The following is a 143,470-nucleotide window of genomic DNA, read 5'->3' as shown; positions in this document are numbered from 1 at the left end:
ACACCCAGGACAAGGTCATATGCAATGAAAACAGGAATTATGCCATGATTCCTACTCACAGTATTCAAAAAAGTATCTGTCTCATTATCATTAACATGAGAAGATTCTGGAATATCCATATGGTTTTCTTGGTTGACAATTCTATTGATTTGATCTTGGAGACCAGAGAGACCTAAACTTATGAATTGTCTTAACTCCTTAATCTCCTTTTTATACTGCTTAACTTCTTCATGAAGTTCCTTAATGCTGACTTCCTTGGGAGACTGCTGGTCAAACCTGTTTAAGATATCATTAAGGTTATAAGGATTAACAGTCTTCTTGACTTCTACCTTAACAACAGATTTCTTAAAAACTTCATAAAGATTTTGCTTAGTCTTTTCATCTTCAACTTTTCTTAAAGTATCTAGGATAAATTCCTGATCTTGGCTTATGACATTTATAGTTTTAGGACGACAATTACAATTACCTTTAATACATTCTGCTTGGTCACTAGAAGATTGGCTAGAAACTTCACCACTACTGTCTAGTTGATTAATGTCATCTTCATTATCTGAATCAGTCCTTGATTCAGAATCTGTGGAGTTTAACATTACTTTACAAAGCATATTTTTTAGGTCATCTGAGACACTTAAGTTATTAATCTTTTGCTTAACTCTACAATCTTTTTTATAATGGCCAACTTTGCCACATTTAAAACAGATAATTGGCTTGACATCTAAAGGAGTTTCTACCTTTTTCTGGGTATCTTTGTTGACCCTTCTTTGGACGTGCCTTGACTGCTTAGTATCATTCATCCTATAGTTGTCATAGGTACCTCTCTTACTGTGGTAAAACTTATCTTTGCTAGGCTTCCTGCTTGGTTTTTGCTTAGAGAGAGGCATAATTTCCTTTTGGCTGAAACCAAATTGGCTACAGAATGATCCAAATTCATTTTTGTAGATTTTTTGTTCATTCTTCATTTGTTGCTTAAGCTTGAAGTCATTGCACAACTTAATCCCTTCAGCTGTGACAATGCTTATAATCTCACCATAGGTTAACTTATCATAAGGGATTTGACCATTATACTGTTCCCTTATCTTAATCCTAATTCTCTCAGAGAAAAGCTTGGGTAATCCTGAGATGAATTTTTCTTTCCAAAAGGACTGGTTACAATCTGACCTTAGCATGACTTTGGTTAGGAAGACTTCCTTATACCACCTAAAATCATGAAGCTTGGGACACTTAAGGTTGGTTAAGAGATCTGCAGTTTTATCTTTAATTTTTGCAGGATCTCCAATGAAGTGCTTGGATATTGAGTAGATTAGAGTAGCCACTGCATCTTCTATATCTTGGCCATCTTCGTCCTTAACAACTTCACTATTCTCATTAATCCTATAGGCTTTTAGGATACTATTTCTATCATCAAAAGTGAGATAATTATCCCACTAACCCTTAAGCTGACCTGTAAACCCAACAACAATGGTCTGAGCTACAGCATGATCTGGCAGTCTATTGTTTAATTTATAGGCTGTACTAACCATGGTCATTTCTTGAAGCTTAGTGAGTATGTTATACTCGGTCATACCGTCTATGTTCCATTCATAGATAGTACCACTGGTGTATGAGGCTTGAGTATACTGATTTCTTTCCTCAAACTGCATGTCAGGAAATGTAGGCCTAGGATCGTAATTCCTAGTCTTAAAGGCTTCCAAGTTGTTAATATCTTTTGAAATAATTTGATTATGGGGTTCCTCAAACATCTTAATTAGCTCATCAACTTTTTCTTCTGAACTAATATCACCTTTAACCATATTGATTCTCTTATGAGGCTGGACAGTTAAGGGAGCAACAAGACTATCCTTAATCTTCTGATTAATCCTATCAACAAAAGCCTGGTTGATTTGGGGATTTTCCTGGAATTCCTTAGAAAATTCGAAAGACTTAATTTTATCAGTGCTCTCACGCTTATAAGGATAATCTGGATATTCCTCTTGTTTGAAGAGTTCAAACCAAATCCAAAACTTAATATTTTTCTTTTCTTGTCCTAAGTAGGCATAGAATTCTTCTTGGTAAATGGCTCTAATGACTTTAGGGATAGTGCTAAAGAACCAATCATTTCTTTGCTTATTGACTTCAGAATAGAAGTTCTTTCTTAAGAGATCCTTGTTGATCTCAAAGTCCTCATCACTTAGGCTTATTGTGTTAATCATCTGGGAATAGGTAGGAGACATAACAGGGGACTTATCCTGTTGAGATTCCTGAGTAGACTCATTTTCTTCAATGTAAAATGGTCTAGCCACGTTGGTGTGACTTCTAACACCTGTTAGCTTAATATTCTTAGGATTTCCTAAGCTGGAACCTTCTTCTTCCATAGTGGTTCTAACTGGGATGGAAGAGCTTGAAGCTTTAGAGGGTTCATAAACAGAAACTCTAGGGCTGCTAGAATGTCTGAAGGAGTTGGAGAAAACCAGTTCTCCTCCTCCATTAGGATATTGAACAATTTGTTCAATACTTTCAGAACGCTGTGCAATGGCTGGAACAGCATTAGCAAAATGCCAATTTTCAGGAAACTCAACATCTTTCCACAAGATCTTCTTGGGGATGATGAAATCTGACTTATTTAGCATATCTGAGTGAAAGTAAGTGGTCTCACCTTTAGGACTGGTGCAAAGAGCCCCAGATCCAACGCTTGTGTTCATGCTCTTATAGGCAAACCTGGTTATGATTGAAACAAGACTGTTTCCTGGTTTGATCTTAAAGTCATGGGTCTTAATATGCAGGACAACGGAATCTAAGATGTTTGCATCTCTTATTCTAACTGTGAAGTTAGGATAGCACTGGAAATAAACTGGGCCATCATTCAGTCCAGCTTGGACTGCGCCTATAATAGAATCTCGATATTCGAGATGCCTATTATCCCTTAAACACATGACAATAGAGGTGTTTAAACCTAATCTTGTCAAAGGCTTAGCAGCTACTTGAATCATACCAAAGTGTATGAAATTATAACCATCTTTCTTATGCTTTTCAATGGATCTGTTATCTAGAAGTCTTATGACTTGGTCGTCTTGTTCTAAGCTGACTGACATTTCAGAGGTCTTGATGGTATAATCTGTGAAGAACTTAAAGGTTTCTTTCTTATAAATTTCTTGATTAGACACCTTGGGTAACTTCCAATCATCTAAATCATTTTGGATCTTAGGATAATTGATTTCTTCACTGTTTACAACAGTATCTTGAGAATCACTGGATCTTCTAGACATGGTTCTGAAAATTGAACTCATTTTAGGGTTTTGATCTAGAGCCTAATAGCATATTGACAAACCTTATGAGACGTCACCCCAACCCTCTTACAGCCTAACAAACTCCTATCCACGACTAACAACGGCTCAATCGGTAGGGCTCGCGCTCCTAGGCACACTGCTACCTATCCTAGGATAGGCCAAAAACACCCAAAACAAACCTAACTTCCCTTTCCCATGGCTCTGATACCATAGACACCCAGGACAAGGTCATATGCAATGAAAACAGGAATTATGCCATGATTCAAAACAAAGAAGAGGGTTAGATGATACAAAAGATATCCAACAAGAAATTTAAAGAGAAGGAACCAAAAAACTTGTTAGTTCATGATAAGCTTAAAACCGACCATGTAGGCGGTACAAAATAAAATTAAAAACAAAGCTTAATTAAAACCATCCATGTAGGAGGTATAAGAACATAAAATGAAATGAAAAGAAAACTTAATTAAAAACCATCCATATAGGAGGTAATCAAAACATATTTATATTAGATAAGGAGAAATATCTTACAATGGACAAGGGTAGGAAAGCTTTGAGAAAACTTGAAAGCTTGAAGGGCTTACATGATGAGAGAGAAAGAAGAGAGAAGGGAGAGCATAAGCTGGGAGAGGTTTCAGATCTAAAATTATGCGTGCTTACAAATGAGGACCGAGCCCCCTTAAATAGGCAAAAAGGAATCTTGAATAGTAACAATGAACAGTAGACCCGTGCTTGAATAGTAAAAGTGAGCAGTAAGAGGGAACTGTAGCACTTTTGACTTTTGACCCGGAATCTTGCTTTCGGCTGAAACGACTGCTGATCAATTAATCAAGGAGGAATATATTCTGAGCGGTGATCCATTAGGAGCTGAGTATCATGGATAGTGGATTTGAACGGTAAAGGGTCAATTTTTTTATTGCAAAATATCTGATGTAGGGAATCCGCAGCAATGAGATGCCCCATGTTTTTTGGGTAGGCTTCAAAGTCTCTGCTGATGACTCTGGCTCTCCAATGCTTGATTTGCTTAATAATTGGCTCTGCGCAAATATCGGTTTGAACTAAGGGACTGGACAGAAGAGTAGGTCTTCTATTTTGGTAATGAAGATTAACATAGTGTTGGGCTGGAAGAATGTTGCCTCTAGAAATCCATTCAGGAGCTTTGCTAATAAAAATGGCGTCAGCAAACTTCTTGTTTAACTTAAAACCTTGGGTTAAGCTTAGATTAACCTTTCTGCCAAAATTGCTAGCTTGACTTGGATTAGAACAGATAAGTTGGTAAACCAATCCATAATCAAGAAGCTTTTCAGGAGTTAGGATTAAAACTTCTCCTTTGAAAGCAAGGTTAATTGGCTGGTAATACTGTAGATCAATGCAGGCTTTGCTGATAGTGAAATTTCTATTGCAGTTGCAAATTGACTTGTTGTCATGTTGATGAAGAAGCGGTTCAGTACAATTTCTGCAAAGTTTTGAGCCATCAAATTCCATTTCCTTAGTTAAATTTAATCCTGGAACACTGAGACCAGGAATGGCTGAGAGATAAATGTGCAGATCCTGAAGATAAGCCGAAATAAAAACTTGCTTTTCTTCTGCACTGGACTTGGCTTTTTCACAAATTAGCTGATAAATATCATCTGGCTTAAGAGTGGATAGGATCTCATTCCTTCGGTGAAACATTCTAAAGATAATGTACTCCTGCTCATCCTTACTTAATTTCTCATTCACTAGTGGGGTGAATGGTTTTTTCTCACCAATTTCCAGTGGGGAAAAAAGGGCTTAGCTTATATCTTCTTGGGGAAAATTAGCTATTTCTAGCCTTTTTTCAAGGGTCCTGCACCTAGCCTGCAAATCACAAATACTCTTATGAACAGATAAGGGGTTAGTATCAAAAGTAGAGAAGTCTAAGGGGATGGGTTCTTCCACCAAAGGTAGAGAACTAGAAATATTTTCTTCTTCCACAACAGGGGACGAAAGATGCTTAAGAACTGGAGGATTAGGATAAGAAGTAGATCCCTGCGATCCTGAAGCAAAATCATAATACAAAGGTTTGAATTTTTCTAATAAGACTGAATGAGGTTTCATGTAAGATGATGATTTCTTAAAGGATTGCTTTTCTGTTTTGGGAGCCATGATCTTGTGAATCCTGCAAAAATTCACGAGTTAGGAAATCACGGATTGAGTTATTTTCTCCTTTAGTATACTCAATTTGAAAATCAAAATTGCTTAAAATAGCTTGCCATCTAGCAAAAATATGTTTAGAAGCTATATTTTTAACATCCTTTTGTAAAACTGATTTTGCAGATTTGCAATCCACTCTTAATAAAAATTCCTGATTCAAAAGATCGTCTTGAAATTTTGAAATGCATAAAACGATGCTTAAAATTTCCTTTTTGATGGTGCTGTAGTTGAGTTGGGCATGGTTCCAAGTTCCAGAAGTGAATCTAACCAACAATTCTTGATTATTACTTCTTTGCTTAAGAATTCCACCAAAACCTATGTCAGAAGCATAAGTCTCAACAACCTTAAAGGCTTTATGATCAGCTAAGGTGAGACATGGTAAGGTTTTGACTCTAGACTTTACTATTTTAACAATCTTGGTATGATCCTCATTCCAAGGAACTGGATTTTTCTTAAGTCTTTGTCTTAAAGGGGCACATAATTGGCTTAAATCTTGTATGAAATCTGACACATAATTAAGGCTTCCTAAGAAACGTTGCAATTGTTTCTTATCCTTAATCTCATCAGGGAACTTATCAACAAACTCAATTGATCTTTGAATGGGAGTGAATGTTCCTTGGTGAATATGATGACCTAGGAATCTTACTTTAGTTTGAAAGAGGTTAATCTTAGTGGCTGACAAGCTTAAACCATTGCTCTTAACAGTCTCAACAAACTTATTGAGATGTTTCCAATGCTGCTCAACAGAATCTGAGTAAATCAAAACATCATCAATGTAAACAATAATGAAATCAGAAAAGTGGTTAAAGATTTCATTCATTATGTTTTGAAACTCAGAAGATGCATTCTTAAGACCAAAGGGCATTACATTCCACTCATAATGACCAAATGAGACCACAAAGGTTGTTTTGTACCTATTTTTTTCCGCAATCTGGATTTGCCAAAATCCTGATTTCATGTCAAACTTAGAGAAAACTTTGGACTTTACTAATCTTTGAAGGAGGTCTTTTTTATTTGGGATAGGATACCTAATCCATCTTAAAACATCATTGAGGGGCTTATAGTTGATGACTAGTCTAGGTGTTCCTCTTTCTAGTTCAGCTTGTTTATGAACATAAAAGGCTGAACAACTCCAAGGGGATTTAGACTTCCTTATCAACTTCTTATCTATGAGATCCTGGATTTCTTTTTCGCAATAGCTTAACAAATCCTTGTTCATTTGGATTGGTCTTGCTTTAGTGGGAATATTTTTCTCACTAAAATCAGGCTCATAAGGTAATTCTACCTCATGCTGCTTTCTGTGCCAAAAAGCATTAGGAATGTTAGAACACACTTCCCTAATAATTTTATTCTTAAAATTTTCTATGGTATCTTGAGTTTTCTTAACCTTCAATTGATCTTCTGTTCTAACCAAAGCAATCTCTTGCTTTAAGAGATTAATATGATTTTGCTTAGCCTTAATCACCTGATCTTTTATGGTGTTTATACTTCTTTCTCCAGATGGATTGGCAAATTCAAACAGAATTTCCTTATCTAAAAGCTTAGTTCTTATACCTTGATCATCTACCCACATGGGAAAGATGGAGCTTAAGAAAGGGACTCCAAGGAGAGCTTGCTCCTTGAGATCTTTAACAAGAATGAAGGTTTGCTTAATACAAATGCCTTGGTTACAAATATGGGCATTCGATAGCTTGTACTTGATAATAAGCTTTTTACCATTAGCACCAAAAAGGGCTTGCCTGGTTTTCTCATAAAGTTGGGTAGGTACAAGACCTTCTTGTAGACAATTCAAAGCTGCACCTGAATCAATTAAAGCAATAATATCAAGGATAAATTTATTCTTAATTACTATAGTAAGGGAGACTTCCCACATTTGGAAGATAACTTTACTAATAGTATTTAAGTATGCATTTATCTTATCATTATTGTCTTGTGAAGATTCAAGAACTTCTTCAAAGTCTTCCTTTTTAGGACTACTGTGGTAAAAACCTACCCTGTTGATATAATCATGAGGGATAGGGAATTCTGAGCTTGTAGGTTGTTTTAGGTTCTTAATATCCTTTTTATACTGCCCTATTTCTTCTTGAAGATCTTTAATAGTCAGGGTATTAAGGATAATCTCTTGTTTATCACTATGATCCTTAAAAGGGTTTTGGATAGAAGGTTCTCTGGTTAACCTAATTAGTCCATTATCCTTTGCTTTTGGACTAATATTCCTTTTAACCAAAAGGATTCTCCTATGGGAAGGTAGAGGTGTTTCATGGATAGCAAAAAGTTTGAGGTGTTTCAGGGATAACAAGATTATCTTTAACCTTTTGGCTTATTCTATCAATGAAAGCTTGATCAATTTGAGGATTTTCCTGGAATTTCTTGGATAATTCAAAAGGCTTAAACAAAGGCTTATTATCATTCTTAACAAAAGGCTTCTTAAGGTGATCCTGAGTTTCAATAATCTCCTCAACTTTGTTGACTTGATTTCCAAGGGTTATGAGAAACATATTAGTATAATTGATATGTTCCATAATCCTTCTAATATCGGTTGCACTAGCAGTTCCTTTATCCTCTGACTTAGTCTTAAAAGGTGAAGCTATGACTATGGTTCCATTAATATTCTTTTCTATCTTAGCTTCAGGAGGATGAATGGATTCTATAACAATGTTGTCACTGGTTTTCCATATCTTAGCTTTTGTAGAGGTGTTGTTAATATGCTTATAAGGATAATCTGGATATTCCTCTTATTTGAAGAGTTCAAACCAAATCCAAAACTTAATATTTTTCTTTTCTTGTCTTAAGTAGGCATAGAATTCTTCTTGGTAAATGGTTCTAATGACTTTAGGGATAGTGCTAAAGAACCAATCATTTCTTTGCTTATTGACTTCAGAATAGAAGTCCTTTCTTAAGAGATCCTTGTTGATCTCAAAGTCCTCATCACTTAGGCTTATTGTGTTAATCATCTGGGAATAGGTAGGAGACATAACAGGGGACTCATCCTGTTGGGATTCCTTAGTAGACTCATTTTCTTCAGTGTAAAATGGTCTAGCCACGTTGGTGTGACTTCTAACACCTGTTAGCTTAATATTCTTAGGATTTCCTGAGCTGGAACCTTCTTCTTCCCTAGTGGTTCTAACTGAGATGGAAGAGCTTAAAGCTCTAGAGGGTTCATAAACAGAAACTCTAGGGCTGCTAGAATGTCTGAAGGAGTTGGAGAAAACCAGTTCTCCTCCTCCATCAGGATATTGAACAATTTGTTCAATACTTTCAGAACGCTGTGCAATGGCTGGAACAACATTAGCAAAATGCCAATTTTCAGGAAACTCAACATCTTTCCACAAGATCTTCTTGGGGATGATGAAATTTGACTTATCTAGCATATCTGAGTGAAAGTAAGTGGTCTCACCTTTAGGACTGGTGCAAAGAGCCCCAGATCCAACGCTTGTGTTCATGCTCTTATAGGCAAACCTGGTTATGATTGAAACAGGACTGTTTCCTGGTTTGATCTTAAAGTCATGGGTCTTAATATGCAGGACAACGGAATCTAAGATGTCTGCATCTCTTATTCTAACTGTGAAGTTAGGATAGCACTAGAAATAAACTGGGCCATCATTCAGTCCAGCTTGGACTGCGCCTATAATAGAATCTCGATATTCGAGATGCCTATTATCCCTTAAACACATGACAATAGAGGTGTTTAAACCTAATCTTGTCAAAGGCTTAGCAGCTGCTTGAATCATACCAAAGTGTATGAAATTATAGTCATCTTTCTTATGCTTTTCAATGGATCTGTTATCTAGAAGTCTTATGACTTGGTCGTCTTGTTCTAAGCTGACTGACATTTCAGAGGTCTTGATGGTATAATCTGTGAAGAACTTAAAGGTTTCTTTCTTATAAATTTCTTGATTAGACACCTTGGGTAACTTCCAATCATCTAAATCATTTTGGATCTTAGGATAATTGATCTCTTCACTGTTTACAACAGTATCTTGAGAATCACTGGATCTCCTAGACATGGTTCTAAAAATTGAACTCATTTTAGGGTTTTGATCTAGAGCCTAATAGAAGATTGACAAACCTTATGAGACGTCACCCCAACCCTCTTACAACCTAACAAATGCCTATCCACGGCTAACAACGGCTCAACCGGTAGGGCTCGCGCTCCTAGGCACACTGCTACCTATCCTAGGATAGGCCAAAAACACCCAAAACAAACCCAACTTCCCTTCCCCATGGCTCTGATACCATAGACACCTAGGACAAGGTCATATGCAATGAAAACAGGAATTATGCCATGATTCAAAGCAAAGAAGAGGGTTAGATGATACAAAAGATATCCAACAAGAAATTTAAAGAGAAGGAACCAAAAAACTTGTTAGTTCATGATAAGCTTAAAACCGACCATGTAGGCAGTACAAAATAAAATTAAAAACAAAGCTTAATTAAAACCATCCATGTAGGAGGTACAAGAACATAAAAACAAAACTTAATTAAAAACATCCATATAGGAGGTAATCAAAACATATTTATATTATACATAAGGAGAAATATTTTACAATGGACAAGGGTAGGAAAGCTTGGAGAAAGCTTGAAAGCTTGAAGGGTTTACATGATGAGAGAGAAAGAAGAGAGAAGAGAGAGCATAAGCTTGGGAGAGAAACAGAACTAAAATTATGCGTGCTTACAAATGAGGACCGAGCCCCCTTAAATAGGCAAAAAGGAATCTTGAATAGTAACAATGAACAGTAGACCCGTGCTTGAATAGTGCTTGAATAGTAAAAGTGAACAGTAAGAGGAAACTGTAGGACTTTTGACTTTTGACCCGGAATCTTGCTTTCGGATGAAATGACTTCTGACAGGCTTTTTTAGACTGTGTAGACACATGCTTGCTGCTTTTGGTGCAGAAACTGCAAAGCTTGAAATATTCTTGATGGAAGACAAAAGGTTGATGCTTACTTAGATCTTCTTATTGGAGGAAGGATTCCTTCACAGTCATCACCATTGTCTGGAAGGTAGCTTGTTGAATCATCAGACTTTGCATAAGAATTTTCTTGGGAGAAGCTTGAGCTTCCTTCTTCAAGGATTTTCTGGAAATCTTGAGGGGTCTTAGCTGTTGCGAGTATGGCTTGTAACTGTTGCTTTTTGAGGAGAAACTGAGACATATCATCACTGGCTGAGACTTGTGTGGGGTTCTTGAGGAAATACTGCTTGACTGCATCAATAGATGCATCATTTTTCAAGGCATCCCACCATTTAGTTTTAAAAGTCCTTCCCAGAGATGGAAAGGCTGCTGATTCGTCTGTAATGATAATATAGTCCCACTGGACTATCCAAGGAAGGCCAAAATTGCTGAAAAAGAATAGTAAAGGGGGAAAAGCTGAAAGTTCTCTGGGGATATCAAAAGAACTTCTGAATAACTCAAAACCATCCAGGATGGGCTTAGGAAGAATCTTAATAGTCGGACCATAATAAGTCCATCAACTATAAAACCAAAATGGGAAAGAGGAAAGTTGATTCTTAGATGGAAAATAGAACATCCATGAATGATGGAAATCCTTATTCTGGATCAGAAAAACATTAAACCATGCTCTCTGATAATCCCAATAATTAAAAAACCTTGGCTTTGATGGTTCAGAAAATTCCCTTGAAAAATTAGGATTTCCAGCCCATTGCTTGACAGTAAGAATCTTATAGATATGGCAGGTGGAGAATGCCAAGCCCATATTGCTGAATTTATCAGCGTTATGCTTAATTTTAACAGAACCAGTTTCTGTAAGGACTGCTTCATAAAACTTTCTTGTTTTTAAAATATCACCAGAGGGATAATGAAAATTTTCTTGAAAAGCTTTTGCAGCAACCTCTCTGGGGTTTTCAGAGAAAAATTCTCTTTCAATAACCAAAAGAGATTGATTTAAATCATTTTGCCAATATCTTGATTTTGTTGAAAGAGGTGTGGGGTTGGCAGCCACCACAATTTGCTTGTTTGAAAAAGAGGAGCTTGATGCTAATTCCTTTTGAGAGGGATTAGCCTTAATGACTTGCTTGAAGGTCTGGGACCCTGAAATGGCTGGGTACTGGGTGGCCTTGACTGGATTAGATGGATCAGAATGATCATAGTATAAGGTCATCATCTTGTTAGGCATAGAGTTAGAAGAATGAAGCCTTGCTTCTTCTTCTTCAACTTGTTGGCTCCATAGCATTTTATGGGGAGAAGGAACTTGACTGGATTGGGTGTTAGGAGCTTGGGTATTCTTTTTAGGGGCCATGGTCTCATGAACCCTGCAAATTCCACGAGTTGAGTGATTAGGAATGAAACTTTCTCCTTTAATAAACTTAATTTGAAAATTAGGGTTTAAAATAATCCAATCAGTTACATTATACTTAAAAGCTATATACTTAATTGTTTTTTCAGATGTAAAAACAACTTTTAAAATTCCTTGATTCAAAATATCAGTTTGAAATTTTGAAATGCATAAAGGAATGCTTAAAATATCATTTATAATGAATTGGGCACCTAATATTTTAGGTGGATCATCAATCCTAACAAGATTAATTTCTTGATCACAAGGAGTGATGTTTTCAACAGGATTAGCAAATTCAAAAAGAATTTCCTTATCAAAAAGCTTTGTTCTTATACCTTGGTTATCTACCCACAAGGGATAAATAGAGCTTAAGAAGGGTATTCCTAGGAGGGCTTTTTCCTTAAGATCCTTAACAAGGATAAAGGTTTGCTTAATACAGATGTCATGGTTACGGATATGAACATTTGTTAATTTATACTTAATAGCAAGTCTTTTGCCATTGGCTCCAAATAGAGATTGACTAGTCTCTTCACATAAAGGAATAGGTACAAGACCTTCTTGAAGGCAATTTTTAGCTACTCCTGAATCAATCAAAGCAATAATATCAAGGACAATTTTATCTTTGACTACTATAGTAAGGGAGACTTCCCACCTCTGGAAGATAACCCTACTCACATTATTCAAAAAAGTATCTGTCTCATTATCATTAACATGAGAAGATTCTGGAATATCCATATGGTTTTCTTGGTTGACAATTCTATTGATTTGATCTTGGAGACCAGAGAGACCTAAACTTATGAATTGTCTTAACTCCTTAATCTCCTTTTTATACTGCTTAACTTCTTCATGAAGTTCCTTAATGCTGACTTCCTTGGGAGACTGCTGATCAAACCTGTTTAAGATATCATTAAGGTTATAAGGATTAACAGTCTTCTTGGCTTCTACCTTAACAACAGATTTCTTAAAAACTTCATAAAGATTTTGCTTAGTCTTTTCATCTTCAACTTTTCTTAAAGTATCTAGGATAAATTCCTGATCTTGGCTTATGACATTTATAGTTTTAGGACGACAATTACAATTACCGTTAATACATTCTGCTTGGTCACTAGAAGATTGGCTAGAAACTTCACCACTACTGTCTAGTTGATTAATGTCATCTTCATTATCTGAATCAGTCCTTGATTCAGAATCTGTGGATTTTAACATTACTTTACAAAGCATATTTTTTAGGTCATCTGAGACACTTAAGTTATTAATCTTTTGCTTAACTCTACAATATTTTTTATAATGGCCAACTTTGCCACATTTAAAACAGATAATTGGCTTGACATCTAAAGGAGTTTCTACCTTTTTCTGGGTATCTTGGTTGACCCTTCTTTGGACGTGCCTTGATTGCTTAGTATCGTTCATCCTATAATTGTCATAGGTACCTCTCTTACTGTGGTAAAACTTATCTTTGCTAGGCTTCTTGCTTGGTTTTTGCTTAGAGGGAGGCATAGTTTCCTTTTGGCTGAAACCAAACTGGCAATAGAATGATCCAAATTCATTCTTGTAGATTTTTTGTTCATTCTTCATTTGTTGCTTAAGCTTGAAGTCATTGCACAACTTAATCCCTTCAGCTGTGACAATGCTTATAATCTCACCATAGGTTAACTTATCATAAGGGATTTGACCATTATACTGTTCCCTTATCTTAATCCTAATTCTCTCAGAGAAAAGCTTGGGTAATCCTGAGATGAATTTTTCTTTCCAAAAGGTCTGGTTACAATCTGACCTTAGCATGACTTTGGTTAGGAAGACTTCCTTATACCACCTAAAATCATGAAGCTTGGGACACTTAAGGTTGGTTAAGAGATCTGCAGTTTTATTTTTAATTTTTGCAGGATCTCCAATGAAGTGCTTGGATATTGAGTAGATTAGAGTAGCCACTGCATCCTCTATATCTTGACCATCTTCGTCCTTAACAACTTCACTATTCTCATTAATCCTATAGGCTTTTAGGATACTATTTCTATCATCAAAAGTGAGATAATTATCCCACCAACCCTTAAGCTGACCTGTAAACCCAACAACAATGGTCTGAGCTACAGCATGATCTGGCAGTCTATTGTTTAGTTTATAGGCTGTACTAACCATGGTCATTTCTTGAAGCTTAGTGAGTATGTTATACTCGACCATACCGTCTATGTTCCATTCATAGATAATACCACTAGTGTATGAGGCTTGAGTATACTGATTTCTTTCCTCAAACTGCATGTCAGGAAATGTAGGCCTAGGATAGTAATTCCTAGTCTTAAAGGCTTCCAAGTTGTTAATATCTTTTGAAATAATTTGATTATGGGGTTCCTCAAACATCTTAATTAGCTCATCAGCTTCTTCTTCTGAACTAATATCACCTTTAACCATATTGATTCTCTTATGAGGCTGGACAGTTAAGGGAGCAACAAGACTATCCTTAATCTTTTGATTAATCCTATCAACAAAAGCCTGGTTGATTTGGGGATTTTCCTGGAATTCCTTAGAAAATTCGAAGGACTTAATTTTATCAGTGCTCTCACGCTTATAAGGATAATCTAGATATTCCTCTTGTTTGAAGAGTTCAAATCAAATCCAAAACTTAACATTTTTCTTTTCTTGTCCTAAGTAGGCATAGAATTCTTCTTGGTAAATGGCTCTAATGACTTTAGGGATAGTTCTAAAGAACCAATCATTTCTTTGCTTATTGACTTCAGAATAGAAGTCCTTTCTTAAGAGATCCTTGTTGATCTCAAAGTCCTCATCACTTAGGCTTATTGTGTTAATCATTTGGGAATAGGTAGGAGACATAACAGGGGACTCATCCTGTTGGGATTCCTGAGTAGACTCATTTTCTTCAATGTAAAATGGTCTAGCCACGTTGGTGTGACTTCTAACACCTGTTAGCTTAATATTCTTAGGATTTCCTGAGCTGGAACCTTCTTCTTCCATAGTGGTTCTAACTGGGATGGAATAGCTTGAAGCTCTAGAGGGTTCATAAACAGAAACTCTAGGGCTACTAGAATGTCTAAAGGAGTTGGAGAAAACCAGTTCTCCTCCTCCATCAGGATATTGAACAATTTGTTCAATACTTTCAGAACGCTGTGCAATGGTTGGAACAGCATTAGCAAAATGCCAATTTTCAGGAAACTTAACATCTTTCCACAAGATCTTCTTGAGGATGATGAAATCTGACTTATCTAGCATATCTGAGTGAAAGTAAGTGGTCTCACCTTTAGGACTGGTGCAAAGAGCCCCAGATCCAACGCTTGTGTTCATGCTCTTATAGGCAAACCTGGTTATGATTGAAACAGGACTGTTTCCTGGTCTGATCTTAAAGCCATGGGTCTTAATATGCAGGACAACGGAATCTAAGATGTCTGCATCTCTTATTCTAACTGTGAAGTTAGGATAACACTGGAAATAAACTAGGCCATCATTTAGTCCAGCTTGGACTGCGCCTATAATAGAATCTCGATATTCGAGATGCCTATTATCCCTTAAACACATGACAATAGAGGTGTTTAAACCTAATCTTGTCAAAGGCTTAGCAGCTACTTGAATCATACCAAAGTGTATGAAATTATAGCCATCTTTCTTATGCTTTTCAATGGATCTGTTATCTAGAAGTCTTATGACTTGGTCGTCTTGTTCTAAGCTGACTGACATTTCAGAGGTCTTGATGGTATAATCTGTGAAGAACTTAAAGGTTTTTTTCTTTATAAATTTCTTGATTAGACACCTTGGGTAACTTCCAATCATCTAAATCATTTTGGATCTTAGGATAATTGATCTCTTCACTATTTACAACAGTATCTTGAGAATCACTGGATCTCCTAGACATGGTTCTGAAAATTGAACTCATTTTAGGGTTTTGATCTAGAGCCTAATAGCATATTGACAAACCTTATGAGACGTCACCCCAACCCTCTTACAGCCTAACAAACGCCTATCCATGGCTAACAATGGCTCAACCGGTAGGGCTTGCGCTCCTAGGCACACTGCTACCTATCCTAGGATAGACCAAAAACACCCAAAACAAACCCAATTTCCCAACCTTGTCCTGGGTGTCTATGGTATCAGAGCCATGGGGAAGGGAAGTTGGGTTTGTTTTGGGTGTTTTTGGCTTATTCTAGGATAGGTAGCAGTGTGCCTAGGAGCGCAAGCCCTACCGGTTGAGCCGTTGTTAGCTGTGGATAGGCGTTTGTTAAGCTGTAAGAGGGTTGGGGTGACGTCTCATAAGGTTTGTCAATATGCTATTAGGCTCTAGATCAAAACCCTAAAATGAGTTCAATTTTCAGAACCATGTTTAGGAGATCCAATGATTCTCAAGATACTGTTGTAAACAATGAAGAGATCAATTATCCTAAGATCCAAAATGATTTAGATGATTGGAAGTTACCCAAGGTGTCTAATCAAGAAATTTATAAGAAAGGAACCTTTAAGTTCTTCACAGATTATACCATCAAGACCTCTAAAATGTCAGTTAGCTTAGAACAAGACGACCAAGTCATAAGACTTTTAGATAACAGATCCATTGAAAAGCATAAGAAAGATGGCTATAATTTCATATACTTTGGTATGATTCAGGTAGTTGCTAAGCCTTTGACAAGATGAGGTTTAAACACCTCTATTGTCATGTGTTTAAGGGATAATAGGCATCTCCAATATTGAGATTCTATTATAGGCGCAGTCCAAGCTGGACTAAATGATAGCCCAATTTATTTCCAGTGCTATCCTAACTTCACAGTTAGAATAAGAGATGCAGACATCTTAGATTCCGTTGTCCTGCATATTAAGACCCATGGCTTTAAGATCAAACAAGGAAACAATCCTGTTTCAATCATAACCAGGTTTGCCTATAAGAGCATGAACACAAGCGTTGGATCTGGGGCTCTTTGCACCAGTCCTAAAGGTGAGACCACTTACTTTCACTCAGATATGCTAGATAAGTCAGATTTCATCATCCCTAAGAAGATCTTGTGGAAAGATGTTGAGTTTCCTGAAAATTGGCATTTTGCTAATGCTGTTCCAGCCATTGCACAGCGTTCTAAAAGTATTGAACAAATTGTTCAATATCCTGATGGAGGAGGAGAACTGGTTTTCTCCAACTCCTTCAGACATTCTAGCAGCCCTAGAGTTTCTGTTTATGAACCCTCTAGAGCTTCAAGCTCTTCCATCCCAGTTAGAACCACTAGGGAAGAAGAAGGTTCCAGCTCAGGAAATCCTAAGAATATTAAGCTAACAGGTGTTAGAAGTCACACCAACGTGGCTAGACCATTTTACACTGAAGAAAATGAGTCTACTAAGGAATCCCAACAGGATGAGTCCCCTGTTATGTCTCCTACCTATTCCCAGATGATTAACACAATAAGCCGAAGTGATGAGGACTTTGAGATCAACAAGGATCTCTTAAGAAAGGACTTCTATTCTGAAGTCAATAAGCAAAGAAATGATTGGTTCTTTAGCACTATCCCTAAGGTCATTAGAACCATTTACCAAGAAGAATTCTATGCCTACTTAAGACAAGAAAAGAAAAATATTAAGTTTTGGATTTGGTTTGAACTCTTCAAACAAGAGGAATATCCAGATTATCCTTGTAAGCGTATTAACAACACCTCTACAAAAGCTAAGATATGGAAAACCAGTGACAACATTGTTATTGAATCCATTCATCCTCCTGAAGCTAAGATAGAAAAGAATATTAATGGAACCATAGTCACAGCTTCACCTTTTAAGACTAAGCCAGAGGATAAAGGAACTGCTAGTGCAACTGATATTAGAAGGATTATGGAACAAATCAATTATACTAATATGTTTCTCATAACCCTTGGAAATCAAGTCAACAGAGTTGAGGAGATTATTGAAACTCAGGATCACCTTAAGAAGCCTTTTGTTAAGAATGATAATAAGCCTTTGTTTAAGCCTTTTGAATTATCCAATAAATTCCAAGAAAATCCTCAAATTGATCAAGCTTTCATTGATAGAATAAGCCAAAAGGTTAAAGATAATCTTGTTATCCCTGAAACACCTCAAACTTTTGCTATCCATGAAACACCTCTACCTTCCCATAGGAGAATCCTTTTGGTTAAAAGGAATATTAGTCCAAAAGCAAAGGATAATGGACTAATTAGGTTAACCAGAGAACCTTCTATCCAAAACCCTTTTAAGGATCATAGTGATAAACAAGAGATTATCCTTAATACCCTGACTATTAAAGATCTTCAAGAAGAAATAGGGCAGTATAAAAAGGATATTAAGAACCTAAGACAACCTACAAGCTCAGAATTCCCTATCCCTCATGATTATATCAACAGGGTAGGTTTTTATCACAGTAGTCCTAAAAAGGAAGACTTTGAAGAAGTTCTTGAATCTTCACAAGACAATAATGATAAGATAAATGCATACTTAAATACTATTAGTAAAGTTATCTTCCAAAGGTGGGAAGTCTCCCTTACTATAGTAATTAAGAATAAATTTATCCTTGATATTATTGCTTTAATTGATTCAGGTGCAGCTTTGAATTGTCTACAAGAAGGTCTTGTACCTACCCAACTTTATGAGAAAACCAGGCAAGCCCTTTTTGGTGCTAATGGTAAAAAGCTTATTATCAAGTACAAGCTATCGAATGCCCATATTTGTAACCAAGGCATTTGCATTAAGCAAACCTTCATTCTTGTTAAAGATCTCAAGGAGAAAGTTCTCCTTGGAGTCCCTTTCTTAAGCTCCATCTTTCCCATGTGGGTAGATGATGAAGGTATAAGAACTAAGCTTTTAGATAAGGAAATTCTGTTTGAATTTGCCAATCCACCTGGAGAAAGAAGTATAAACACCATAAAAGATCAGGTGATTAAGGCTAAGCAAAATCATATTAATCTCTTAAAGCAAGAGATTGCTTTGGTTAGAACAGAAGATCAATTGAAGGTTAAGAAAACTTAAGATACCATAGAAAATTTTAAGAATAAAATTATTAGGGAAGTGTGTTCTAACATTCCTAATGCTTTTTGGCACAGGAAGCAGCATGAGGTAGAATTACCTTATGAGCCTGATTTTAGTGAGAAAAATATTCCCACTAAAGCAAGACCAATCCAAATGAACAAGGATTTGTTAAGCTATTGCAAAAAAGAAATCCAGGATCTCATAGATAAGAAGTTGATAAGGAAGTCTAAATCCCCTTGGAGTTGTTCAGCCTTTTATGTTCAAAAACAAGTTGAACTAGAAAGAGGAACACCCATATATATATATATATATATATATATATATATCATATCTTCAAGAGATGATTTTTTTTTTTTCCTTATTCCTTTGAGAAATTGTCACTTGAAGAGACGACTTCCTTTTTTTTTTTAGAAATAGTCTTTTCAAGAGACGATTTTAGCCTATATATGTATATGTTTTTTTGAAAAGGAAATAAATCGTCTTTTGAAGAGAATTTTTTTACTTTTCTCTTTCCTAGTTGGAAAAAACTACAGTAGATTTGGAAATATTTTTTCCACTATGGTAGTTTACGAATTATTTTTTTAAACTATTGTACTCTTATAAAAAATCCAGGCATAATGGATGTCTTTTTAATATGACATGTTAACTCCTTTCAAGTTGTCACCACCATCTCAATCATTACAATGACCCCCTTTAATATATTCTATTAAAAGCCAATAAAAGGGCACAAACACCAAGGGAAGGGGAAAAAAAGAAACACTATCTCTTTCTTATCCATTAAGTTTTCTAGCTCATAACCATGACTAACTTGGTGGTTGTAGAGGTTCAACCTAATTGGACTATCCCTTATCATGTAAGGCTATGAGTAATATCAACTTTAGTACATTCCAAGTACATTGAGAACAAAATAGGTTGACATCGTTTGTGGGAACCAAAAATAGCCATGGTTCAAATTTGAATCAATAATAGACACCCAATGATTGACCTTTCATAAATTCCAAGAATACAAAAATACATAGAAGAAAAATGGAGGAGACTTCATCGAGAAAAAAGAGGAAATGTTGTATTGATTGGAAAAATTGACCAAACGAATCAACTGTATAATGGGACAAAGGCATAAAAAGCATAACATGATGTAACAGATTGAGATTTGGGAGTAAATTTATTTATTTATTTTTCTTATTCCCTTTATTATCCCTTATGCATTAATTAGTTATCTGAGTATTCATACCCACATCACTTACATTATACATGACTTGGGTGCATTAAGAGTTGTATAGAAGATACAAGTTATGAATTTCTTACAAATGTGATAAGTAGTTCACAATCGGTTCATGGATTTAGGCAATTTAGCAAAGACTATAGTGCACCATCTTTTAATTAAAGGGATGAATTGTTTTAACTATCAGAATAAGGTTTCTATGGTAAGCGTACTAGTGTGTATGGTTACATATTGGACAAGATTTAAGGTGAATCATGATGTAAGACTATAGTTGTCATGATTCACAAAGGTACTATATTGCATAGACTCTTAACTTTGAGAAGATATTGAGTTTATGTCAAAGTCAATAAGATGAGACTTTAACCTATGGGTATGACTCTAAAGAGGTCATATATTCCTACGAATTGGGTCACTGTTGATGAAAGTTTATAGTAACAAGTATTATCAATAAAGACATCATAATATCTTATAGGATTGAGATAGTGTGCCCCCTTAGGTGATCCAAAGGACAAGTGATTAAGAAGATTATGGTTATAAAATTCCTTTAGTAAAATTGGATTTGTGTTATTTATTAATTAGATTATGTTAGTTGATCACATAATAGGAAGATCTATAATTCAAGGACTAAAGAGGTAATCTTGATAGGTTGATAACACTATCTTGTTAGATTACAAACATTAGTTCATGGGGGATCTGCATGAAGTGGATATTAAGTCATGAACCCCACACAGGATATTGGAGTGAAATTGACTCTTTACTGGAGTGTTGAGTCAACTTTAGAATTGAATTTTAAGGTGTTGGGATTGAGCCTCTAAAAGTAAGACATGATATAAAAAAGTCAAACTTAGTTGTCCCATTGTAATCCCTTTTATGCATTAACATTGATTTAAACATTCAAACCATATTTCTTACATTGTACATGACTTAGGTGCATTAGGAGTTGTATGGAGGATACAAGTAATAAGTTCCTTATTAGTAGATAAGTTGTCCATAGTCAATTTATTGATTTGGATAATCCAGTAGTGACTGTAGTGCATTACCTCATAATTGGAGGGATGACTCGTCATGGTCGTTAGGATGAGTTTCCCATGGTGAGTGCACTAGTGTATGTGATGCACACTAGATAAGAATTGTGGTGAATCATGTCATAAGGTTATCAACTTTCATGATTCATCAAGTTGCTACTACATGGACTCTCAACCTTGAGAGGATATTGAGTCTATGCCAAAATCAATAGGAGACTTTGATCTATGGGTGAGACTTTAAAGTGGTCATACATCTCTAAGGATCGGGTCACTGTCGATGGAGGTTAGTGGTGTTGGGATTGAGCTTAGAAAGCATGACATGATGTAACAGATTGAGATTCATTTATAAATTTATTTATTTATGTTTTTTGGTTTCCCTTTATTATCTTATTTGCATTAATTGGTTATTTGAGCCTACATGCCCCACATCACTTGCATTGTACATGACATGGGTGCATTAGGAGTTGCATAGAAGATCCAAGTCATGGGTTCCTTATATAATGATGAGTTGTCCCCAATTAGTTTGTGGATTTGGGCAATCCATTTGAGATTATAGTGCACTACCTTCTAATTGGAGGGATGACTTGTCTTGGTCGTCAGGATGGTTTTTCCATTAGGGGTGACAAAGTTTGACACAATGCATTAATATAACATGAACCCAACATGCTTTTTGTGAGTTTGGATAGAGTATAAATGCGTTTGGATCAAATTCGTGTTGACTTGCATAACTTATTTAATAAATAGGTAATTTTTGGGTTAACTTGCATAACACGAATCTGACTTGAATTGACCCACCTAATAATCTCGCTATTAATTTAACTATATTTTAAAATTATTTAACCTATATTTGACTCATTTTAAAATTGTTTTTAAATAAATAAATCAATTAAGTCATAAACATGTTGGTTGGGACATTTTTCATATAGACATATACAAGACCTAACTTAATTTGATTATTAAATAGGAGGAGTTGATTATTAAATGGGTTACATGACATGTTACTTGTTTAATAATTAGATAATATTTGGGTTTATGTTTTTGACATGACTATTATTTGTGTTGATTTTGGGTTAAGATATGTAGAATACCTAGGCTTTGACATGATACGAACATGACCCACCAACACGAATTGCCACCCCTATTTTTTTTCATGGTGAGAGCACTAATGTATGTGATGCACATTGAATAGGACCTAAGGTGAATAATGATTTAAGACTATCAATTGTCATGATTCATTAAGCTACTATACTGCATGAACTTTCAACCTTGAGAAGATATTAAGCTTGTGCTAAAGTTAATAAGAGGCTTTGACCTATGGGTGAGAACCTAAAGAGGTCATATATCCCTATGGATTAGGTTACGATTGATGGAGGCTAGTGATAACAAGCATTCTCAATAAAGACAAAATGATATCTCATGGATTGAGATAGTGTGTCTCCTTGGGTGATTCAAAGGACATGTAATCTAGAAGATTATGACCATAACATTTCCTTTAGTGTGGAGTTAGAGTATGTCAATTGATCACATAATAAGTGACATCTATAACTCAAGGATTGGAAAGGTAATCTTGATAGTTGATAACACTATCTTGTTAGATTATGAATATTGATTCATGGGGAGTCTACATGTAGTGGACAGTAGGTTATGGACCCAAGTTACATCTTGTTGTTATTTACATAGGGTACTGGAGTGTAGTTGATTCTCTTAAGTTGAATGTTGAATCAACTTTAGAATTTAATTATAAAAGATACTCCTATGGGTCCTAGTGATCCTTGCTTTGAGCTCATATACCATAATGACATGGTTTATGAGGGTTGGATTGGCTTTGGGTTTACTCTTGTGCATAAGGGAGTTTTGGTAATTATGTAAGGTTGTATAGGGGATAGTGAACAAGTTCTCTAGATTGGGCCAATTGATTATTTATATGACCTTGTGTGGTTAACTAATAAATTAAGACCCATTTTGGGTTGGATTAAATGACACAAGCCTTGGTAGGCTCAAGTCAGTTAAGCCTAGTAGGAGAACCCTATAAATACCTCCTTAGGGGTTAGGTTTTTTTTATCACTTTTAGAGACAATTGTCTTCCACTTTTAGAGAGAAAAAGAGAGAGTCTAAGAATCTTCCTTTCCAAAGCCTATGCTTTAGAATGCTAAGATTGTGGTTTGAGTCATTAGGAGGAAGATTTTAGGTGTACGAGACCTCTAGACTCTTCAGACTTCATCTTCATCTAGCGGAATTGATTTGGAAGTATCCAAATCAAAGGTAAGGTTTTCTAATGGTTTCCATCTTGATTCTAGAATGTTAAAAATACGTTTTATTGCTTCTGTTATATAGGATCTAAAGGCCTAGGGTAGTTTTGCATGCACTTATACAATCTAAGGTAAGGAAATAGAGAGATCTAGGGTTCCTAACAAGTGGTAACATGTATTCTCAATAAAGGCATCCTGATATCTCATGGGATTGAGATAGTGTGTCCCCTTGGGTGATCCAAAGGACATGTGATCTTGAAATCTGTGGTTACAGTAATTCTTTTAGTGGAATTTGATATATGCTCCTTGGAACTAGAGCATGTTAATTGATCACATAATAAGTGAGATCTATAACTTATGTATTGGAGATATAATCTTGATAAGTGATAACACTACTTTGTTAGATTATAAACACTAGTTCATGGGCAGTCTAAATGTAGTGGATAGTAGGTCATGGACCCAACCTTTGTCTTGTTGTTATTTGCATAGGGTACTGGAGTACAATTGATTCTCTTTAGTGGAATTTTGAATCAACTTCATAAGCTAGTACTCTTATGCGTCTTAATGGTCCTTTCTTTGAGCTCATATACCATGATGATGCGGTTTATGAGGGTTGAATTGACTCTAGGTTCACTCTTGTGCATAAGGGCGTTTTGGTAACTATGTAAGGTTGAATAGGGGATAGTGAACAAGGTCTTTGGATTAGACAAATTGATTAATTAGACAACCTTGTAGGGGTTATTAATCAATCAAGACTCATTTTGGGTTAGATTAAATGACCTAAGCTTTGGTGGACTCAAGTCACTTAAGCCTAATATGGAACCTTATAAATACCCCTTAGAGGTTAGGATTAGGGTTTTCATGGCTTTAGTTACCCATTTTCCATTTCTAGAGAGAAAGAGAGAGAGAACGCATAGATTTCTATATTTCCAAAGCCAATGATAAGATCATGGTTTGAGTCATTAGGTGAAAGATCTTGGGTTAATGAGAACCATTAAAACACATTTTTCATCCCGAGGAATTGATATGGGAACAACTAGATCTAGGTATGAGTATTATATCTCTAGATCTATAATTAATAATAATTTTTATTACCATTTTATTTTGTTGCGATAGATTTAGAGATGCTTAGGGATAAATGCATGCACATTATGAGATCCAGTACCTAGGTATGGAGTAATCCGAGCTTCCTAATATGAGGGAGCCAATATTTTCCTATGGGTCTTAATGGTCCCCGCTTGAGTTCATAGTTCATGGTGACATAATTTATTTGAGGGTTTTAGGTTTTTGGTTCATAAGTGTGTGCAAGGACATTTTGGTAAAAGTATGAGATTGCATTAAATCTTATGAATTATATTTTTAGATTGGAATAATTAACTAATTGGAGCCTAATAAGGTTAATTAATTAATTAGGATCCAATTGGACTAGATTAAGTGATCTAAGTTTAATTTGCGCTCAAGTCATTTAAGCCCATAGGGAAACATATAAATACACCCTTAGAGGTTAGAGCTTCAAACTTTTGCCTTTTATCTCCCAAAGAGAAATTCTAGAGAGAAACCCTAACCACCCTTGAGACAAAAAAAGGGAGTTGTGCCAAGGTCTGTGAAAGGGGAGATCATTGGGTAGATGTGTTCTACGACATCTTTGACAATTTCTATGGATTGAAATTGATCTAGGAACATTCAAATCATGAGTATAGTTTCTATATCTCTATATCTAGGTTCTTATAGGATTTTTTATGTCATGTTTTCTATTTTTATAGATCTATGGAGCCTATGGATTGCATGTACCATATATGATCGAAAGCTAGGGAATGAAGCAAATTAAGATTCCCAACAAAGGAGGATGAGGTTAGGTGAGGTTCAATGTAGTTTTTATAAAAGTTTGGGAGCCTTATTATATATGTTAATGATAATTAGGAAAGTTAGTTAAGTGTTTTATACTTTTTTGTTTAATAAAATCCAAGTAACAAACTTGGGTTAAGATATTTTTTTTATGTTTTTATCTCCCACAAGTTAGTTAGGATCTTATGGTGTTAGGAGTCTTATTTATTTGCAGTTGTGTATTCTGATTTATTATTAAGAAGAAATCATATTATATTCCAAAAGCCTTTATGGTATTAGAGCTGCAACTTTTAAATCAATCTTTCAATGGTTAAAACGGTGATGATTGAGACCAATAAGACATCAATAAAATCTAAGACTATGTCTGAAGCCACCTAAACAACCAATGGTGTGGACCATTCATTTGTAAATTCCTCTTTACAGATAACTATTCATAGATTGAATGGTAAGAATTACTCGAAATAGTCGCAATCTGTGAAGTTAGTGATTGATGGTAGAGGAAAGTTGGGATATCTGATGAGTGACGTGATGAAGCTTGTATAAAGATAACCAAATTTTAGAACATTAAGATAAAAAAACTCTTTAGTGATGGCATGGCTTCTCAACTCTATGGAATCGTCTATTCTAAGCCCAATATGTTCATGCCTATAACAAAGGTTGTATGAGATTCTGTATGTGAAACCTACTTTGATTTAGAGGATTTCTCCCATATCTTTGAATTAAAATCAAATCTTTGACAATCTAAGCAAGGAGATTGCAAGGTTATTATCTACTACAATGAGATAGTAACTTTATGGCAGGAACTGGACTAGTGTTACAATTATGTTGGGGAGAATCGTAATGATTGTGCAAGACATATGAAGTGTGAAGAAAACGATCAGGTTTATGTGTTTCTTGCAGGTGTAAACTACAACTTAGATGAGATGAAATGACATATTCCTGGTTGAAAACCTCTACTATTAATACATGAGGTCTTCTGATGCTCAATGGTCTTGAACCACATCTCAAAATAGAACCTAGAAACTCAACCCTTGTTTCACGGGGCCTTGAATCAGAATGAGACATGGGAAAAAAAGCCTTGGTGTGATTATTACAAGAAACCATGGCATACCAAGGACGATTATTGGAAAATTCATGAGAAGTCGCAACAACTAACAAAATGACTCAACAATTGAGCTTTTCAAAACATGGTTGAAAATTCTTAAGAGCAACAAGTCAACTTGGAAGTGACTCATTTCACAAAGGAACAACTAGAGCATATGTACAAACTTTTCCAATCTCCGCAACTCTCTATTAATCTCTTTTGTTCTTTAGTGTAAATAGGTAACTACCTAACTGCAACACTTTCTAGTATCAAGTCCAATTCTTCGTATTCTTAAATTATTGATTTTGGAGCGACTAACCACATGATAGGTTGCTCAAATTTGCTTTTGTCCTATACTTCATGTGTAGGGAAAAAAAAAATTCAAAATTGTTTATATCTATTTCAACAATCATCAAAACTAGGTTAATCAAAATCTCATCCTCTCTCACTTTTCATAATGACTTCATATTCTTATTTTTTCCTATAATCTATTGTCCATAAGCAAAATGACTCATGATTATAATTGGCATGCTAACTTCTATCCATGTCATTGTGAATTTTAGGAACTGATCGCCTCAAAAAGGGCAATTCACAGTACTAGAGAAAACGGAAGACTATTTTTTTGAAAATGGAGCGAAATCAAGTGAACAAATCTAGAGCACCTATTTCGAGTCTATTTTTGTTTCTAGTGATAGTGAAATAATGTTATAACATTACATGTTAGGCCACCCAAGTTTTCAATATTTGAAGTACTTATTTCCAATTTTATTTAAGAATAAAATTCCATCTTTCATTTCAGTATGAGATATATGCATTAGCAAAACAACATTGTGTCTTTTGTCCATCATGACCTTATAAACCCTCTACACCATTTTCATTAATTCATTAGGGACTTTCATGTATTTAATTGTTTTTTTGGGAAAAAAATGGTTTGTCACATTTATTGATGATCATGCGAAGGTTATCTTTATTTACTTCATGAAAATTTTGAAATGGAAAGTATTTTTAAAAAAATTTATATCAGGGTACAAACACAATTTCATGAAAAAAAAAATCAAGGTTTTCATAAGTGATAATGGGAAGGAATACTTTAACAAAGTTTTGGGGCAATTTTTCTCAAAAATGATATTATTTATCAAAATTCTTGTAATGATACCCTCTCAACAAAATGGAGTAAAACCAAAAGAAAAAAGAAAACATATTTTAGAAGTCGCACGAGCATTACTTTTCACAAATAATGTTCCCAAATATCTTTGGGGTTAAACAGTTATAACTACTTATCTTGTTAATAGGATGCCTTAAAAAATTTTGGGTGTCAAGACACCGTTGCATATCTTTCAAAAACTTTATCCTACATCTTGACTTTTAGAAGTGTCTCGACTTTATCCTACATGTTTTTCAAAACACCTACAAAACTGTTGTAGCAAGGAAGTCTTTTGTTCAGGTTGCAACAAGTGCAACAAAAGCAATGGGAGCATATTGCAACGGAAGTTGTGCCATAGAGTTGCCGGGGAGCCTTAAGTTATAGCACACATAGTTAGGAGCCTTGAGTTGCAAAATGCATAGGTGGTGTAAGGAAAAACTGCAATGGGGTCTTGGATTGCAGGGCAATGACAACAAGGAATGATTGTAGTAGAGTCTTGGATGATAGGATTGGAAGAAATGGCTACAATGTAGTATGATGGTAGTAGTAAGGACTAATGGCAGTCGCAACGGGGTTCAAAATATTGGTAGATTCTGGTATGACTTGATGTTGACCGTGATGAGTTCAATACCGGGTACAAATTTATGCACATACTGGACATTGAATTGGTAGGACTCGGATGACTTGATTGATATTTCAAGTTAACTCAATCAGGTTATAAAAAAATCTTAATCAATATAAAGATTCATTTTTATTTCCTATCATAATAAGAATCAAAATATTTTCGGAGAAATAAGAGATTCCTCTACAAAAGAAAACACATGTGAATTCGTGATTCTAAAACCCAATCTTTCAACCACATCAAAGAAAAAGAAAAAAAAAACAAATTGAAACTAACACGTGACTCTTTCAAAAGCCTTTGAAAGGAGAAATCAACAAAGAATGAGGGCAGATAGTTGAATATTTATTTACTTGACCACAAATCTAACATTGTTGGAGTGTAGCCTACATTGTATAGGAGCTTTAGTGCTCTGGCAATGCCACGACGGTAACTGGTGCCAACAAGGCAACCCTCTTCCCTCTGGTCATGGTTGCTTGGTGTCATGACTTCGATAGTCATGTGATTGTGTGTGGCAGTGTGGGTGTACTGGGGAAGGCAACAATTGTGGTGTGTTGGGGGAAGGTAGCGATCGTGATGGGTTGAGAAATGCAACGATTGTGGTGTGTTGGGGAAGACAACAACCGCTGTGTGTTGGGGAAAGAACTTAAAAGTTAAAATTGGTAAAATTGAATTTTATTTACTTGAATTTTATTTATGTATTTAAATGTATTTAATTGGTAAAATTGTGGAATTCATGCATATACTATGTGTTGGATGGTGAAATTGGAAAATAATGTTTATATGAAATTGGGGAATTCATGATAATATTATGGATGATATTAAACATATTTATCTGTAATGTTTTTATATTATATAGAGATTATATTTTTAATTTATTAAATTGATTGACCGGATTATTTTTGTATGGTATAGAAATTATATTTCTTAATATAAAATACATCTATATGGTACACTTCATATAGTATGTTTTTGTATGGTATAGATATTGCATTTTTAATTTATGTTTTTATCTTATAATATTGCAAAATTAAATTACATTTGAAAATCAATAATTATTATTATTATTTTTTCAAAGAATCATAATTATAAAAGTAATGATTTAATAATATAGATTTAATGATATGCATTTACATGATATAGAGAAATTACATTTATATTTGAATCAATTTTACTTTATTATATCATGTAGATTTTTTATTTTATAATATTCTAGAATTAAATTATAATATAAATCAATAATTATCAAAACATACTTTTTTAAAAGAATTTTGTTTTATAAAAATATTCATATAATTTCAAAGAATCATAATTATAAAAGTAATGATTTAATGGCATTTATATTAAGAAATCAATAATTAGTTTCATATGATATAGAGATTATATTTATATTAAATCATTTTTCATTTATTATATCATGATATGATTTTTATCTAATAATATTGTAGAATTAAATTTATAATTTAATAATATGTTTAGGAATTGAATAATTGACTTAATAAAGTTGATATAAATTTATAAATTTAATAATATGGATTTAATGGTATGCATTTACATGGTATAGAGAAATTACATTTATATTTGAATCACTTTTACTTCATTATATCGTATAAATTTTATTTATTTATTTTATAATATTCTACAATTAAATTACAATAGGAAATCAATAATGATAAAAAAAAAAACTTTTTTAAATGAAATTTGTTTATGAAAATATTCATTTATTTAATTAGTATTTAATTTAATTTAAAAAACATATAAATAAATGGAAAATAAAAGATATTAAACTTAGGTGTGGTCATGTTTACTGTTTTTTTAGTAAAATTTATTTTGATATGGTAACAATATGAATTTAATGGTATACATTTATATAGTATAGAAAAATGATAATTATATTTGAATCAATTTTATTTCATTATATCATATAGATTTTTTATTTTACAATATTCTAAAATTAAATTACATTAGGAAATTGATAATTATTAAAATAAACCTTTTTGTTTAATTAAATTAAAAAAAACATATATATGAGTGGAAAATTGAATATTATAATTCTTATATAAATGTGTTTACATATATTTAATTTGAGAAAAAAAAAAAGTTGTTTTACCTTTATACATGATTAGGTTAAAATTTCAAAATGGTTCCAAAACATGATATTGGTTGAGAGCATGCAAAACTTGTTGGTGGTAGTAGAAGAACCACCAAGTGTAAATATTGTAGCAAAGTTATACATGGAGGTATAATAAGATTAAAGCAACATATTGCACATATATTCAGACAAGTAGAAGGATGTCCATGTGAAACAGTAAAAATGTCACAAAGTGTTAGACAACATATGTTTGATGCTTCAAAAGAAAGAGTGGGATTAAAGAAATAAAAAAAAATGAACAACTTTTGAGCTCTTTAAATAAAGAAAATTTCTATGAAATTGATGAGGATGATTTTGATGATAAAATTGAGGAAGCTGGTATGACTTATTTCGAAAGAAGACAAATGAAACAAGTTGTGGACCTGCATTTTTCACGTGCGTCCCTACTTGTTGGCGAGACTCACTTTTTAAGGGTGAAAAATTATGTTTTATAAAAACTAGAGTCGCCACTTATTTTTATTATTTTTAAGGGAAAATAAAATAAGAAACTAAGACCCTAAGAAAAATGATTCCTTAAACCTTTGGAAAAGTGTGTCTTTGAAAAAACCTGAGTTTAGGTCCAGGGATCAGGTTACCTATTATGAAGGTACCTTAAAAGGCAGCACCCTTCTAAGCCTTAAAAAGGTCTCTATTGACTAGGTTCAAGGAAGTATGATAATTAATTGATTAATTGAAGGTACCAAGGAAGCAAAGGTGATCAAGCTTAAGAGTAAACAACATGCTATTCATAACCAAACAATCATACCACAAGAAACACTCATGTAGGAAGAGGGGATTGGCATACTTGAGCTACATCCCCAAGCACTTTCATGAAAATATCAGAGTTAGTTTAACAAATATGGCATACAACATAAATTTCATCGCATTAAAATAATCAAGTAGAAACAAAACATACAAAGCAATAACATCTATCTGAATTTGCACACTCAAAGTTTGCATGTTTGCATAACTACATGGATAAAAAGTGTGAGAGACATACCTGGATAGTATGCATAACTTACAACGTGCTTACATGTGATGAAATAGAGTTAGAACAATTCATGATAATAAATAACTATGATACAAGACTCTAACATATATAACATTTGTGTAGCTAAAAAAAGGCAAGATTCCAAAGGAATATCATCTATCACCTAGGACATACACACAAGCTCATTGTTAAATCTAAACTAATATTCTAGGTAGCCATAAGTATCAAAGTTAGTAACTAATACAAAAAACATGCAGTAAATGGGCAGAACATTTGAATTCATTTGGAAAATCCTAAACAAATATCTAGAGACATCATTTCAACATGGGAGGTATCATACGACATCCTCATTATGTCTATATTACTATACCAAAGCCAAGATCAAGTAAAGACATATCAATTAACTCCAAGTTCAAAGGTAAGTTAAACATTGTATAAAAATCCCAGCACACAATCACAACATAAGCCTTTAAAGAATAAATCCTAAAAAAATATCTAGAAGTACATTTTAATTGATAAAATTTTTAGAGGACCTCTTCTCTATGAATGTTAAATGCTATGAATGGCATTGGGTTATAAATGAGATGAATGACACTAGGTCATGAGCTCAGGGCTTTAAATGTTATGAATGACATTGAGCCATGGATGAGAAGAATGAATTTGGGTCGTGAGCTCAAGGCTTTAAATGCTAAGAATGACTCTAGGTCATAGATAATATGAATGACTTTGAGTTGTGAGTTCAGGGCTCTAAATACTATGAATGACTATGGGTCATGGATGAGAATAATGACTCTAGGTTTTGAGCTTAGGGCTCTAAATGCAAAGAACGACTCTAGGTCATGGATGAGATGAATGACTCTAGGTCGTGAGTTCAGGGCTCTAAATGCTATGAATGACTCTGGGTCAAAGATAAGAAAAACAACTTTGGGTCATGGATGAGAAAAACAACTATGGGTGGTGAGTGCATGGCTCTAAATGCTAAGAATGACTCTAGGTCATGGATGAGATGAATGACTTTGGGTCGAGAGCTCAGGCCTCTAAATGCTAAGAATGACTATAGGCTATGGATAAGAAGAACGACTCTAGGTCGTGAGATCAGGCTCTAAATGCTATGAATAACTTTGGTTCATGGATGAGTTGAACGACTTTGGGTTGTGAGCTTAAGGCTCTAAATGTTAAGAATGACTCTAGGTCATGAATGAGAAGAACAACTTTGGGTCGTGAGCTTAGGACTCTAAATGCTATGAATGACCCTGGGTCATGGATGAGATGAATGACTCTAGGTCGTGAGCTTAGGGCTTTAAATGCTATGAATGACTTTCGATCATAGATAAGAAGAACGAATTTGGGTCATGAGCTCAAGGATCTAAATGCTAAGAATGACTCTAGCTCATGGATGAGATGAACGACTTTGGGTCATGAGCTTAGGGCTCTAAATGCTAAGAATAACTCTAGGTAATGGATAAGATGAATGACTCTGGGTTGTGAGCCCAAGGCTCTGAATGCTATGAATCAGTCTAGGTCATGGTTGAGTTGAACTGTTCTCGGTCATGAGCTTAGGGATCTAAATGCTAAGAATGACTTTGGGTCATGAATGAGAAGAAAGACTCAAGGTCATGAGCTTAGGGCTCTAAATGATATGAATGAATTTGGGTGGTGAATGAGATGAATAACTCTAGGTTGTGAGCTTAAAGCTCTAAATTCTAAGAATGACTCTGGGTAATAGATGAGATGAATGACTCAAGGTTGTGAGCTCAGGGCTCTAAATACTAAGAATGACTTTGGGTTATGAATGAGAAGAATGACTTTTGGTTATGAGCTTAGGGCTTTAAATGCTATGAATCACTCTAGGTCATGGATGAGTTGAATGACTCTCGTTCATGAGTTTAGGGCTCTAAATGCTAAGAATGACTCTGGGTCATGAATGAGAAAAACGACTCAAGGTCGTGAGCTTAGGGCTTTAAATGATATGAATGACTTTGGGTCATGGATGAGATGAACAACTCTGGGTCATGAGCTCAGGGCTTTAAATGCTATGAATGACTCTGGGTCATAAGCTTAGAGCTCCAAGTGCCAAGAATGACTCTAGGTCATGGATGAGAAGAACAACTTTGCGTTGTGAACCCGGGGCTCTAAATGTTGTGAATGAATTTAGGTCATGGATGAGATGATCAACTATGGGTTGTGAGCTCAAGGCTCTAAATGCTAAGAATGACTTTGGGTCATGGATGAGAGAATGACTCTGGGATGTGAGCTCAAGGCCTTAAATGATTTGAATGACTTTGGTTCATGGATGAGATGAACGACACTAGGTCATGAGTTCAGGGCTTTAAATGTTATGAATGAATCTGGGTCATAGATGAGAAGAACTACTCTGGGTCATGAGCTTAAGGCTCTAAATGGTAAGAATGACTTTAGGTCATTGATTACTACTCAAAAAGTGTTATTTGATAGCTTATAATTAACTCTTTTAAACACTTTTGAGTAGTAGTTATTACCTTTTAACTCAATTAACATATTAAGGACCTTTGCAATCATTTCTAATCAAATTGTGTAAGTTTTAGTGCTTTTGATAGTAATTGATCACCAAAGCAATCCGAGATTGAGGAGAGTTCTTTGGAATCCATGGCAAAGCAATGGGAAGCTCAGTAACATGAAGAACCAAAGCTTTGAAGCTTTATAGTCATTTTCCATAAGCAAATCATGAATGCAAGGAGGGAAAGCAAAGAGAGAAATCTAACATGAAGCATTCAAGAGGATAGAAACTGTCAGCCACTTTTGGAGCACTTCCTGGAGCTCAATTTATGCATATTATATGTTGTTTCGAATCTCGGGAAGTCAGCAATCCAACGCTTCAAACAGTACATGATTCGAAGTTGAAATGAAGGAGTTAGAGCCATTGGAAGCCGATCACACCAAGCTGAAGGCCAATTTCGCGGCTGCGAAATCAGCCTTTGGCTGCAAAATCACAAGGATGGCTGCGAAATCGGCCTTTGGCTACGAAATGGTGTCCTTCAGGTTGTAAAATTTTGCAGCCATCTTACACGCCTGCAAAATTCTCCTGAGTGCTTCCCGATATTTGCGACTGACATTTTTAGATTTTTTGCTTAAGATATTTGATGTCTAAATCCCCATTCTCTCCTTGTAATCCACATATCATAGGATTTCTTAGTTATTAAGCAAGAACAAAGGGTAAATAGCCTCATATATATTGTTTTGTAATTTCCATTACACATATGTTAGGGAGCTTGTTTTCTGAGACATCTTTTGTATAGTTTTGGAAGGAAATAAAATACAAGGCTTTTGCTCTGCCTTATCTACTCAATTTGATTGTATTGTATTTATTTTTTCTTACTAGCCAAACAAGCTCTGAGGATGTTTCCTCAGAGAATGAGTGGCTAGGCTTTTAGTTCCTTGGAGCTAAGGTAGCCGGGTAAGGCCCCGAATGCAAGAATTGGTAGTTTTGTTGTTTCAGCTGTTAATGAAGAGAAAGTGTGACCCATTAATGATTTCTATGTTTTTAGTTAACTTAAAATGCCTTCAATTCACCTGGGCCAACACTTGGTAAGGCAAGTGATCTCCGTCCATGGAGATGCACTAGTTTATCTCTTGCGAGCCTTTGGGAGGTGACTTGAAGGTAGGATTTTCTAGAATTGCCAACACTTGGTAAGCTTTTGAACTCTAAGGAGACATCCATTAGTTATCTCTTGCGAGCTTGAGAAGGGAAGTCCAAGGTTAATGATCACCTTGAATGGCGAATGCTAGGTGAGAGGCACGAGCCATGGCAAGTTGCATCAGTGAGAGGGAACTAGTGCTGAAATCCATTAAAGGGAAGCATCTGTACAACACCGGTTAGAGAATTAACTATATGTTAATTCTCTAATGCGAGAAAAAGATTCAAGTGATCGAAGCTCTGTTTTTGCATGAGGAACCTAACCCCAGTGAACCTAAAACTCCAAGGAACGTTTTTCTTCATAAGTAATTCCCATTATTTTCTTTTTAGTTAGATTAAAACAAATCCTTTTTCAACCAAAGTTTATGTTTTCTTCTTAAGCTAACCTTGAAATGAAAAAACACCAATTTAACTTTGAATTGGTATCAATTGTAAGTTGAAAACCCTTCCCAGTGAATGATCCTAGAGCCACTATGCTATATTAGCTAAGGCTATCCTAGTGCATGGTGATATAGGTTATAAATTTTGTTGATTACTCTTGTCTGAGGACCAAACTCAAGGTACACTAGCTAGGCACGCAATCAAATGGCGCCGTTGCCGGGGAAGGTGCCAACTTCACAGTGATATTATTTCAACGTACTTGTGATTTTCATCACAAGTTTGGTGATCTTTCTTTCATTTTACTAACTCTTTTAATTGTTTCTTTTACTTGTTCATATTCTAACATATCTTTTAATTTAGTTTCAGTTAATCTAAGTCTTTTTGTAGTCTTGTTTTCTTTTGGTTTCTTTTGTTTTTGTTTTTGTTACAGTTGATACTAGTTGTGTATGCCAAATTGGATACGAGATAGTGGAGGAAGGCTTATTAAACGTGAAACACCTCATAACAAGGAATTGGAATTGAGCTTGAACATCATAGAAACTACACCCGAAGATCAACATAGTCACCATGGTCATCAGGACAATCCTAATGAATTCAGATAAATGAGGGACCACATGCATCCACCTCGTATGAGTGCACCATCATGTATAGTGCCCCCTACAGGGCAGCTAGTGATCAAACCACATATTGTTCCACTTCTACCGACTTTCCATGGGATGGAAAGTGAGAATCCCTATGCACATATCAAGGAATTTAAAGATGTTTGTAATACATTCCAAGAGGGAGGAGCTTCAATCGACTTGATGAGGCTTAAGCTATTTCCTTTTACTTTAAAGGATAAGACCAAGATTTGGCTTAATTCTTTAAGGCCAAGGAGTATCCGTACTTGGACTGATTTACAAGCTGAATTCCTCAAGAAGTTTTTTCCTACTCACAAAACAAATGGCTTGAAAAGGCAAATTTCAAACTTCTCAGCTAAAGAGAATGAGAAATTCTATGAGTGTTGGGAAAGATACATGGAAGATATCAATGCTTGTCCTCACCATGGTTTTGATACATGGCTATTGGTGAGTTATTTCTATGATGGGATGTCTTCCTCAATGAAGCAACTCCTCAAGACAATGTGTGGAGGAGATTTCATGAGGTAGAATCCGGAGGAAGCTATGGATTTCTTGAGTTATGTGGCTGAAGTTTCAAGAGGATGGGATGAACCGAACAAGGGAGAAGTGGGGAAGATGAAGTCTCAATTGAATGCTTTCAATGCTAAGGCTGGGATGTACACTTTGAATGAAGATGTTGATATGAAAGCAAAATTTGCAGCTATGACAAGAAGATTGGAGGAGCTAGAACTGAAAAAGATGCATGAAGTGCAAGCTATTGCTGAAACACCAATGCAAGTAAAGCCATGTCCTATTTGTCAATCTTATGAACACTTGGTGGAGGAGTGCCCTACAATTCCAGCTGTTAGAGAAATGTTTGGAGATCAAGCAAATGTCATTGGACAATTCAAGCCCAATAGCAATGCTTCGTATGGAAACACTTACAACTCAAGTTGGAGGAACCATCCAAATTTTTCATGGAAGCTAAGAGCACCTCAATACCAACAGCCGGCTCAACCATCTCAACAAGCTTCAAGTCTTGAACAAGAAATAGTGAATCTCAGCAAGGTTGTGGGAGATTTTGTTGGAGACCAAAAATCCATCAATGCTCAACTCAGTTAAAGAATTGACTGTGTAGAGAATACATTGAATAAAAGGATGGATGGGATGCAAAATGACTTATCTTAGAAGATAGATAATCTCCAATACTCAATCTCAAGGCTTACTAACTTGAACACAGTGCAAGAGAAGGGAAGATTTCTTTCTCAACCTCACCAAAACCCCAAGGGTATCCATGAAGTGGAAACTCATGAGGGAGAATCTTTACAGGTGAGAGATGTCAAAGCCTTGATCACTCTAAGGAGTGGTAAAAAGGTTGAGTCGCCAACACCCAAGCCACATGTTGAAGAGGAAGAAGAAGAAGAGATAAAGAAGAATGGGGAAATCAAAGGAAAGAAGAAAGATATCAATGAAGGGAAAGAAGACCATGATTCAACAGTGAATGCAAATCCGGAGAAAGAGCTTATTAAGGAAGAAATGTTGAAGAAACACACATCTCCACCTTTTCCTCGAGCTTTGCATGGGAAAAAGGGAATCAGAAATGCATCAGAAATCCTTGAAGTATTGAGACAAGTGAAAGTCAATATTCCATTGCTGGATATGATTAAACAAGTTCCAACATATGCAAAATTCCTAAAAGACTTGTGTACTATCAAAAGAGGGTTGAATGTGAATAAGAAAGCCTTCTTGACTGAGCAAGTAAGTGCCATCATACAATGCAAGTCTCCTTTGAAGTACAAAGATCCGAGATGTCCTACCATTTCAGTCATGATTGGGGGAAAGGTAGTAGAAAAAGCTTTGTTAGACTTGGGAGCAAGTGTGAATTTGTTACCATACTCTGTCTATAAGCAATTGGGACTTGGTGAATTGAAGCCAACATCAATCACTCTATCTTTAGCTGATAGATCAGTGAAAATTCCAAGGGGGATAATTGAAGATGTCTTAGTTCAAGTTGATAATTTCTACTATCCAGTAGATTTTTTTGTTCTTGATATGGACCCCTTTGTTAAGGAAGCTAATTATGTTCCTATCATCCTTGGAAGACCATTTCTTGCTACCTCAAATGCAATCATCAATTGTAGGAATGGACTTATGCAACTCACTTTTGGTAACATGACACTTGAGCTCAATATCTTTTATATGTCCAAAAAGCTAATCACTCCGGAAGAAGAAGAAGGTCCAGAAGAGGTATGCATTATTGACACTCTAGTGGAGGAGCATTGTAATCAAAATATGCAAGACAAGTTGAGTGAAAGTCTTGGGGATCTTGAAGAAGGGTTGCCTGAACCCGCTGATGTGCTTGCTACTCTACAAGGTTGGAGGAGGAGAGAAGAGATCCTACCTTTGTTCAATAAAGAGAAGGCACAAGAAGTTGCTAAGGAAGAGATCCCAAAGCTCAATTTGAAGCCTCTGCCCATGGAGTTGAAATACACGTACCTGGAAGAAAATAATCAATGCCCTGTTGTTATATCTTTATCTCTTACTACTCATCAGGAGATTTCTCTACTTAAAGTTCTCAAGAGGTGTAAGAAAGCAATATGATGGCAAATATCTGACTTGAAAGGCATCGGTCCTTTGGTTTGTACACATCATATATATATGGAGGATGAAGCTAAACCAATTCGTCAACCTCAAAGAAGATTGAATCCTCATTTGCAAGAGGTGGTGCGAGCTGAGGTGCTGAAACTACTTCAAGCAGGTATTATTTATCCCATATCTGACAGCCCTTAGGTGAGTCCTACTCAAGTGGTACCAAAGAAGTTAGGGATTACTGTGGTTCAAAATGAAAAAGGAGAAGAAATTGCTACACACCTCACTTCAGGTTGGAGGGTGTGTATTGATTATAGGAAATTAAATGCCGTGACAAGGAAAGATCATTTTCCACTGCAATTTATTAATCAAGTGTTGGAGAAAGTCTCTGGCCATCCTTTCTATTGTTTCTTAGACGGGTACTCAGGGTATTTTCAAATTGAAATTGATGTTGAAGATCAGGAGAAGACCACTTTCACATGTCCATTTGGAACATATGCCTACAAAAGAATGCCTTTTGGTTTATGTAATGCACCTGCAACATTCCAAAAATGTATGCTTAGTATCTTCAGTGATATGGTGGAGCGAATTATGGAGGTTTTCATGGATGATATCACTATATATGGAGGTACATTTGAAGAATGCTTAGTCAATTTGGAAGCGGTTCTTAACAGATGTATTGAAAAGGACTTGATGCTTAACTGGAAGAAATGCCACTTTATGGTACATCAAGGAATTGTCCTTGGCCATATCATCTCCGAGAAAGGCATTGAAGTTGATAAAACAAAGGTGGAACTTATTGTCAAATTGCCATCCCCAACAACTGTAAAAGGAGTAAGACAATTTCTTGGCCATGCAGGGTTCTTCAGGAAATTTATTGTGAAGGGTATAGGTGTTTTTGAAAAACCTAAAGTCTAGAGAGAGAAAGTAAACATAGACAAACAATCATACATTAGGCAAGTGGAAGGGTTGTCATGCAAAAAGCAGTCATGCAAAGTAGATAAATATCAAACAATCAAACAATCAATGTCTTATCTAACATATGTGAGAGTGAATCATGCTAAAGTAAATGAAGCAGTCAAGTGATCATGCAAGATAAACAGACATAATGATATGTTTGTAGACCTTCCATTTTGTCCCCTTAGCATATGCCCTATTAGTTGATCTTTCAGTATTCCATAGTAGTTCCTTGGTAGCCTACGTTACTCGTACAACTTGTCTTCCAATCTGCCTTAGAGACTCTAGTTGAGGGCTTTATTTGGCCCCTCATTGTGACCCTTGGCAGCCTTGAGTTAGACCTAGGATTTTTTTTTTTTTTTTTAGGATAATTCATTTATATAAACTTTTAGGATAGCATAGTTAGGTCACTTAGGCCCATTTAGGCACACTTGGCCCATTAGGCACCACCTTAGGCCCACCTAGGTCACTTAGGCTTATTTAGATACACTTAGCCTACTAGGCACCACCTTAGACCCACCTAGGTCACTTAGACCCATTTAGGCACACTTGGCTCACTATACACCACCTTAGGCCCATCTAGGTTTACTTAGGCCCATTTAGGCACACTTGACCACCATCTAGACCCACCTAGGCTCATCTAGGCACACTTAGGTTCACCTAGGCCCACATTAAACACATTTAGGTCACCTTTCAGGCATTATTTGCATAACTTGTATGGCTTGTATGGTTGCATGGCTTGTATGACTCATTTTTATTTATTTGTTTACTTATTATTTTTATTATTATCAATCACTTATTTATTTTATTTGTTATCTTCTTTTTATTTTACTTATTTATTTATTTTAATTAACTTATTTATTATTGTTTTATTGCTTTCTAATTTATTTATTTAGTTATTTATTCATTCAATTATTTAATTTAATAAATTTGATGCTTTTGCAAGGAAAGTTACCAATAGAAAAGAAAGGATAAGTTTTAAACTTTGAAAATCAGATTGTTTATCTAAAATAAGGGGATAAGTTAGAAAATAAATTTTAAATTGAAGAATAAGAATTTATATATATATTAAGAAAGTGAGATTTAGTTTTTATTTATTTTTATTGGAAAATCAAATTTTAAAAAAAAATAGAAAGGATAAGTTTTAAACTTTGAAAATCTTTTATCTAAAAGGAGGAGATAAGTTGGAAAATAAGTTTTAAATTGAAGAATCAGAATATTTTTTGAAAAATCAGAGTTTTTAAAAAAATAAAGTGGATAAGTTTTAAATTTTGGAAAATGAGATCGTTGAAAAAAAAAGAGGATAAGTTTGAAAAGAGGTTTGAAATTGAAACAAAGGAAAGAGTTTTAGAGAAGAAGATGGGTTTTCTTTAAGGGGGGTTGGGGGAACGCGACTGTGGTTTTTTCTTTTGGAAGACAAGACAACCCCCATATATGAGTGGCAACACGCATGAGGATAGGAGGCGGTTGGGAGATGTTATTCACAGGTTGATTTTGGATTCTTAAAGGAGGATATTTCACACCAAGAGAAGGAATACACGAATGTAATCCACAATCTCCATGGACTGCCACTTTTAAACTCCAATGCAACCTCCACTAGAGCGCAATATATACAGCCGCATATTGAAAGCAAAGACTGGACCTTTAGATATGTAAAAAATACCATCAGATTTTGAAGAGCGCGGGTGCAACTGTGTTGAAGTTAGCAAAGTTTTGGGTGTTATTGATTTTTTTTTCTTTTTTTTTTCTTTAAATCGATGAAATGGATTGAAAACATGAATGCGTGGCGGTGTGCATGAGTTAGTGCTTTTATGTTTTAGTTATCTTAAAAATCTTAAATGAATCAAAGAAACGTGAATGTGTGGTCGTGTGCATGAGTTAGTGATTTGATGTTTTAGTTTTTTTAAATCTTAAATAAATCAAAGGAATATGAATATCTAGTTGGTCATGGAAGTTAATGCTTTGATATTAGAGTTTTTTAGAGTTCGTAAATCAGTTTGATGTCACAACTTTAATTTCTTTTATTATTTTAGTCCTTTAGTATAATTAATCTCATATGAATAAGTTGATGTTTTTGTTTTAATTCAGTTTGATCCATTTAGTTAGTTTAGGAACTTTAATAATTTTAATTTGTTAGTAAAATTGTTTCCTTGTGATAAAGTTCCTATTTTAAAATTTGTTTTGATTTAGTGTTATTCTTTTAGTTTAAGTGTTTTTTTTTCATTTATTTATAATTTCAAATTCATTAATATAATCGAGCCCTTGTTATTGATTTTTGTTTTAAAGGTTATTGATGCTTGCCTTAAATTAATTATCTTAGTTTGTGTGCTTCTTGATTTCTTGATTTTAGTTCTTGATTCGTATTTTTTTAGTTTGTTTGATTTGGAAGTCATTAGTTTGTTTCCTTAGTGGTTGTTTGTCAAATCCTTTTTTTGAAGACCATTGGAAACTCATGATGGTTGGCCCTACTCTCACCATTTTAGTCAGCTTGTTTGTCAAAAATTTTATTTTATGATTTTATTTTCCTTTGGGTTGCCTATGTTTGATCCTTGTGTATTGTTGTTTGTAATTAATTTCTTTCCTTTTAAAAAGAAACCTTTTCTTAAAATGTTCCTCATTAAAATGCATTTCAAAAATTCATTTAGAGTCCTTAGAATTGAAATCTCATTTTCTTAAATAATATGCGGCCATCTTTCTTTGTTTTCAATAAAAATCTATTTTTGAGCGGAACATGAATCCAAACTTGTGATCCCAAATAAGTGGGATAATTCCAGGCTAGATTTATGTATATTAATTGGGGAATTGGTGGAACCCCTACATAATATTTTTTTTTTCAAAAAAAAAAATTATAACCTTTTTTTTATTAGCTTATTCAATTTATTGCACACCTAAAGATAAAAATTTGATTCGTCCTATTTATGGTGTTTTTCTTATTTAAATTTTCCAATAATTTTATGATATTATAGACATCTTGAACTTGAATTTAAAAGTCTGTTTGAATTAAAAAGCAATTTTGAAATGGATGACGTAAATGATTCTTTTAGGGTTCCCGTTTTCACCCAGTTCTGAACACTTGAAATGTTTTTGCAAAAATAATAATTATATGAATTTTTAAATTTAATTTGATATCTTTCCTTGATTCTAGACATCTTTTAAATTGACTCTAGACACAAAAAATGTTGAAAATAGTTTTTCCAATTGAAAAATAGAATTTTCCCCTTATATACTCACTGCACTGCCTTAATTTTGAATAGAGGGGATGTTTAATTGTTTTTAGAATTGATAGCTATGCTTTCTGACCTTGAATTTATATTTCTTGTAAAATGGACATTCTAAACATGTTGTGTGATTTTTTGTATGATTTTGTGGCACTTCTATGTTAGTTTAAAAAATTAGTTTATGCATGCTATTGAATTTTGTCATGGTCTGGACCTTTCGAGAAATTTCTATAAACTAGAATCAATTGAAGCTTCACTAAATTGCTTAGCCTTTTGGTTGATAATCTAGACATATAGAAGAGGTCCTTTGAAAATTTTTGTAATTAAAATCCACTTCAAGATATTTTTTTTAGGATTTATTCTTTGAAGGCTCCTATTGTGATTCCATGTTGGGATTTCTATACAATGTTTAACTTACCTTTTAACTTGGAGTTAATTGATATGTCTTTACTTGATCTTGACTTTGGTATTGTAATATAGACATAATTAGGATGCCATATGATTCCTCCCATGTTGAAATGGTGTCTCTAGATATTTGTTTGGGATTTTTCAAATGAATGCACTCTGCCCATTTATTACATGTTTTGTCTTAGTTACTCTGATACTTATGGCTACCAAGAATATTAGTTCAAATTTAATAATGAGCTTGTATGTATGTCCTAAGTGATAGATGATATTCCTTTGGAATCTTGCCTTTTTTTTAGCTATACAAATGTTATATATATTAGTGTTTTGCATCGTAGTTATTTATTATCATGAATTGTTTTAACCCTATTTCATCATGTGTAAGCATGCTGTAAGTTATGCATACTATTCAGGTACGTTTCTCACACCTTTTATCCCTGCAATTATGCAAACATGCAAACTTTGAGTGTGCAAATTCAGATATATGCTTTTGCTTTGTATGTTTTGTTTGTTACTTGATTATTTAAATAAGATGAAATGCATGTTGTATGCTATATTTATTAAACTAACTTTGATATTTTGATGAAAGCGCTTTGGGATCTAGCTCGAGTATTCTAATCCCCTCTTCCTACTTGAGCGTTTACAAAATTTGGTACATCCTTCACAACATTTGGTACATCCTGAAAAAAATTTGGTACATCCAATCCTTGAGCTACCGCGACCCCTATCTTATTACCCATGGTTCGTTCATTCCTTTAAGGATCTTTGGAAAGTGATTGGAGGTCATTCCCTACTCCGAAACAGACTTTGGAACCCTAGGTTTCGATAGCTCAAGGTTTGGATGTACCAAATTTTTTTAAGGATGTACCAAATTTTGTAAATGATGTACCAAGTGGTCCAAAGTCTGTTTCGAAGTGGGGAACGACCTCCAATCACTTCTTAAGGTTGTTCAAAGGAATAAATGGACCATGAGAAGGAAGATAGGTGTTATGTTAGCTCAAGGATTGGAGGTATAAAATTTTCTTAAGGATGTACCTAGGGTTCCAAAGTTTGTTTCAAAGTAGGGAACAATCTCCAATCACTTTCTGAAGATCCTTAAAAGAATGAACAGACCATGGTTAATAAGATAGGGGTCCCGGTAGCTCAAGGATTGGATGTACCATGTTTTTTAAGGATGTACCAAATTTTGTGAAAGATATACCAAATTTTTTAAATGACGTACCAAGGTTTCCAAAGTCCATTCTGAGGTAGGGAACAACCTCCAATCACTTCCCAAGGGTCTCCAAAGGAAGAAATGGACCATAGGAAGAGAGATAGGTGTCACGTTAGCTCAAGGATTGGATGTATCAAATTTTCTCAAAGATGTACCTAGGGTTCTAAAGTTAGTTTCAGAGTAGGGAACAACCTCTAATCACTTCCCAAAGATCCCTGAAGGAATAAATGGACCATGGGTAATAAGATAGAGGTTTCGATAGTTCAAGGATTGTATGTACCAAATATTTTTAAGGACGTATCAAATTTGTTGAATGATGTACCAAATTTTGTGAAGGATGTACCAAATTTTGTAAATAATGTATCAAATTTTGTAAAGGATGTGCCAAGAGTGCCAAAGTTTGTTTTTGAGGTGGAGAATGACCTTCAATCACTACCTGAGGGTCCTCAAAGAATAATATGGACCATGAGAAGATAGATAAGGGTCTCGATAGCCTGAGAATTGAATGTACCAAAATTTATTAACGATGTACCAAATTTCCTTAAGGATGGAGTAGGGAACGACCTATAATTACTTCCTAAAAATCCCTAAAGAAATAAACAAACCATGGGTAATAATATAGAGGTCCTGGTAGCTCATGGATTGGATGTATCAAATTGTTTTAAGGATGTGCCAAATTTTATGAAATATATACCAAATTTTGTAAATGATGTACTAAATTGTCTTTAGGATGTACCTTGGGTTCCAATGTCCATTCCAGGGTGAGGACCAACCTCCAATTCCTTTTTGAGAGTCCCCAAAGGAATATATGAACCATGAGAATTGAGATAAGGGTCTTGGTTCCTCTAAGAATTGATATACTTAGGGTTCCAAAGTTCCTTTTGGGGTAGGCGATGACCTCTAATTTCTTATCGAGGGTCCTAAAGGAATATATACACCATGATAAGTATGATAGTGTTTCCAGTTCCCCTAAGCATGAATGTACCTATTTCTTTTAAGGATGTACCTATTTTTTTTATGAAATTAATATAAAAGGTTACATACATTTTTTTATGAAAAACATTTTCTTTTATATTTTATTTTAATTAAAAATTAGATATTTTAACCAAAAAAAAAAAGTTAGATCCACAATCAAGTTAAAATCATAAGAAAAATTATAAAAGCACCATCACTTATTGTGATTTTGATATGATAAATTTAAAATGAAAATTAAAAGAAAAATAATGTAAATAATAAAATAGTATTACAAAGATATTTTTACTTTTACATGTGATATAATTTACAAAATAAATAAATCTTTTGTCTAGTATTAATATAAAAAAAATTTATATCATAAACTTCTAAATAATAAAATAGAATTTTTAAATTTAAACCTTAATTTATAAAATGTATTATTATAATTAATATTTAAAATCATATAATATATTATTTATGGGATAATATTTTCATTTTTGTCCATTATATATTTTTTTATTATTTAATTTGTTATATTAACTATTCATTATATCATTTTAAGTTTAATAAGTCAAAAAAATAATTAAAATCAATAAATATGGAGAAATTAGAGAGTAAAAAAAATTAAAATTAAAGAAGTTTTATGAAAAAATGCACAAGCATATTACAAAGAATATAAAGGAAAAAAATTAATAATAAAAACTATAATAGGTGACAATGGATTATGGTGGCAGGTGAGGAAAAAAAAGAGAAAAAAAAAAAGTGGAAACGTGACAAGTGGTAAGGGAAATATATTGATGTGAGAGAAATAATAAAAATAAATAACACATGTACTTGTTAACAAGTGATATTAAATTGATGTATACTTTGTTATTTACGTTTGAGGGTAATTATGAAACAAATTTAAAAGCACTATTGGAGTGTATGAATAAATAATATTTTTCCTCATTTTACACTAAAATTAAAAAGAAAAAAGTAAATTTCTAAAATCTCATATTTTTTGTAGTTGGTGTATGATTACATGATTTCCCCTTTAAATAATGTTAAATATGAGAAAATTTTGTTTTATTAATTTTTTTGAGCTTATTTAATTGTACTTATTTTTTTGATAATTTATATAAAATTTTCTAAATAGTTTATTTTACGTTCAATACTAGGCTGATACACCGATACCAATACACTTCGGGTCCGAGGACTTTAAACCATTTGTCGCAAGGATTAATGGCAACACGAAGGAGCCGGAGTCAGGAGAGAATGGAATGAAATAAGAAACTCTGAAGGTGCTGACTTTTGTAGGCAAAAAAGTCTAACTGGACACTAAAAATATGTTGAAGGATCAGAACAAATTATTTTTAAAAAAAATTAATTAAACCACGTTGCCTCATGATGGCCCTTGATCCGTTCTTTCCTCTAACAGGGAAGACATGGCCACTCTCAGATGGGCCAAGTCAAAGTGGCAACACCTGTATAACTCACATACTCTTCCTACGGCTTTCATGACCTTGAGGCGGAAGCATACTTGTTATAAAAACCAAGACAAAGGACATAAGGTAGGGCCATTTAGCATGTCGTCTAGTGGACTCAAATCCTTGATCAAATTCTGGCGGACTTCCAGGGAAAAATAGTTTCATTCACAGATAAATTTAGACCACAATTAAACCAGTTCTTTAACTCAACATAAGGGCCCCTTTGGACATGTTTTCTGAATCTTGTTTTAAAAATTGTTTTTAAGTTCAAGAACAATAAATAAATAAAAAAAACTGTTTTGGAGCATTTTATAAAAATGAACGTGTTTGGAAATTGTTTTTAAAAATAGTTTTTTAAAAATAAAAAATAAAAAACTTCTTTGAATAAGTTATGTTTAAAAATAATTTTTATGTATCAAATATGATTTGGTTTAGAATTTATTTGTTTAATGAAGAATTTCAAGGAAAAAAAATAGAAAAGCATGTGTAATTTAAAGGAAGTTTGTATTTAAAAATTTTCAACATTGGTATTAGACGGTGAAAAGAGAAAAAAAAATGATATCATATTCATTTTTATTTGTTTTTTTTTTAATGGGTTTTTTCTAATTTTTCTATATTTTTCTTTTATTTTTAAAAACCAGTGAAAACAATTTTACTTATTCTTTAAAAATTGTTCTCTATTTCACTTTGTTTTTAAAAACTGTTTTTTATTTCTAAAAATATAAAATTGTTTTTTAATCATACGGCCAAACAAACTCTAAACTTTTAGTATTTTGTTGTATCATAATAACATATTAATGTGGAACATTTAAATTACAATATATATATATATATAGAGAGAGAGAGAGAGAGAGAGAGAGAGAGAGAGAGAAGTGAATTTAGGGCTAAGTATGGAATGTTGTGCATGGAAAAACTACTTAACCTACATGCATTGAAGTTCTGAACCAAACAAAAACCGAAACACGATAATATATTAATTATTGAGGATAAATGGATAGATATTAAATATAGAAATTGTAAAGTACAGGTGATCCTATTGGTGGCAATTAGATGACTGAAACAATAATAAATAGGTTTATAAGAACCAGAAAGATAAACAACTAGAACACCACATCCTTCTTCTTGTTTCCATTCGGAAGTGGGCTGAAAGTCTTGATATATCTGGCTCGGCACAGGTCGTGAATGGCTGGTTGTCGATCCACCGGTTCCTTGCCTCATAACCATTTTGTTCTCTTGTTTTTGTCTTTAATTTTCTCCTTGTGCTTTCCTTGATTTGCTCCGTGTGTATGACCAACCTGATGGTTACTGGATGGGTATAGTGCATCTTTATATATGAGAATTGGAAGCGGGTATTCCGATTTCTTACCGACGACAGTTGGTTGTGTATTCTTTGTTTGGTGGAGTCAAATTTGCTCTCAAGTCCTGTGTAAGGTGTAACTTCTTGTGAGGATAAAGTTCAAATTACTTGAATGCCCCTCTACAAAAATAAAGGTGGTAATTCATGTCAAGTGGTTCAACTCAAATCTAACACGAATAATAAATGTGTCAAAAACATAAATTCAAATGCTCCTAATTAAAATACGACGTGTAATTCATTGAACCCATTTAATAATGAGTCATTCTACCTAATTATAAACCAAGTAACAAATCGTGTAATTCATTTAATATATTTAATAATCATCTTACTTAATTATTAAACAAGTAACATGTTGTGTAACCCATTTGACTCGTTTAATAATCAGTCTTCCTATTTAATAATCAAATTGAGTTAGATTTTGTATATCTCTATATGTCTATATGATTCTTAATCAAACATGTTTATAATTTAATTAACCTATTTATCTAAAAATAAACTTGAAATAAATCAAATATGAATTAAATAATTTAAAAGTATAACTAATAAGTTAATTAGCACGAGATCATTAAATGGATCAATTCGGATTAAATTCGTGTTATGTAAGTTGACCTGAAAACTACCTATTTATTAAATGAATTATATAGGTTGATATGAATGTGATAAAAACTTATTTATGCTCAATCTAAACTACGAAAAATGTATTGAGTTCAAATTGACAAATTGTATCAAACTTTGTCACCTTGCTACAATTCTTTTTATTAGTACGTCTCAAAGTTTGGTATCCAATTCAATTGTACCTAATAGCCATAAGTTTACACAATGTCTATCCATGTGAGTGAGATTCAAAACTCGTCCTAAATAGACTTAATGTGTGTATTTGCGTTTTAATTCATTTGGATGATGTGGTAAAAGTGGAGAGACCCTTGACTTTTTGTAAGAGTCATCCGCATGCAGCCCTCCAATATGCAAGAATTGCTTCAAGCTTATTAGATAGTTGAAAATATAAAAAAGAATAAAAAAAAAAACCGGAGATAAATAACCGATAGAAAAGCAAAAAAAAATCGAGGATAGGAGAGAAAAACAGCACATAATTCCAATAAAGGATAAATTGAATTGTGATCTTTTTTTTTTTTACTTGGATTAAAGTTTTGGAAAAAAAATTTTGATTGTCTTTTTGAAATGTTTTAAAAACCCTTCTTAATTATTTTTAGGAATAATTTTTTCTTTTAAAACTCAAATATGAAATATAATTTTCTTGACTTAAAGTCTATTAGGTAGTGATTTTAGGAAACATTTCTAACATTTGAAAATCTTCATCTTTCAAGTATTAGAAAAGTTAAAAACACTTCATAAAATTACTACTAAACGCACTTTTAGAGTCCGTTTGACAATAATTCTAAAAAACGTTTTTTATATTTTTATTACTTTAAAATTTTGTAACATTTAAGTGTTAAAATAGTTAAAACCGTTTTTTAGAATCACTACCAAATACATTCTTATTCTTGGGTATTAATTTTTTTTTAAAATATTCTCGATTGAATATGCAATTATAGTTTTAAACATACACAACATTTGAAAAGAAAAAATAGTAAGAAAGTGAAAGTGGAGGAAAAGAAAAATAATTACAAATAATTCCAAAATGTAAAAGTTGAAATTTGTTCATTTGTTTGTATTTTAGAAAAAAAAAGCATTGCAAAACCTTTTCCACAAGGTTTCCACAAATATTTCTCAATTAGTTTTAGGAATAAAATTGTATTTGGGAACTTAAATATAAAAAATAGTTTTTGTAACATTTCCATGAAAATATTGTGCTTATTTAGAATGTGAAAGTTTTTAAAATATTTTTCATCTTTTTAGTTATCGTTGAGAACACTCTATAAGAACAACTCGAAGCACCTTAAATTTATTCTTAACTATAACATATTTTTAGTATAAAGTCTGAAAACAATCTTTTATTAAAAGTTTGTCAAACGTGATTCCCAAGTTAGAAAATTGTTTTATATTCATAAAAATAAATAATTATTTTCAAAAATATTTATAAAACAAGCCCCCTAAAGTATTATGTTTTTTCAAAACTTAATTTGAAGTTTTATTTTCAAAGTAAAAAAAAAAAAAAAAAAAAAGTTTTTTTTTCAATTATTTTCTTAAATTAAGGTGAGTGTTGGTTGTTTCTAAAAACCATTTTGAAAGAACCCAAAAAAAAAAGAAAAATTGCTTTGTAGTTTTTAAACTCTTTAATTTGGTTACTATGGTTTTCATAATATAAACCAAAATATTCATATTAACACTTTTCTTTATATTTTAAATATTTGTAATCGTTTTACATTGTGAGTCCCATAAAATCTTTTATACGATCTTATTCCTTTCTAATTTCCAAGCAAACCATGGTTTCCCTTGTCATGGGAATGGAAATAAACAATATTCAACCATTGATTCAATGCCAATTTACTTCACAGAGTGGATAGAAATATACAAACACTACAACATTATGACAATCCAAGGGAAATGCATTACAACTTCGAGATCAACATTTACTGCTTCTTGAGATTTTCAGAAGGCCAATGGGTGTAGGTCATATAAGCGCCAAGTGCCACAATTACCAGGGCTGCCACACCCATATTCAACAACAATTTTCTGTCTTCCTCAGCCTTGGGGGTTATAAAGTCCTTCACAATCTGCTTGTATTTCCCAGATTTATATCCATCGACTACCTTTTTTGTTGTCCTTCCTATCTTTGTGGCATTGCTGTATTTCTCAGTTGCAGCCTTTTGATCTAGACTATCTGCAGGTCCATCAATCTTTTCCTTTCCTACCCTCTTCTGAATAACATTTTCAGCCGTCACTTTTGATTCTTTGCCTAGCTTCTCACCGCCTTCGGTTTGCTTCTGATCAACAGCCTTTCCCAAAGCATTCTGTGCACTGCTTTCAGCGGTCAATTTTGATTCTTTGCTTATCTTCTCGCTGCTTTCAGTTTGCTTCTGATCAAGAGCCTTTCCCAAAGCCTCCTCTGACTTTTCCGCTGCAGTAGGCTTCTCCATATCATCATGATTTGTTTTGCCTCTTACCTCGCCTGGGGTGGCTTTTTCAACAACATTCTCAGCATTCTTGGACCCCTCACTTGTACTTTTTTCTACTCGTTGATCTTCTCCACCCTTTTCGGCCTTTGCCTTATTGCTTTGTGCTTTCTTGGAGCTCAGAGTTTCCATATTGTTTGCGTCTGTTCCGATATTGTCTCCAAGGCTTGAAGTACTTGCTTTTCTAAGATTGGCGTCTTCATCCTCTGGAGACTTTAGCTTGGTCGGAGCTTCCGTACTCTTTGCTTCTGTTTGGCTCTTGCCTTGAGTGGTTGAAGTTGTTTGTTTTAGGTCACTCGCCTCATCCATTTCAGACTTTAGCTTGCTGGGAGCTTCCTCGCGTTTCCCCTCACCACCACTGGTTGAAGCACTGGGCGGTGATACTTCTCGAGGGCTTGGAAGTTGGGAATCCTTCTCATCTCTTTGTTGTGTTGGTTTGGCCTGCTTTTCTTCGGAACCAACTTGCGTAATATTCTTCGTCTTCTTCTGGAATGTAACATAAAGAATTCCATTCCCGAACTTGGCTTGAATACCACTTGTAGTACAATCTTCTGGAATAGGAAAAGCCTTATCGAAACGGATCCATGTGTTGGGCTGAGATGGGCGCGTTCCACGAACCCTGAGCATGTCCATGCCTTGTATTTGAATCCCAACTTGCTCCTTGGTAAAACCTGGAAACAGGGGGAAAAGCATGTCAATATTGGAAGAGCTCTTCATCATCTCTCCTCTTGCAAATCAACCAACAGTTACAGCACCTATTGTTTGAGACCTATACTTGGCCAGAGCTTAGGAGAATTGAAAAAAACATTAGGATGATGACTAACTATAACCAATTCATCCAGGCAAGTACATACACGACTCAATTCAACTTAAGTTCTAATTATATTTTTAAAACTTTTAAGTATTAACAATGTTACAAGCACTTTTCAGAATCACTATCAAATAAATTTTTAACCCAGATGCATGTAAATATGTTGAAGTTATGCACGAAACAACAATGGAAACACGACAACATATTAATTATTGAGGACAAGTAATATAGAAATTGTAAAATACACAATCTAAATAGGCTATTGGTGGCAATTGGATGAATGAAACAAATAATAAATAGACTTATACGAACCAGGAACATGAACAACTAGAACAGCACTTCCTTCTTCTTGTTTCCATTCGGAAGTGGGCTGCAACTCTTGATAAACCTGGCGCAGCGCAGGTCGTGAACGGCTGGTTGTAGATCCACGGGGGGGTCGTTGCGGCGTAAACATTTTGGTCCCTTGTTTGTCTTTAATTTTCTCGGCGTGCTGTCCTTGATTTGCTCCGTACGTGTGTATGACCAACCTGATGGTTACTGTATCTTAGAAGTGGGTATTCGGATATCTTATTAATGACAATGATATTCTTTTTTCGTATCCTCAAGTCATGCATGAGGTGTAACTTGTTGTGAGGATAAAGTTGAAGTTCCTTGTTTGCCCTCTACTCCTTAATTTCCAGGCGTGTCAAAGTTCAATTTTTTGCCCTCAAGTCTTAAATTCGAATAATGTTCTGAAAAAACTTTTTGGTTTACATTGCAAGACTTACATAAATAATTCTCAATTATTTTAAGTAATAAAAAATAATTTTCGACCTTATCCATTAAGATATTGTACCGTTTTGTACATTGCAAAAGTTTTTAAAGTATTCTTAATTTTTTTTCCATTGTTGTTAGAAATATTATGTGAAAATAACCGAAAACATCTTAAATTTATTTTTAAATATATTATGTTTTTAGTATAAAGTCGAAAATTTATTTATTTTTATCAAAATATAAGAATGGGCCCCACCAATATTTGAGGAAACAGTTTCCTCCAAATGAAGCAATGGGATTAATCTCCTTTGAAAGCAAAGAAATGGATTAGGGAGAGTTCCCACTAATCCCAAATATGTTTAAATAGAGTTTCAATATTTAAATATTTATTTTAAATATTTAAATAAAATAAATATTGCCTATTGGAGCACATTTTTTTAAAACGGATAAGGTAAAAATCATGGTTCTTCGAAACCATGATTATAACCAATATTAAAAAAAAAATTCATAATTTAAATTAATAAAAATCCTTTTCTAAGATAAAAATGTTAAATGGTTTTTTAATTAAAATGAATTAAAAATAAATACCATTTGATAAAATATGAATAATAATATGATAATAAAAATCTACATGGTTTTTCTTATATTAAAAATGATAGTATTTTAGTGAATATTATGAATTATAAATAATAATCTTTTATTTAATAAAGACATAAATTATTTTTTTTGTTAAAAATGAATAAAATATCTTTAATACAAAAGTTAATAATATTTCATTTAAATGAATTGTAAAAGCATGTGTAATTCACTATTTTTTAAAATATGTAAATAAATCAAGTTTTTAGATATACATAGAGGTGCAACCACCAATTCCAAGTTAACACATCACAGATGATGATTGCACTAACACATATTCATATTCTCAGCGTGGGCAAGAGGCAAATCCAAATGGAAAGGCATTGAAGTAGTTGGAATACAGGGGAGAACTTTTTACCTATAAAAGGGAGACTATGAATATATAAGTAGAAGAAGATAATATAGATATAAATAGATAGTTTTTCTTTTTTTAGGAGTAAGAATGGGAGTAACTTAGTTTTAGTTTTTCGATTGTAATTTTATTTTTTTTATTTTTTTTGGTAACCTTTCCTTAATTTTCATATTAATGAATTTCTAGCTTTTACAATTAATCTTATTTTTCAGTCTTCCAGTTTCAACTTGCAAATTTACATTTCCAATTCTTTTCTTAATTTTCATCATGCTTAGATAATCTTTAATACTCCAAGGGGTGAGATGAGTTGTGGTCTTGTTATGATAAATCCCTTGAAAACATGACATAATATTTTCAAGTCTTAGGTGAGATGAGTATTCATGCCCTTATCACATGCATATGATTGGGGTGTATTAAGAGTTGCACAAAAGATTCAAGTCTTAGGTTTCTTGTAAGATGATAAGAAGTCCATAACCGGTTTATGGATTTGGGCAATCAATCAGTGACTACAGGGCACTACCTCTTAATTGGAGGGATGACTTGTTTTGGTCATTAGGATAGTTTTCGCATGGTACTTGCACTAATATGTATGGTTACACATTAGATAGGACCTATGATGAATTATGACATTAATTATCAGATAGTCATGATTCAACAAACTACTATACTATTTAGACTCTTAAACTTGAGAGGATATTAAACCTATCTTGAAGTCATTAGTGGCTTTAAATTATAGGTCAAACTCAAATATGGTCATATATTCCATATGGATTGTTCACTATTTATGGAGGCTAATGGTAACTGATATTCTCAATAAAGGCACCATGATATCTCATGGGTTTAAGATAGTGTATCCATTTGGGTAATCCTAAAAACATGATTAGGAAAATTATAGTTATAGTAATTCCTTAATTTTGATATACTATTTTTGTGAGTTAGATTTTGTCAACTGATTACATAATAGGAGAATTTGTAACTCAAGAATTATAAAGGCAATCTTGAGGGGATAATAACACTTTTTTTTTACACTAGTTCACAAGGAGTCTGTATGCAGTGAATAGTAAGTTACGAACTTGAATTTGTCTTAATGTAATGCATAAGATACAAGAATGCAGTTGATTATCTATAATAAGATATTGAGTCAACTTCAAAATTAGATTCTGAGAGAGCTAATATTTTCCTATGGGTTCCAATAGTTCCCACTTGAGTTCCTAGTTAATTGTGACATGATTTTTGAGTGAATGTTGGGTTCTTAGTTTTCTTGGGTGCATAAGGGCGTTTTGGTAAAATTATAAGGTTGCATTAAATCTTATCAATGGCTCTTTTGGACATATCCTATGAAATTACAACAAGTGAAGCTTGAGTCATGACCTACTATCCACTACATACAAACTTCCCATAAACTAGTGTTTGTAATTTAACAAAGCAGTGTTATCAATTTATCAAGATTACCTCTCAAATCCCTAAGTTACAGATCTACCATTATGTGATCAACTAACATATTCAGCTCTCAAAGAGCAAATATCAAATTTCACTAAAGAAAAATTTATGACCATAGTCTTCTTGATCATATATCCTTTGGATCATCTAAGGGGATACATTATTTCAATTCCATGAGATATCATGATGACTCTATTGAAAATACTTATTATCATCGGCCTCTATCAATGTGACTCAATCCATAAAGATATATGACTATATTAGGGTCTCACCAATAGGTTATAAAGCCTCTTGTTGATTTTGACATAAGCTTAATATCTTATCAAGGTTGAGAGTCCATGCAGTATGGTAGCTTTGTCAAACATGACAACTGATAGTCTTACATCTTGATTCACCTTAGGTCCTCTCCAATTTGTAACCATACACATGAGTGCACTCACCATGGGAAATCACATCTTGATGACCAGGACAAGTCATCCCTCAAATTAGGAGATAGTACACTACAATATCTACTGGATTGCCCAAATCCATGAACTAATAATACACCTAAGTTATATGCAATACAAACTATATGGGTGTGTATTCTCTGATAACCAATTGCCACATAAGGGATAATAAAGGCAACTAGAAACATAAATCAACAAATTTATCAATGAATCTTAATTTGTTATATCATGTCATGTTTTCTAAGGCTCTCTCCCAATAGCTTAAGTCTTATAGTTGCTTGAGTAAGTGAAGTACATCCATGAGTCACCATATCTTGTTAGGTATTACATGATTAAAGCATGCATTTCAACACCTTATGCTTAGGTTGTATGCATTAAAACACTTGATCATGTGACACCTCATGCTTAGGTTGCATGCATTCCTAACACCTTATGCTTGGCAAAGGACAAGCAACAAGGTGATACACTTAATTGCTTAATAAAGAGCAAGCTAGAAGCTGATGCACTTGGTTGCTACTTGGTATAAGACAAGCAATAAGGTGATGAACTTGGTTGCTTGATAAAAGACAAGCAAGCAGGTGATACTCACACTTAGCAAGGAGCTTATTAAAAGAGAAACTCAAAAATATTATTTACAACAAAACTAAGGTTGATACACATTGTACCAAAAGTATGCTTAATTTGTTGGTGTAAAAGGATATGCAAAATATTCTCATGTAAGGACTAAAATATCAGAATTTTCAAAATTTGGATTAGTTTTTGAAGAGGAATAAGAATAAAAACATTTTTTATTTTTTTATTTTTTGGAAATCAAATCCTACTCTCATTAGGACTTTGTTCCTCTCTTCTACAACATATTATGGTTCCTCTTCATTCCTATCTTATTTTGATTCCTATTCCCATATAACAAAAACAAGCTTAATTTTTTCAATATAAAAAGAAATGTAAATTACTCTTATACAAGGTTTAAAATATTCAAAATTGATGAAAATATTAGTGTTTGGATTTGTTGAAAATATTAGCTAGGCGAAAATTCAAAAAAAATAAATATTGGTGAGACAAAGATTAATCAAAATTCATAGAAATATTAGGAAAAATTATAAACAAAATGATAAAAACAAGTAATAATATACATACTAAAATTGTTTTATTGAAGAAAATAATATACATATATATATATATATATGTGTGTGTGTGTGTGTGTGTGTGTGTGTGTGTGTGTGTGTGTGTGTGTGTGTGTGTGTGTGTGTGTGTGTGTGTGTGAGATAAAATTTATGACATTTGATAATAATTTTTCATAATTTAAACTACATTTAATATATAATAATTTTTAAAATTTTATTTATAAATTTATATTTTTCTTATATTTAATTGCTATTTAATGAAAATTATCATGATGCTTTTTATATTTTAATAATCAATCTAATGAAATTTAAAAGTTTGATGATTAAAATTTAATGTTTAGTAAAACTTTTTTTTTCTTACATAAATAAAATATTATTTAGATTTAGAACACAAATAAGTATATAAGGTTAATTTCACTTATATATTTATCTACTCTCTCATGTTTTGATTGTCTTTGGCATCCTCAGTCAGTCATAACTTAATCCACTTTACCTCCATTTCTTGTCCTTCTCTGTTGAATTTTATGCAAAAGTATGGTAGTTTAAAAAAATAGTTTGCTAACTATCCTAGTGAAAAAAATATTTTCAATTCTATGTAATTTTTGTCAATTAGAAAGAGAAAAGTAAAAATAATCTCTTGAAAAGACTATTCATAATAAAAAATTTAGAGGCTAAAATCATCTATTCATATATATAAAGAAAAAAAATTGGGGAGAAATTGTCGTTTGAAAATACGATTTTCATTTTAACTAATAATATATTTTAATAATTTTTATTATAAAATTAATTGATTTTATGTTTATTATTATTGATATATTATTTATAAATATAATATTTATAAAATTATAAATTATATTTATCATCTCATATTAATTAGAAAAATATTTTGGTGTTTATCACGATTTTTAAGTGCCATAGCATTGTATAATTAATTAAAAATAAGAAAACACATAGCATTTATACAATAACATAATTAATATAAAGATATGTACAATAAAATTAATTAATTTTATTTATTAAATTTAATATTTAAAAATGATTATAATTATTGGGATATTTATCAAAAATAATACTTATAAAAATATAAATTATGTTTAACATCTAACATTAAAAAAATATTATTTTATATTAAGTTAGATATTGATTTAAAAAATATTTTAGTCTTTATCTCTAATTTTATCTTTAAATTAATTCAATTAATTATAACTATAAATAGAAACTAATTTAGTTTTATATTATTTTTATTTATAAGATAAATAATATTTATAATACTTTTTGTTTCTTTCACTTTTGGATATAAAAAAAACTATTATCAATTTTATGTGAAAATTGAGTTTATAAAAAAAATATTATTAATTTATTAAATAATTTTTTTAAATTTCTAAATTAATTTTATTAAATAAAATTTAAAATTAAAACTATTATTCTTTAATTTAAATTTTCAAAATAAAATATACAATAACATCTTTTTAGAAGAATGTTGTCGTACCACAAGGCTAACACTACTTCACACATTAACCCAACAACGCTTTGCATTACTTCACACACTATTACATTGCACCACTTTAGACAATACCTATGCAGCAATCAATCGGTTTGACATTTCACACAATTTTACCATTTCAAGTGTTGTCACTTCTTCTAAAACACTTAAACACTGCACAATTTCACACAATTTTACTGTTACAAGTAGTCACTTCTTTTGAAACATATAAATGTGTCTTTTTTTAAAACACACTCTTTATCCTACACACTACACCCATCCTACCTTCAAAACTCTTTACTTACCATCTTCACTCACAAAATAAAATCCACTTCAATCTCCATCCTTATTTTTCTGTCATTCCCCATATGAAACCCAATTTTCTTCTTTCCATATCCCTCATTTCTCTTTAGGCAATCTTCTTTACATATCTCCTCCATTTCTTTGGAGGCTCAGGCCACTTATCTTAACAAGTAATAGTTTTACTATTTTTATTTTATTTTTATTTCATGTTATTTTGTAATGCATGATTTTTATTGTTATATAAGTTTTTTAATTTATTTGGATTGATGTAACATTTGTTTGAAAAATATTTGTTGGAAATTATCATTTTAAATAGATTAAATCATTAAAAATAAAATAAAAGTTATATTATTTTATTCCTAGGTAATATTTTTGCTCTAATTTGTTTCATTTTTATTTTGTAATGCGTGATATTTATTGTTATATATATTTTCTAATTTATTGGATTTATGTTAATTTTTTTAAAATAATATTTGTTGTAAATTATTATTTTATAGAAATGAACAATTAAATCATTAAAAAAAAGTGATATTAGTTTACTTAATTAATATGAAATGATAGTAATATGGCTTATGTTTATCTATCAAATAATATGTTTTATAAAATATTAAAATAAAAAATAAAAAATAAAATAAAAATATTATATGATATTTTAATAATAGTAGTTGTAAATATAAATATAAGTAAAATGATAATGGAAAATAAATTAAACAACATATTGGGCATGTTAAAAATATTAGAGAAAAAATGTAGGAAGACGTGTAAATAATTATTATATTTGATTTAGTAAAAAAAAAAATTGTATGAAAAGGATAAAATATAATGAAATTATATATGTTTTATTACATGGTGAATTTACGCCATGGTAAACAAATAGATTCATAATAAAATTATTTTCAAATGAAAATCAATTATAATAGTGAATTCCTATTTATATTTTTAATAAAAATATGAAATTTAATAAGGCAGTGTAATAAATAGATTATTAACAATAAGTTTGTAATTAACTAATTAATGAGTTTGAATGTGTGAATATCATAAATTTAAAATATTTGAAAAAATGAATATTAAAAAAGAATATGAAAATTAGTAAAAACATTAGAAGTTGTTAAAGTCAGACGTGTTAATCGATAAAATGGTGAAATACATCATTGGGCAAGTATTTATTTTGGGAAAAAAAATAATAATAAAACACTAAAAAATTATAGAACATATCATTATATTAATGTAACCCAAATACCAATAGCTATATTATAGTTTTAGTGATTTTATGAAGTATTTCTAAAATTTTTAATATTTAAAATTTTTTTATCATTCAAGTGTTAAAAAGACTAGAAACGTTTCTTAGAATCATTGTCAAACACACTCTTAATATTATTAATATAATACATGAACCTCATAATTCAATAGATAAAATGTTTTTCTATATTTTTTAAACAAATAATTCAATTTTGGGATTGAGGGAACTAGTATTTATTTGGAATTATTTTTTAGAATAGTTTTCTGTTTTTCAAAACAAAAAATATAGAAAATATGTTTGGCAATGAACAACTATTTTCTATTTTTTATTATTAAAAACAAAAAAAATGTGTGTTTTTAGTTTTTTTTTAAGGTTGTTTTGAGAAATAATTATATAAATATATAGAATAATTAAAAATAAAACACTATTGTAGACCCCAAAATTTGTCTTTATTTTATTTTTTTATTGATTTTAAACCTAATTTTGTTCTTAGATTTTAAATCACAATTACATGTGATATTTTTTACTCACTCACTATTTAATTCTTAGTTTTTATTATTTTATATATTATTTTATTATTATTTTTTAATTATTATTATTATTATTATTATTATCTTTTTTTTCTTTTTTCTTATTTTTTCTCTCTTTTCACTCTTCCTATTTTCTTCCCATTCTCCTCTCTCCTTTCTTCCCCACCTACCCTCACCAACCCCATCCCCCCACCCCCCAAGTCATGGAGACACGCCCCCTCTCATTTATTCTATGATTTTCTTTTTTATTTTTTTTGGATTATTTTTTTTCTCCTACCCACTCTCATTTCTTCCCTTCCGCCCCCACCATGCTTCTTCCACAGTTGGCGCCCCGACACCCACACACAATTCCCCCCACTCTCTTCTCTCATTTTTTTCCTTTCATTTTTCTCTCCATTTTTTTTCCGTTTCGGATTTTGTCCTTCCATCTTCACTTCCTCATCTTCCTCCAAGACACTCACCACACCTCCATTTCAAAGACATCCTCTACACCCACACGGCCGTCCCCCATTTTTTTTTTCTTACCTATTCCAATTGCTTTTCTTCCCCATTCCACAAGCCCCCCTCATTTCCTTCCTTCTATTTTTTTTTTTCCTTTTTCATTTTTTTTATTTTATTTCCCAAAAAAAAACCATCAATCCCTCTCACCGTCGGCGAGCCACTGCCGGCCAGCAACTCCCTCCTTCCCTCTCTCATTCTTCCATTTCCACAACTTTCTCTATCACTTTCTCCTCCTTCCAAAATTTGAAATTGTGTTAGTTTTTTTTTCCTTTGATTTTAATAGTTGATTGTTGTTGAAATTGGACTTGTGTTTGTTTGTGTTCCTTATATTTGGGCTTTGAGATTTGGGTATAAGCTTATGTATTTATGTTTGATTGTGGCTCATATGTTTAGGCTTTGAGATTTGGATACGCTTGTTGTTTATCTTATTTGGACTTAGGTCTATTGTTTATTGGTTCTTTGTTTTGGCTTATTGGATTGGGCTTGAGATATTATTTCCTATGGTCATATGTATTATTAATTTGAGCTTTGTTAATTAATATGGAATTTGAGTTAACTTTTTATTGGAGAATTAATATGATATTTGGAATTGCTTTTTATTTTTAAGTTTAAATGATTTGCGAAGTTGTTTTGAACTAGGGTTTTAGCAGGGTTTTAGAATGGTTTACTTCACTCCAAGGGACAGGAAATATCGGAATGGGCAACGTCCCAATAGGTCAGTTGGAGATGGATATTGGAAGGCCACCAGAGCTAATAAAGAGATCAAATTTGAGGAGCGAAATGTGGGGTACCGGAAAGTTTTGGTCTTCTACCGAGAAAGCGCTCCTCACAGAGTCAAAACGAACTGGATCATGCATGAATTCAGAGTTTTTGAACCTCCAAAGCCTCCAAGAAGAACTGGTGTCAATGATACGAGGGTATATATGAAGTCCTTTATTCATTTATCCTATGTTTTGTGTTAAGACGCTTTTGTAGATTAATATCTATCATAATGTTTCTTGTTTGTTTGTTTGTTGCGGTTGGATGATTGTGTTGTATGCAGAGTCTATAGGAAAGACGAAAGGATCTCTGAAAGATCACGTTATGAGTCTCGGCTCGATGAATCAAGCTCATCAAGCTCTAAGATTCCAAGACTTGAGCTTAACCCTAATCCTAATGAGGCCGACAATCCATATGAGTAGTACCATTATAATAGCAGCGAGATGCCTCTCCAAACCCCTCAAGAACATGATCATTTTGCTCTAGAAAGCAACACCCAATTCCCTATTCTGGACCCTAGTGTCTTGATGCCATTGCCCACTACTCATCAATCTACATACTGTTGGGAATGAATTTGGAGGTCAGGGTCTAGATAACTTTGATATAATGAATGTCGCCTTTGGCAATAGCAGCTTTGATGCAGGGAATATTATTGACTTTGGCAATGTCCCTGACTTGGATGTAACTATCGATTTTGGCAACGTCCCTGGGTTCAGTTCAACTGATTATGGAAACACGGGTTTATATCCTATAATTAATTATGGCAACGATGTTGCACCGATGTCTTCGAACATGAATGACAACTACGGCCTCCAGCTATAGTAGTAGTTGTATATGCTGGGTTTCCTGGACATAGTAGTGTTGTTATATGAGTGTATTACCTGGTGGTATGATATTGCATGTCATTAATGTTATAGCAATTTCTGACATATAGGAGTAAATACATGTACAATTTTGCGCCCCAACACTAAGTTTTTCTTTCTTTCCTTTTTTTTTTTTTTTTGTTTGAATATTGTTTATATAATATTTTCTTTGTTTTTTTCATTTATCTTTGTACCCTGTTTAGCGTAACAAACAAACCATTAATAACCTAATGAAAAGAAAAATAGAGAGATGAAAAACATCTAACACAAGATTTAATGTGTTCATGAGTTCCCTTGCTGTTTCTCAGAAGTGATAAAGGTTGATTTTATGAATGGTTAAGAAAATTTTAAATCATCAAATACTTTTTAGTTTAAAATTTTGACAATTTTCTCTACATGTATATGGCACAAATGGAGCTCCTAGGTATATCAAAACATTCTAGTACCTCAAATTCTGGTACTAATACTAGGAATCTCAAAATAATTTATCAAATAAGTCATCTTGAAAATATGATTATTTATCATCCAGACAACTAAGATTAATATATAAAATATTGTCCTACACATCTAAAAAAAAAAAACTATAAGAAGTGACTGATGATGTGGAAATTAATATAACAAGAATCAGTGATATTTCCACGTTTTGTTGTTGGTCTTCTTCTTCATCAGCAATTGCGCATCCTCATTTCTTTGTTTCTCTCAATGATCCCGTAAATATCTTTCTAAAAGCAGCTCATTGAATAGAATTTGGGATCTAAATATGCAACCCACTTCTTTCTTTCTCAACATGCAATATTAATATTGAAGAAGCTAACATTTTCATTCTTTTGGATTCATAAGCCTTTTGTTCAAAGTTGCAATGACATTGGAAATTAAGATCCTGTCTATAATCTAATAAAATGAATACTATCGATATCTTAAGATTATCTCTATAATTCTTAAGTCTTTGATTCTCCTATTATGTGATCAACTAACATACTCTAACTCCCTAAGAGCTTAATTATTTCAATTTCACTTAAGGAATTTTTATGGATACAAATTTCAGAATCCCATATTTTTAGAATCACCCAAGGGGACACATTGTCTCAAACACATGAGACATCATGGTGTCTATCTTGAGAACACTTGTTGTCACCTGCTTTAATCAACAACGACACAATCCATAAGGAATATACGATGACCTTAAGGTCTCACTAGCAGGTCAATGTCATTGACAACCTTAGCACTAGCTCAATGTTATCTCAAGGTTGAAAGCTCATGGAACATAGTAGCTTGGTGGAGTTATGACTACCCAAAATCTAATGTTATGACTCACCATAGGTTTTATCCAATTTGTAAACATATACACTAGTGCAATACTCACCATGAGAAACTTATCCCAATGACCAAGGTAGTTCATCTCTCTGATTAGCAGATAATGCACTACAACCTTAAATGGATTATTTGAGTCTATGAACCAACTATGAACTAGTCATCAATTTGCAAGGAACCCATGTCTTGAATCTTTTATGCAACTCCTAATGTACCCAAACCATGTACAATGCAAGTAATGTAGGCTTGAACGCACAAAAGAAGAACCAAAATCATAATATAAATATTAATAAAATCTATTTATTATTAATGAAATTCATTTATTAGTATACCATGTCATCCTTTTCAATGCTCTATTCTTACAATTTCATGGTCAATTTGAGCATAGTTTCAAGCCACGTTGTGTTAGCTAAAGGCATTGAAATTGATAAGTATAAGGTGAAGGTAATTGCCATAACCTTCCCGCTTCTAAGACAATGAGAGATACAAGATCTTTTCAAGAATATGTAGGGTTTATAAGAGGTTTATTCAAGGATTTATTAGTATAGTTGGACTAGTGTGCCCATTGTTGACTAAAGATGAACCTATTGAGTGGATCAATGAATTCTAAGAGGTATTTCAGAGGCTTAAGCCTTTGATTATCACCACTCCTATCATGTAGCCATCATTCTAGTGTTACCCTTTGAGTTGATGTGTAATGCTAGTGATTAAGCCATATGAACCATGCTTGGGAAAAAAATAGACAAGATGCCCCATGTGATGATATTCTATTCTAATAAATCTTGAGATAGTACCCAAATGACAAGCATTTCTTTGAAATATTTCAATTAAAGAAAGAAAGAGAGAAAGAAAGAAAGAAAAGAGGAAGTGGGTTGACATTCATAATTCAAAGTGTATGATTTAATTGAAATATTATTATTTTTATTAAAGTGGACTTGTTTAGATGTACGTACTACCTAATACCAAAAAGGGTCAGTTTGGTACTAATGCAGCTTCTTAGAAGAATTGTCAATCATTGTATTAGAAGGGACTCAATTATAATATAAAGAAATTGGGTATTAGAGAAACAATCTTTTTCAAAAGTACCATAATTACATGCAAATTTTTTTTTTTATTTTTTTTATCAAATATAGGTAGAAATGCTATCAATTTATTCTTCTCTATGTTTTGAAAATATAAATATGTCAAATCATGGTGAGTTGAAAATTTCTCAATAGACCGGCAAGAATATTAATAGGGAGGTAACTAGCAAAGTTGTGTTAATTATATGATCTTGAGGATATTAGGCCCTTTCTCATTTGATACACACCTTGTAATAATCTCATCAAGGTAACATTTGAAGACATATGGATCATCCCATAGAAATTCCTAAATTTTTGAAAGATACTTTTTCAATCTTTAGCACTCCAATCTTGAGACCTTGCCTACTACCCAATAGTTTACAATGTGTGAAAACTAGGGCACTACATAGGCAACTAATATTTCTATGAATTTTGATCCTTTCATTAATTTTTATTTTTATTTTTTTGTCAAAATATCCACTAATATTTCCTGATATATCTTGATATATTGGTAAAATTCAAGAATTAACATATCTGTGATTACCAATGTTTTCATCCTTACTAGTGAGTGTTACTCCTTGAAATGATAAATTGGACTACCAACCTAACCAAACAACTATGGGTGTAGGTGATCAAGCTCTAACAGGCTCCTTAGCTTGTGCATCACTCCCATCAATCTTGTGTACCGTCAATTCCTTTCCATTCCCAATCCTTTTCATTTCTGTCTAGGTTTGATGGTAGCAGTGATAGTTACAAAGCTGACCTTGTTGCCAATTAGGGCTTCACTCTCCTTAATCTTGTGTACTATCAAGTCCTTTCCGTTCCCAAATCCTTTTATTTTCTGTCTAGGTTTGATGATAACATTGATAGTCACAAAGATCACCTTGCTGCCAATTAGGGTTTCCACCGTTGTCTTGGCATTGATTATCACAAGACATTCAACTTTATTATCAAACCTACCGCCATTCACATTATTCTCACTACTGATCGAATGAAGTTGAATAATTTTTAAGGAAAACTAAAGCATATCATACCATAATGCAGCTGCATATTCTATTGTTGTATTAAAATCCTATATCTCAAATTAAAGTTGAATAACATATTCTCATGTCTTATTAAAGCATTTATCTATCTAAATATTCTCTACAATTTAATTTTAATTCTGCATATCATTCTTTCCTCCATGCATGACACTACTTGAAACCAGAATACTACTAAAAAGTGAAAATTATACAAGTGATATCAAGTTTTCTGGTTTAATTACAATATTTAAAAATTTTATATTCTTTGTTTATTAATTTAAAAGTGATTCAAAGATAGATTATTAATGAAGCTAAAACTTACTGAAAGAACAATGATATTGAAATATATCTCCAAAAAAAGAAATGAATAAGAAAAGAGATGAATGAAATCAATTATAATAGTTCTCAGCAGAAGCATCCCATTTGGACTTTGTGCCAACGTCCATCACAACTTCAGATGATTTTGCACTATGTATTGGCCTTGATGGACAATTGGGTGATTGTTGCTCTCCTTAACCTGTAAAAAAATTTATGCATACCTTAAGATTATATATATGGAAAAATACAAATCCAAAACAAGAGAAAGGGAATGGAGATGATTCTTACTATTTTCCATCCAACATGAGCACTGCACTTTGAACAGTACATGCTGGCCACATCTATTCTATTTGAGTTATATAATATCCATCTCTAATCTCAACAGATTTAACACTAGTTGAAGCTTGATCAATGTTAGGGTGAATTCACAATATTCCAACAAACACTAAAATTTTTCTACCCTTTCTTTGTACAAAATTAAATAGGCAATAGCAACTAGCAGCAATAAATAAATAAAGAATTTTTACGTGGAAAACCCCCCAATGCGAAAGGAAAAACCACGGGACCTAGTCTAGTTCAAACTTCCACTATCAATAATAATGGGTTACACATGTCTTCTCTAGAATAATCTCTTAAAGCTGCCAAATACATCAAGAGCACATATAGCCCAAAACACTGTTACTGTAGAAAAACACGGGCAGTAACACCAGTTCTTGGGCTCAAAATCTGATCTCCACCATTCGGATTGTAGCTACTCGAGTTTCAAACCTCTTATCCAAATTTCAATTTGATTGGACCTCAAATGAAGTGGGATCATCTTGTTGATGAAATATGGACAAATGAGTTTTTTTTCCTCTCTTCTCTTCTCTTGTTTTTTTTTTTTTTTTTTTTTTTTTTTTTTTTGTAATGTAACTGACTTGGTCTCCAAGCATATGGGGGGGCCACTCCCTCACATACAAGGGAGCCCAACAATCAATTGCCTTTCTTCCTTCAAAGCTCACATTCATCAAACCACTGCCATATGATATATTTCATGTACTCGTACAATTATAAACAAGCATGCAATATTTCAAAACAAAGACGCAACATTCAAATTCAAAATCTTACGCGTTGTCACAAAAGAGGAACCAACACTTCTCCCTACTACGATGTGAAGCAAGTTCCTACAAGAATAATATTAATATAATATGTATGTTATTACTCTAACTAAAATTATGCACACACAGACAGAGATATAGATATCTTAATGAGACCATTAAAAAGAGCAAGGTGGGTTTTGCAATGCAAACAATAGAACCACACATCTAATGTGGATGTGGACAGGGTGATTTTGAACAAAATGCCTAATTTATGAGAATGAAAATATCAACTTCTTTAATAACAATATGAGAAAGAAAGACCAAGATAGACTTCTCTGAAACAATAGTACCCCTTAATAAAAATCAATGAGAGAAACAAAAAAGGATACTTGATCTTATGATCCAAGGAGAAGATGCAAAATTGAGAGAATTGAGATAATAATTTTTTTTTTTATTGAGAATAATTTGTGATGCCTTTCTGACTACACTCTCCCTATTTTATATAGAAGAAACTGAATAAAGTAGAAACTAAATAAAATAAAAACTAATCCAAAGAATCCTTTATTCCTTAAACCAGATAAAAACTAATTAAGAATAAAAACCAAAGATTGAGGGATTCTAAGGATCCGGGTTGTAACACTCGATTGATGAAGGAGTCCAACAACAAAACACGTTGAATGTGAAAGCAACTACACCTTCTTCAAAGCTATTCTTACGCAACCCCACTTCAATTAAAACGTCAATTAGAGAAAACAAGATAACTCTTGCAATTGAGATTTTTTATTTTTTTACTTTTTTTATTTTTGTGATTGGTTGTAATTCAATTAATCAAATATGAAGCATGTCTTGTTATTTTTAAAAAAAATTAATTTTAAATGAAATTTTGTGCTTTATCTTTATTTCTTTTCTTTCTTTTTAGTTTTTTTTGTTTTATATTTTATTTAATTGCATTAATCTTAATTTTCATCGTGGAATTGATTGATAAAGTCATAATTATACTTGTCATTTATATCAGGCATAACATCCATTCTTTTATGCCCATGGTCGCCTTTCAAGTTACCATGTATTAATTGCTAATTTTCTTCTCTATGATCTTGTTTATGATCTTTTCTTATGGATTGATTTTGTGGAGGGATTAATAATTGTATTTGTGAAACCAAGATTTGGTTAATCTCAGTTTTGATGATAACAAAACAAGGTTTAAAACTAATGATTATATTTCAATTGTGATTAGGTAAGACGATTTCCAAAGTGGCAATCACATAGACAAATCAAGCCAATGAGAAATCATGAAGAAAAAAACCGCCTCAAAGAGAAGTGTTTTTCAAGACTCAAGCTTCATAAGATCTCTTTGGAAAGTTGTTGGTGCACTAGGATTTTCATACATTACATTCTTTACTTATGCACCAAAATCATCCAAGAGTTTTTTTGTTTTAAATATTTTAAAATTGGATGATTTCATGTTTTCAACTAAAACCTTGTGTCAAATGTTTTTCAAACTTGTTTAAAAAAGTTTTAAGTTGAAAAAGTTGGTTGTTGAGCCAAAAACGGCTCAACCGGTTGAACCGGATGAGGAACCGATCAACCCCCAGCTCAACTGGTCGAGGTCTGGGTCGACCCTCAACTCAACTGGTCTAGGCCTGGGTAGACCACTAGCTCAACCGGTCGAGGTCCGGGTCGACCCCCAACTCAACTAATCGAGATCCGGGTTAACCCCGATCGAATGTTCAAAAAAATTTCTCTTTCTTCTAGAACGATTGTTCAACCGGTCAAGGTTGAACCTCAACCGGTCGAGGTCCGATCTAGGGGCGGTCAAGGTCCAACGGTCACCTATAAAGCATTAAATGTTAACGGCTAGTCAATCGGTCGACCCCCAACTCGATTGGTCAAACCCCTAATGGCTAGTTTGATCGTTTTCTTCTACAAAAAGACTTCAATCTTCATTGTTTCATAGGTTTAACCTTCCCAAACCTTTCTTGAATATATTTGAGTCTTGGAAGAGTGTTTTTTTAGTGCACCATTGTTCTAAAACTTGCAAAACTTTAATGCACCTTTCAATCCTAGTTTTCTTGTATCATTTGAGCTTAAAGTTTTTTTACTATGATTTTGTAAGATCAATTATTTGTATATCTTTAAGAAGAAGATTCTCAAGTGTGGGGTATCACTTGAGTGGTTGTTCAAGAGTGGGGTATCTCTTGAAAAGTGTAAAGGGTGCTTGGAACCAAAAGTCCAAGAAGGTGGATTGGAACCATAATCCAATTGTATTGCTTGAAGGCTTGGTTTGAAAGCCTTAAATTAGTGGAACCTCAAGCTTGGGATTGAAGCTAGAGGAGAGTGAATGTAGGTCGGGTTGTGCCGAACCACTATAAAATCTTGTGTTTGCATTCTCTCTTCCCTACTCTTTTAATTTATTGCAATTGTCTTTATATTGTTTATTATATACTTGCATATAATTGTCTTTTACATTCACATAGTTTAAATTTACAAAAAGAGACCATCACCCTATTCACCCTTCCTCTAAGGTGATTACCATATATTGGATTAGCTTAATTTTTCTAACAGTATTATATTCATCTTAAGAATTGTATTTAATTTGATTGAGGGTTATTTTATATTAATTATTGAAAAATGTCTTGAAGTTAATTATTCACATTATTTTACAAATCAATGTATTTCAAATTTATTTTAAAATATTTATTGATAATTATCTTTATTCTCAAATTTATTTTTAAATATTTATTGATAATTATTTTTATTATTATTTAATTATTTTACTATTGATCGCAATCAAATTAATTTCAATATAAAAAAAATGATGTAATTTCAATTTGGAAAAAATGATGAAGGAAAGGAAAGAAGTTGGGAATATAATTGTGATAAAACTAAAATTATAGGCATTTAATTAATTTTAAAAATGATCGAAAATAATTTATCAACAAACTACTCTTAAAATTTTGGAATAATAAATTCAACTATTCATGTGACTTTTTTTTAAAAAAAAAAATAATGATGGATTAATTTTCAATATTTTAAGTTCCTAAAGTTATCATAACAAATTTCAAATTTATTTTAAAATATTTATAGGAAATATCAAATTAAGAACAACGAAAAAAGAAAGCAATGAAGAAGTTTGGAAGATAATTGTGATGATAGTTATTTGTACCATTTTATATATTCATATATTTTAATTAATTTTAAAATATAAATAATTATTTAAAATAAATCTTAAAACTCTCATATTTAATTTAAATGATCTTATTTAATATGATTAAAACATAATTCAAAAAAGTTTTATATATTTAAAATAATAAATTCAACTATTTATATGAACTTTAAATTTTATATTCAAAAGGGTAATAATATAAAAATGAAAGGACATGATACAAATAATTAGTAATTATAAAACATTAATGATTAAAATTAATTTTCAATATTTTATATTTCAAAAACTAACCATAATAAATTTCAATTAAAAAAAAAAGTTATTTGAAGTATTCATAAACTGAAAATTAAAAAATTTATGTGTTTAATCAATTTTAAAAATGTTTGAAAATAATTTATCAATAAAATTTAAAACTCTCAAATTTAATTTAAATCATCTTATTTAATATAATTAAAATATAATTCACAAAATTTTTGTATATTTAAAGTAATAAATTCAACTATTCAAGTGACCTTTTAAAAAAAAAAGTAATGACACTTTAATTTTCAATATTTTAAATTTATAAAATTATCATAATAAATTTCTACTTAAAAGTCTATATGATTATAAAAAAAATATATAAAAACTTTTAGAAAAATTAAAGGAAAATCTTATATTATTATAATATATTACAATTTATTATGTATTATCATAATATATCATCATTTATTATCTATCAATATAATATTATAGAATAACATATTATTATATTTGATATATTTATTTACAAATATTATTTACCGATGGAGATAGCAAACTTTTATGGATAATTAATTTTAAAATGGGGACCAAAATATTTTTTTATTCTACATATCTAGAATTATAAGAATAATTTTAGTTTATATTCAAATATTTTATTGATAAACATAAAGGTTTAGATGATTTTTATAAAAAAATATATGACTTATAAGATAGATTTACACACTTCATTTATTAATTCAAAAGTGATTGAAAAACAGAGATTATTAATTAACTTAAAACTAATATGGTGTTTTTTTTTAATTAATTCTAAATAGAACTTTAATACTTAATAGTCTTAAGTATTAAGTTATTTATTTTTTTAATATTTTATTTTTATTAAACATTAAAAAGTAAAGAAAAACCAACATATTACTTTTTAAAGTCAAATATTTCGGTTTTTTATATTTAACAAAAAGTTTATGATAAGTTACGAAAAAGTAAAAAAACAAACTATCTAAAGTCTAAAATCAATTGTAATAGTTATCAGCTCATGCATCTCATTTGGACTTGGTGCCAACATCCATCACAGCTTCAGATGATTTTGCACTATGTATTGGCCTTGATGAACTATTGGGTGATTGTTGCTCTCCTTAACCTGTAAAAAATACATGCATACCGATTATGCATGGAAAAAGACAAAATCCAGAACAAGGGAATGACGATTCTTACTATTTTCCATCCAACATGAGCACTGCACTTAGAACAGTACATGTTGGCCATATCTGTTTGAGTTGTATGACCTCCATCTCTAACCTCAATAGATTTAACACTAGTTGGAGCTTAATCAATTGCCTTTCTTCCTTCAAAGTTCACATTCATCAAGCCACTGCCATATGATATATATATATATATATATATATTTTATGGACCCGTCCCATTGTAAACAAACATGCAATATTATTTTCAAAACAAAGACACATGCAATATTCAAATTCAAAATCTTACACATTGTCACGAAAGAGGAACCAACACTTCTCCCTACTCCGATGTGAAGCAAGTTCCTACAAAAATAATATCAACATAATATGTATGTTAATACATTGGTTAAAATTATGCACACACGGTAAAGATATAGATACCTTAATCAAACCATTGAAAGGAGCAAAGCGGGTTTTGCAATGCAAACAACAGAACCACGCGTCTAATGTGGATGTGGACATGGCGATTTTGAACAAAATGACTAATTCAAAAGAACTTCGCTGAGAAAAAAACAAAGACCAAGACTTCTTTAAAACAAACACTACCCCTTAATAAAAATCAATGAGAGAAACAAATAAAGAAAGATACCTGATCTTATGACCCCGAGAAGAAGATGCAATTGAGAGAATTGAGAGATCAATTTTTTTTTTTATTGAGAATAATTTCTCATGTCTTTGTCACTACTCTCTCCCTGTTTTATATAGACTACTAAATAAAAATAGAAACTAAATAAAATAAAAACTAATCCTAAGAATCCGTTATTCTCTAAACTAAGTAGAAATAAAAATTAAATAAAATATAAAATTTTTTATTTTTGTGATTGGTTGGAATTCAATCAATGCATATCTAGTTTTTTTAAAAAAAAAAAAAATTTAATGGACATTTGTGCTTATCTTATATCTTTTCTTTCTTTTTATTTTTTATTTTTTTTGTTTTAAATTTCATTTAATTGCATTAATCTTAATTTTCGTCCTAAAGTGGGCCATTGAATTGGTCAAGAAAGTGATAATTACACTTGTTATTTATTTATTGAATTCGGATTAATCAATATTTGGAAAGAATAAAAATAATTTGAGCTATATTGATCAATTTCACCTTTATATAAAAATTAATCCACTAATTAAATATAAACAAAAAAAAAAGAAAAAATATAAACAAAACAAACAAAGATATTGAGAAAGAGATTATTTGATAAGGAGAATAATTAAATAAAAACAAAAATATTAAGAAATAAATTTAACCTACCGAATTATTTTAGACATTTTTTTATTTTTAATTAAAGTGATGATTTGTCTATTTAAAATGATGAGTTTTTCAATTTATTTATTTATTTTTCTAAGTGTAGATTTTTTTTTTCCTTTCAAAACTTAACCAAACAAGTTTACTATAACTTCAACACCTAGGAATTATATTTATGGAATTAAGTTTTACTAATTATAATTATCATTTGATAAATTTAATGTTTATAACTAATCAATGTCATTAACAACATCATTATAAATATAAAAATTCAAATTCTATTTTTTAATCCAAATATTATTGTTTTGGTTGACGTGGGCTTTGTTTAGATGTATTACTTAAGAGCTTTGAGCTATGTTTGGTTCTTTGAAAGTATTAAGAAAAGAAAAAAAAAAATGCTAAGTAAAAAGATTTTCTTATGTTTGATTTCATTATGAAAAATATGAAAGAAAATAAAATATAATTAAAATTAATTAGAAATTTTTAATTGCATGTATTTAAAAATTATTTAATCCGGAATAGGAAAAATAAGTGAAATAAGCTTGAAGTAGTATATAAAAAATACTACTTAAAAAAAATTATTGATTTGAAATCCTTTTTTCTTTTTTTATTTTCTTAATTTCACTCTTTCTTTCCTTTTCCACTTTTCTTTGTTATTATTTCCCTTACATTTTTCCTTCAAATCTTATATATGGAACCAAACATAGCCTAAAGGGTCAGTTTGATATTAATACAACTTTTAGAAGAATCACTCTTTATAATATTTGAAGGCAACTCAATTATAATATAAAGAAATCGAGTATCGGAGAGAAACTATATTTTCAAAAGTACCATAAGTTATGTGCAAATTTTTATTTTTTATGAAATATATGTAGAAATACTATCAATTTATTCTTCTCTAAGTTTTGAAAATAGAAATATGTCAAGCCTAGCTGTGTTAACAAAATTCTCAATACTAGACGAGCAAGAGCATTAATAGAGAGGAACCTAACAGAGTCGTGTTAATTATACAATTTTAATGTACATATATTTTGGTAGATTCATATATATAGATTAATGATGAGCATGATGCTTATCACTATCAAATAAGCTGTTAAGCTGTTAGTAAGGTGAACCATCTTGTTTAAAGGGATGAAAAAAAGTATATTTGTATTTAATTAAAAATCTTTAATAATAACATATTTTTCAACTGCACATTAAGTTTCACTTGTACTTCTACTGATAAAATGCTGTAGGCAAAGGCTATCCCACATAAGTTCAAAACAACATATTAAGAGAAGGATGCTGACATGGGGCTCACCCTTCTACCTTACATCACTTAAAATGCTGGGAAGCACTTATGCAAGATCTGTGATTCATTTGTTGTATACCCAGCTGCCAACATCCCATCCAATGCAGACTTTTCAATCTCAAATCATCTGAGATGGAAATTCAAGCATCTCATTAGGGATGAGGAGCAAGTTTGGTCGTTAATCAAGTAGCTGGTGAAAAGAGATGGTGATTGTGCAAGAATGGATTGGAGACTTCTCTCATCACTCTTCAACCAACATGTGCATCACAGAAAATGGGGCAAGTTTTTTCTTATAAATTGATAAAACTCCCTGAAAATGTAAAATTCTCAATTTCAAGATTAGGATGGACATATGTGTCCATTCTATTTTGAGAAATTCATTTCCAAAATACCATTTTCCATGTAAGAGAAAAAGTTAAAGTAGTGACTGATCTCACTAGCATTTCCTCATATCCAAACCTTAAAGTTCCTTGAGTAAAAGAAATACAGTTTCTGTTTCTCCAAGTGAATATTTCAAAAGTTTAAAACCTTAAATAATGAGAATTAATCACGGTAATTCCCTACCAGGAAAATCCAAAAATTAACAAATGTATCATTGATAAGGCAAGACCAAAATTGAAGTCAATATTTTATTGGGAATAAATAATCGAACACCATGGTGGTGGAGTGATGAATCACAGATACTTAGCTAACCAAGGTAGTTCCTTGTCATCTTTGAGTGCAAATGCTACATCATCACTGTCACAAGGCAACATAATTCGGGTTAGTTCTTATAATCCTATAGGCTATGTTTGGTTCCTAGAAAATTAGAGGAAAAATGCAAGGCAAAGAAAATAGAGAGAAAAAGTGAAAAAAAAAAAAAAAAAGATTTAAAGTCAATAAATTATTATGATTATATGCTACTTCAAATTCATTTCACTTATTTTAATTCTTGAATATAAAGATTAAATAATTTGAAATATATAAGTTCCTAACTAATTTTAATTATATTTTATTTTTCTTTCCTAATTTTTATGGTAAAACTAAATATAAGAAATTCATTTTTCTTACTATTTCTTATCTTTCCAGGAATCAACCATAACCATAGTTGTGACAATAATATAATTTGAGAAATTGTTGACAGTATCGCATGGCTTCTTTAAAGGGCTGAGTAAAAATAGTAGTGAGGATCATTACATTATACAGAACTGCAATACTAGGCAAACGAGTTGGGAGCATACAACTTTGGTCAACTTTTTTTTTTTTTAGTGTGAAATGATCCTGGCTAATTGTTTGCTTTTAACTTTCCCAATAATGTTAATCTAGGATAGGGCTGCCCACTCAACCAGCCAGCCCTGTCTACTTGATCCTTGCAGAAGAAAGTATTACCAGCCTAGGTAGTTTTCCATTCCCTTTTTTTTCCTTATTGTCCTATATATTTTTGGAAAGATTTCTCAACTGTCACCTTGTACTTAAAAATCTATATCAATGATTTGTTTGTTTTTTGATAAAGAAAAAAAAAAAAAGTACTAGCAGTTTGCATAATTCATCAGTTAGATTATTGAGTAACAATTGTGGGTTCACTAAAGGGGACTAACCTTGGAAAATTGAGCTGCAACTTCTGCAACCTATGCGTAGCTCCTGCTTCACATAGAATGATTCTGCATTCACCAAGCTTACAACTGCCCAAAAACCAACAAGATAAGCAGCATTCAGTTTTGTGAAGAAGATTACAAGAACACATTCTATATAAGCTCCTATTTTAATTTTTGCAATCCCGCAAACAGGCATTTGAAAACGAAATGAAAAAGAAATAATTTTACTTTGTTTTCCATGTCATTTAGCAACACACTGTTATTTGAGTCATCACCAAATGATAACAATATTATTGCTTGAAATGATACGAATCTGGTTCTTTAAACAGCCAAATGAAGAAATCCATTGTGAATGCAACTGTAAGTGAAGTACCACATATGAAAAGGCAGGTGCCAAAATAATGATAGACTGGAAAGAGGGCCATCCCAAATTTCACTCACATAAACAATAAGACAATACTTTAACATGGCTTACCCAACTCTCAAGAGTGTGTCTCATCCAGGGAACTTTTCTCCATTGCCTGTACAGAGGCATGAAACAGTCACTGACAACTGCAATATGGAAAAATTTGTTTAGGAGGAAAACCAACATAATACGAAAATTATTACCCTATAAGATTTATCCTTGGCAAAGGCATAAAAGAAGAGAATACAAGTAAACTAAAAACTATTTTTGTTTAGCAGGAAACCAACAAACTAGGAAATTACGACCCTATAAGATTCATCCTTGGCAAAGGCATCAAAGAAGGGAATACAAGTAAACTAAAAACTATTGGGCCTTGATTTCTGCATCTAATGTGTTTCAGTAAGGATGATTAGAACCTCACAGCTAAGATCTAATGGAACCTTTACAAAAAGGAAAAGGCAAATTCAAAGTATTGAAACTCAAAGCATTCATAACGGCTTCTTGGCTGATTGTTATCATATGAATGCTTAATGTATGGGCTTCTAGGTTCAATCCATGACATCTATCATTGAGGCTTCTAGTTCATGTATGCCACCTTTCCAACTTAACAGGAAAAACAATCTCCAACCGCTTGTTGAATATTTGCAGAGCAGGGTAGAGAAATTTCATACTTGGGAGATGATCAATGGAGTTTCAAATGTCATATTTTAAAGACAACAGAATTTAAAATGTGAACATATTAGCAAGCAAGATTGCAGTAGTTTCTTTTTCGGGAAGATTGAGAAGTTGACCTTTTCAAAAGTGGTCTCCACCATTCCTGTTTGATAGAGTTCATACACCATTGCTACTAAGAAGATTTTACTCAGCTTTGTGCTACTCTTCATCACCTGGGAACAAAGAAGAATAGGTATTTAAGTATTTTTCATTTTCATGAAATATATTAAGTATTTCCAACAAGTAATAGTAAAACATTGTTGCAATTCTGCCTAAGTGTATAATTATGAGTACATAAAATCTGATATTGACTGCAGCTATGGCTACTTCGGTTGATTCTACCCATATCAACCAATAAAATTATCCAGGGTTTATGCACATTTGAAGCACAAAAATCATGCAATCAATGTCAGTGGCTCAAATTCTTTTCTCCATGATATTCCAGGTCTCATATTTAGTTATTCTGTCATGACTCATGACTAACAGCTTTTTGGTGCATGAAAATTTTGTTGTTTATTGTCCAACCCATCAGAGAGGCTTTCTAATTTCTTTGAATTAGTTTTAATTTATCAATGGCTCATTTCAGCATGAGGCTCCATTTGGTATTTAGAAATATTGACCTAAGAAATGGCTTCAGAAAACTCAAAACTTCCATCACGTTCATCCAGAACAAAATTCTTTTGATAGGCAAATAAGAGGAATGTTAATAAAAGGAGTGCCTGAAAACAATGGAGCACTACACTGAATAATATCGATGCTTTGTTGACTCCAAATTCTGTAACCACCCATAATTTAAAAAAGAAAAAAAGAAAAATGAAAAAGAAAGAAACTCCCTCTTCTTTTTTTAGGCTATTTTCCTTTTAACCAATCTGTCCGCATCTCATTGATTTCATATTATAACAAAAATACTACAAGAAAATAGCACACTGGCATAACAATAAAATAAACTCATTCAACAGCAAAGATACCTCCTTTTCCAAGATTCCGTTTTCTTTTAGAACGAAATGGAGTTGTATCAAGAACCAGGATTTCTAGTTGAGAACATAAAGTGGGCTTTCAACTCACTTGAATATGAGGTGCCTGGAACATTGCCTGTATGGCTGCTTCTACCTCTGCCATTCCAACAGGGGCTTTTCCTGGAAAGCAGAGAAATATAATGAACGACATAGCATTCGAGTTTCAAATTGATTCCTTTCCTTTTTCCCACATTTTATACAATTGAGCAAAAGGAGATAAAAGACTATACTTTTCAATATGAGCCGCCCATAAATCACTGGGAAGAAGCTTCTCCCTTGCAGTTCTCTTCCGTTTCTTCCCTTTGGGTGGATTTGGAAGCACAACTTCCTTACCCAATTTCCGGGCCTCGCAAAACTGGCATATCCAATCCCCTTCTGGAACCTCCTTCAGCGGAGGTTTCAAACACTTCAAATGAAACCCACCCAGACAATCATCACAGCCCTTCCAGACTTGAAACATACCCTACACTCCTCCACTTGCAATTCTTCATCATCCGAGCTCGCATTTTCCCTTCTTTTCACATACACATCATCGCCCACCGCAAATTCACCCCCATCATACACAACCTTCTTGTAATAAACCCGCTTCTTTGGCCTCAAACTCGCATTCCCCGAGACCCTAGCCCTAGTCACCACGTTTCCCTAATCAGGCCTCTTCCTCTTCCGCGCCTCTGACACATCAGGAGTGACCGGAAGCTTCGATCTTTCACCCTTTTTCACATATTTTGGGGTTCTTGAAGAGCGCTTTTCAGGTTCAAAAAATTGTAGGGACGACCGGCGAGATGAACGGCGAAGATCTGATGGATCTGGGCTTGAGACTTGGCGCGAGGATCGACGAGGAGTTAGGGTTTGCGGCGTTTGAGGGATGATGGGAGTTGAAGGAGAGGGTTTATGGGCTTTTCTGGGGGAATGGAAGGACTTTTGGGAGGTTTCAGTCATGGTGTAGAGCGAGAGTTGCAGAGGAGAATCTAGGGTTTGCTGTGGTGGGAAAAGAGAGGAGAGAGAGCGTGGGGACTGTTGAGTGAGAAAACTGGCGAGAAATGTTTCCCTCCATTTTTTACGCTTTTTAAACGTTGAGCCGTTAGCCAATTCCCTTTTCCCTTTTTCCTTTTTCGGAGAATTACCGGGGTTAGAAAAAAATACTGGCTCACTCTTTTAGAGGATAATTTTACCCTTAATATATTTTTTATATTATTTATAAATCAATTGAGATTGTCAATGATGTGGAGCCTATATATGATGATAAGTATAGATTGATAAATGATGTGGGGCCCATGATAAGTACAGATTGATAGGCAATCAACGGTATATTTTTCAATTTGAAAAAATTGTTGTCACTTTTGAACAATTAACTGTTTAAAAATTTGCTTTTTAAAAAAAAAAATTGAGATTTTTTAAAGAGCCTTGTAAAAAAAATAATTTTTAATATCTCATAAATAAAAATCATATCCTAAAGTTATTATATCGTTTTATATATAAAACATACAATTAAAAACTTTATTATCATAATATAATAAATAATTATTTTTTACGAGCACTCATCAATTGAATAATATATAAATATTTAATTGACTAACACACGTCTATTAAATGGAATAACTCACAATTATTCATTAGGTAATATAGCACGTGAAAAAATTAAATAAAAATAAATTAAATTATGTTGTAATATATTGTAATGATAGTGCATTTATATTGTAAGTATAATGCATTTATGTCGTACCTATATTTCATTATAAAAGTAATAATTCTAAAAATGTTTATTCATACCCTATTGGTATTAACACATCGTATTAATATATTAACAACATTTATTTAGTGTTTTTAAATTATTTAATAATTTTTGTATATATATATATATATATAAACTACGTGAATTCAAATTAGTATTTCATTTTATTTTATAAATTATTTTTGATATAGGTATGTTGTGAAATATGGTATGATCATACAAAATTACCATTTTTATAAAAAAAAAACATCATAAATTTCTTAATTAGGTTTTATTGTAATGCATTGTAATGTAAGTGTATTTATATTGGAACTATAACATATTTTTGTTGTGCCAGTATTTTATAATAAAAGTAATAATATTGAGGATCACCTTTTATACCTTATTAATATTCAACATATCAAATATATTAATATCATCCACTCGATGCATTAAGAAACAAAATTTATATGAAAATTAAAATAAAAAAAAACACTATGCAAAGGAAAAAAAATCATATAAATTTTTTTAAATTATTTTATTATAAAAATAAAAAATGATTAAACATTCTCTATCATTTTCTTATTATTTTTAGAGAATCTGAATGAAAAATTAAACATTTTATCTTCCTTAAATTTAATACAAAAACATAATTTATCAATTTAAAATTATAATATATATGAAAAAATCATCATTTTTATTATATAATTATAAAACTTATTTTTTTCTTCATAAAATTAAAAATTAGAATAAAAATAAAAAAGGTAAAAAAACAATAAATGATATTTTGAAAATATTTTTTAAAAGTATTTTTGTTTTAAATAGTAAATTTAAATAACAAATTATATATAATTGTAAGGGTTAACCCAAAATTTTGATTTAAAATTTAAATATCAATAATTACAATAAATGTGGGACCCATGTACCATAAATGTATTGACAAATCAAGTGAAGTGCTTTAAATGCTTTGAATTTTAAAAGTTTTAGTTAAATGGCAGTTTTGGTATATTAAGCCTATTAAAGTCCTCCCCGAGAATTATTAAAAGATACCACCCTTTCTAGCAATTGTTTTGCCCAGCCCATCCTTTTGGTAATTCTCCCTTTTCTTTTTTGTTTTCTTTATAATTTATTTATCTATTTGAGAAAAAAATTTCATATGGGTATGAAAAAATATCTTCCAAGTCTCTTATTGTGATGTGAATTAAGAAAAAACAAATTATATTCTTAATTTTACGAATATTTATAAAATCTAAAAAGAATGATCTTTATAAAAACTATATCATAATTGAATCAACATTTTAATTATCATATAACTCTTAAAACAAATTTTCAAAATGATTTTTATCATATAACCTATCTTTTAATTTTTTAAAAATAAAATAAAACCACATCTTAAAATAACAATTTCATATTTTGAAATAAAGTTCATGTTTGGTAATTATTTAAAAAAACGAGGACAATTTTTTTTTTCATTTTTTGAAAATTGTTGTTTAATATTTTATAGAATAAATATTTGTTTCATAATTGAAATATCTTTTATGGGTTATTTGATTAAATGGGTCATTAGAAACCTGAAAATCTAACCTTTTATTTTTTTTTTATATCATTTTGACAAAAATGTCATTATTATTTTATTGTAAAATTAACACTTTCTTTTAAACATATAATAAATACTTGAAATAGTTAAGAACATTTATGTAAAAAATTGATTACTTTTCAAACAAAAACATAGAAAGAGATAATTTCACAAAGATATTGAGAATTTCACCCTTTTTAACCAATTATCTCTATTTTTAACATGTTTTTTTTTATATATTTAAATATTTTTAAATTTTAAAAATTACTTTTATATGTAGTTGTAGACCCCCTTTAGGTGGCAAGTTTTTGCATTTTCCTATTATTATTTATTCATCTTCTTGTCAACCCGAGGATGGGCTGTATGGAGGGCGGCGGGACAAGATTGGAAAGGAAGACTGATGTGGGTTGCCTAGGCAGAGAAAAGGAGAGGCTGCCAGCAGAAAAAGAGGAAAAAGAAAGGAGGGAGTTATCTTTTTTTTTTTTTGGGGCGGTGGCGGAGAAAAGAGGAGATATCAGGGGGAGGCGAGGAAAGAGGAAAAGAAACGCACGGAGAAGATAGCACTGAGAGGAGCAGATACAGGTATTTGTTTCTTCGAACTATCTTTTCTTCTAAGTTCAGGCCATTTTGTTTAGTTTTCTGGGTCATGTGTTTCTATCTTGGATGTTTGAATGCGTTTATTGGGACCTCTCATTGGTCTATATGGAGTTGCTTTCACTTGGCTCACGTTGGGTTTCTAATCGCGTCTACCGCTGACGGCTCTCCCCGTCATTGCTCACTCCATAAGAGACCCCCCCCCCCCCCCCCCCATGCAACCAAATCCACCCACCCGCGTATTCGAGGTCCATGCAAAGCTGACCATTTTCTCTCTGCACCTCCATACTCATCACACCCACCTTCACCTCATCTCTGATCTTCTTCCTGAGCATGGAACCCATGCACACTGCTCATGACCACCATCCCCCATGCATGCTGCTCATACTCACCATCTCCCATTTTACCGTGCCACCACCCTTCTCTCCCACTGCAATGCAAACCCATTAATGACTTTCCCTTCCAAAACCACCGTCTTCAATTTCTTCCGTAAATACCTCACAGTTTCTTGAATATTCCAGCCCAAAACCCCTCTTCATTCTTCTCGTGTGCCCGATGCCTCAGCCCGTGACCCTCCGCAGCAGGGAACTCGCCGTCCGCGCCTAGCTGGGCGTCTCCAAGAAGCGGCGGAGCACCTCACGAAGCTCCAAACTTCTGCTGGTGCCTGAGGACGCCGCAAATGGAGCAGTTCGAGTCCGAGTGGGATCACGTCAGCGACGTCGTCCTTGGTGGCAGTGGCGTTGGCAGCAGCGGAGATGCGACGTCGTCCCTTGCATGCATCATGAGAATGGACCGCGACCCTTAGGGGAAGGCGGGGCCGGTCCCCACCTGTGACGTTGAGCCGAGGCTCCTCGCCGGCGGCGACGAGGAGAATGACAGGCTGCAAGCCTGTACAGGAGGAGCTTGTGGCTGCTAATGGGCTTGAGGGTGATTTTTACTAAGTGGGCTTGGGCTTATGATGGAGATGGGGGGTGATTTTTGCCAAGTGGGTTTGGGCTTGATGGAGATGGAGCCCAAAGCATTTAGTCTTGATGGGTTATGGACTTGGGCTTGAGGCAGATGGAGCCCAAAGCCCTTTTGCTGATGGACTTGGACTTGACTAGGTTTGCATTATTTGAGGGTTGCTGATGGACTTGGACTTGACTAAGTTATTATTATTATTATTATTATTATTAATCCAACTTTTAAAATCTTATCCTTATTATTATTATTATTAATTCAACTTGTAAAATATTATTATTATTATTATTATTATTTCAATATCTTATTATTATTTCAAAATCTATTATTATTATTAATTCAACTTTCAAAATTTTATTATTATTATTATTATCATTATTATAGTTATTAATTCTACTTTCGAAATTTTATTATTATTATTATTATTATTATTAATTCAACTTTCAAAATCTTATCTTTATTATTATTATTAATTCAACTTTTAAAATATTATTATTATTATTATTATTTCAAAATCTTATTATTATTATTATTATTATTAATTCTACTTTCAAAATTTTATTATTATTATTATTATTATTATTATTTCAAAATCTTATTATTATTATTATTATTAATTCAACTTTTAAAATCTTATCTTTATTATTATTATTAATTCAACTTTTAAAATATTATTATTATTATTATTATTATTATTTCAAAATATTATTATTATTATTATTAATTCAACTTTTAAAATCTTATCTTTATTATTATTATTAATTCAACTTTTAAATTCTTATTATTATTATTATCATTATTATTATTATTATTATTAAAAATCTATACTCTAGCCGTTCAATTTCATGAAGTTCATTTCTTATTATTATTATTATTGTTATCATTATTATTATTATTATTATTATTAAAAATCTATACTCTAACAGTTCAATTTCCTGAAGTTCATTTCTTATTATTATTATTATTGTTATCATTATTATTATTATCATTATTATTAAAAATCTATACTCTATCTGTTCAATTTCCTGAAGCTCATTTCTTATTATTATTATTATTATTAAAAATCTATATTCTCGCAGTTCAATTTCCTAAAGTTCATTCCTTATTATTATTATTATTACAAATTCAACTTTCAAAATCTATATCCTTGCAGTTTAATCCCCTAAAGTTCATTTCTCATTTTCTTTGGCAAATTTCATTTTAATAACCGAAGCTCTAATCTTTTAAATTTAATTCCCAAGACTCCAATTTTCCATTAAACTCCAAGAATCCAGTTTTCACTCGAAAAGTTTTAATTCCATTTCGGTTCTTAAATAATCTTCTGATCTTCTTGATTCTACATAAACAAAAATAAATTATTCATAATTCTAGAACACGAAATTCGTAACACTAATTCATGAACCATAAATTGGCCTTTGGTGGGGGCCCGATGTTTGATCCCTTTCGATTGTCAACTGTTGCACTTATTTTGTCTGATCTTCATTTTGCACTTCGATATGTATGAGCTATATTCCATATTCATTAATTGTGTGCTAACCTTGTTTCTTGATGGCACACTCCGGCTCGTGGCCCAGGTACGCACACACTTTCATTCTGATCATTCTCTATGCGTGTTCCGATTCACCTATTGTGCTTGTTTGAGGTGAGTATCCATTGACTTTCTCGTTGATTACCACATCAGCTTCATTGTATTAGTAGAGACCTGACTTTAGGGACTTAGAGGGGTGCTACGGTTCGTATCGTACCTTCCTGATAAGTAACCTGACCCCCGAGCCCGATCCGGTTTTTCACAGACCACCTTTTCCAAAACAAGGAGTCACGCTTAGGGTTTTCTTTCTTATTTTGTTTACCCTTTTAAAAATAAAACAAAAATAAGTGGCGACTCCAAGTCATTTTTCTTAATCAAATATAAATCAATTTTTCAAGTAAAAATCGAGCTCGCCATCGAGTGGGAAGCGCATGAGCCGAAATGCGGGGTCCATAGTAGTATTTTATTTTTAATCATTCTTCGTATTTATATAATTATTTTTTTAAATAATTAAAAACAAATAAAGTAAAAACAACTAAAAAATGTTATGCATATACACTTTTTTTTTCTATTTTTAAGAACAAAAAATTATTTTATGTTTTTTTTTAAATATTCACTATTTTTTATTACTAAACATGTTTTTTTTATATATATTATTAAATGGGGTAAGTTATTTCAAACTATTTTTTAAAAAAAAAAAAGAGGGGGGAGGGGACTTTAGATCTTTTGTTTGGTTCAAGGGTCATGAATTTTGACCCAAAATTTAAGCATTTTGATGGAATCAAGGGTTAGGCAAAATTGACAATAATCTTGGATTATAGGTTATGCTATTGGACTTTAAAATATTAATCATTTTATTAGGTTTCAATCACTTAGTTGAAAATTGAAATTGGGAATTTGGGATTGCTTTGAAGAATTGGTAAAAGTATTATTTCCTTGAAAAAGATTAAGAGAGTGTTTGTTTTTTTGACTTTTTATTAAAATCAAATTGTTTTCAGAATTTAGGTTCTTTTTTTTTTCATGACTTATTATAAACTTTTTTTTGAATAAAAAAACCAAATTTTTGACTTTTTATAAATAGAAAAAGTAACATATTGATTTTTCTTTATTTTTTAATGCTTAATAGAAAAAAAATACTATAAAAATAAACAACCTATGTTGATGATCACTTAGGTTATATGCTCATGGGCTACTACAATATGCATAAGAATTTGACATGATTTTTCGTTTAAATTTGGATTTCTCTTCCTTTTCCAAGCATGTTTTTGGGCACTATTGTGTCCCAAAAGGGATGTTTGGTGCATATCTCATATCCAAAACCTTATCATGTCCTTCCAATGCCATTTATTACTTCTACATTTAATAATACCAATTAACAACTTTTTTTAACGTGAGAACCATTTGAAAATAATAAAATAAGAAAATTTTAAAATTAAAAATACAATTAGAACTAAAAAAACTTTAAAACTAAAATTATAAAAATAAAATATTCAACTTTCACTTAATTAAAACACTCTAATAGAAAATATAAATATCAAGAAAAAGTTGAAAATATAATAGGAGTAAATATTTTATTTTTAAATTTTTAAGTTTTTGATTGTATTTAATTTTTATGTATTTTAGTTTTTATTGTATTTTTAATATAAAAATTTTGTTATTTTATTGTTGATGTCAACTAACAAAATTTTTATTTAATTTTATTAAATTAATGAGAAGAAGATGAGATTAGAATGATTTTATTTATAACTTCAAAATCTATTTATTTTTAAAAATTTTATAATATATTTATTTTTAAAACACTTGTATCAAATTAAAATGATAAACTAATTTTGGATAATTTTATTTATAAAACCCTATTTAAGAAAATAATTCTTTGAGTTATGAAAAAATGCATATATTTTAAAATATTAATTGTTTGAGTTATGAAAAAATGCATATATTTTAAAATATTTTTAAATAAATAAAGATAAAACTGATTTATAGAAGTTGATGTTCTTTTTTCTATATTTTTTTCGAATTAGTGAGTTAAAAGTCACTTTTCCTTTTATTTTATATCATTGAATATATTAAACATATTATTAAAAAATATTACAATATTATATTGTTGTTGAATAATATTTAATGTACAAATTGGAGTTTTTAGAAATGAACAAATGACTTAATAACTAGAGGAATTTTCTTTAATAATAAAAAACTAGTGAATTTCTACGAAACTCCTATAATGTTTTAGGCATATTTACATGTAAAGTCTTTACAATGTTTTACAATCCACCAAACTATTCTGAGTAGTCTTACAAGAAGTCTTTACAATGTTCTACAATCCTCCAAATTAGTCCGAGTAGTCCTACTAAGTTATGGAAATATGTAGAATATGTAGATATCTCTATATGCTAGTGGAAGCTTTCTACCTCTATATAAACTTAAATGAAGGTTTTATTTTTGGTAGAATGAGAGGGATACCTTATAGATTTAAATAACTAAAATGGAGCATCTTAGTAATTAAAGTCTAACAATAGTAAAGTATAATATTATTAAATATTACAATGTATTAATTTCTTTAACAAAATAATTTCAAAATATCTATTTTTTTCCTTATTTTTAATCTACATTCTCGGAGTTCATTTTGTCGGGGGGCCCATTGACATGTCTCAGTTGAGATTCTGCATTCAATGGGCTAATCCCTCACATTTTGATATTGTTCTGCAATTGAGCGAGGATACCAAAAAACTGCTGTTCCATTCCAAACCAAATCCATCTTTTATTCTCAGACAACCAAAAGCAAAAACAAGCAACCAAAACAAAAATTTTCCCCCATCTTCAACACCAATACCCAAAGCTATAATTTCAGACATCTCAGCTTCAAAATTGTACCTAGACACAGGAAATATTCTGCATAAAACTTCGCATTCATCCTCTCCATGCGTACTAATCCCTGCAGAATGTTACAGTAATTAGTGTTACAATGGCATAGTAAAGATTTGTGGATCTTCCATTACAGTAAGAATGGATTTAGGCCTAGAATGGGGCATCAATTTTGTCAATTTAGTATGATGATATTCGGGTTTTTGCTGTAGAACCAAGGAAGCAGAGTTTTGAGAGATGGGAAGTGTTCCATACAGTAATGGTTTAATGAGAAGTGTTCAAAAGCTTGGAGAAACCGTTTTTGTATGGCAATGATTTCCAGATTCATCCACATCCAACAATCCAATAGAAGGAGTGGGCATGAAAACCAAAAAAAGAATGCAGCAAAGGATACACCAACTAAGAAATAACAAGTAGGAACTGTTAGGGGAGGAATGCACCTAATAATTCCAAAGGCTACAACAAACAAGTGAAGAAAGAACATTAAGACCATTGTTTAACAATCAAATAAAGAAAATGGATCCAGAAATCAACAAAGACTACTGTGAACACACGAGAGAAATGGCTCAAAAAGGAACAAAAGATCAATGAAGTCATAAACATTGTGGCCATCAAGAAATGTTTTCCTCCATTTTTTACGCTTTTTAAACGTAGAGCCGTTGGCCAACACCCTTTTCCCTTTTTCCTTTTTTGTTTTCTTTATAATTTATTTATCTATTTGAGAAAAAAAGTTCATATGGGTATGAAAAAATATCTTCCAAGTTTCTTATTGTGATGTGAATTAAGAAAAAACAAACTATATTCTTAATTTTGCTAACATTTATAAAATCTAAAAAGAATGATCTTTATAAAGGGAAAATTGTGTTTTCAACCCAGCTAAGTTGGATAATTGAGGTAAAGTCCTTCTATCACTCATAATTAAACTCAAAACCCAATGAAAGAGTAAAAATTGAGAGGAAGGATATTATCTTTAAAAAAATCTCTAAAATACCCATGACTATTAAATGAAAAAGCTAACAAATCACCTCACCTTTCTCATTCTCTCTTTAACTCTTTTACCCTTCTCTCACCTATTCAATAGTGGAATTAAGTTGAATTATTTTATTTTATCAAATTGAATATGAAAGATGGTTAAAAATTATTATTGCAAAATACATTTTTGAAGTGAATAACTTTTAAACACCTCATCAAATATTATTCTTTTTTTCAAACTTACATAATATATAATGAATATTTTTTAAATATGTTGAAAACTTACATAATATATAATGAATATTATTCTTTATTTCTAACTTATATTATTTCTCGTATATATTAAATAATTTTTAAATGTTTCATAAAATATTAGTATTATTTGTTTGTTCTAACTTGTAAATTAAATATCATTAAATATTTTTTTTCAAATTTATAGAACATATAATAAATACTTTTTAAATACCTCATAAAATATTATTAATTATTTTTTTTCTAACTTGTAAATTAGACATATGGTGTTTATTATTTCTCATATTATTTCGAAAATAATGTAAACACTCACATGCATATATATATATATATATATATAATATTAATCAAGAAGACTATATTTCTAAGACTAATTTACTAACCTTCCAATAATTTTGAAAGTGTAAATAGGGTAATTGGCCGAATGAAAGTCTTCAAAATATTCAAAATTTCCCAATTCCAAAATTACCTAATTACTCTCCATACTAATCCTAAATATTTTTTAATAAATGTTTAAATATTTAAAACCATTAAAATAAATACTTTCTTATTAAAACAATTTTTTCAAAGTAATAAGAAAAATCATGAAATCTTCAAAACTATAATTACAACAAAAAATTTTAATTTTAAAACTAATTTCATAATTAAATTAATGATTTTAAAAAATAAAAATGTTATAAAAATAATTTTTGTTTATTTTTAATTCCATTTAAATATGATTTTTTTAATCTCTATTGATAACAATAAAATTATGTTTATAAAGGCAAAAGAGTAAAAAAAATATATATATATTTCATTTAGTTTACTTATAATGAACAATTCAAACATGATTGATTTTAATTTTATTTCTTATGTGTTAATTTTTGTAGGGAATGTCTTAATGACATAGTTTGGTAAAAAAAGAAAAAAAAAAACTATCAATAATCATCTTAATGTCAAACTCAAGTTGTTTAAAAATCGTACAAAACCTATTAGGAGTCTTATACACCCTTGTACACTTAGCACATTTCTCTTGTACAATTAGTGTAATACCCTTGTACAATGACACAAATTTCATATCTCTCATAAGTTATATGTCCATGTAGGTGTATTAATCATATTTTCAATGGTTTGGTTGAGAAAATGATGGATAACTTAAGGTCAATTTTTTTTCCCCAAATATCATTATTGGGGAAAATATTGGAATTTTTGTGTGAGAGTTAAATAAAGTGCATGACATAGGTGTACAATCCTTGGGTGACAAAGAAAATAAAAAAATGGTTTAGAATCAATTAAAATCATTGACAAAGGGTAATCTTGTACACCTTTGTACAATTAGTACATTTTCCTTGTACAGTTAGTGTAATATTATTGTATAATGTCATAAATTTCATATCTCTCATAAGTTATGTGTCTACATAGGAGTGTGTAGACCCCCCGAGGAGCTTTAGCTTTTTTTATTATTATTTTTTGTTGTTTTTCTGACTGCCTCTCAGGTAGGCTGCTCTGGGGGCAGCTAGAGAGGATGAGGGGTAGCCACCAGATGGGACGTGTAGCAGCAGGCAGGATGGCTTGCTGAGGAAGACACAAACAGAGGAAAAGAGAAGAAAAAGAAAATGGGGGTTCGGGGGGCGGGGGCGGGGGGGGGGGGGGGGGGGGGGGGGGGGGGGGGGGGCGGCAGGGGGATTCAGACAAAAGAGAGGAAGGTGATGCGGTGGAATATTCAGGTAAGGTCTTCTGTTAATCTATGAAGGTTATTTTATGATTTGCTGTGGGTATCCAAGACCCTGAAATTGCTTGCTCTGTTTTTTTTTTTGCTTCCTGCAATTTTGTTGATTTTTCCCTTGCAAGAGGTTGGATCCTCACCTGGGTTTGATGTTTGATCAATGGCATTGAGAACTTCCAGTTTCTCTCCACCCTTGCATGGCTGCATTGAACCCATACCAATACCCACCACAGCTATCCTAGTTCCCATCCACGTCCCTGCACCCATTCCTCTCACCTCGCATGGCTATGCATAGCCATGCATGGCTGCCACCTTTCATACCCGATGAGCCCCTAAAGAGGAGCTCTGGATCGGTGCCAATCCCAAGCATCGTCGCCGCAGCCACTGCTCCCACGGCGGTCGAGGCAACCCGAATCCGAAGGGGCAGCATGGAGAGCTGCTCGATGTAGACACAAGAAGGCACGCGGCCCGCACAGGACGGGCCTTCGATCTCGCCTGCGTCGTACCTGACTTGGGCGGCGTCGCTGCCGGAGGGAGAGCGATCTAGAGAGAGCTCAACCAGCTGTCGTCTGCTTGCGTCGGCGACATGCACATGACCACCGTGAAGAAAGGAAGCTCGATCTCAGCCGGTAGAGCACGTGGACGCGCCGAGAAAGCGGCGTGCGCCGGCTGCCAGCTTCATCCCGGCGTGATGGAGTCAGTTGCCGCCGCCGCGGGGAGATGTTGAAGGGGTTGCAGCCAGGCGGGACGAGTTGGTGAGGGAGATGAGTCTCTGAAGCCGCCCATGCTAGCATTGGACTTGGGCTTAAGTTGGAGCCCAGGCCCATTTACATTGATGAAGGCCTCATGCCAATTCCTCTTATTAAAGTGGCCCATGCTCACTTCAAGTTAGCCCATCAGGTTGCCCAATTCCTAAATAATCCTTTTAAAAAGAAAACAAAACAAAACCTCTAATATCCATAATTGATTAATTAAATCATCCCCTTTTATTTGTCATCTTATTTTTACACATTTGGTTAACTCATCTTAAAGAAAATTGAAAGTCAAATTATTATTGTTAATTATAGTTTTATCTTGAAGCTTATATTATTCAATTTGGCTAGCTTAAACATTATAACTATTTATTATTATTATTTTTTCGTGTATATCTATTTATCATATTTTATAAATCTCGTTTATTAAAGTCAAAATTCTAATCCTTCAAAAACCCCGTGTCTCAATTTAATTTTTCAAAAGCTCGTTTAGACCTTGTTTCCATCAATCGGAATTATAATCTCATACTTACCTAGTTACTTAAAGTCTAATCCTTCAAACATTCCATATTCTAATTTAATTTTTCAATCCTAAAAATTCAATAATTAGTTCAAATCTCATTTTCATCCATTAGAATTATTTATCTCATATTTATCTAGCTATTTAAAATCTGAATCTTTTAAGAAAATCCCATGCCTTAATTTAATTCTTCAAATATCTGTCTAAATCTCATGTTCATCAATTGGAATTATTATCCTATCGTTTAAATCTTATTTTCATAAAACAGGATTATTATCCCATATTCATCTATTTATTTAAAACCTAGTTCTTCAAAAAATCTCTTGTCTTAATTCAATTTTCAATCCCAAAAATACCACTATCCATCTTTATTCGCCTAAATATTATTCTCGTTAATTAGTATTATAATCCCATACCTACCTATTTATTCAAAGTCATATCTTTTAAAAACCCAACGCCCTAAATCAAATTCTCAATTAGAAAAATTCCACTAATCTTTTCTTTTATTATTCGTTCAAACATTATTTTTGTTAATTAGTATCGTTATTCCATGTTTATTTATTCATTTATTTCAATCATTAAAATTCAATTCTTCAAAACCGGATTTCCAAGTTTAACCTTTAGACTCAAAAATTTCACCATTCACTCTCATTCATCCAAATATCATCTTTGTCATCACTATTTTAAATTCCACGTTTACTTATTTCCTTCTTCTAAAAATTCCAATAAACAGAGTCCAATTATTCAAAGATTCGACTTTCAAACTTAATTTTCAAAAATCCCACTATTCACTATTCATCCGTCCAAATATCGTTTTGATTAATTAATAACATTATTCCATATTTACCTATTTATTTCTCTTAAAAATCTCAATCATTAAAATTCAAATTTTCAAAATTCCAATTTCTAAATTTAGCTATTTGAAACTCCAATTGTCCAATCTCCGAACTTAATTTTCAGTTTCCCATGCTCCAATTCTCGTATTTATCCCGCTACTTATTATTATCATTATCATTATCATCTTATTCATTATTTCTATAAATTCCGCCTTCGAATGATTTCTAAGATTTCCAATTTTTACACATCAACTTTCATAATTTCTATTTCTCAAATAACTTACGATTCTGATCTCTTTCAAAATTCAACTCCCAAAGTCTCAATTTTCGCAACTTAATCTTTCTTTAAAATCCCAAACCTTCAAATCGTTTTCAAAATTCCAACCTCTTTCAAATTCAGTTTCTAAAAATTCTCATTCTCACATTCAATCTCTAAAAGTCTAATCTCCAAATAAACTCTAAAATTCCAATTTTCTAGTGATCTTCGAGATTCCAATTTTTCAATTAAATTTCAAAAATCTAATTTTCTCCTGAATAGTTTTAATTCCGCTCTGGCTTTCAAACAATCTTCTGCTCCTATGGACTTTAATAAGCAAGAACGAATTTTCCGTAATTCCGAATAATGGAATTTATGTGATTAATTCATGCAATATAAATCGGGCTTTGGTGGGGGCCCCACATACACGTTTTTATGATTGATTGTTTAATTAGTTGATTTGATGGTAGTACATGATTGAGTTATTCTGCTCTATGACATGCATGATATTATTTCTTAACTGTGCGTTAACCCCCTTTCTTGATGGCGCGCTGATCGTTTGGTGCCAAGGTATGCTCCGTTCCCACTTTGATCGTTCTTATTAAGTGTTTTGATTTTCACATGAGCATGGTCATCCTAGGTATTCATTGATTTACTCATCAATTGTCATGATTGCTTCATTTTATTAGTAGAGACCCGTTTTTAGGGACTTAGAGGGGTGTTACGGTCTCTACCGTACCTTCCCGATAAGTAACCTAACCCCCAAACCCGATCCGGTTTTTCACAGACCACCTTTTCCAAAACAAGGAGTCACACTTAGGGTTTTTCTTTCTTATTTTGTTTACCCTTTAAAATAAAACAAAAATAAGTGGCGACTCCAAGTCATTTTCAAACAATAAATAAAATCAAAATTTCAAATTAAAATCGAGCTCGTCATCGAGTAGGAAACGCATGAGCCGAAATGCGGGGTCCACAGAGTGTTTAACCATATTTTCAATGGTTTAGTTGACAAGATGGTGGATGACTTAAGATAAAAAAAATTTCCCCAAATATCATTATTGGGGAAAATATTGGAATTTTCATGCAGAAATTAAATAAAGTGCATGACATATGTGTGCAATTCATGAGTGATAAGAAAAATAAAGGAATGACTCATAATCGATTATAATCTTTCACAAATGGTAACCTTGTACACCTTTGTATACTTAGTACATTTTCATTGTACAGTTAGTGTAATTCAATTGTACAGTGGTGCAATAAATGAATAAATATTTTTTTTTCATATAAAAAAATAGTACTAACCAAGGTTTTCAATTTTCATTTTTAAAAATAGTTTTCATTTTTTAATTAAATGTATTTTAAAAAGAGACAATATAGAAAATAAAAATTATTTTTAAAAATAAAATAAAAAATAAAAAATAAAAACTAGAAAAATATTTTAAAACCAAACTCAAATATAATCTATATAATTTTTAACTACTTGTTTTTATCTAAAATAAGTAAATATACCTTTCAACCCTTTTATATAAGAAAAATTCAATCTCTACTTTGTATTGATATAATCCACTTCTAAAATTAGGTCATATGAAAACATTTTAATTGAGTACTTAAAATAAAAACTCTCCATCCATCCTCTTTCTTTATTTTTCTTTTTCTTATTTTAATAAATTTTCAATTAATTAAAATCATTAAAAAAAAATCCTTAATAAACTAATTTGTAGCATTCCATATAACTTATTACTAAAAGTCATGTTGAAAAAGTTATTAAAATAAGGAAGGAAGAAGATTAAAAAAAATTAAAATTTTATTTTATAATAGTAAAAAAAAACTTTAAAATACTTTTTAGTATAAAAGAAATTAAAATAGTGAATATATTTATTTTAAATAGTATTTTAATCATTAAATTATTTACTTCTAAAATGTAAAAGATAAAAATAAATGTAAAAGATAATTTTTATTTATTTAGATTAATATTTTTTTAGAAAGTATTTTCCAAAATAGTCTTTGAATCATTAATACAATTTTTGTTTATTTATAATTTAAAAATAAAAAATAATGTTGATTTTTCAATTATTTATAAAAGAGTTTTAAAAAATAACGAAAAATCCAAAAATAGTTAAATAAAAAAGAACATGTGAAGAGTGATAGAATAAAGACAAAAATGAATCAAGTGGGTATTTTTGTCAATTACTATCACATATCCTTATAATCAATTATGGTTGGTTGGAGGACCTTACCTTAATTATTAACCCTATATGGGTTGAAAACACAATTGTCCCTTTTATAAAAACTATATCATAATTGAATCAACATTTTAATTATCATATAACTCTTAAAACAAAATTTCAAAATGATTTTTATCATATAACCTATCTTTTAATTTTTTAAAAATAAAATAAAACCACATCTTAAAATAACAATTTCATATTTTGAAATAAAATTCATGTTTGGTAATTATTTTAAAAAACGAGGACAATTTTTTTTTCATTTTTTGAAAATTGTTGTTTAATATTTTGTAGAATAAATATTTGTTTCAGAATTGAAATATCTTTTATGGGTTATTTGATTAAATGGGTCATTAGAAACCCGATCTTGAAAATCTAACCCTTTGGTTTTTTTATATCATTTTGACAAAAATGTCATTATTATTTTATTGTAAAATAACACTTTCTTTTAAACATATAGTAAATACTTGAAATAGTTAAGAACATTTATGTAAAAAATTGATTACTTTTTAAACAAAAACATGGGAAGAGATAATTTTACAAAAATGCGGAGAATTTCACCATTTTTAACCAATTATCTCTATTTTTAACATGTTTTATATATATATATATATATATATATATATTTAAATATTTTTAAATTTTAAAAATTACTTTTATATGTAGTATTTTATTTTTAATCATTCTTCATATTTATATAATTATTTTTTTAAATAATTATAAATAAATAAAGTGAAAACAACTAAAAAATGTTATGCATATACACTTTTTTTTTCTATTTTTAAGAACAAAAAATTATTTTATGTTTTTTTTAAATATTCACTATTTTTTTATTACTAAACGATGTTTTATATATATATATATATATATATATATATATATTATTAAATGGGGTAAGTTATTTCAAACTATTTTTTTTTAAAAAAAAAGGGAGGCGGGGGAGGGGACTTTATAATTTTCAAAAATGTTTATAATCTATCTTTTGTTTGGTTCAAGGGTCATGAATTTTGACCCAAAATTTAAGCATTTTGATGGAATCAAGGGTTAGTCAAAATATTAATCATTTTATCAGGTTTCAATCACTTAGTTGAAAATTGAAATTGGGAATTTGGGATTGCTATGAAGAATTGGTAAAAGTATTATTTCATTGAAAAAGATTAAGAGAGTGTTTGTTTTTTTTGGCTTTTTATTAAAAACAATTTATTATAAACTTTTTATTGAATAAAAAAAACAAAAATTTTGACTTTTTATAAATAGAAAAAGTAACATATTGGTTTTTCTTTACTTTTTAATGCTTAATATAAATAAAATACTATAAAAATAAACAACCTAATACTTAACACTATTAAACATTAAAGTTCTATTTAAAATTAAGTAAAAAAAAAAAACAAACAAACAAACAAACACCACCTAAGAGTATGATTGGTTTCCAAATAATCTAAAGGGAATGTGAAGGAAAGTTTGAAATTATGAATTTAGTAGTGCGCGTAAGAAATTAATTTATATAAAAATTTCTAATTAATTTTACTCAATTTTATTTTCTTATATATATTTTCCATCGTAAACCTAACATGAGAAAATCATTTTTTAAAATTATTTTCCTTTTGTTTATCTTGATTGAAAGTTAACACTAATTAGTAAGTTGTACAATAAAACCTCCATAAATTAAAAACCTTTTTTAAATAATCAAATTTTCTATCTCAACTCAGATTAATGTATTAAATTAATAACATTGTTAAAATCACATATTTAAGTTTCAATATCACAACTCTTCCTTTTCAAAATTTTTTATGTTTTACAATTTATAATCCTTCATGTTTATTAAACTTTTATATATTAACATTTTACTACATCCTTTTATAGTTTACAATTTTTTACGTACTTTACATTACAACAGAAACATAATATTCTTTATAAATTAATAGATATTAATTTATCAATAAATTAATAAATTATTTGTTTATTAATGAATCAATAATCCCATTAAGATAATAATTTCTCTTCATGTTAAGAGTATTATTTTATAAAGTTTTAGTATACCTTTAAATTAGACTAATCTTTTTTTTTTTTTTAAAGTTATAAAATAGAAAAAATAGAAGTAAAAACTTTTAAGACCATAACATTAGCTTCAATACCATATGTTAAATGACCAATTATTTAAAAAATTTAAAGTGTAAGTAACCAAATTAGCTTCTCGTATGTGAAGGTATCGAAGGAGAACTTCTTCCACGGTACCTCCCAAAACCGAATTCGCCAATGCCCCCAAAAAGGATGGTGTCTCCTGCATAACACGTCCTTGAGATTTTCCTCCTCCAACTTCTTTGTTTCACATGCTCATGTTGATGATCACTTAGGCTATATGCTCATGGGCTACTACAATATGCACAAGAATTTGACATTATTTTTCGCTTAAATTTGGATTTCTCTTCCTTTTCCAAGCATGTTTTTGGGCACTATTGTGTCCCAAACGGGATGTTTGGTGCACATCTCATATCCAAAACCTTGTCATGTCCTTCCAATGCCATTTATTACTTCTACATTTAATAATACCAATTAACAACTTTTTTTAACCTCAGAACCATTTGAGATTAATAAAATAAGAAATTTTTAAAATTAAAAATACAATTAGAACTAAAAAAACTTTAAAACTAAAATTATAAAAATAAAATATTAACTTTTACTTAATTAAAACACTCTAATAGAAAATATAAATATCGAAAAAAAAGTTGAAAATATAATGAGAGTAAATATTTTATTTTAAATTTTTAAATTTTTAAGTTTTTAATTATATTTAATTTTTATGTATTTTAGTTTTTATTGTATTTTTAATTAAAAATTTTTGTTATTTTATCGTTGATGTCAACTAACAAAATTTTTATTCAATTTTATTAAATTAATGAGAAGAAGATGAGATTAGAATGATTTTAATTAGAACTTCAAAATCTATTTATTTTTTAAAATTTTATAATATATTTATTTTTAAAACACTTGTATCAAATTAAAATGATAAACTAATTTTGGATAATTTTATTTATAAAACCCTATTTAAGAAAATAATTCTTTGAGTTATGAAAAAATACATATATTTTAAAATTTTTTAAATAAATAAAGATAAAACTGATTTATAGAAGTTGATATTCTTTTTTCTATATTTTTTCAAATTAGTAAGTCAAAACTCACTTTTCCTTTTATTTTATATCATTGAATACATTAAACATATTATTAAAAAATGTTACAATATAATATTGTTGTTGAATAATATTTAATGTAACTTAATAATGAATATATGTTGAAATTGGATTTTTCATAAATGAACAAATGACTTAATAACTAGGGGAATTTTTTTTAATCATAAAAAACTAGTGAATTTCTACGAAACTCCTATAATGTTTTAGGCATATGTTACGTGTAAAGTCTTTACAATGTTGTACAAGCCACCAAACTACTCTAGTCTTACAAAAAGTCTTTACAATGTTCTGCAATCCTCCAAACTACTCCGAGTAGTCCTACCAAGTTATGGAAATATGTAGAATAAATATGTAGAATATGTAGACCATTGTTTAACAATCAAATAAAGAAAATGCAACCAGAAATCAACAAAGACTACTGTGAACACAATGAGAGAAATGGCTTAAAAAGGAACAAAAATTAAATGAAAAATTGTTAAAACATTCAGCATACCTATGATACCTTAACTACATCACCGTCTACCGGTTTTTCCAATGGACCGCTTCCCTGAGAACAAATGCTTTGGTTTCAGAGTAGGAATAACTCTATCTGCCTCCCCACGACGAGCATCCTTGTTTCTCTTCTTGACAGATTTCTTACCAAGTTTTAGAGCCTTGACCTTTTGAGCAGAGTCCTTGAAGCCCTCCCCTGCAACAACTTCACCTGGTGGCCGTGACATGGACCTCAACCTTGACAGAGATCTAGACCTTGCTCGCAGCTTCTTATTAGGTTGGTCAACATCCATATCCATAACAACATCACCATCATTACCACCCCTGTCAAGTGATCTCTCTCTCTTACGGCCCCTTGACTTGCTGCGGGCTCTGTTAATAGCTAAAGTGGGATCTAGCCCTAAAGCGGATAACTGCCTCCCCATTCTCTCTGATGTGAACTTCCTCTCCTTGTCAAATTTTCTAGGCACAGTTGGTCTGCTCTCTGCAGTGCTTTTCTTGATCCTATGCTGTTGAATGAGCAGGCTTTTCTTTTTCCTGATCTCAGCCAACGCTTCTTGCTCCTCCAGGGTCAACTCTTTCCCATCCATCTCAAAATCATCATCTTCCTCCTCTGCCCGAAGCCCTTCTTCCCGTTCCAACTCTTCAAGCCTTTGTAAGACATCAGGATCAATGAAGTCATAAACATTGTGGCCATCAAGAATTTCTGGCATTATATCTTCCTTCCAGTCATCATTATTCAAAATGTAGTGCTTCTTCAAACTAGCAGAGTACACACCAGCACCACCATTCTCTTCCTCCAAATCCCTTTCAAGCTTCCTCTTTTCCTTTTCGGCTGCTTGCTGCTTTGCCATACCTTCCAAAACTGCCTGAGGTATGCAGGGTGGCCGCTCCTTTTGGTCTCGGGGCTTTGGCACTGCAACATGAAACCGATTCAAGCAGTCATTCATCTTCTTAGACTTCATCTTCAGTTCCACCCTCTGATCCAATAACCTCTCACAAGCTGCGTTTTTCACTGAAACAACCCCCTCCTCAGTCAATGTACTCATGGTCAACAACACCCCCTCGTCATTCAAAGGATCACCTCCTTCACCTATAACAGTCTTCATAGCTTCAGCTTTCATCTCCATGACCAACTTCATGTCTTCTTCTGATATACCCTCCAATGGCTGCAAGTCAGTCTTGTTGCAGACAATGATGAGTGGTTTGTTCATAAACAAAGACTTGATGCTGTGAAAAAGAGCTGCCTGTGCAGCAATGCTGTACCCACATGAACCTGAGATGTCCAAGAAAAACAAGACAGCAGCTCGTAGGTGTGCCAAAGCTGTGATACTGCACATCTCAATAATGTTACGGTCTTCAAATGGCCGGTCCAATATCCCTGGTGTGTCTATCACTTGGTATCTTAGGTATTTGTAGTCTGTGTGACCTACAAAGAGTGACTTCGTAGTAAATGCATAGGGCTGAACATCCACATCAGCCCTAGTGATCTTATTAATGAATGAACTCTTCCCAACATTTGGGTAGCCACAAATCAAGATTGTCCGGGTATTTGGGTCAACTGAGGGTAGCCTTGCCAAGTGTTGTCTGACCTGCTCAAGGTAAGCTAAACTAGGGGCAATCCGCTTTATCACAGTGCACATGCGGCCAAGAGCAGCAACTTTTAGAGACTTGCAGCGATAGAGCGAATCACCATACTTCAACAACTTCACATAATCTTTGGCAATCTTGCTGATAAGGTTCCTTGCAGTGTTGATTTGGCCAAGAGCAAGCTTGTAGTGGTCTTTGTTATATAGGACATGAAGAAGGTCACCATAGAATGGGTGGATATCATCCAGCCGAGGGAACTCCTCAATGATAGTAGAAAGCTTCTCATGAAAGTTCTGTTGAGTGTATTTTACCTTACGCATGTAAAACTGACGAAGGCGGGAAATGGAATAACCCTTGTGAACAACTGTTGGTGTTTGACGCTGGGTGCGAGAGAGGATGATGTCAATGAATTCTTTCCCATTGGGGACCACTGTAATCTTCTTGAAATTGTATTGCACCATTTTTTAACTTATATTTTGTACTCTGCGACAAAATATAGAGCAGATTTAAGATTCCAGAGAGAAACACAAATGTAAATTCTGAAAGAAAGATGAACATGAGCATATTCATATCAATTAGGCTGCGCATCTAATCCTCTGTTTATATCACAGCAAGACTATGTTTCATTCATCAAGCAGGAAAAGCAAGACTCCATTTCCTTTCCCAAAAATGTGATCATGAGACAAAAGTATATCAATCTTGTTGGAAAAGGTATTGACAGTTATGAAGATAATGTTGACATCATATCAAAGTCTTTCCACAATGTGATACGTAAAAGACGCCCAAGGCAACAAAATGAAAAATATAGGAACACCCATCCCTTCACTTTAACAAATCATAGTTTTTTTTTCGTTTTTTTTTCCTTGGAGAAGGGGGTGTGTAGTTTGTGGTAGGAAAATAGAAAACTTATGAAACAGCAAATATCAGAAGTACACAAAAACCTTAGAATAGAGAATTTGCAGCAAAACATCACTTCTTACACAGGCTTCTACAACACTCCCCCACATCTATATTCCTGAGATGCCAGATTCACTTGAATTCCATCAGTTAGATTCATAGTTGATTAGATCAGGTATCATTTTCCTATTTTCCTTATCATTTATTGTACAAATTTTTTCTTCCTCCACATTGTTAAACAAATAAAAATGCATATGTATAAACATATGAACAGACACATCTTCATGTACAAAATCCATGGAAAGATGGAAAATTGAGGTAAAAATATGTATTAATCAATGTCATACATGCATAACCAAATGATCTTTCAACGAAATCACCCCAGTAAAATATGATATTTAATAAATAGAGTCACCTCAAGATTTCATAAACTTTCAAGACAATTAACCATAACTATTTATTCCAAGCTCTATCTACTAAGTGTGCTAAAACCTCCAAGTTCCTTACAAGTCCACAAATCAATATGCTGAAAAAGGAACAGTCATAATGTACAGGTATCGCTTTCTATTTGTATTGTATAACCATATTGACATGCAATGTTTATTTACCATGTTCAAAGTTCTAACCTTTCAGGTTAGTCACTATACCCCTACTAGGGAGAGAAGCCAATCATTTTACATTGAGATTATATACAGTATTGAATAGCAAGGAGGCATTATAGACTAGATTTTCGGGACTCCATACTTCATTAGATCAAGAATCCTAATAATGTGAAAATCCTATACCACTATACATTGAAGTTATTTATCTTCGAGTTGATGTTTTGATTCTCATACCGCATTCGAAGACCACATTAATAGTTGAGTGGCCTAATTAGTAAGCAAAAAAACTAACAGACCCATGTGAATTTTCCAAAAACCAAACCAACACAGAAACCGATTCAGCTCTTGGGTTCAACTGAAAATTTCTCAAAGCCGTTCCTTTCCAGAAATAATCTCAGGAAAAATGTAGCAGAACATCAAAACAATAGAAATTGAGCCGAGCAAATGCACAAATTTCCCAATTAGTGTTTGAAATTTTGGATAGCATCTATGAAGATCAAAACACAAACCCGCATACATATCACCACTTGCTAAAAAATCAAAGAAAAATAGCCTTTTGCATCCACCACTCTATTCATCCAATATTCTCGATCAACTCACCATCCATAATGCCCAAATACGAAATCGTAATCATTATATCAGAGTGAAAACAAACAACACAAATCAAATCCAGAAATCAAACCAGAAAATATTAAAAAATAGAAATCAGGAGGAGAAAAAAAAAGAGAGAGACAGAGAGAGATGGTGCTGCTACCTTAAAGGAAGAGGATAAAGGAGGAATAGAGCAAAGCGGCTTCCGGAGATTGGTTCTCCCCCAATATCTTGCGGCGGCGACGGTGTGGCTTCTCAATCGCTTCTCCTCTCTTTGCAGAGATGAGTCTGGCCCAAACCCATCATATAAGTTCTCAACCTTTTTTTATTTTTTATTTTTTATTTTTTTTTAAGGCTATATATTTTATGAAGAGGAGTAAATTAAAAACAAATAAGCCCTAATCTCTTTTATTTACCTATTCTTCTCTTAACCTTTCTTCCCCTTTCTCCTCATGCAACTCTTCCATAATCCTAACAAAAATAGAATAAAATTGTTGTTTTCAAGCAATGACAAATAAAAAAAAATCATTTATAATGATGATAAAATAAAAAATTAATTTTTTATTTTTGTATTTTCAAAGCTTATAAATTTATTAAAAAGTAACGGAAATTCGGACAAATGTGTTCAACTTGGAGGTCTAAACACTTTTCATGGTGTGTATATCTCCAATGCATCAAAGTAAGTCGCATTAGAAAAAGTTAACTAGGCAAATTCAAATCCATTCATTATATGATCTAATACCTTTGATACCTTCGACAATTCATTGGTACTGTCAACTCGATCTCAATATGTTGTGTGTCGGGTGCTAGTAAAGATGGGACTTGCAAAGGAACCTTAAGACTGACTTTTTAATTGGCATCATGAATCCGAGACTACTTGTCCAACTGCATTTGTATTTAATGTGTATGAATTTGCTACACCCCACAGCTCTGTTGAAAAGTATGAATTAATTTTTTCAATTATGTTTGATTCATGGAAATTTTAACGGAAAATAAATAGAGGGAAAAGTGGAAGGAAAAAAAAAACATCTATTTATACGCTAAAATATAAAACCTAAAAATATGAAATATTAAGGTTATTTTTTGTTCTTGAAAATTTTGAAGAAAAAAATGAAAAAAATGGGAAAATAAAAAGAAATAAAAAATAGATTTAAAGTTAATAAATTATTTTTATATGTTACTTCATACTCATTTTACTTATGATATAAAAATTAAATGATTTTAAAATATATAAATTTATAATTAATTTTAATTAAATTTATTTTATTTTTATATATTTTTTTAATAACTACACTAAAGTTGGTAATACCAATTATAAGTCAATTACTTCACTAAATTTTATTTTTATATTTTTAAAATTATTAAATGTGATTTAAATATATTCCTTATTTTATTTTTAAAAATAATAGAATAGTAATCATTTTTATATAAAATATAATAAATATGATGGAATATTTAAAAAAAATTTAATCATATATAATTTTATTTTTTATGATTATTTTAAAATTTAATAACATATAAATTATATATTTATCATATTGCGTTCACGATAGTTTTTCAGATGAGTTGTTTAGTGTGGGAAAACATTGATAATTTTTAAAATTTTGGTATGACTTAAAAATGAGAAAAAGAAAAAACATATAATTATTTTTATATAATTATATAAGTATTAAAAAATTAGATATTATATAAATTTCATGATTGTGTTAAAAAAGAAAAAAGAAAAAAATTTGTAATAATAGTAATAATATTAATATTATTAACATTTTTAATATAAATAATAGGGTTTAATACATTTTACTCTCCCTGTCCCAACACTGCATCCCCCCCATTCCTTTTCGCTTTCTTTATTGTACCCTCTTCACAGAGACTGTCCGCTTCCCCTATCGAAGCTTTATCGAGATCCTCTTCGGTGAGCCCAATTTGGAGGAGCGATATGTGGCTAGAGGGAAACGACGATGCTGCCGGAGGTCCCGTTCGAGCAGTTCAAGGTAGGTTCACAGTTCTTTGTGTTGACAAGGCGACACGCGATGATGGTGGTGAACATGGTTCAAAGTCGTGGTATCGGTCATTGACTCGGAGGGTCTCGAGGCGTATCGGTCTCGGTGTATCGATCTGGTATCGGGGCGATACGTAAAATAAGCTGATTAGAAAATTCAAAAAAATATAAAAATATTATGTAAATTATCAGAAAAATATATACAATTAAATAAGCTCAAAAAATTAATAAACTAAAATTGTCTCACATTTAACATTATTTAAATAGTTATAAAAGTATCTGCTCAAATTTATTTATGATAATGCTAATAAAAAGAAAGTTATTTTATTTCAAATATAATAACATTTTTACTAACAACACATACAATACAACAATCAATTCCATGTTGAATGACGAGGGGGTTCAAAATCATCATCATTAGTCCTACGACGAGCATACAAATTGGGGTGACAATTCCCATAGTGAGGATATGATTGAAAGAGTTGTTCATAACTCGAATATGGTGGGTGAGATGATTGGCTTGATGATCCATAATCAGGAAAATATGGTTTTGAAGGCTGTTCGGGATCAACATCAGCTTGATAGTATCCAAAACCTCGATAAGCAATGCTACTGCTACTAGAAGATTGATCATATCCATATGAGTCACTAGCTCGTGTTCCAGTATTTGAATATCCCTCTGGATGCATCATTGGAAATTGATTAAAATCATTTCTACTAAAAGTATTGGAAGAGTTATCACGGTCTCTAAAGTTGTGATATGATCTATCATCTACGCCTCTGAAATACGGCTTTGATCCTATACCCAAATTTTGTAAGTGCTCATCAATACGATGATGATTTGATCTATGATAATCATGCCCACTAGAATAATCATTATCGCTGGGAAATGTAGTTAGTATTTCCAAATGCTTTCGTTGTTCCCATATCCCTGGTCGATATCCATGATCTGTATCTTATGTGGCATAGTAATTTTCACCTCCTTGTGCCCATGACATGCCAGGATCTACTTGACTAACATAACCACCACTAGTGCTACCATATCCTCCAATACCCTCACTAGTGCCCCCAACTCCTCTATTGCCCCCACTAGTGCCACCACCCCGCCTACTGCCCTTATTGTCACCATCATCACTACTAGAACTTGAAGAAATTGTTCTAGAAGCCTTACCTTTATGACGGGAATCAACATCTCTTTCTCTACCTTCTTCATTAGTGGGAAGACCTTTATCCAACCAATCCAAATTATCAAATGATAAAATAGGCTCCTCTCCTTCTCGTATCCACTCATCTAATATATCATCATCATTAAAGATATGATTCAGATCAATTGGATTGTATAAATCTTCATTGCTTCGTTCTTGCATCAAATTCTTAACTCGAAGTCGCATATTGTAGTGCACATAAACTAACTTATGCAACTTTTTCATTGCCAAACAGTTGCGCAACTTTGTGTGAATTAATGACCATGTGCTCCAATTTCTTTCACAACTTGATGAAGAACAAGTTTGGCTTAAAATTTTAACAACAATCTTTTGTAGATGTGGACCTTCGTCGCCATAGTTGTTCCACCATTCAGCTATAATAAAGAAAATGCATACTTATTAATCACTATGATATATTTAACAAAAAATGATGATAATTTCTTATTTGTAATTGACATAAATGTATTGAGTACCTGGAAGAGATTGATTTATTGCTTTCTTTGTGAGTGCACTTCCAAATTCTCCTTGGCTGTCAACAAATAATTTCACCTACATCATTAACAATTTTTTTTTTTGTTAATACACATTACATATACAAAATGCATTATATTAAGGTCACAAACTATTATTATACCTCGTTAATAGCTTTTGCTTGTCTATCCAAATCTGGCTCTAATATCTTGGTAACCTCCTTTAATCCAACTTTAATTTCCAGATGGTTGGAGAAATGCTTTGAATATTGGAACATTGGATTTAAAAAATATGTTGTCATAAGTTAAATAATGATCAGTTTATAATAATTTGTATTTGAAAAAAATAATAAAAAATATATAAAGAATTTTTTTATTACCTGCAGCATGCAAATGTCTGTGCAATTGACCTTCCCACTTTCTATCAATGACTTCCCAATACTTTTCCCATTGCTTGACCGATGCCTTGATAGCCAATTTAGCTCTATCCATTGCTTCATAAATGATTGATAGTGTGGGCTTTTTATCTTGATCAACCAATTTCAATACTTTGACGAGAGGTTCCATGATGGTTTGAACTTCTCCGGCCTTCTTCCAAAATCGATCAGTTAAGATAAAGTTGGATACCTTATCTCTTACACTTTTTCTGCTCCTATCTTTATTGAATTCATGCCACTCATTTGTTGTGCACATTCTCTTCAAATCAGCCTCATAACGTATAAGACTCTCAAGTGAAATGAATTCAATGGCAAAACGGGTTATTCCTGGCCTTAACAGATCTCTATCCTTGGTGAACACTTTCATCAAATTCACCACTTTCAAGCTATTATAAATAAATCCTATGATCATCTTAGCTTGATCTAATGTCTCCTTAATCTGCTTCATGCTTCCAATATCTTCAAGCATTAAATCAATACAGTGGGCTGCACAAGGAGACCAAAACAAATGCTTCCACTTCTCCATCAACAACATATCGGCTGCTTTAAAACTTGCCTCATTATCAGTGACTACTTAAACAACATTTTCCTCCCCAACCTCCTCTACAACTTTATCCATAAGGGAAAAGATGTAGTTTGTTGTCTTAGGTATGTTGGTAGTGTCAACTGAAGAATGGTATATCATACTTCTATCACAATAAATCATGAAATTGATGATAGGCTTTCTAGTCCTAGAATTCCAACCATCACACATGATTGTTCACCCATATATAGGCCATTTAACCTTCAATGTTGTTATGTATACTTCAAGCTCTTGCCCCTCCTCTTCCAAATATGTATTTCCAATTTGGTATCCCGTGGGACCCTTGATGCCTGGACCTGCTTCTGCTATGGTATCAATCATTGATTGATAATAAGGCTCACTGTCAGTTGCATTAAAGGGTATTGCATTAAAGAGAAAGAATTTAGAAATAGCTTTACCCACTTTCTTCACACCTTCAGTAGAAAACAAGTTTTTTTTATTGATTTCTACTTTGATGGGAACATGTAGGGATCAATTCCTTTTGGAGGTATGCTAGTTCCTTCTCTTACATTGAAGCTACGTGTCAGTCCGCGCTTAATCCTAGCATTAGAAGGTTGTGAGGAACTACCACCCTTCTGATGCTCTTGTCCACCTTCTTCAAAAATTCGACGACTTTCTTTCATTGCTTGTTTCATTTGTCTTCTTTCAAAATAAGCCCTAGCAACTTCCTCAATTTCATCATTAGAATCACCCTCATCAATTTCATAGAAATTTTCTCTATTTAAGGAATTTAAAAGTCGTTCTTTTTTTTCTTTAACTGTGCCTTTTCTTTTGAAGTATTAGACATATGTTGTCTAACACTATGTGACACTTTTACCGGTACACGTGGACATGCTTCCACTTGTCCGGATATATGTGCGATGTGTTGCTTTAATCTTGTTATACCGCCATGTATAACTTTCCCACAATATTTACACTTTGTGGTTCTTCTACTACCACCAACAGGTTCTGCATGCTCCCAACCAATATCATGTTTTGAAACCATTTTGAAAATTTAACCTAACCATGTATAAAAGGAAAACAATTTACTTTTCAAATTGAATATATATAAACACATTTATATAAGAATTATAATATTCAATTTTCCACTCACTTATATGTTTCATATTGTTACCATATAAAAATAAATTGTCCTAAAAAATCAATAAACATGATATCACCTAAGTTCATCATCTTTTGTTTTCCACTTATTTATATGTTTTTTTTAAATTAAAATCAATGTAATTGACCATGTAAATGCATACCCTTCATTCCGTATTATTAAATCATTTATGATTATTTGAAGAAAAAAAATTTCAATAATTATTAATTTTGTATAGTAATTTAATTTTGCAATATAGTATTAATGTAATTGAGTAATAGGGAAATTTTTTTGTCACTAATATAATGTAAATTTATTTATACTAATAGAAAATTGAGTGATATTTTTAAAGTATTCAAGACAATTTCTTGTACATTATATTTTTAAAATTTTAAAAATTCATGAAATAATTTAAAATTATTAATTATGTCTTATTTAGTTTATAAGACATATAGCAACAATATTTGAAAAGAAATAATAGATTATATATAGCAACAATATTAAACCATATATAGAGATTATATATATTAATTTGAAAAGGAATAACATATTATATGTATATATATATATATATATATATGATATTATAATAAAATCATAGGTTTATTTTATTTTATTTTTATAAAAAAAATATTATTTTAGCATATGTTAGAAACATAAAAATATTAACATCTTTATCATTTTTTGGGTTAAAAATTAATAATAAATATTTAAAGTAATAATTTTTCATAATATTTTATTTAAATTGAATAATTAATAAAGTTTAACTTTTTAAAAATGAGTCAAAATTTTCATTCCATGTACTCATTTAGAATTGAATTATCAACATAATATTATAAAAAAAATTATTTTATATGTAATTAATTAGATTGGTTTTTTAATTTCAAAATTATTTTTAAAAATTAAAAAATTCATGAAATAATTTAAAATTATTAATTTTGTCTTATTTAGTTTATAAGACATATAGCAACAGTATTTGAAAAGAAATAATAGATTATATATAGCAACAATATTAAACCATATATAGAGATTATATATATTAATTTGAAAAGGAATAACATATTATATATATGATATTATAATAAAATCATAGGTTTATTTTATTTTATTTTTATAAAAAAAAAAATACTATTTTAGCATACGTTAGAAACATAAAAATATTAACATCTTTATCATTTTTTGGGTTAAAAATTAATAATAAATATTTAAACTAATAATTTTTCACTATATTTTATTTAAATTGAATAATTAATAAAGTTTAACTTTTTAAAAATGAGTCAAAATTTTCATTCCATGTACTCATTTAGAATTGAATTATCAACATAATATTATAAAAAAAATTATTTTATATGTAATTAATTAGATTGGTTTTTTAATTTCAAAATTATTTTTAAAAATTAAAAAATTCATGAAATAATTTAAAATTATTAATTTATAAGATATATAGCAACAATATTTGAAAATGAATAACAAATTATATATAGCAACAATATTCAATTATATACAGAGATTACATATATTAAATTGAAAATGAATAACATATCATATATATAGCAACAATATAGCAACAATATTAAACAATATTTGAAAATGAATTCATATATTAATTTATTACTTGCCGATCAAACCCTCTGACCTAACCCCTTGCCCTCTGTTTCTTCTTCTTCCCCAACAACACCGCGTTTTGCTTGTCTTCTTCTTTTTCCCCAAAACAGCAACACCCCCTACACAGCAACACCACGAAGACGTTTTGCCCTCTTCTTCTTCTTCCCCAACACAGCAACACCACGAAGATGCTCTGATGCGCTGATGCAGCCCTCTGTCTTCTTCCCTAAACCACGAAGACGCAACCTCTCGCTCTCAGACTATTGGACCACGATCTGCTACCTTCCACTAGGCACCGCACCAAAGATGAAGATTAGAGACTCCGAAAATGGTGGATTTCTTCAACCGAGCCTCTTTTTAAAGGCTTTTGAAAGGGTCACAGACTCATAGGTTTGTTTCAAATCTTCACGGGTTTTTTTAAAAATTTTCATAGGTTTCATAGGTTTTCTTTTGCAAAGGAATCTCTGATTTCTCTGAAAAATCAAGACTTGTTGTGGGGCTTTTTGCAGATAATCTGTTGAATTTTTTTTATACAACTCGGCCGAGTCGTATCGAACTCGGCCGATTTTTTGAACACTGGTGGTGAAAGAGAAAAAATTGTGGAGGAAATTCAAGCTACCGTGCTTCAACAGACACACTTGTTACCCAGAGGAGCATTACTTTCCTACGTTCTTGTCTATGGAAGATCCCCTTGGCTGCACCCACTATACCCTCACTCGGGTCAATTAGACTGGCAATCTTGATGGCCACCCTCGTTTATACGGTCCGGATGAGGTGTCGTCGGAGCTTATGTACGAGTTGAGGATTTCCAATTCGACCTACTCTTTCATGTTCGCTCAGAAGTTTTTGGTGGATTGCTTGGAACCCTTGATTCAAATTGCTAAGCCTATGATTTTTAGTGATTGACTAAGCAAAGCATAATTGCTTTAGCTTCATGTCTATTTTCTTAAGTAGTTTTACTTATAAATAAAACATATAAATATTGGAAGCTATTCAAATCCCACTTGTTTGTAGATAAATGTGTGAAAATTACATCATCAGAAGACAATTTTTTTTTTCTTTTTTAGTTAAAAACTATCACATGTTTGTGTTTATGTGACCCACATGCCGATGATTGTATTGAAATCCTTACTTGTATTAATATAACACATGAACCTCATTATTCAATAAACAAAATGTTTTTGTGCCTTTCTAAAATCAATAATGCAAGTTTGGGAGTAGGTGAATTAGCATGTGAATTTTGGTAAAATTACACAAACCTCTCGAGGTATTTGAAAATTATATTTGAATACCTTAGACTTATGAAAATTACACTGACACTTGTTGTGTTAAGAGGGAGTTATGTAAACATGTCTGGTTTACAAAATATAGATGAAAAAAAAACCTAAGAAAATAATTTTCATTTTATGCAACGGATTAGTGTCCACTTAGCATTATTCCAAAATATCCTTACATGTGTTTTGGTCTTGAAGTAATATTGTTTTAGTTTTAAAGTAGCATTATTTTGGTCTTAAAGTAATACTGTTTTGAGCTTAAAGCGTTTTTGTTGGTTGAACAATATCCCGTCATCATGTGAGTTGGACTAACATATAAGGGCATTTTAGGGCAAGGTATGGCAAAGCACTATTCCAGTGTATAAAATGATAATTATTTTCCTCAAAACATACTTTCTGTGACCATGCACTTTTTGGGTTCTCTTTTCATCCACAATTTGTAATCAGGACATGTTTACATGGTTCTTCATTATGTTAAAGGTGACATTATTTCTTTAAAGGACAATTACTATTTAGGGTTAGTTAAAGCAGATAATAAATATAAGGTCCACATATTTAGCATAATTGATGCTAAAGACATGAAATATGAAAGACAAAAATACCATTAAAAAAAATCTGGAAAGTAAATGTCTTTATCAATCTCATCCTCCTAATTCTTTGACTTTTATATAATCTTTCCATTTTTCTTTACTCTCACTCATCTACTCTCAATTTTTTTATCTACAATAATCACATTTATTTCACCATTTTAATTTTTTTTCTAACAATATTTTAATATTTTTTTTTCATTTCTCTTTTTATTAAAAAATTTGAAAAAGGAAAGGACAATAGGCATATTTATAGACTTTTAGTTTTATTTTTTCTAATTTAATTTAATTTTTATATTTTATAATTGAATAAGTTAAATTTTAAGTAAAAACAAATATTTTCTATAATTTAAATTTATTTTTAGTTTTATTTTTATTTTCTTATTTTATTTTCTTATTATTATTATTATTATAACATTTTAGTAACATTGTTGAAAGTAATTAATAAAACTTTCCTTAAAATTTAATATTAATAAAAGAATTTTTAAAATGTAATTTTCATATATTTGAAAGAGAGCAATAATTATTTTTTTTAAAGATTTTTTTGTATATATTTTAGAATTTTCATTATGTATATATATATATTGATTACTACTCAAAAAGTACTCTTTTTATAGCTTGAAACTAATTGTTTTAAACACTTTTGAGTAGTAGTTAATGCCTTTTAACTCAATTGGCACATTAAGGAACCTAGCAAGGGTTACTAATCAGTTTTTGGCAAGTTTTGGTGTTTTTTGTAGCTTTTTGATCATTAAAACAAGCCAAGAATGAGGGAGAAGTTGGTGAAATCTATGGCAAAGCAAGTTAAAGCTCAAATACATGAAGAATCCAAGCTTTGGAGCACTTCATAGCCTTTTGTCAAGCTAATCAGAGATGCAAGGAAGAGAATCAGAGGAAGAAATCCAACAATCAGAAGTTTCGCATGGCTGTGCGAAATTTCACACACCCTACGAAACCACTTGAGGCAGCCAAGGATTTCGCATACCATGCCAAATTTCGCATGGTATAAAAAATTTTCCTGTGCATCGACTTCGTTAGATTTTTATCTTTAGATATTTTGTGTAATTTCCTAGTTTCTCCTTATAATCAACCTAGATATTTTCTTTTGTATCTTTTTATATATCTTTTAGGTAGCTTATATATAAAGAGAGAGACAAGATGATGTTGTTATGTATGTTTTTCATTAAACACTTGTAAATTTCTTGTAGTAAGAAATATACAAAGCTTTTGCTCTACCTTACCTTTTTATTTTGTTTTCACTTTTCTTTCTAGCCAAGCAACCTCTGATGATGATTTCTCAGGAGATGAGTGGCTAGGTTTTATGTTTCTTGGAGTGATGGAAGTTAGGTGAAGGACCTGAATGCAAAGGTGGGAGTTGTCCTTGCTATAAATGACAGTAGTTGTTAATCATCAATGGTTTGTATTTCAAGGTTTAGCTGTAAATCCCTTAAAAGCACCTTGAATGACCAATACTTGGTAAGCTTTTCAGATTCCATGGATGCTTATTGCTAGCTCCATGGATGTCTATTAGTTATCATTTACGAGCCATTGGAAGGTGGTTTAAGGTGAAAGTCTTTAGTGTTTGAAGCCATTAATGGGAAGCAATTACCATTTCTCATGAAACCTTTGGATCGAATCTTAATTGCTAAATATAAAACTGGTTCGGGAGATAACCATTTTTTATGTTATTATCCCCAATGCGAGGAGAAGATCTGAAATCTCCCCATTTGCCTAAGGAACTTGATCCTAATGACCTGAAGCTTCGAGAGACCTGTTCTTTATAGTAAATTTCACCTACTGTTTTTGCTTAACTTAAAATCAATCTTTGCAACCACAATTCCATTCTCTTTAAAAGCTAACTTTCATAAGAAAGAGCACCATGTTATTTCCTTCACTAATGTCAACTATACGATGAAAACCCATCCTTGTGGACAATCCTAGAGCCACTATACTATGTTAGCTATGCTACCATAGTGTGAGGTGATTTAGGTTTTATAAACTTTGTTGATAACACCCGTCTGAGTTAGAATCAAATGGCATGACTGCAATGGGGACGAATCATATATATTGTTATTATATGAAATAAAAAATAATATCAAGATCATTTAAAATAATTTTAACATTTTCATTTTAAATTGTATTTTGAAAAATAATTTAAGGTTATATGTTGAAATAAACTTTTCAAATCAAGATTTTATTTTCTATATGGGTTTAATTTATTTATTTTTATCATTTTAAAAAATAAATCACTAGAGAATTAAAAGCCTAAAGAAAAAAAAAAGTATGGTGCATTGTAAATGATACAACATAGTTAAATAATATAAATTCATTTTATACTATTTTCATATCATTTGGGTATTTTTGATATTATGAGAAAATCACATCATTTAACTCAATTATAAATATTTATTAACTTTTAAATTGAATTTTACATCTTTTGTGGACTTTAGACCCAAAAACATAGCTTGTTAGTCTAAAAAAGAGAGGCTCCTCCGAAATAGAAGATCTATACATGTATCCCACCAATAACTTATATATGAAATGTCATGTCAAGGATTCCACCTTATTTTTTTTTCCAAAAAGGCTCTTAAAGGTATTTTGGGCATTTATAACGTATAGACTTTTCAAATATCCTCTATAGTCCCTCTAACTTTTCACACTAATTATGCAAAGTTCAACTCTTTTTATGAAATTTTTAGTGCCATCAAACCTAGAGCATAATTCTCCCTTAAGAAAAAAAAAAGAAAAAAAAGAACAAGAAACAAGGTCATTTTATATTTAAAGAAATGGAGAATTACGCTTTAGGGTTTGATGGAACTTATAATTCTAGAAAATGAGTTAAACTTTGCATAATTAGTGTGAAAATTTAGAAGAACTTATAAAATTGCTATGGAGGATATTGAAAGGTAAAAGAGGGTTTTGATTCTTTAATTTGAAAAAATATAGAAAAAAGAACTTCAATTTTTATAAATCAGTTTTATTTTCGTTCATTTAAAAATATTTTAAAATATATGCAATTTTTTATAACTCAAATAATTATTTTCTAAAATACCCTTTTATGTGATAATATTAAATAAAATTATCCAAAATTAATTTGATAAAAGTGTTTTACAAATAAATATATGAGATAGAAATTATTGTGGAAAATTTTTAGAGGATTCTCAAATAATAAATAAAATCTTTCTAATCTCCTAGTTAATAATGATTTTATATGGCATATTATGTAAATCCTCTAATCTTCTCATTTTATTTAATAAAATTGAATAAAAATTTTGTTAGTTGACATCAACAATAAAATAAGAAATTTAAAAAATAAAAAATACAATTAAAACTCAAATACAATAAAAAAAATAAAAACTTAAAAATTAAAAAATAAAATATTTACTCCCATTGTATTTTCAACTTTTTCTGGATATTTATATTTTGTACTAAAGCGTTTTAATTAAATGAAAGTTAATATTTTATTTTTAAATTTTTAGCTTTAAAGTTTTTTTTTTTAAATTGTATTTTTTATTTTTAAATTTCTTATTTTATTAATCTCAAATCAATTCTCACGTTGAAAAAATAATTAATTTGTATTATTAACATATAAAAGAGTCATTTTAGGAAATAAGTACTTAGGAAAAAAATACATGTATCTTAAAATATTTTTAAATGGGTGAAGATAAATATGATAAATTTTGAGTTCTTTTTTCTATATTTTTTCAAATTAGTGAGTGAAAACCCACTTTTTCATATTTGAAAAGCCTATATGTCATAAATGTCCAAAATACCCTTAAGAGCCTTTTTGAAAAGAAATAAGATGGAATGCTTCACATGACACTTCATATATAAGTAATTGGTGGAATACATGTATAAATCTTCTATTGCAAATGAACATTTCTTTTTTAGGCTAGAAAGCCAGGTTTTTGGGCTCATATTTTATACATCTTTTATACCAAAAATATCTTCTAACAATATAATAAATAATTTATTTATATTTTTATTAGGATATATTCTTTATAAGGAGTTTTGTATTATTTTGTATCTTTAATAGTTAAGAAATTAATTTCTCATATAATATTTATGCTTACAATTTTTCCTTAATTAATTTCATATGTGAAATTATTATTATTATAAATCATATATTTGTTTAAATTTTGCTCTTTATATATATATATACAATTTTTTTATTAGGATATTCTTTATAAGGATTTTCATATATAATAACTAAATAATTAGTTTTTTATGTATGAAATTATATAATGAGAAAAAATTTATTCTTTCTCATGATTGGAATATTGGGAATTGGGTGAACTACAACTGGCAATTGTGTTTTTTGCTTTTTTGTTATTCTTTCTTGTCTTTTATTTGTTTTAATTTTCTTTTACTTTGTGAGTTATGTGGTTCTAGGGTTGTATTTTTATGAGTACTAGTCTAAAAATATGTGCATTGCATGTGGTAATAAAATATAATATTTTAGCATTTTAGAACATATAGTTAAATTTTTTTAAATAAAAGAGTTTAATAAATTTATAGTTATGTATCTTTGCATAATTTTCATAGATATTGAAAGGTTAAAAAAATATATATTATATTTTAAATTTAGGATGCTTATTTGTTTACATAATATTAATACTTACTATCATATTATATTTATTTATATATGTACAAATTTCGTGAAGGCTTGCAAAACAATGGAAAAATAATGCAAACAAAAATTTTATTAAAATTAATAATTTTGGGGACACAATCTTTATGTAATATTCTTTTACAAAAGAATATTTTTCTTTGATTCTTTTGCCTTGATCATAATTTGAAAGATGATGAAAACATTTTCTTGATTTCAAAGATCAATCAAGGATCACAAGTGGTTTGTTTCCAAATGAACTCATTGAACAATGAAAATCACATGTATAGACGATGAAGATGTTTTCTTTGTAAGTAACTTATTCCCAAATGACTTTGTTGAAAGAAAATGAACACGTGTATAGTTCTTCTATGATTTCTTGGGCTTGAAGGGAAATTTTGTAAAGCTTTTTGAAAATTTTGTTTTGTTTGTAAGACCAAATTTTGTAGTCTTCCAAATTTTGTCATGTGTCACCTTTTGAATATATGTCATATGTCAAATATGTGTATGACCCATCACTTGTCAAGCCAAAATTTTGTTGAATTGAGAAGCCACAATTCTAAAGACCAATTTAGTGATAATTTAAGTCATTAAAAATTTTGATGTCCACAAATGCCCCGTCCCCACTTCAAGATGTATCACGTACATGCCTTGCAATGTCTACAAGATGGGTCTTGAAGTTTAACCTTCCCTTTTCTAAGAATTTCTTCTTTTTTTTTCAAATAAATATTTTAATAAGAAATTTCCTGTTTCAAAAATATCCCTTTCTTACTTTTTCCAAATATTATTTTGTTTTCTTCCTTTATTTCCATATGGTATCAAAGAACGATATTGTATTAATAGGAAAATTTCTAATTTGAACATCTACTTTTCTTTTTACATAAGCATTTTCCTTTCCAATTTATCCTCCAATTTTTTATTTTTTTTTATGTAAAGAAGACAACAATTTAAGAAATCCATCTTGAACTCTCTTAGAGAAGTCTTTCATCCTTAGAGCATGGGGATTTGGGGGCATGCGTGGAGTAGCACTAGTGAAGCTACACCATGATGCGTGGATGACACACAATGAAGATGATTTTGTATGGATGACTCACCATGAGGATGATGATATGCACAACTCCTTAACATATATAAAGATATGTTATAGTGGAGTCATATAATGGACTCTCGCCATCTTAAATACTCGTCGATCTTCATTTGCAAATATTGAACAAATTTGGAATGATAAAGCCCTTAAAAGTATGACATGATGTAATAAATTTGGAATTCATTATTTATTTAATGATGTTCTAGTTTCACTTTTATTTATCCTTATTCTATGTATTATACTTTATGAGCATTCTTGTCTGCATCTTTTGCACTGTACGTGACTTAAGTGCTTATGTGTTACACAGAAGATCTAAGTCATGAGTTCCTTACAAATAGATAAACCAACCCATGGGTCTAAGCAACCCATTAGAGGTTGTAGTGCACCACCTCCTAATTAGAGGGATGACTGGTCTTGGCTATTGGGATGAGTTTCCTATGGTGAGTGCACTAGTTTGTATAGTTACACATTGGATAGGACCTACAGTGAGTCATGACTTAAGGCTATTAAATAATCATGACCTCACTAAGTTGCTTCATTGTGTTGTCTCTCAACCTTGAGAGAATATTGAACTTGTTCTAAAGTTAGCAATGATTTTGACTTACGGGTAAAATCGTAAGTTGATAATATATTCCCTATGTATTGGGTCACTATTGATGAAAGTCAATAGCAATAGGTATTCTCAATAAAGGCACCATGATATCTCTTGGGATTGAGACAATGTGTCCCCTTGCGTGATCCTAAGGAAGTGTTTTCATGGAAACTATGGTTATAATAGTTCCTTAAGTTGAACTTGACATAGGCTCTTTGAAAGTTAAGATATGGCAATTGAATACACAATAGGAGGATTTGTAACTCAAGGATGGTAAAGGTAGTCATGAAAGGATGATAGTTTTCACATTGTTAGACTACGAACACCAATTCATGAGGAGACTAAACACAATGGATAGCAGGTCACGAACCTGAGCACTTAGTGTCTCATTATTATTTATATAGGATACTGAAGTTCAATTAATTCTCTATAGTGGAATATTGAATCAACTTTAGAATTAGATTATGGGGAAACTAGTACTCCTATGGGTCCCAGTGGTCCCTGCTCTGAGCTCATATACCTTGTTACCATGGGTTATGAGAGTTGAATTGGTTTTAAGTTCACTTTTGTGCATAAGAGCATCTTTGTAATTACGCAAGGTTACACAAAATCTCTAGATTAGGCTAATTGATTAATTAGTAGGCCCTATTGGGTTAATTAATCAATTATGACCCATTTTGGGTTAGATTAAGTGACCCAAGCCCTTAGTGGGCTCAAGTCACTTATGCCTAATAGAAAACCCTATAAATACCCTCTTAAGGGTTAAAGTTCATACAATTTTTTCTAAAGAGTCACCTTCCATCTCTAGAGAGAGAAAGGAAGAGTCATAGGCTTCATCCTCCTTTCCATCCCCACTAAAAGTGTGTCAAGATCAAGGTTCGCATCATCGGATGGAAGACTTCGGGTTTATGAGACTTTTGTGATTCCGTTTTTCATCTTCATCATGTGGATTTGATTTGGGAACATCCAAATTTGATGGATGGTTTTTGTTAGCACTTTTTAAATCCCTTTAAAGTTTAAAAATGTTATTTTTCGTTGTGCATAGGATTTAAAAAAGGCTTAGGATAGTTATGCATGTTCCTAACCTAATCCGAGCTTGGGAAACAGAGAGATCCGAGTTTTTCCCCTTCAATACATATATTCTCTTTTGACTTCAATTGGAAAATTTGATTTTATTTACAAGACAAAATTTAGTGGTCTTCCAAATTTTTCCACGTATCACCTTTTGAATATATGTCATATGTCAAATATGTATATGACTCATCACTTGTCAAACTAAAATTTTGTTGAATTGAGAAGCCATAATTTTGAAGACCAATTTAGTGATAATTTAATTCACTAAAAATTTTGATGTCAATAAATGCCTCCACTTCAAGACATATCACGTACATGCCCTAGAATATCTACGAGGTGGGTCTTGAAGTTTAACCTTTCTTTTTCTTTGAATTTTTATTCTATTTTCAGAGAAATATTTTAATAGGAAGTTTCCTATTTCAAAAATATCTTTTTCCTACTTTTACCAAACACTATTTTGTTTCCTTTCTTGCTTTCCACTTGGTATCAAAGAAATATATTGTGTTAATAAGAAATTTTCTAATTTGAACATCCACTTTCCTTTTTACATAGACATCTTCCTTTCCAATTTATCTTCCATATTTTTTTATATAAAGAGGACAATTATTTAAGAAATCCAACTTGTACTGTCTTAGAGAGGTCTTTCATTCTTGGAGCATGGGGATGTGGGAGCATGTAAGGAGTAGCACTAGTAGAACCGCACCATGATATGTAGATGGCACACAATGAAGACAACTTTGTATGGACGACTCACCTTGAGGATGATGACGTGGAAGACTCCTTAACATATATAAAGATATGTTATAGTGGAGTTGTATAATAAACCTTCATTATCTTGAACATGTGTCAATCTTTATCGTTTACAAAGATGAATTTGCTTTCATGTAATTTAAAAAAAATAAAAATCACCTTAAAACTTGAGGAAGAATTTTTAATAAACTTAAATATCCATAAAATATATATATATATATATATATATATATATATATATATATGAATATTTAAAGTTTGACTCTCATGTAATCAAGTTGTAACCTTGATGCAAAGCGATATCGTATTTTTAACACTTATGTATTAAAGTCTTCATGGGATTGAGACAAAGTGTCTCATTGGGTGATCTTAAGAAGACATGTTCATGTAAACTGTGACCATAGTAGTTTCTTAAGTGGAACTTGACATAATTGAGAGCTAATATATATCAATTGAATATAAAATAAGAGGATTTGTAACTCATAGATAATAAAAGTAGTCTTGAAAGACTGATAACTTTCACCTTATTAAACTACATAGGGAAATTGAATACAGACCTGAGCGCTTAGTGTCTCATTGTTATTTACATAAGGTATTGGAGTGCAGTTGATTCTTTATAGTGGGATGTTGAATCAACTTTCAAATTGGATTATGAGAGAACTAGTACTGTTCTATGGGTTCTAGTAGTCCTTGCTTGAGCTCATATACCTTGTTAGCATAGTTTGTGAGGGTTAGATTGACTCTAGGTTCACTTTTGTGCATAAAGCATGTTGTTAATTACACAAGGTTGCTTAAGGGTAAGTGAATAAGGTCTTTGAATTGGGCTAATTAATTAATTAGTAAGCATGTTGGGTTAATTAATCAAATAAGATGTATTTTGGGCTAGATTAAGTGACCAAGCCCTTAGTGGACTTGAGTCACTTAAGCCCATTAGGGAACTCTATAAATACCCCCTTAGGTGTTAAAGTTTCCATAGCTTTTCCATAGAGTTGTAAAGAAAGAGAGTCATAACCTCCACCTTTCTTCCTTACCACCGAAAGTGTATCAAGATCAAGGAAGAGCTATTAGGCATAAAATCATGGGTTTACGAGACTTCCAACAACATTGATTTGATTATTCAACACTTAGATTTAAGGTTTGGAAACATTTTTTATGCACTTCGCGAAAATCTTGCACGTAGGCAAACAAGAGGAAAAATAATGCAAACAAAATATTTTTATTAAAATTGATAAATTGTGGGGTACAATCTTTGTGATAATATTCTTTACAAAAGAATGTATCTCTATTATTCTTTCACCTTGATCACAATTTGGAAGGTGATGATGAAACTATTTCTTTGATTTTAGAAATCAATTAAGGACCACAAGTGGCTTGTTCTCGAATGAATTCATTGAATAGCGAAAATTGTGTGTGGAGAGGATGAAGATGTTTTCTTTGTTTTCAAAGTTAGTCAAGGGCCCAAAGTGGCTTATTCCCAAATGGCCTTGTTGAAAGGCGAAGAATACGTGTAGTTCTTCTACGATTTCTTAGACTTGTAGGAAAATTTTGTGAACCTTTTTCTTCTTTGTGATACATCATTTCTTATGTGAAGTTGTTTTTGAAGAACTTTAGAAGTCTCTGCATTGAAGGAAATCACCCTATTTATAAGTAAAATTAGGGAGTTAAATTTTGGAATTCCCTAAGATTTAGTTGCTTGATTTTAGTAACTTGTCTTCTTCATTAAGGAAATTTTCCAACAAAAGAATATTTATTTATTTATTAGGGAGAATTATGTTTTGGGGGTAGATGGGCCCCCAAATTAACAAAAGGTCCATGTAACTCTTCAAATTGAGCCCAAGACCCAATGAAAGTATGGAAATTGAGTTGAAGGATATTATCCTTCAGTATTTCCAAAAATGCCCTTTGTTGATTTTGAGAAAAAAATTAATATTTTTGAAAAATACTTTTATTTAATTTAATATTTTTTAAAAATACTTTTATGTAATTTAATATTTTTTAAAATACTTTTATTTAATTTAATATTTTTTAAAAATAAATTTATTTAATTTAATATTTTAAAAAAATATTTAATTTAATATTTTTTTTAAATACTTTAATTTAATTTAATATTTTTTTTTAAAATTTAATTTAATATTTTTGAAAAAAAATTATTTAATTTAATATTTTTGAAAAAAAATTATTTAATTTAATATTTTTGAAAACTACTTTTATTTAATTTAGTATTTTTGAAAAAAAAAATTATTGAAAAAAAATTATTTAACTTAATTTTATAAAATATTTTATATGTATTCTTAAAGGGTATATTTGTCCGTTACTATTTTATATCTTTCAACTCAATTTGAAGAGTTATATGAACCTTTTGTTAATTTGGGGGCCCATCTACCCCCAAAAGATAATTCTCCCTATTTTTTTATTCTCTTTTGACTTTAGTTGAAATATTTATTTCCTTTAAGAATTTGTCAACAAGAGAATTTTTTTTCTTTTTTTCTTTTTTTCTTTTTAATTCTCCTTTGATTACAATTGAAATATTTAATTTTATTTGGAAGATTAAATTTTGTAGTCTTCCAAATTTTGTCACATGTCACATTTTTCAACATATGCCACGTTTCAAACGTGTAGGACCAATCATTTGTCAATCCCAAATTTTTTCAAATCAAGGAGTCACATTTTTTTGAAGACCAATTTAGTAATAATTTATTTCACTAAAAATTTTGATGCCTACACATCCAAACCTAAAGGTTGGTATTTTAACCCCTAAAGATCAATTTTTTTGAAAAATTGGTATTGTTTCCGTTGCTCAGATCTAAGATCCCAACAATTCTTTTATTTTATTTTTCATGGAAAATGCAATTAAAAATAAGACAAAAAAATTATTTAGAAATTGTTATTTCATTGACCTTTTGGGTCTTTACATTTTTTTCTTAAAGTTTAAGATTATATAATCTATCACAAAATTGTTAAATTTTATCACTTAGTGTTCAAACCATTTGAATGATTATTATATCCTCACACAAGTTTTTATGTTAGCAATTCTTTTTTTTTTTTTTTTTTTTTAAAAAGTGAACTTATACTATTAAATAATTTTAAAAAGTAAATTGTTCAATTCTAATTATGTAGAAACTAATTACAAATTAGTCTAAAGATTGAAATAGATAAATTTATTTAACCATAAAAAAAAGATATGTTAAAAAAAATTAGAATTTAGCTCAAATTTATTTATTTATTTATTTTGCAGTGAAGAAGAAAATTGAATAAAAAAAATTATTTAACCATAAAATATAAATATAAGATATACAAATTTATTTATTTTACTTTTTTATTGTGAAGAAAAGTAATGAATAAAAAATTTATTTAATAATATTATAATAAATATAATATATGTTTAAAAATAGAATTTAGCCCAATTTTTTTTATTTAATTTTTTTGTAGTGAAGAAGAAAAGATGAATAAAAATTTTATTTAATCATAAAAAATATAAATAAAAGATATGTTAAAAAATAGAATTTAGTTCAAATTTATTTATTTATTTTAGTTTGTTTTTTGCAATGAAAAAGAAAAGACGAATTAAAAAAAACACACACACATATGCACTCAACCTAAAATAAATATGAAAATAAATAGTAATTAAGCTAGTGAAGACCAAATTAGGATTGCTATAATTTTGTTAATATTATTTGTTTCAAGAATAAATACATTTGTCATAATGATTTCTCCCTCATTTGCTCATTTTTGTTGGAACCTAGAGGTGATAGAGCCACATATACACATAGTTACAATATTATATATATTTGATGTGACAATTTAAAGGAGCATTTTTCTCCCTTACAATTATATATCATTCCCATCAATTATGTAAAGTTTAGCCCCTTCACACTAATTATTAATCTCATCTGCCCTTAAAGCATAATAATCCCTTTTTAAATAACTTTTCCATTTTTTATTTTTGTTTATCTTCTTCTTCCTTTTTTTTTCTTGAACCAACAATGATTGAAACGTTACCTGAAGTAAATTCCCTTCTTTTTTTTTTTTACAATTTTTCTTTATATTTTTCTTGTTTAATATTATTTACTATTTTTTAGAGGAGATAAAAATGTTTAAAAATTTAACTACAATTAATGAGATGATATGATGAGATAAGACAACATAACATATGCCACAAGGGTATTTTAAGAAGTGCTCAAGAGTTTAAAAAAGGTTTTAGGATTTCAAATTTGGGGCTTCAATATATTTTTTCCACTTTTAAGATTTGATTTGGAAATTTAGGGTTTGATTTCAGAAAGTACATAAAGATTTAAAAAATAATAATATTTTAGCTTTGGGGCTTCAATTATTATTATTATTTTTCCATTTAAGGTTTGATTTGGAAATTTCTTTTATTTAGGAAGTACACAAAGAAGATAAAGGAAATTAGAAAACAAATGCAAAATTTAGAACCTTTAATGTAATGGCCAAATTTTTTTTAGGGATAAGTTAGGAAAATAATAATAATAATTTAATTAATTAATTAATTTAATAAAAGGAAAGAGGGGTAAAAATGTAATTTTTTGAATAAATACCCTAGGTATAAATTAGAAATTACTGTTCTTCCTGTTATTTTCTTAATAGCGTTCCTTAACAGAATTCCAAAGAACGTAAGGTTGAAGTCGGATTTCAGGGTTTGAAGAACAAATTTCTATAGATAAGATTTTTTTTTTCTTCTAATTCTTCAAATTTATTTTCTTAGATCCGTCACTTTTTGTGAAAACTTTAGATAATTTTTGAAGAAATCCCAATCTAGATTAGGGTTTGATTTTTTAAAAACAAACAAAAAAACAAAAATGATTGAAAATTTTGATTTTTGATTTTTGTTAGTACTATTGAAGAAAAAAAATTCCAAATTTTCTATTGAAGAAAAAAAAATGGACATTATACATGTTTGAAGTTGTAGTTGACTGAGAGCAAAAAAAAATAAAAAATGAAGAAATGTTGAAGATGGTGTCATTTGGTGTGTGTGATTTGGAAAGTCAAATGAAATGTAGAATTGATGTGTGTACTTTGAAAAGTTAAATGGCATGTAGAATCTGGGATGGAAAAAAAAAGAAAAAGAAAAAAAAATAATATATATATATATATAGGTTTATATTATTAAAAGAAGAAGTAGGTCTAGGAAACCTACATAATGATGGGTTTGGATCAAATAAATAAATTCCTATATAAAGTGACGAGAGAAATTATTTCAAATAAATATTTCTAAGAAATTCAATTTAGTTTAAGAATTAGAAACAAATTATTGAGGATAAATTTTAGAAAAAAAATAATTAATTAATAAATAATAAAATATAATAAAATAAATAAAAGGAAACTAATTAATTAAATTGTTATTGGTTAAGAAGTTGAAAAAAGAATTTTGTAATAATAGTAACTTTTTGTTATGTTAGGTGGGAGTTAGATTTTTAGGGTTAAACTCTTCAAGGTTTCTAAGTGTTTTTAAGGTAAGGGAAATTAATGCATTTTTTTTTTTAGAAACAAATTTTTATATACATCATTTGGAAATGTTTTGAGTTATTATTCATTTTATGCATGGATCAAATATATTTTGCATGAAAAGTATGTTAAAACCTTATATTTTGTTTACAATAGAGAAATATAGAAATATTATGTTTTACAAATTTGAAAAATTGAAATAAGTGTTTGACTCTAGTTTGTTTGGCCCTTGTCAACGGGATATAATAGTTGACTTTTGACTTTTGACTTTTTGGCCCTTGTCAATGAGATATAATAATTGACCTTTACATTTTTTGGTGGGGAATGTAATTGATTTGAACCCCACCCTCTAGGGGTTTGGTTAAAGGTTACTAGTACTAGTAATGTTTGGTTCCGTCCACCTTAAAGGAACAATTTGAGGCTAGCCACCTATTTGAAAAGTCTCACCTAACTGAGCATCATTTAATGTTTGATGACTAGAGTAAATAAATGATTTGAATGTTTTGACTGATTTTGATATGAAAATGTTTGAATTAGAAATGAAAGTGTACAGTTAAAAGTTTTGAATGTATTGGCAAAACTGACTCAAAGGTTTATGAAAATAATTAGTTATAATATCTCCTATTTTGCAAGTAAACTTGAAATATTTGATCCATGGACTGCATTAATGTTCCTTATTGGGCTTCGAGTTCATTCCTATTTTTTGATTACTTTTCAGGTACCCTTAGTTTGGGTCAGGAGTGATGGCTAGGTCGGGGAATGGTCATCATTAGGATTTTGCTTAAGATGTTATTTTTGGACATTGTTAGTTTATAAGTTTATGTTCATTTGGATTATTTGGTTTTTGGAAGCTATTTAGATATTGAATTTTTATTTATTTATTTATTTATTTATTATTATTATTATTATTATGATAGTTTGAAATTGAGATTTGGAGATTATGAAAATTTTGTTAGCACTTCAATTGTTTGAGTTTGCAATCTATTTGGATAATGGATTTTGGTTGATCGATGCTTAGTTTTAAAGTTAAGTTTTGAAGATTTTAGAATTTTGTTCCACTACTTTGAATAGGTATTTGGTAATTGGTAACTTTCAGTTATAAGATAATTGTTTTGGTCATGTTACACTTTAAGCCTTCGGATTTGAGGTGTAAAATGACCATCACGCACTTGGAGTGGGTCTTGGGGCGTGACATTTAATTGGTGAAATTTGAGGTAAATTTAATTTAATTTATTTAATAAAAATATTCAAGATTAATTATAAATTATTTTATTTAACATCCTAATTTTTATTATTTAAAATTATTTAGTTATTATAATTGATAATATTTAAAGTTAATAATGATTAATATATTATTTAATAAAAATTGATTATAATTAATTACATATAAAAATCTTAATTATAATTTAGAATGAAGATTGGGAAACCTAAGCCCTTACCTTCATATTATATACAAAGGGTACTCCAACACTTCTCTTAAGTTAATTAGGGTCACTAGCGGGTTATAGCAAGAAGGAAGACAAAGGTCTTCCCAAACAGGAAAACTAGACTTTTGAGGGTATTTTAATTATTTGTCTTTCAATTTTTAACAATGACATCATCAACCAACTTATGGTCAATCTTTATTAGTTAACATCATTCATAGGGTAGCCATGTTACCCGATGATTGGTCAAGTGGGTGTTGGTGTGATTTTAGAAACTTGAGAGAGTAAAGTGTAATTATCAAATACCACAAGGAGTATGCGTGTAATTTTTTCTTTATTTTTTAGCAAGCCTATAAGATGGTAAAGGATAATATTGATGATAAATTTCAATTAATTTAAAAGTTATGAAGTTATGGTGTAAAATGATTATGAATTTGCAAAAATATTTAAGAGATTAATCATATAGGATTGACATAATTAATGATATTATAAGAGAAGTAAATAAATAGTACTAAACCCTGATTTTGATAAGATTTTGTTCCATTTTTATCAAATAAGCAAGCCATTGGGTGGGATGGACATGGTAAAGACCTCCAATCATGTTTGACCTACCAAGTCCCACCATGCCATTGCTAGCAATAAAGCTTTATCCTTTTGTCCCTCCCCACCTCCATTCTTCCTTCATTCATGCTATTGCTCTAACAAAATAGAACGAGTAAACTACTAACTACCCTCTGTCTTCTCAATCTTAGTCGATATTATCATGTTTACTTTAATTATTGTTTTTTTATCATTTCAAACTCTTTTTTTCTTCTCTTCACCTTCTCAAATCTAAAAATAAATTTCTTTTATATTTTTGTTGGGTACAAAAAATCAATGAAGAATGTTCTCATCCTTGACATCATTGGTAGTTTTCTATACTTGCATATTCCATCTCTCTCTTCTCTTCCTCTTTCTACCCTAAATTTCTCACTCTTAATCTTCATCAAATTGATGTTTCTAGCTTTTGAAAACCCACAGTTGCCTCCATCATCATCTAACTCAGAACCACTAACCCCAAACCCAAAATCACCCTTCTCTTCATCATAAACTCCCATATTTCCTTTGCTCCACAATGGTAGCTCTTCTTCAAAGGCAACTCCCATCTCTACAACGTTCACATTCACACCTATCCCACATCTGCATTCATCTCTCTCGGTGGCATTGTTATCAACCAATCCATCTTCAACATACACACAAAAGGTGTCGTAGACCCTCCATTTTGTTTTTATAGCACATTTTATATATATCATACTTATTATCCATTGCTTTGTCCCTTCTTGTAGTACACACATAAGATCACTTTCTGTTTAGTCATTCAATGCATTTTTTGGTGGTTCGTTTGTTACTCAACTTTTGTGTTGACTCTTAGGCCACTTTTAAAGGAATTTCTTGATCTGTAGCTTGATTTTAGTGGAGGAGAAGAAAACCCTATTAGAAGCCAATCAAGCCTTTCTTGTGTGGAGTATTATTGGTAAGTGCCATTTGACTTTGTTTTCTCATCCTCTTTTTCTTTTCTTTTCTACTTACTATTGCTTCTTAGGATTATTTTCTTGTTGGGTGTGAATATTAGAGGTCATACATTGGATTGTTGGTTGTTTTATTCATGATTTATGCTCGTTCCTCTTTTCTTCTTCTCTTGATTCATCATGATTACTTGAGCATTGGTTTAATCTTTGATTCATCTTGTTGTACAATGGTTTTAAAATTTGTTTTGGTTTGAATTTAGATTTCATTTAGGTAGTTTACCTTTCTTCAAGCTCATTGATGATTCATGAAATGAGGTTTTGTTTGAATTTGAATTTTTTGTTTTTTCTTCATGAATTTTGTTTTCCCTAATTTGTAATGATTTTTGAAAGTCTTTTTGATATATTTTGAAATAAATTTGAGAGTCACAAAGGTGTTTATTCATTTTACCAAATTAATTATCAATAGAAAATACCTTTTGAGGTCTTTTTTATTTTTCTTTTCAAATCTGATTGTAAAATGCATTTTCAAACCTTTTTTACTAAGATGTCAAATATCTTTTTATGGCTATTTTGTGGCCAAGGATCATGCCTTTCATCATAGGCTTTGATATAATCTTAATGCTTGATAAAATCAATAGTTGCTCTCATATTTTTATGTGTTTTTGAAAGGCTTTTTCAATTTGATTTTTAGTAAATCATTCTCAACCCTATTAATCCCCTTTTATGGTCATTTATGTCTTTAGATTATGATTGTTTTAATGGTCATTAATGGCTATCATGTTCTTTGGTACATAATGTATGATTTCACATGAGAATATCCTCATTTATGAATATTTCTTTGTGAATGCAACACTCCTTTCCAAACTTATAAAATTATTGTGGAGGATATTTGGAAAGTTTATCAGTCATAAATGTCCAAAATACCCTTAACAACCATTTAAGAAAAATAAGATACATGTACAAATCTCCTATTGTAGAGGAACCTCTCTTTTTTAGGCTAGCAAGCCACTTGGTCACACATGGCCTCTCTTTTTGTAAAGTATCATATACAAAACATTTTATGTATAAAAAACAAAAACAAAAAACATCTTATCAATATACCTAATAAAAAAATACCCTTCATCAATATATGAAAGTATTTTAAGGTCTATTTGGTTGTTGCTTTTGAAAACTGCTCTGGAAAACCATTTTTGAGAATAGTTTTTAGTGTTTTAAAAAAAAATTATGTTTGAGAACTAATTCTAGAAAATGTTTTTGTTCTTAAAAAAAAAACATGTTTGGTTGAGTTAATAAAAAAGTTTTTTAAAACAAGTAAAACAAAAAAATGTGTTTGGAAGTTGTTTTTTTTTCAATTAAAGTGTTTTCTTCAATTAACTTTATATTATAAATATATAAATAATTTTTATATGTACAATTCATTTAAATTAAAAAAATTATTCCATTTTGAAAATTTTACACCAGTTATAATTTTCTTAAACAAAGGGTGACTTGTAATCATGTGTAACTATATTAATTTTAACAATATTTGTATTTGTACATATAGTAAACTCCATAATCATTTTGATAACATTTACTTTTATCATAAATGCATCATACTAATACATGTTTATTAGCTATAGATATTGCATTGCATGTCAGTGATAAATAAATAAAGGAAGAAGAAATGGCTTGAGGGTGGGGGTGTGGTGGTTGGGTGAAATTGAGCACGCAACCTATCTCCCTCACAATGGTAGTGGCACAGGAAAAGCCAAAAGTTTATCACCAAATCTTCACTCTAGACTAGTTAGTAAAGTGCAAAGCGTATGATTTAGTTAGGTCGCTAATCATATAACCAATTTGCAAATAATTAATAATTTAAGATTAGCTCTTAGAAAGAATAGGTCCCATCCTAGATTATATACAAGTTGGCCGAAAGTGAGCCCATGGCCATCACATATATTTTATATTCATAAAACTCCTACATCCCAACATGTAAAAACATTGGTGTTATGGACTACTCTTCCACCTAACCCTAAAAAACCTATAAGAATCTTTTCCTAATCTGAACTCAAAAAAGACTCATCACCAAAGTGGGCTCTTCTCCATCCACAATCAAACCCTTATTCCACTAAATCATTTTTTCAAGTCTCTAACTTCTTGTACTTTTCAACACAATAGCGAGTCCATTATCCAATACTGACATAACAATAAATAAATGAAAAGCTCTTGCTAATAATTTTCATTTCTTTACTCAAATTTGTTGAACAACAATAAGCATGACATGTTGTTTGGGTCTTAGAGGAGATCATCTCAGGATTTCAAAAAGTTAAAAATTCTAAAAAAAAATCTTGAAATCTTACACAAACAAACAATACTTCAAAGTCAAAACCACACCAAAACATAATGTTTAAGACTTAAACACATGGGCCAAGAAGAGATTCAAAGATGAAAATTTTGAACCAAATCATGGACACCTAGAAAAATTTTCAGATGAAAAAAAATGAAGAAATTACAGAATCTAATAGAGACACTCATAAAGATCGAAATGGAAATGGACAAATCCATTTAATTATGGTAATAAACAAAGAAAAAACCTATATATTTACCTATATTTGGAGAAACAGAGATCTCTCTAGGGATAGCTATAGCGAGAGAAAAAAGCAAGCTAATTATAAAGTCAAGGTGGGTCATTTTGGTGGAAAATGGAAGTAGGTCAAAGATGTGAACATGGAGAAATAATTAAGAAAGAAAATGAAGAAAATGAATAGAAAATAAATAAACAAAAATATACATGGGACAAAAGCAGAGGCGTTTTGAAGTGGGATTCTGTTAGCCATATAATCATCAATGGAAAATACCACAAGCAAACCCAAAAACGGAAAAATAAAAAAAATACAAGCAAACCCAAAAATGGGAAAAACCATCAACAAATCTAGAAATGGAAAAATTACTTGCAAACCTAGAAAAGCAGAGCCCAATCTACGAAAACAAAATAATAATAATAATAATAATAATAATAATAATAATAATAATAACAACAATGAAAAATGAAACCAAATCTAGGAAAAGAATCAAAACCCAAAAAAAAACAAAAAACAAAATGCATGAAATAACTCAGATCTACAGGCTCACATTTTTTTCTTGCTAGACATGGTTTCATTAAAGGACAAAGATAATGAAACACAAAAAGCATATAAGGAAACACAAAAAGAAGAAAAAGAAAACACAAAAGAAGAAAAAGTATAATGGCCTGTTTGGTGAATTAAAGAAATTAGCTTTAATTGCAAAGGTAATTTAAATCAATTGATTGATTAATTGAATTTTGGGGATTTTTCCCTTCAAATTGTCTTGGATGACTACTACAATGCAAACTAGGCAAATTCATTAAATCCTTAAAGCTAGATTTGATGAGATTGAACAGTTGTATTGTGTGAATCATTGAAATATGATTTGAATTGATCTCTTGGATTAAATAACCTAATTTGAAGAGAAATTATATCTAGACTTAAAGCTACATCTAAAATCTGTTTAGATGAGAATTTAGGTTTTCAATCTAACTTAATGAAGATTATATCTCAACATCTATTCACCATGGAAATTTTTTTCTAAAAAATCCTAACTTCGAGAATTTCATTTCCTATTAATTTTCTTCTATTTTACATTTCATTGTTCTTCTCAATTTGAGACCATTGTTAAATTAATTTTTCACCATGAATTTTTAAATAAATTTCACATTATCATAATTATTTCTTATCCTCTCATTCCAGCCTTAATTATCGAGAATAATCCATCCTAGTAGACAACACATAAAAACCACTATACTATGGTAGTTTGTACTAAAACCATTTTTAATCGGGTACAAGCTACTCTAGAATAGTGAATTAGGTTATAAATTGTGTTTTGATGCGATAAATCATAAAAATCAATCAATCAGCTAAACATGACAATCACATATAAAGCAATACATAATTTATGGAATTAAAATGCGGAGGTAAGATAAGTACCTGAATAACATAGATAACTCATAATGTGCTTTCACAAGACATGGAAGGTTAGATCAAAATTATAGTGATAAATAATAAAAGAAAGAAACTCTAGCATGCTTGGTATCTAAATAACATAGTAAAAATGACCAATGTATACAAAGTCATCAATTATCATATACACCTTGCATGTTATTCCTAAAAATTTGATGATTATGACTATAACAAGTAGCAAAAGTGGTAGCAAAAATAAGTTTTGAAAAGATTCTTTTATGTTCGGGTCCCATCAAATTCCCAATTAATATTCATAAGACTCACTTGTGTATTCCCATTAGCTTGGGAGCACAATTTCAAATCTATGTTAAGAAAATAAAGTTTTAGAAAACTAAGAAAAAAGAATGCAACCTGGATAAAACTAAGTTGCATATTTTTTTTTAGTTTAAAACAAAGTGAGATCTTGGCTATTGGAATATACTTGGCCAGAGCTTAGGAGAAGGGAAAAAAACATTAGGATTATGACTAACTATAACCGATTCATCCAGGCAAGTATATGCATGACTCAATTCAAGTCGAGTTCTAATTATATTTTTTAAAAATTTTAAATATTAAAAATGTTACGAGCACTTTTCAGAATTACTATCAAACAAATTCTTAACCTGGATGCATGTAAATATGTTGAAGTTATGCACAAAACAACAAAGGAAACACAACAACATATTAATTATTGAGGACAAATTAATAAACATAGAAATTGTAAAATACACAATCTAAATAGGCTATTGGATGAATGAAACAAATAATAAATAGGCTTATACGAACCAGGAACATGAACAACTAGAACAGCACATCCTTCTTCTTGTTTCCATTCGGAAGTGGGCTGCAACTCTTGATAAACCTGGCGCAGCGCAGGTCATGAACGGCTGGTTGTAGATCCACGGGGGGTTCGTTACGGCGTAAACATTTTGGTTCCTTGTTTGTCTTTAATTTTCTCGGCGTGCTGTCCTTGATTTGCTCCGTACGTGTGTATGACCAACCTGCTGGTTACTGTATCTTAGAAGTGGGTATTCGGATATCTTATTAATGACAATGATATTCTTTTTTTGTATCCTCAAGTCATGCATGAGGTGTAACTTGTTGTGAGGATAAAATTGAAGTTCCTTGTTTGCCCTCTACTCCTTAATTTCCAGGCGTGTCAAAGTTCAATTTTTTGCCCTCGAGTCTTAAATTCGAATAAAGTTCTGAAAAAACTTTTTGGTTTACATTGCAAGACTTACAATATCCTCAACCCATGAAGATATTGTACCCTTTTGTATATTGCAAAAGTTTTCAAAGTATTCTTAATTTTTTTCGATTGTTGTTAGAAATATCCTATGAAAATAACTGAAAACATCTTAAATTTATTTCTAAATATATTATGTTTTTAGTATAAAGTCGAAAATTTATTTATTTTTATCAAAATATAAGAATGGGCCCCACCAATATCTGAGGAAACAGTTTCCTCCAAATGAAGCAATGGGATTCTCCTTTGAAAGCAAAGAAATGGATTAGGGAGAGTTTCCACTAATCCCATATAAGTTTAAATAAAGTTTCAATATTTAAATATTTATTTTAAATATTTAAATAAAATAAATATTGCCTATTGGAGCACATTTTTTTAAAAGGGATAAGGTAAAAATCATGGGTTCTTCGAAACCATAATTATAACCAATATTTAAAAAAAAAATCATAATTTAAATTAATAAAAATCCTTTTCCAAGATAAAAATGTTAGAAAATAATTTTTACTCATTTTCAATTCACCTAATGATAATATGTTTATATATAAGAGCAAAATAGTAAAAGTATGAATTTCATTCTCTACGATTTAATAAACACTTCAATGGAATTCAGGATTTACCTCTTTTTCTTTTAGTTACCTTTTTTTTTTCCATTTCCTTTGAAGTTTAGTAAACAAACCATAATATTAAATCAAATTCAATTTTGTTCTTATTAAAATGAAAAATAGTTTTGTAATTAAAATGAATTAAAAATAAATACCATTTGATAAAATATGAATAATAATATGATAATAAAAATCTACATGGTTTTTCTTATATTAAAAATGATAGTATTTTAGTGAATATTATGAATTATAAATAATAATCTTTTATTTAATAAAGACATAAATTAATTTTTTTGTTAAAAATGAATAAAATATCTTTAATACAAAAGTTAATAATACTTCATTTAAATGAATTGTAAAAGCATGTGTAATTCACTATTTTTTAAAATATGTAAATAAATCAAGTTTTTAGATATACATAGAGATGCAACCACCAATTCCAAGCTAACCAATCACAGATGATGATTGCACTGACACATATTCATATTCTCAGCGTGGGCAAGAGGCAAATCCAAATGGAAAGGCATTGAAGTAGTTGGAATACAGGGGAGAACTTTTTACCTATAAAAGGGAGACTATGAAAATATATAAGTAGAAAAAGATAATATAGATATAAATAGATAGTTTTTCTTTTTTTAGGAGTAAGAATGGGAGTAACTTAGTTTTAGTTTTTCGATTGTAATTTTATTTTATTTTTTATTTTTTTTGGTAATCTTTCCTTAATTTTCATTTTAATGAATTTCTAGCTTTTACAATTAATCTTATTTTTCAGTCTTCCAGTTTCAGCTTGCAAATTTACATTTCTAATTCTTTTCTTAATTTTCATCACGCTTAGATAATCTTTAATACTCCAAGGGGTGAGATGAGTTGTGGCCTTGTTAGGATAAATCCCTTGAAAACATGACATAATATTTTCAAGTCTTGGGTGAGATGAATCCTTTGTGAGGTGAGATGAGTATTCACGCCCTTATCACATGCATATGACTGGGGTGTATTAGGAGTTGCACAAAAGATTCAAGTCTTAGGTTTCTTGTAAGATGATAAGAAGTTCATAACCGATTTATGGATTTGGGCAATCAATCAGTAACTACAGGGCACTACCTCTTAATTGGATGGATGACTTGTTTTGGTCATTAGGATAGTTTTTGCATGGTACTTGTACTAATATGTATGGTTACATATTAGATAGGACCTATGATGAATTATGACATTAATTATCAGATAGTCATGATTCAACAAACTACTATACTATTTGGACTCTTGAACTTGAGATGATATTAAACCTATTTTGAAGTCATTAGTGGCTTTAACTTATAGGTTAGACTCAAATATGGTCATATATTCCATATGGATTGTTCATTATTGATGGAGGCTTATGGTAACTGATATTCTCAATAAAGGCACCATTATATCTCATGGGTTTGAGATAGTGTATCCCTTTGGGCAATCCTAAAGACATGATTAGGAAAATTATAGTTATAGTAACTCCTTAATTTTGATATACTATTTTTGTGAGTTAGATTTTGTCAACTGATTACATAATAGGAGAATTTGTAACTCAAGAATTATAAAGGCAATCTTGAGGGGATAATAACACTTTTTTTTTTTTTTGACACTAGTTCACAAGGAGTCTATATGTAGTGGATAGTAAGTTACAAACTCAAATTTGTCTTAATGTAATGCATAAGATACAAGAATGCAGTTGATTATCTATAATAGGCTATTGAGTCAACTTCAAAATTGGATTCTAAGAGAGCTAATATTTTCCTATGGGTTCTAATAGTTCCCACTTGAGTTCCTAGTTAATTGTGACATGGTTTTTAAGTGAATGTTAGGTTCTTAGTTTTCTTGGGTGCATAAGGGCATTTTGGTAAAATTATAAGGTTGCATTAGATCTTATCAATGGTCCTTTTGGACACTAGTATCCTATGAAATTACAATAAGTGAAACTCGAGTCATGACCTACTATCCACTACATACAAACTTCCCATAAACTAGTGTTTGTAATTTAACAAAGCAGTGTTATCAATTTATCAAGATTACCTCTCTAATCCTTAAGTTATAGATCTACTTATTATGCGATCAACTGACATATTCAACTCTCAAAGAGCATATATCAAATTCCACTAAAGGAAATTTTATGACTAGTCTTCCTAATCATATGTCATTTGGATCATCTAAGGGGATACATTGTTTCAATCCCATGAAATATCATGATCCCTCTATTGAAAATACTTATTGTCATCAGCCTTTATCAATAGTATCCCAATCCATAGGAATATATGGCTATATTAAGGTCTCACCAATAGGTTAAAGTCTTTTGTTGATTTTGACATAGGCTTAATATCTTATCAAGGTTGAGAGTCCATGCAGTATGGTAGCTTGGTCAATCATGACAACTGATAATCTTTACGTCCCGATTCACCTTCGGTCATCTCCAATTTGTAACCATACACATGAGTGCACTCACCATCCAAAATCACATCTTAACGACCATAATAATTCATCCCTCAAATTAGGAGATAGTGCACCACGATATCTACTAGATTGCCCAAATTCATGAACTAATAATACACCTAAGTTATATGCAATACAAATTATATGGGTGTGTATTCTCTGATAACTAATTACCACATAAGGGATAATAAAGGGAACTAGAAAATAAATAAATAAATTTATTAATGAATCTTAATTTGTTATATCATGTCATGTTTTCTAAGGCTCTCACCCAATAGCTTAAGCCTTGTAGTTGCTTGAGTAGGTGATATAAGGTTGTATGCATTAAAACACTTGATCACGTGACACCTCATGCTTAGGTTGCTTTCATTCCAACACCTCATGCTTGGCAAGGGACAAGCAACAAGGTGATACACTTGGTTGCTTAGTAAAGAGCAAGCTAAAGGGTGATGCACTTGGTTGCTACTTGGTATAGGATAAGCAATAAGGTGATGAATTTGGTTGCTTGATAAAAGACAAGCAAGCAGGTGATACTCATATTTAGCAAGGAGCTTATTAAAAGAGAAAACTCAAAAATATTATTTACAACAAAACTAAGGTTGATACATGATGTACCAAAAGTATGTTTAATTTGTTGATATAAAGGATATGTAAAATATTATCATGTAAGAACTAAAATATAGGAATTTTCAAATTTTGGATAAGTTTTTGAAGAGGAATAAGAATAAAAACATTTTTTTTTCTTTTTTTTTTTTTAGGAAATCAAACCCTACTCTCATTAGGACTATGTTCCTCTCTTCTACAATATATTATGATTCCTCTTCATTCCTATCTTATTTTGATTCCTATTCCCTTATACCAAGTACAAGCTTAATTTTTTCAATATAAAAAAAATGTAAATTACTCTTATACAAGGTTTAAAATATTCAAAATTAATGAAAATATTAGTGTTTGGATTTGTTGAAAATATTATATGAAAATTCAAAAAAAAAATATTAGTGAGACGAAGATTAATCAAAATTCATAGAAATATTATGAAAAATTATAAAGAAATTGATAAAAACAAGTAATAATAAGCATACTGAAATTGTTTTATTGAAGATATAAATATATATGTGTGTGTGTGTGTGTGTGTGTGTGTGTGTGTGTGTGTGTGAGAGAGAGAGAGAGAGAGAGAGAGAGAGAGAAAGAGAGAGATAAGATTTATGACATTTGATAATAATTTTGCATAATTTAAGCTATATTTAATATATAATAATTTTTAAAATTTTACTTATAAATTTATATTTTTCTTATATTCAATTTCTATTTAATGAAAATTATTATGATGTTTTTTATATTTTAATAATTAATCTAATGAAATTTAAAAGTTTGATAATTAAAATTAAATTTAGTAAAACTTTTTTCATCTTAAATAAAATATTATTTATATTTAGAACACAAATAAGTATATAAGGCTAATTTCACTTATTTATCCACTCTCTCATGTTTTGATTTTCTTTGACATCCTCAGTCATTCATAACTTAATCAACTTTACCTCCATTTCTTCTCCTTATCTGTTGGATTTTATATAAAAGTATGGTAGTTTAAAAAAATAATTTGTAAACTATCCTAGTGAAAAAAAATATATTTTTTCAAATCTACCATAATTTTTGTCCATCAGAAAGAGAAAAGTAAAAATAGTCTCTTAAAAAGACTATTTCTAATAAAAAAATTTAAAGACTAAATTCATCACTTCATGTATATAAAGAAAAAAAATTGGGGAGAAATCGTCTTTTGAAGAGACAATTTCTATAAATAAAAAAATGGAAATTGTCTCTTGAAAAGACTATTTTCATTTTAACTAATAATTTATTTTAATAATTTTTATTGTAAAATTAATTGATTTTATGTTTATTATTCTTCATATATAATTTATAAATATAATATTAATAAAATTATAAATTATATTTATCATTCTCATATTAATTAGAAAAATATTTTGGTGTTTATCACGATTTCTAAGTGGCATAGCATTGTATAATTAATTAAAAATAAGAAAACACATAGCATTTATACAATAATATAATTATTATAAAGATATGTACTATAAAATTAATTAAATTTATTTATTAAATTTAATATATAAAAATAATTATAATTATTGGAATATTTATCAACAATAATACTTATAAAAATATAAATTATGTTTAACATCTAATATTAAAAAATACTATTTTATATTAAGTTAGATATTAATTTAAAAAATATTTTAGTCTTTATCTCTAATTTTATCTTTAAATTAATTCAATTAATTATAACTATAAATAGAAACTAATTTAGTTTTATATTTTTTTTTTATATAAGATAAATAATATTTATCTATTACTTTTTGTTTCTTTCACTTTTGGATTAAAAAAAAACTATTATCAATTTTATGTGAAAAATGAGTTTATAAAAAAATTATTATTAATTTATTAAATAATTTTGTTTTAAAAAATTTTAAATTAATTTTATTAAATAAGCTTTAAAATTAAAATTTTTATTCTTTAATTTAAATTTTCAAAATAAAATATAGAATGTCATCTTTTTAGGAGAATCTTGTCGTACCACAAGGCCACCACTACTTTACAAATTACTTCCTCCACTACTTCACACATTAGTCCAACAATGCACTGTATTACTTCACACTCCATTGCATTGCACCACTTCAGACAATACCTATGCAACACTCAATCGGTTTGACATTTCACACAATTTTAACATTTCAAGTATTGTCACTTCTTCTAAAACATTTAAACATTGCACCATTTCACACAATTTTACTATTTCAAGTAGTCACTTCTTTTGAAACATATAAATGTTATTCATTTTTAAAACACACCTTTTATCATGCACACTACACCCATCCTACCTTTAAAACTCTTTACTTACCATCTTCACTTACAAAATAAAATCTACTTCAATCTTCATCCTTATTTTTATCTCATTCCCCATTTGAAACCCAATTTTCTTCTTTCCATATCCCCCATTTCTCTTTGGGCAACCTTCTCTCATATCTCCTTCCTTTCTTGGGACACGCATGCCACTTATCTTTAACACGTAATATTTTTACTATTTTTACTTTATTTTTATTTTATGTTATTTTGTAATGCATGATTTTTATTGTTATATAAGTTTTAAAATTTATTTGGATTCATGTAACATTTGTTTGAAAAATATTTGTTGGAAATTATCATTTTAAATAAATTAAATCATTAAAAGAATAAAAGTTATATTATTTTATTCCTAAGTAATATTTTTGCTCTATTTTTTTCATTTTTATTTTGTAATGTATGATATTTATTGTTATATATATTTTCTAATTTATTGGAATTATGTTATTTAAAAAAAAATATTTGTTGTAAATTATTATTTTATAGAAATGAACTATTAAATCATTAAAAAAAAATAAAAGTGATATTAGTTTAGTTAATTAATATGAAATAATAGCAATATGGCTTATGTTTATCCATCAAATAATATGTTTTATAAAATATTAAAATTAAAAATAAAATAAAATATTATATGATATTTTAATAATAATAGTTGTAAATATAAATATGAGTAAAATGAGAATGAAAAATAAATTAAACAGCATACCATGGGCATATTAAAAATATTAGAGAAAAAAAGTAGGAAGACATGTAAATAATTATTATATTTGATTTCGTAAAAAAAAAAAAATGTATGGAAAGCACAAAATATAATGAAATTATTTATGTTCTATTAAATGGTGAATTTACGCCATGGTAACCAAATAGATTCATAATAAAAATATTTTCAAATGAAAATCAATTATAATAGTGAATTCCTATTTATATTTTTAATAAAAATATAAAATTTAATAAGTTGTTGTAAATTAAGGGTAAATGCAACGCAAATAAAGTAGTAGAGATTAAATATATCTTACTTTGATAATAATATATAATAGGAAGAAGGAATCAGAGAAAGCAATTGAAAAAGTTGAGAAAATGAAAGACAAAGAGAATAAGAGAAAGTAAGAAATTTCTTTCTTACTTTGGGATGCATATTACAGGAGTTGGGAAGCCATTTTATAGGTTTTCTAAAATGCTTCCATTAATATTCACACAAATGAATATTAATGGAACTTATAAATAACATTAATGGTTTCCATTAATGAGTATTAATGGAAGTCATAAATAATACTTAATTAACATTTATTATAATTAATGTGGTGTCATTCATTACTTTAGTTATAACACTCCCCCTTAGATGTCCACCACATTGAAGAATATGCCTCATTAAAACCTTGCTAGTAAAAAACCCTACCGAAAAACCCTAACGAAGGAAAAAGAGTACAATATTCTTATAATTCTTTAAGTTGCTCTTGGTATGTTAGGATTGTCTTGTTAAAAACTTTGCCAGTAAAACCCAGTAGGACAAAACCTGGATAAAGGGGAAAAAAAGTACAATATACTAACACCCTTTTACAAGCATACTCTCCCTCATGTCGATATCCTTGAGTTGACGCATTCCAATCATGTGTATTAACTTCTTGAATGTTGAGATTAACAATGATTTTGTGAATAAATTTGCTAGATTATCACTTGAGCGTATTTGTTGTACATCAATTTCACCACTCTTCTGGAGTTCATTTGTATAAAAGAATTTTAGTGAAATGAGTTTAGTTCTATCTCTTTTAATATAACCCTCTGTTATTTGTGCAATGCATACAACATTATCTTCAAATAATATTGTCGAGTCACCTTTGATAGAGAAGAGTCCACATGATTCACGAATATTCTGGATCATAGATCTTAGCCATATACATTCATGGCTTGTTTCATGAATTGCCAGTATTTTTGAATGATTTGATGATGTGGCTACCATTGCTTATTTGACAGATCTCCATGAAATAGTAGTACCATTACAATTAAACACATATCCTATTTGTGACCTACCTTTATGTAGATCTTAAAGATATCCTGCATCTGCATATCCAACCAATTGTTGCTTTGATTCCCTTGAGTAAAATAAGCACATATTAGTAGTTCCGCGAAGATAACGCAATATATATTTGATACCATTCCAATGTATTCGAGTTGGAGTGAAATTGTATCTTGCTAGTAAATTGACAGAAAAAGCAATATCTGGACGTGTACAATTGGCAAGATACATAAGTGCACCAATAGCACTAAAATATGGTACTTCAGGACCAAGTAATTCTTCATTTTTTTCACAATGACGAAATGGGTCCTTTTTCACATCAAGTGATCGGACAACCATTGGAGAACTTAAAGGATGCGCTTTATCCATATAAAAATGCTTCAAAACTTTCTTAATGTATGTTGATTGATGTACTAAAATTCCATTTGGAAAATGCTCAATCTGCAGGCCGAGACAAAATTTTGTTTTTCCAAGATCTTTCATCTCAAATTCATTTTTCAAGTAATTTTTTGTTCTTGTGAGATCTTCAGGAGTTCCAACAAGATTTAAGTCATCAACATACATTGCAATAATTGTAAATCCGGTTTCTGATTTCTTAATGAAGATGCATGGGCATATAGGGTCATTCACATATCCTTCTTTTAACAAGTATTCACTAAGGCAATTGTACCACATGCGTCCAGATTGATTTAATCTATACAAGGATCATAGTAACTTGATTGAGTACATGTTACGAGACTTTATACTATTTGCTTCAGGCAATTTAAATCCTTCAAGGATTTTCATGTATATATCATTATCCATAGATCTGTATAAATATGTTGTAATAATATCCATGAGACTCATATCCAATCCTTTTGAGACTGTCAAACTAATTAAGAAACGAAATGTGATTGCGTCCATGACGGGAGAGTATGTTTCCTCGTAGTCAATACCAGTTCTCTATGAGAAACCTTGTGCTACTTATCACGCTTTATATCTTATGACCTCGTTATTCTCATTGCGCTTTCGTACAAATACCCATTTGTACCCAACAGGCTTTACATCTTCAGGTGTTTGAACTACAGGTCCAAAAACTTCTCATTTTTTTAATGAGTTTAACTCTACCTGTATAGCTTCTTTCCATTTTGGCCAATCATTTCTATATCGGTATTCTTCCACATTTTGTGGTTTGAGATCTTCATTATTTCTTATGATATCAGAGGCCACTTGGAAAGTGAAAATATTGTTAATAGCAATATTATTTCGATCCCATTTTTCTTCCATGTGTACATAACTTACTGAGATCTCACAATTTTCAAGTACTTGTGCCTCTTCAGGGGCTTCTTGTTCAATATGTGCCTCTTTGAGGGCTTTCTGTATTATTTGTGCCTCTTTTGGGGCTATAGATTTATCAATTTTAAACTGATCAATCCTTTTGATGGTCTTTTCTATAGTGTTAAGTTTTTATTAGGTTCTCCTCTTCCAAGGAGTTACGTCCTTTGAGCCGATAGGTCTATCACGCTTCAAGCGTATCTTAGATTTATTTGTTAACTGTCCTATAGGGACATCAATCCGTGCTAGAGTATTTGCAGCCGGGATATGTGATTTTGTCACTTTCTTTGTATCAATGAATGCATCTAGTAAGATTTTTCAAATGAATGATCTTTTGAACTTCTAATTCACATTTATTTCTACGAGGATCAAGATAGGTCATAGTATATCTCTTCCAACTAATTTCTTGTCGTTATTCAAGAATCGACTTTTCTCCCCCTAATAACGGAAAACACTCTCATTAAAATGACAATCCGCAAAGCAGACTGTAAAAACATTGCCTGTCAAAGGTTCAAGATATCTTATGATAGATGGAGAATCAAAACCTACATAAATCCCTAGTCTTCGTTGGGGACCCATTTTAGTGCGTTGTGTAGGTGCAATTGGTACATATACTGCACAACCAAAGATTCGTAAGTGAGAGATATTTGGTTGTTTTCCAAGCACAAGTTGTGAATGGGAGTATTCATGGTAAGTTATAGGTCGAATACGGACTAAAGCTGCAACATGCATAATAGCATGTCCCCGGGTGGAAGTAAGTAGTTTGGTTTTCATTAGTAATGGTCGAGCTATTAATTGAAGACGTTTGATGAAGGATTCTACTACACCATTTTGGGTATGAGTATGAGTAACAGGATGCTCAATATTTATACCTACTGACATGTAATAGTCAATGAATGTTTGAGAAGTAAATTCACCAGCATTATCAAGACGTATTATCTTAATTAGATAATCTGGAAATTGTGCTCGTAATCTGATTATTTGTTCAAGGAGTCTAGCAAAGGCAAAACGTTATGTGTAGAAATGAGACAAACTTGTGACCACCTAGTAGAAACATCTATTAAGATCATAAAATAACGGAATGGTCCACATGGTGGATGGATAGACCCACATATGTCCCCATGTATTCTTTCTAAAAAGACTAATGACTTAGATATGACTTTAATAAAAGATGGTATGATTATCAATTTACCTTGTGAGCAGGCAGTTGATTGGAGCCAAAATATGTGCTCTAATGGCACATATCCTATATGATTTGTGCACCAAAAGACATTCAA

The 143,470-nt window shown here is 30.8% G+C and overlaps 2 protein-coding genes across 8 annotated transcripts; both read right to left on the bottom strand.

Annotated features, from left to right (window-relative positions):
* Positions 1 to 50,216: 50,216 nt before the first annotated feature.
* Positions 50,217 to 78,837, bottom strand: LOC104881227 (inactive protein RESTRICTED TEV MOVEMENT 2-like). Of its 7 annotated transcripts, XR_002031386.2 has the most exons (9): positions 78,023 to 78,833; positions 77,842 to 77,912; positions 76,854 to 76,949; positions 76,132 to 76,208; positions 75,660 to 75,743; positions 71,933 to 72,052; positions 71,799 to 71,854; positions 71,523 to 71,679; positions 71,205 to 71,448 (listed from the first exon to the last, which is right to left on the bottom strand). XR_002031386.2 is itself a non-coding variant. In XM_059742072.1 (7 exons), exons 6-7 carry the CDS (start codon positions 52,141 to 52,143, stop codon positions 50,336 to 50,338), a joined length of 1,356 nt encoding a protein of 451 aa, XP_059598055.1. In that variant the 5' UTR covers positions 52,144 to 52,216; positions 75,660 to 75,743; positions 76,132 to 76,177; positions 76,854 to 76,949; positions 77,842 to 77,912; positions 78,023 to 78,837; the 3' UTR covers positions 50,217 to 50,335. The 7 variants fall into 7 exon arrangements, 3 of the variants coding, with proteins under 3 accessions (XP_059598055.1, XP_059598053.1, XP_059598054.1); XR_002031385.2 differs by lacking the exon at positions 71,933 to 72,052 and having other exon boundaries at positions 78,023 to 78,831; XM_059742072.1 differs by lacking the exons at positions 71,205 to 71,448; positions 71,523 to 71,679; positions 71,799 to 71,854; positions 71,933 to 72,052 and adding exons at positions 50,217 to 51,549; positions 52,002 to 52,216 and having other exon boundaries at positions 76,132 to 76,177; positions 78,023 to 78,837.
* Positions 78,838 to 98,055: 19,218 nt separating this feature from the next.
* Positions 98,056 to 102,374, bottom strand: LOC100254321 (nucleolar GTP-binding protein 1). The gene is made up of 2 exons (XM_002265142.5): positions 102,065 to 102,374; positions 98,056 to 100,294 (listed from the first exon to the last, which is right to left on the bottom strand). Exon 2 carries the CDS (start codon positions 100,270 to 100,272, stop codon positions 98,242 to 98,244), a length of 2,031 nt encoding a protein of 676 aa, XP_002265178.2. The 5' UTR covers positions 100,273 to 100,294; positions 102,065 to 102,374; the 3' UTR covers positions 98,056 to 98,241.
* Between the last annotated feature and the right edge of the window lie 41,096 nt (positions 102,375 to 143,470).

Source organism: Vitis vinifera, chromosome 13 (genome assembly GCF_030704535.1).
Source record: "Vitis vinifera cultivar Pinot Noir 40024 chromosome 13, ASM3070453v1".
NCBI lineage: Eukaryota > Viridiplantae > Streptophyta > Magnoliopsida > Vitales > Vitaceae > Vitis > Vitis vinifera.
Note: the sequence above shows the minus strand (reverse complement) of the source record. Positions and strands in the feature narration are given on the sequence as shown.

Bases quoted from the DNA above. Each gene is read 5' to 3' on its own strand.
- LOC100254321 (XM_002265142.5), bottom strand. From the start codon at position 100,272: ATGGTGCAATACAATTTCAAGAAGATTACAGTGGTCCCCAATGGGAAA.
- LOC104881227 (XM_059742072.1), bottom strand. From the start codon at position 52,143: ATGTTTACGCCGCAACGACCCCCCCGTGGATCTACAACCAGCCGTTCA. The intron at 51,550-52,001 runs GTTCGTATAAGT...CCCTGTTTCCAG, and splicing joins TCTAGTTGTTCATGTTCCTG to GTTTTACCAAGGAGCAAGTT.